This window comes from Rutilus rutilus (assembly GCF_951802725.1).
Source record: "Rutilus rutilus genome assembly, chromosome: 10".
Taxonomy (NCBI): domain Eukaryota; kingdom Metazoa; phylum Chordata; class Actinopteri; order Cypriniformes; family Leuciscidae; genus Rutilus; species Rutilus rutilus.
The window spans coordinates 22977020-23121198 of NC_140215.1; the positions used below are offsets into that span (position 1 = coordinate 22977020).

The 144179-nt window shown below is 38.0% G+C and overlaps 1 protein-coding gene across 1 annotated transcript; it reads right to left on the reverse strand.

The window, feature by feature from the left end:
- Positions 1-26793: 26793 nt before the first annotated feature.
- On the reverse strand, positions 26794-78474 carry znf804a (zinc finger protein 804A). The gene is made up of 4 exons (XM_084420297.1): positions 77832-78474; positions 33355-33498; positions 30397-30527; positions 26794-29964 (listed from the first exon to the last, which is right to left on the reverse strand). Exons 1-4 carry the CDS (start codon positions 77940-77942, stop codon positions 26940-26942), a joined length of 3411 nt encoding a protein of 1136 aa, XP_084276423.1. The 5' UTR covers positions 77943-78474; the 3' UTR covers positions 26794-26939.
- Between the last annotated feature and the right edge of the window lie 65705 nt (positions 78475-144179).

Sequence of the window (144179 nt, forward strand, 5' to 3'; positions counted from 1 at the left end):
CTTTCTGAGAGACGGCCCTTATCCACAAAATGACTATGACCTCTAAAGACACGCAAGTCTGACATTAAGCCCAGCAGCTGTAAGAGAGATCTTGTTTTGTAAATAAATAGTATGCATTCACCTCTGTAGACCTAATGTGAATGGGGAATTCATCACAAAAGGTAAAAAATAAAGAGATTCAAATCCTGAGGTAAAATTTATGTTAAAACTTTATATTAGGTGTCATCACATAAAAAAAAAAAAAATGGGTGGTGTTAAGGGGTAATGGAAAGGGTCAACATTGTTATTATAAATGTAATTACAGAAATTAATTACAGCTGTAATTACATGCAGGTATTTTTTAAAGTGCACTGTGTCAAATGATTCATTTAAATGTTAGTACATAGCCTAGTACTTTAGACATTTAATATAAAGTGTGGCCAAATTTGCTAATAATAACGATGGGATGCATTTTAGTATGAAAAATGGTTTACAAACAAGATCACATAAGCTATATATTCGCAAATGTGTCTGTCTTCGCTCTCCCCGCTACACTGCACACTTGTCAAACATTTTGACGCCTGGCGACTTAAATTATAGAGGGAGGTAATGCTACATTAATTCCATAATGCACTGTACGCCGCACCTCTTCCTCTAAGAATACACCCCCACTGAATATAAGACGTTAGATTCTATACTTTATACTCCGAAAGGACTGTGTTCAATGGACCCTGGAAAGTGAGAGCCATTACATACTGTTTTTATGTCTTTAGTAAGGGAGGTACCACATAATAGGCCCTGTGTTCCAGGAGGTTTAGACGGTACACAATAATGAAAGGTATTTGCTTCGCCAAGCACCGCTCCTGATATACAGCAAATTCAAAGAGACAAAGCATAGCGACAGTCTACCAGCATTCATGAGCACTCGAGAAGGAAAACATTGGGAGCTGAAATAGACCTCCAGTTTGTGTGAGGTACTGATAGTAAAAACAGAAGTTGGCGTAATGAGTGTGGTTTGCTTTACTGAGAATCTGAACCCCCCTGGGAGACTGACAGTCTGGAGGTGAGCTGCTCTTCAGCATTCGCGAACGCCTGTTTACACGCTCATCTCAAATTGCGAGTCTTCGCCTCCCTTTGTTATTGTCAAACTCCTCTGTTGTTTAGTTTGTAAGAATGAACACGAGAGACTTGAGATCTTGACTGTGAATTTGGGCGCGCGTACGTGCAGTTAGATTTGTCAGAGACATTTTTCTCAGTGCATAAAGATCGTTTTCATATTCAGCGTCTGAATGCATGACTCATGGCTCTGAATACTGCAGCAGAAGGGAGCTCCTCAACCACTTTGCTAATTATCACAGATTGAATCATTTTTTAACAACTGAGCTCAAATGCAGCCAATAAAGAGGGTGATCTGTCTAAATCATTTGCTCCATGCATTGGAAATGGAACTCGAAATTTCCTGTTAATTATTAAGCTTTCCCCATCAAATGAATTTTAAATCATCTTCTTTTTGGGTTTCTGTAAAGTGAACCTAAGTTATGGCCTGATCTGTTATGGCTTTACAAAAGAAGATTTGGCAATGACTGAAAACGATGTGATTTTTCACACTATAAAGCTTGGAACTTTGCCCACATCGTCATGAAAACAAAAATAGCATTCTAACTGTTCGATTTGCCAGGGATGGAAGAGACATATGAAAGCATGAAAATAAAGACTGACATTAGCTATAATCTGTAGACATTTAAAAATACATTTTGAATAAGCACATTGGATATGGCTTTTTGAAGTCAAGACTTGTGCATTATCTGCTAGCACTGAAGTGAAAAAGAAGTGACAACGAAGGAGAATTTGCCCTTGTTGGTGTCAGCTCAATCAGCCTCCTTTGGAGGGCACTGTTTTGTGGCACAAACATATGCATGCTATCTCAGCTGACCACATGTCCAGGCCTTAATAATATCTGACAGTAAATATATAACCTTGCCATCTGCTCGTATAACGGTGCTGTGCAAAGCGAAAACGCTAGTAACTTACAACATTGCAGGGTGGCACCCGAAAGGAAAGAACAATAAAATGGCAGGTCACGAGGGTCAGCACACTCAGTCTTCATTACTTAGATTAGTTTATAGAGCTAATAGAGCTGCATAGAAATGAGGCATTGCAACATGTTATTTAAAGCAACATAACTTGATTTCTTTTTAAATGTTGATGACCTGTACAAAATCAACAGATGTTGAAAAAGAGGGAAATTAAAGTTGGTGTACACACAGCATTTATCCACTCATTCAAAAATAGCTAGACGAAGCACAATGGAATGGAACAGAACGTGGGGAGGGTCTGAAAACACACTGAGCGCTCAGGCTGGTTGCCAGTTACCCATTATTAAGATATTAATAAGACAATGTAGCAGACAGATAGTCTAGACTAGGGTTGCACGGTAGGCCTATACCGGTAATGAAAAGATAAAGATACATGAAAAAAATAACAATAATAATAATAATCTGTCAAAAAATAACAAAAAATATTACCTTAATATTAAATATTAGTATAAGTTACTTTTGAAATCTGAATTGTGTTCCCACTGAAAGGTATCCCACTGTTCTTGTTTGAATTTATCACTTTTTTTAATATTGTGCCATATACATCTTGTTTGGATTTCTAAGTTATAGGGCTGTTTCTGGCAAAATGTGCTTTTAATAAAACTTGGTTGTCTATGCTGTAGAAAGGCAGTGCTACATGACAAGAGAAAACTGAGAAAAAGGGCTAGGGAAACTTCAACACCCATAATGCACATTGTACTGGGTTCAATCCGACTGTCCATGAGCAGGACTATGATCTGTAGTTTTTACAAAAGCTCTGGAGCTGTCAAACGTTTTGCAACATCAGGCAGACTTTAGCTGAAAAATAAACTGGGAGATCTGGGTCCAGGTAACATGGAGAAAGAGTACACATTGTTACATAGAAAAATCTGGTTGAACTAATCCTTTAAAGTGTTATCTCTAAACTTTAAGATGTTCCATAGTAGTTTTGACATATCTTACCGTTATATCTTGACAGCAACATATAGTGTCGCCTCAGAACCGGCCCACATCTGGTGCGAGTTGAATCCACATGTACCAGATCATGTGGCCCGGATCTGGCCAATCACTATGTTGCTGTCTGGGTAGCATACTGCTGCTTTGCATGTTTAGTGAACTAATGATGCCTGAGATTCTGTTCTGTCTCATTAAGAGACCAGAAACATCACAATAGCCACATTTCCACTGGCGGGCCAAAAGCAAACGTGCTAGTAAGGGCCAGTCACCTTTCCACTGTCACTTCCAAGGCTTAATCGGGCCTCCTCTGGGCTTCCTTGGGGCCAACGGCCATGGTTTTTTGGCCTGCCGAACACCTTGGTCTAAAAGCAGGCCAACTGAGGCTTGAGGAGTTATGAACAAAGATGGTGTTTGAGAGACTCAACACCGCTGCTCGTTTCCCACATTTTCATATCAGGCTACCAGCTAACCTCAACATTGAAGAAAAATTCAGCTCAAAACTAACTTTCAGACACCAGCAAGTATGTGCAATAACTTCCGACTACAATCTGATGGGAATTCTGATAACCGTATGAGGCAGAAATATATTTATATTTTTATATTTGTATTTACGCTAAAGGTCACATAGGCAACAGCTGAGCCTTGTTGGATGTGGACGAAATGTCAAAAGTGTCAGTATATGACGCCCTAGGATGAGAATGCGTTGGATTTTTCTGTCTTTGTCTGAATATATATACACTATATAGCCTAGGCATAGGTATCAATATGTATAGGCACATATCTGCTAATATAAGCAACTTGAGCAATTGTGTGTAATCATTACACCAAAATGTGTTACTTTTACTTAATTTGAGCACAATTTGATCTGAATCCACACAATATTTTTAAATCAACTGCAAATAAGTGAATAATAATGCAAATAGATTCTGATGAAGAATAGTGAAATTCTTCAGAGACATCCCAAAAAGTGACCAATTTACAAAACAGCTACACCACTTTTGAGCAGAGCATTTCAGCACAAACTTTCATCATTATAAAAGGATGCCTCTCAGTCTCAGCAAAGTATCCCAGATAAAGCTAGTGTGCTCAATCCTGCAACTTAACACTCAGAACTGACCCACAATTTTGGGAACTGCACTGTGCAAAGTGTTCAGCACAGATTTGCTTGCACCATTATTTGATTTGCATAATTCCTTTAGTGAACTGCTACAATGCAGCCAATTCATTCTTAGTGAATTCCCTCCTAAATTTCTAAATGCGTTTCATGTGTAATTAAACGTTATCTCTGTCTAGATTAACAATTTACATATGTGCAATCATCTACTTAATCATATCCTGCAAGATCAAATCTGTAATTTTGGAAACAAAGTCAACAGAGTCAAATATTTAACTGCTGATTTAGAAATACAGCTGTTTTAATATAACATCCCTTATTCAAACGTAAAGTAAAAATCAAGTTTTGGATGCTAATATCCTCCAAGATATCAAGTGATCCTTCTTTGCCTACATTTACATACATTATATTACATGTATTTGCTGACATCATGAGAATAAACAAGTGTTGAAAGATAGCAGGTGCAGCAAGCGAACAGCCAAGCGATTCCCTGCCACCCTAAACACAGCAATCAACACATCTCACTGTGAGTACTATTTGTATTCAGACTCTATAATGATGCTCAGTGTAACAAACTGGATTTCAGCAGGAGTCTGAGAGACATCACAGAGCTTAACCTGAAAGCACTGAAACACAAGAAGCCTGAGGCTCACTGGGAATCAACATATAATACAGCATCATTAGCCCCTTAGCATGTCGTGAACCAGATGTTCATTTATAAATGCTGAATATTAAGTGCACAATGTTCTCTCTTCATTGCTCTACCCTCTAAAACGTTTTAAAGAAATCCAAACCAAAACCAACAGACACATGCACAGCTTTTCCCCAATGCTCTATTTAGGCTCAACAAGGACCTCAGCCTTTAAAGTGGTGAGAGCTCGACCTGCGTTGGGCCAGGTTACAGAATGTAGAAACTATAGTGCAATAATATTCACCTACTTTTTTTAGTGGCCTTGGTTCTATATTTCTCATGCATTTTGTCCAATAGATCCTTCAATAAAGAGTTCTAATAAAGCTGTGATGCAGTATGATAAATAACATGTTTGGAGTGTTTGGATTATACATAGTGCATGTATAGAATGTTATTTGGGGCACAACAAAATAATTACATGAAGCATTGTAACCAACACAATCTAGTGATTTTCACTGAAAAACTTTACATAGCTGACATTACACATGAGAAAAAAGAAAAGAAAGAAAAAAAAAAAAAACATAAGCATGTAACATAATTAATATGTTAAAGGATAATTCCGGTATTTAACACTTTGAGTCTATTTTGTAGTTTGTTTTGGATGAACAAGAGTGGTGGACAAAGAAATTTTGACAATGGTTCCTGTCTCGACTTTTTGACTATTTTAGAATTGCCCATGACCGCTTTAGAATGGGAGTCTATGGCCATGCACAAACATGTCCTTAAAACAACCCTTAACGTTCGTTTTCAAAACTGTTCAACTCACGAGTGGTTAGTGGTGTTCGTTGATGATTAAAAACAAATATATCGGCGCAATGTATGATTTCAATCCGTTTATTTTTCTATAGTGGAACTATTTTTTCAGATACCTCACAACCGCGTATAAACTTCCGCTCAATATTTGAGTCTGAAGCGTCTTTTCCGTTCCCGGTAGCGCAGTAATATCAACGAGCAATGAGTCCTCCAACAGAAATCAATGGGATTTTACAAAATGCCAAATAAAACACGACAGAAACTGTATTTCGCTACTCTACTTGTTTTGGAACATCAACGAACACCACTAACCACTCGGTGAATTGCACAGTTTTGAAAACGAACGTTAAGGGTTGTTTTAAGGACATGTTTGTGCATGGCCATAGACTCCCATTCTAAAGCGGTCATGGGCAATTCTAAAATAGTCAAAAAGTCGAGACATTGTCAAAATTTCTTTACCGGAATTATCCTTTAAACGTCTGCTTATATATATATATATATATATAAAGATGTAGGGGAAAAAATATATAGGCTACATTTTCTTAATTTCCTTTTAGCTTTACATTTTTCTGATGAACAGCCAGAGAAAAATAACCAAAACAACGAAAATTACAGAATGAAAATTCTAAGAGCTCCTACTTGTACCACGTGTCTGCTGCAGATTCATTTAGGAGTTGATAGTGGTGCCATAGCATAATCCAAGTCTGAGGACGCGAACAGCTCCGAATATAACGTTGTGTGTTGTCATCTTGAGACTGAGGTAATTAGGCTTGTTTGAGATGCGCCTCGCCTGAAATGTATGCATGAGTAGGCGGCTGCAGTGAGGGTAGGAGTGAAAAAAGTGCAGGCAAGACGGACAATTCTCTCTTCTCATAGTGGATCAGAGCACCTGCGATATCAAAGGCGGGTATCGGGGGATTCACACTCATGCACGTGTTGATGATAAACTGGATGTAATTTAAGTTCTGTTGCTTTTATATGAAAATAAATATAATGAACAAGACACCCTAAGTAGCCTGTACTGTTATTTATTGTTATTTATACGTCTATACTGATGTGTTTATCAGTAATTTTTACTTTAATTACAGACATGTTTATATATTTTTTTTATAAATATGACAACAATCAAATAGCCTAACCCATATAGAGATTGCAGACATCAGAGCAAGGCGGACCGTACTTGGACACATTTCTAACCGGTATGCATCTCGCGGTGATCACCGGTAATCGGCATAGACAGTATATAAACTGGACACAGCGACCCTATTGGATTCAACGGAGACAAGTGAAGTCAATTAGAAGCTCTCACTTCCTGATGGTCGAGCGTACTGCGCAGACTCAAACTGAGCTTGACGACATCTATGTGACGTGAGCAACCCGTCTGTCTTCTAGTAGCTGTGTCAAGAGAAATCTAAATCATTCCCTTACGAAACTGCAGAGACGGAGAGTGTGAGTAGGAGGTGTCCATGAGCTAGGAGCAGGAGAAACTTTTAGTAGGTATTCTGATTAATTATTTTGTCATTTTGCCTCCACGTCCCCCCGATTGCGAGTGAGCTTCTCCTCCTGTCCATACGGTAATACTGTGCGACAGAGAGTTGCGTGGTTATGACGCAATCGTTAGCCTACTTTTACAAAAATTGCTTCTACGGGGCCATACCGTAAGCTACAAGGTAATGGAGCCTTTTATAAATTTTCGTGTTTCTTTAGAAATAAATAATGGAAAAATGGAGTCTTTAAACGCCTCAGATGTAAAGTTATTCTTTGTCAAAGTGACGCCAAAATGAATGGGAGTCAATGGAATGCTAACAGCAGGTGGGGGTCCGCTAATCAATGGCGGCGCCCGGGGAAGCTTCAAAATAATATGAAACCCTGCCCCCCTGGTAATCGGTTCTGCGCAAATTTTGCTCATCTCAAACAAGCCTATTATGACATGGTACGAATGCTGCAACTGATAGGCTCGCTCCTTAGTATTATGGGTAGTGTAGTTCTTCACCTGTAGCTCTATTATGGTATTTTATTAAATTGTTTTCCCAAATGAGGTTGAAATCACAAAGAAATTATTCTGTTGTTCAACAGCACTAGAGCTCATGGTAAGTTTTTATGTGAAATGATTTATGTTAAAATGTTTAATGACTGGTAAGAGAATCGTATAGGTATCTTACTGCATCCATACTTAACATCAGGCCCGGACTGGCCATCGGGAGCACCGGGAGAATTCCGGAAAATTTGGAGAAAAAGAAAGCACTCAGAGAACAAGCATCAAAATGTTGCAAAATGAATGACCTGTTCAGGGCTTCAAGTGCAGGTCAGTTTCATCTGTAAATACTGTAGCCTACTTTTTTCTTCGTTAACTTAGTATTGAAATGCTAGCAAATGTAAGCGGTATAGCGCCCCTATTACTATCGTCACTCAAAATACTGTATGCTAAAGGAGATTAATATTATTTAGTGTAAAGTTACATTAGTAATTTAACAGACAAATATTAACATTTATGTGGTAGCCTACTGGCCGGGAGCAGGGAGACAGTGCAGACATCAACAAAAAATAATGCAATAACATTTTATTAGACAATTTAGAAAATGATGTCTGCCCATTTGTGAGGTTTAAAACTTTTTCCTTTTTTTTTAATCAAATGAAGGTGGAGACAGTCAACCTAGCACTAGCTGTGGTGCAGTGATCACACATTCAGCCAGGGAGTGAGATGACATGTAGAAGCAAAATAAGATTTTTTTTTTTTTTTACATATTGTATGAAATATAGTGTTGCTAACTTGCTATGTTGGATATTTAAGTTATTTTAAGATAAAAACAACAACATTTTGTCATAAATATAATACTTTGATTTGTAGATTCTGGGCAAATAAATTACAATAAGGTGGTTGTTTTACACCAAGGTGGAGACAGTTCTGTTTGTAACATGTGACAGGTGAAGAAGAGACAGATGAAGAAGAGACAGGTACAAGAAAAATACGCACACTTTACACATACCCCGTACTCCACTTTACTTAGTGTATGAGGCTGATGATACTGGTGGAAGGGAGAGACAGAGAGATATTAGGGTAAATGAAGAGAAGGAAAAGGGAAGTGAGGATTCCGTTCAAGAGAAAGCCTTTAATTATTTTACACGGCCCCAGCCTAAGGATTTAGACCAATAAATGTATTTTAGGAAAAAATAGGGCTGTCCGTGTGTCTAAATTTTATTTGGGTGCATAGGATGGCCTTGGATGGGTGTAGGAATTGTGTCTCAGTCCGGCCCTGCTTAACATATTTACAGATTTTTAGATGAAAGACAGGGTAAAGACAGTTAACATGTATGCACAATATCTACATGCATAACCTCTGTAAAATGCACATATTATAGCATAGAAACAATAAATGTTAATAGTACAGTCCACAGATATTTTAAAGCCTATACAGATTAATGCACTGATAAACTGCACCTGTTTACATTTGTCTGAAAAAAATAGATACCACTTTGCATTTATGATATTTTTGGTGCAGATGCAAACAGTTTGTATTTATTTTTTGCATTCAATTATAAGTTTTACAGTTTTATGTGACTGCAAGACACATTTGTGTCAACATAACTGATACATCTTCCACACCCCACTATATCCTTTGCCATACACTGCACTCAACTTAATACCTCATTTCAACATACTGGACTGCAACACACACTGCACTTTAATACAATAATATATCCCTATCACCGAATTACCATCCATGCACATCATACTGCATTATGCGTATTCTGTGCATGTATGAATCTGTAATTTCACATATTATTGTGTGAATTGTATATAATTTGCATAATGTGTACTGTTAAACTGTTAAGTAGCCTACATCAGTTGTATACTATGTATATTAAGCATATAGGCTACTGTATATTGTACATTGCAATCTGTATATTGTCCAAATATGTTAATTGTATATTGTGCTCTATGTTAAATTGTATTCTGTGCTGTCTGGAGCACACTCTTAAGAATTTCATTCACTATGGCATGTGCTGTTAGTGATGTGAAAATGAAGTGATTCCTTATTCTGATTCTTCATAAGGTAAGATTTTATTTATGTGCTGACATGCAGCATAAATTATGAGCTTTGTATGTGCATTGTGAATATGTGCATGATGTTCAACTTCTCTAGGCACATTTTATTTTGCATAACTGGCCAATTACATCAACAACCCCCTATAAACAAACATAATATTAAAAATGTGATGTTTTGAAGACAACATGCAATTAAATGTTTTTTAAGTCATACAATTTTTATTGTCATCGTCGATCAATACCAATTGGTTAATCATGCCCATCACTAATGCATTTTCAATGCTGTTTCTTAAACTTGGCATCAGATATTCAAGGAAAGCTATAAAATCTCTCAGTGCATCTCATGTCATGAAATTTGAAGGTTATCGAACAAGCAATATGGTATTACACTTAATACGCATATATGCACAGTGTGATTTACACAAGTAGGACATGTTTTTGGAATATTTTGTTGTTTCGGGGACAACATTCCTGTCAACAAGCCCTAACCCTATTCCAAATTTGCCCCAGAAATCAGAGAAGAATGACTGATTGACAGAAATGCTGTTCCAGGAGAAACAAAGGATGTTGATCCAGGAGCATGTGCTACTTGTGTAAATAGGATATAGAAACGTAGAAGGCATTATTAGTCATAAACAAATCTCGCTGTATTGTGGTCTCTGAATTAACTTAGCTTTTTTTGTCCAGTGGCTTTTCTCATACATGCAGGCCTGAAAAGGAAGAACAAATCAAAAATAGATCAAAGCGGCCCTGGGCTTGGAAAGTCAGAATGTTTAAATTAAAGTCGCACTCAGTAACTGGGCCTCGTTCTCTAGGGAGCAGGGAAAGAAAAAAAAAATCAAGTGCAATTTTGAGTGGGTGCAGTTGCTTGTTATCTGGCCCTTTTAACTCAGGCTCTTGAGGGAAGTGCAACCTTTATCAGACATCACTGCAGATGCTGATGTGAAGAGCCAGGTTTTGGAGAGACAGAGTGTATATTGTAGGATGTGTGGTCCGTACAATCCGTCAGCATTCACAATGCATGCTCTGAGCCTCTCAGATGGTATTTTTCCATGCATTTGCTTGATGAGAGTCATGCACTGGGGGGCTGGCCATGCATCCATCCAATCACCCAGAAATGTGTAATCATGTGAATCCCTAAAAGGGAAGATTCAACACCTTGGAAAATGTGAGTTGGGAATTGGTCTGTGTTTTGCCCCTGAGCATAAGCAGTGTGCAGTGAACAGTATAGCTCTGTCTTTATGGTCAGTGAATAGAGAAAGTTCCATCTTCAGGGCATGGCAGAGCCCCGGGCCTGACCAGACTGGAAAAACACGCCGTTCTGAGCTGACATTTCCATAATGGAGGCTGTCTGTGTGATCTGGGCAAATAGACTGGGTGTTGCGAGGGGGGAGGGAAGCACTGTGAGGACTGCGTTGCGGCAATTGTAATATTAAGATGCATTGAACAATACTCTCTAATTCTCCTCTCAGCTGATCTGTCTCAAGTGTTTGGTTTCTCTTTCAGTGCCCGCAAGCAAACAATTACAGTACCTATTGAACTGCATTAACGTGGTGTAATGTGCTCGATGCAATTACCAATTCTAATAACCTTGCCCATTTAAATAGAGATGGGGAGGAGATTGCCACATGGAATGGGTAATAGTTTGAAGTTGATCTCTGATTTTTATTGCTTTAATGAAAATGTAGTGTGCTGATTTGCCATTATAGGTCCATTGGTGTATGACATTCAGGGATAAGAGAGGTAATTTTTAACGACGCAGATGGCGGGCCATTTTTCATTCCTCGGGCCATGCACTTTTGTCTCTGCAGTGTGAAAGAGAAAATATGAGAGACTTCAGGGTGACCAGTACCAAGACATCTTATCTATAAAGGGAGAAATATGTCACCCGACGTAGTAGTATGACTGTCAGCCATGATTCAGTTAGATCATCTGCAAGCATAACACATCTAACCTCTCTTGAACAAGGCATGAAGGAAGTCAAGGCAATTTGGAATTACTTATCTGCTGGTATATAACCTCGAACGACAAATATCATTCTCTCCCAGCATTATACTGATTACACCATTAGACAATAACAATAGCTTCTTTGAATCGTCCATCTCTATCTCGCCTAATCTGATTTTTAGACCATTAGCTACCATATGGAGATGGCAGAGATTGTGTGAAATTGCAATTATGCTATAGACCACCACTATTTGTAAAATATGGTCATTAGGATGAAGACTAAATAATTGTGTAATGTGGAGAGGGCTGGAAAACATATGCAGGCCTTATCTGGCCTTCATCTCCAGCTGACCATCAATACTGACTTTCAGCAATACAACAGGGAAAAGAATAGAACACAACTTGAACAAAAGGGCATTATTTGATATAAAATTATCATTATTTACTCCGTCATGTCATTCCAAACCTGTATGACACAAAAGATTTGAAGATGTCTTGTAACCAACGGTATTTATATACTATCACAGTTTTTATACATATTTTGAATTAGCTTATATTTTTATATATCTTTAGTGTTTATGTTAATTTTAGGTACATTTTTTTCTAAATAAAGGATTAGGGTTAGGGTAAAAAAAAACAAAAAAAAAAAAAACACTATTGCCTATTTGTTAAAATATCTTTTATGTCCCACAGAAAAAAAAAAAAGTCATACAGGTTTGAAATGACATGAGGATGAATAAATGATGACATAATTTACTTATTAGAGTGAACTGTCCCTTTAACACTGACAGTGAAGTGCACAAGTAATACTAGATTTGATGTGCATCAAGGTTAATGTGACAGTGCCATTCAGTCTAAGTCAGATCTGATTACAACTGTAATAAAAATCAGTTTGGAAAGTATAATATATGAGAATCAACGCCTGTCTCTAGTTTCCATTGCAATTAGGTCGGTATTGGAGAATCCTAAAAATACGGCCATGTCGGCAGTGTTTCTAAAGGCTGAGATTACTCTGTCACAGGGTAGTGGGTCTTGGAGAAGCCCAATAATAATGGTGGATTTGCACTGAGAACTCCCCACTGATTAGGGCTCAACACCTCAAGTGACACCCTTCATGTGCAATTTGCTAAAGCCTTATCTACTGATGCAGAGTAACCCGGTAGAGCATTACCATTATCTGTGCAAATTCTACAATATTAAAGAACAAAAAATACAAAATGTAATCTGTTCATTATGAAGAACAACTATATTCACCAAGATCTGAATGCACAGCCCTGTCCCAAATTACACACTTAATATGCACTTGTGGTTCTGGGCTGGCTGCCGTGTGCATGTCTCCACAAAGTCCATGAAACCGTAGGTTGTACTTCCCAGTTATCTTTTTATATTTTAGAAGGGTTTCAAAGAAACAGTGGCCAGTTGCCATTTTTTTTCTTTATACACCATCTTCCAAGTCTTGGCCAACAGATGGTCAGAAGATATTCAGTAGAAATGTCTTAACTTAAATGAAGTGCAGTATAATTAAAACCACAAGCCTCATTTTCATCAACACTATCATTATTATTATATTACATCGATACACCAGTAGGTAGTGACTAGGTCTTTACTGATGAATGAGTCATTGACTTGTTTAAAAACACTGATTCATTCAGAAACCAAACTGTTTGAATTTGAAATAGCATTTTAGCATACTACTCATACTATGTTCACCACATATTTATCTTCTATCTATCTATGGCAGAAATAGAAAGAATACAGTAGCCTATGGTATTTATTTTTATTTTTTCATTTTTCATTGACTTTGAGATTCAGTCACACTCAATAATTATTAACACATTCAGCAACGACAGAGTTATTGTGAATGGTTCATTGAAAATTCCGCTTAATAAGATTCATCCAGAAATACCTCTACTTAGTGTTTGCTCTGCCCAGTTATTCCTCTGTGGCATTAGGACCTTTTCATTGACAGAGCAAAAACAGACAAATTAACTGGTAATACTGTGTCTAAAATGTAGGTTAATCACCATTAACTTCTTGTATTTTAGTCTGTTGTATAAAAGTCACATGCGGTCGTGCTGTTTGAATTTTATCGTGTGCTGATACGTTTGTCAGTGGAGGGTGTTCGCTGAATATTTATTACATGTTTGCCACAGTGAGACTGAAACATTAGTACTCAGTACTCAGGCCAGGCTTCACCTACTCAGCTTCCTTAAACACACTGTTGATTTTTCCATCATCGATTTGTGGATAATTCCACATAATTACTTTTATCTAAGCAGTCCTGATACCAGGACACTTTCCGGCTGGGACTTTCCTCCCTGGGGCGATGGGGTCAAGTTTTCTGAGTGCCCCCCACCCCCCACCCCCCAATTAATTAAATGCAATTAAATACTTGGAGCGCTCATTTGGGGAAAGTGTGTTAGAGAAGCTCCCAACACACACGAGCGCAAACCTCCCTCTCTTTCACACTCACCCCTTATGGAGGCTCTCTCACACTTGGGTCACGCTCAATCATAGCGCATTTCCGCTTAATCTAGCCAACCACTTGGACTGCAGTCATTTATGCTAAGCTCTGTTATTAGCCGACTGAATGGACAACGAGCAAGCGGGAATCACCGCTTAGCAATTATGATTGCTCTTTCAAATGAAGCATAATGATAGATACGTTTCAACAGATCTCCCTGAAGTTGCCATGTCAATGCCGATGGAGTTTAATTTTTCATTTATGAATGCATTATTCCTTTCATTAATATGTGACAGAATCGTTAGAGATATCATACCATTCACCCTTTGCCTTTCCGAGAGTTGCTCGCTTGAAAAAAAAGACCATACCACTTGAGTGAAAATCTGTCATAAAGTTTTATGTTATAGAGTTGCAACCACATTTTTATATCTGCAGCTGTCAAGAGCAATTGGACCAAAATGAAGGCTATTAGCAGAACAAGCAGAGCGGGAAAGCCTGAGTCATACTGTTGATTTTCTGATACTGCAAATATGCACCTGTCACTTGTACCTGCTTCCATTACACATCCACAAGCTTATCTGAGACTATTTAGATCAGAGTGCTTTTGACAAACAGAGAGAGCTGAAATAGATTGGCAGTATAGTAAAAAGTAGCCTTAAAGGATTTAGTTCTATACAGATCAAAGAATATTTTAAAGAATTGAACATGTTTTGGTTACCTTTTTCAACTATTTACTTTAAGTGACAAATGTAAAAATACCTGACCATTAAAGGGATAGTTCATTCAAAACATGACTTATCTTCTTCTGTGGGACACAAAAGAAAATTTTTAACAATGTTTCATTATACATTTTTTTGTCTATATAGTGAAAGTATTCCATGGACACAAACAAAATCCTTCAAATATCTTCTTTTGTGTTCCGCAGATTTTTTTTTAACCCTTTAACAGGTGTTGTTTTTGTTAGGAATGCGACGGATGCTGCACGAGCCAGTCATGTAGAACACCTGATGACAGCTGTTCTCTTGAGGGAACGCCGAGACCTCTCCATGACCTGGATATCAATATGTCCCCACACCGTAAGATAGCATTGCCCCACAGTATATTTGCAGTCAAAAGCATCACTCCTGTTTAAACTAAAAGGGTCCCATGTGAGCCATTTAGAGATAGTTGGTGCCAATTTATTGTATCTTTGATATTTAAAGGGTTAGTTACGGTGGCCCAGTAGTGCACAACACAACGCAATTTAAAAAGCAAACATAAGTTCACAACACAACGAAATTAAGCCACAACACAACGGAAATGAGCCACAGCACAACTGAAAATGTACAACACAACGGAAATAAGCCACAACACAATGGATAATGTACAACACAACGAAATAAAGCCGCAACACAACGGAAATGCTCGCCGACCACTAGAGGGCTCTCGGAGCGCGGTAAAGTTAGTTTTCCTTGCCATTGTTCTATAAAGTCGGCAGTCTTAATATATCAATACCACTATTAGTTTTTACAGTATGTGACCTTGTATATCGACATAAAATATACTTCAAAATCACCTACATGAATTATAGCTGCGTATTTATACTGGAGAATGCTTTGACGCGCTACCACAGCGCATCCCTAAGGGAACGTCTGGCAATTCCACCAAGTGGTTAAAACCAGCACGATCTCACGGGAAAACGTACAAATTCTACGAGGTGGCTTATTCGTACGAATTCATACGACCTGATTTTTGCAAAATCGTACATATTTTACGAATTGGCCAATTCGTATGAATTCATACGAATGACCTACCCCTGACCCCGCCCCTAAACCTACCCATCACGTGGGTTTAGACAAATCGTACAAATTCGTACGAGTGAGGTCGTACGAATTAGTACGAATTAGCCAACTTTTTATCATTCGTACGAATTCGTACGAATTGGTCGTGAGATAGCGTTGGTTAAAACGTATAATTTATTATAATATAATTTGATAAATAAAAATAAAAACCATTTGGTGAATTGCAAAATGACAGGAAGGTATTAGCACAATTTCACCTGTAATAAGTCAGTCTGGTCACTAGGAACCTACCACAAGCTTTGGGACATGAAAAAAAAAAAAAAAACCTGTAGGTGAATTACAGAAGGCCTAATGTTTAAAAAACAAATTGTGTACTGTGCATAAAGGGAACTATCGGCACAATTTCACCTGTTGTAAGTCAGTCTGGTTAATAGGAACTACAACCTTTGAAACATGATAAAAGAAAAATTGTATTACAGAAATTTCCTAAAAAAAAGAATTGTTTACTGTAATGAAGCGAGGTTTTGAAAAAAAAAAAAAAATCAGCTGTAGTAAGTCAGTCTACTACCAATACAATCAAGCTTTGGATTTGGAACATGTCTGTTTTTGAATGTTAAAAGTAATTTTAATGTATGCAAATTATACGTTTTAACAACTTTTACAACAACTTTAACAACAAGAATTGGCGGACGTTCCCTTAGGGATCATGTGCTGGTATCGCATATATAAATATCGCAGAGTATAAATATGCTGCTATAGTGCACGTAGGTGATTTTGAATTTTGATGCACAACATGGGTCTAAAAAGACCCGACTGAGTTTTCATTTTCTATATCGTTGCAAGAAATTAATTGCATCATTCAGTATTTCAGGTATTCCTCAATTGTTTTAGATCATTAAAAATCCTAATTGAAATTTTTCATTTCTTACTTTTCGAATAAAAATCGTTTTTGTATCGGAACCCTTCTAATGCGCAACATGGGTCTAAAAAGACCCGTATTCATTTCCTATGTTGTTTCAGTGATGGCTGAGTGTTTCTTTGCTGAATCTTTAAAATATATGTTTTTTTTTTTTTTTTTTTTTCTTATTCCAGGTATTCATAAAATATTTCCTTTCTTACTTTATAAACAAACACAGTTTTTTATATTTCTATATCAATTTTACATACATGGGTCAAAAATGACCCATATAGAAACCTTTGATATTTGCACATTTTTGCAAGTAGGAACATTTACTGCAGAATACTATTCACCTGCCACACATTTCACAACTCAACACGGCTGCTTTTGTATATTTGATGCAAGTCTTATTTTATTTTAACCACAGAAAATATTGTATATTTTGTAAAAGATGGACATAATATTTGAATATTAGGCTATGGTTACCTTGACCTTGTAATCCTAGTGAGAAATTACTTGTGAGAAGGAGAAACATCTCCAATACTATTAGCTAGCTAGCTGGTGACATATTCTAGCTATCTAATGTTAGCTACACTAAAAAAAAATTGTATTTTAAAGCTTATTTACATGTAGAAAGCCTAACAGTTCATATGCTGAAATGATTCAATGTTTTAAGAGTTTAGGGTTCTTTTTACACAGTTCAATTTCAGTGTTATCAGTTATCTGTGATATGTGAATGCTATGTGAGACAAAGTGGCAAATAAACATATTTTTAAGACATTTTTAATATTTATAAATCATGGAATTTATAGATCATGGAATATTAAATGCTTAAATAAATTGATCTCAAAAGATAAAAAAAAAAAGTCCAGCCATTCATGAAATAACATAGGAAATGAATACGGGTCTTTTTAGACCCATGTTGTGCATTAGAAGGGGTTTCCATAGCTTGCACATCAAAGGGTTAATAAATGTCGATATACAATGGTTAGCTACATACTGTTAAAACTAATAGTGGTGTTGTTAAAATTTTTTGACTCAGTGGCATGGAAAACTAACTTTATCGCACTCCGAGAGCCCTCTAGTGGTCGGGAGCATTTCCGTTGTGTTGTACATTTTCCGTTGTGTTGTACATTTTCCGTTGTGTTGTGAACTTATATTTGCTTTTTAAATTGTGTTGTGTTGTGCACTACTGGGCCACCGTAGTTAGTTCACCCAAAAATTACAATTCTGTCAGTAATTACTGACAGTAATTACCCTCATGTTGTTCCAACCCTGTAAGACTTTCGTTCATCATTAAGATATTTTTGATGAAATCTGAGAGCTGGCTCACTCCTTCATAGGCTGCTAGGTAATTGATATCTGCCAGCCCAGAAAAGTTAGTAAAGACATCGTTAAAATAATCCAAGTGACTACAGTGGCTCAACCTTAAGTTTATCAAGCGACGAGAATACTTTTTGTGCGCAAAAAAAAACAAAAATAAGCGGCATTTTGCAACATGCTAAAGTTTGTCACGTAAAAGCTGCTTGGTTTGAAGGTGACTTCTGTGTGAGCTGTGTTTCATATATCGCTACACCACAGACGATACAATGGACCTTTTTGCCCGCAGAATTTCGACAGGACTTTCAATAGGAATCTGCGAGATTGGGAGTTCCCTATGCAGATTTTGTTCATTTTCAAACTGGTTTGAGAACAGAACTTTTGTCCCAGTGAAATTTCGCCAATGTGATCATACCTTTGCGCTTACATTAAGATTATTATATTGTTGTTGTTGTTTTTTCTTGTCTAGGCAGGACTGCCAACATGATGCATGATGTCCTTGTTTGCAGTCTATTTGAATTTCACTTGATGTGGCGCTTGTGATTTTCATCATAATATAATACATGATTTACAGGCAGCGAGAGCCTATTTCCCATATAAGACAATAAAGAAAATTGCTGTCAATCCGTAGGAATGCCTCCATTATGTTGAATTGGCCCTATTAGAGGACATTAAGCATATTCAGTCCTCTCTGAGCCTGCGTTTATGACACACGCATTCAGCCACTTCCATTCTGGCTGAGCCTGTTTTGCAGGGGAAGGAGATAACAGCCAATCCCCAGTTAATAGCTACCTCTTGCCCTTTCCCTCATCATACAGTGGTGAACAACACTTGATCCTGGTCAACTGAGTGAATACATTGAAGCATTGAGAAGCTGTTTTATTTATTTATTTATTTATTTATTTTTGCGTCACAGCTGCGAGAGCAAAGGTTAATTAAATAATACATTTTTTGTGAAGCAGAGGTATTCTGTTCTGGCATGGCTAGGAGCATGATGGGAAAAATACTGGGGAGAAATTTGCATGTAGTGGTTCTCTGAAAGAGCATAGCATGTTATTCACAGTGGCTCATTTAACATGGCTGTTTGACTCCCACTTCACCAAGGCAACAGTGGTTTTCACTTTGCTTGCATGATGTTTTTTTTTTTTATACAAAAGCAGCACATTATATCTTAAGCTGCAATTTCACTACAAAGTCGAGTAACTGTCAGATATCTTCTGCACTTATTTACTCTTAATTATGAGAATTTCACATGACAGAACATCACATTGGTTTAATTGCCGTTTAAGTAATTATCCTTATACAGTTATTTTTGGTAGCTTTGTCAAGAAAATATAGCTGCAGTTCTTGAGTTACCATGTGCCCATATCTACCACGTGTTATTCTTTTAATTGCATTCTCTAATATTACATAAACCATCAGTGGGGTTAACGTGACTGTATTTTTAAAGCCTTCAAACTTTGTAAAATTATGCTACATGATTTCAGCCAGAGAAAAATGCTGTTTAACAGCCCTTGAACATTCTTAAGAGTTACTGCCAAATCCAGTCAATGGCACATTTGTAAATGAAGCATAGTATTACTTTAGGCAACACTATTTTAAGAATGCTGGCATATTTTCCCCCACAGTTGGGAAATGTTTTGCCATTTAATTAAAGATAGCCTTAAGTACTGTTAGGACCAATACCAAGTGACATAAGGTTATTAAAGTGAAAAACTTAAATTACCTTAATTGCGTAAATTGTCAGTGATCTGAAAATTTTTCCTCATGCATAGGAAGAGGAAGTTATACCTGAAAGACTCAGAGGGCAGGTGATCGTTTGCTTGGTATTTATTCCATAAAGTATTAACAGTAGTGAGCTCCTAACTAACCCGTGCTCAGTCCAAATCCTGGGGGATGCAGATTCGGCTGATCCTGCCTGAAGATGAAGGCAGGGGTGGAGCCTACCCCCTGGATGGACCGGGACCAACCTGGTGGTGGTAGGGAGGATGGAGGAAAATGTAAGCGTCATCAACTGCGAATGTGAAAGCAGTTCAAGCAGTGATTGGCCAGACCTATTAGTATGAATGAATGACGTGGCGTTAGGGTCTTCCTGGTAGAACTTGCGCTTAAAGCTAATTTTTTTTCGGTTAAACTTACTCAGAGGGGGATTTAAATGGAGCATATTAATTAAACTTTTTACAGCAGTGACAATAAATAAAAAAGCAAATAGAAATTAATTCTAGAATTAATTCAACAATGAAAATTATTTTTAAATGTGAAACGTTCCCAACACAATATTCAATATTGGTTTGGTGTTCAGAAAGGTAAAGAAAGAATATGTAGGCTAGTATTTGGAACAGTGTAATCTAAACGGGTTGGTAAACTCTTGAAAGACATTAAAGTCCAACTATGCAATATAGATGACCGTTTTTAGCAATTCAATTTGTCTCTGAGGAAACCTTTGACTGTTATTAAACTGCTTCACTCAATGAGAAGATGTCTATGCATATTTGATACAGTGACATTTTTACAGACAGTAACATTTGACAGTATTAATGTAAATATGAAACATTTAAAAAATCCATCAAACTATCTAAGAGGCACTGCTACATGATTTACCAGTAGATGAATGAATGATAACACAAATGTTATATCTGGGCTGAGCATACAATATAACAATCTACATTCCTAATGATAATCTTTTTTAAATAAATACATAGAACATTAAAAATACAATGTAAACACCTGAAAGAAAATATCTTTAGACTTAAACTAATGATATAAAAATGACTAGATTATACATTGTTGGGGTCAGTGATATATATATATATATATATATATATATATATATATATATATATATATATATATATATATATATATATATATATATATATATATATATATATATATATTTCAAGTGACTGCTGAAGAAATATTTTTATTCAGCAAAGTTGTTTTTCTTTTTTTTAAAGTGACAGTAAAGACTTTTACATTGTTCTATTTCAAATAAATGCTCATCTTTTAAACATTTTCAAAAAAATATATAAAGCAAAAATATGCAACATTTATAGTAGTAAGAAATGTTTCTTTAACACTAAATCAGCATATTAAAATTATTTCTTATGGACCATTTGCAGATTGAAGTATTACTGTTTTACTGTATTTTTACTGTATTACTGTTTTTACTGTATCTTACCAAACTTTTTTGAACAATATATATATATATATATATATATATATATATATATATATATGCAATATAATATTGTCATCTTAGGTTCAGGCCTCTCTATTGAAAAGCTTAGTGAAATTACTAGCCTCTGACCCCTATTTTGACAGAAATCATCTCAGTACCAGTGCAGTGCGTTTAGATCAGTGACAGCAGGATCAATAAAATGTCTAAGGGGACAGTCATCGGGGCTAGTATGAAGATAGCCTGTGTCATGAGAGCAGCTAGGCAATTCATTGCCATCACAAACCATTCAGATTGTTAACATCCTGTGACCTCCTTCCCATCGCAGGGGAAATGTCCACAGCTCTCTGAAGTGACTGAAGCAGCGCAATACTGTACATTCCCTGCTATGTGCAGTATACAGTAGGCAGATGATACCTGGATAATGCACGTCATCTGAGGTTCTTCATCAGCATCACAGGGGGGCTGCAGGGTTTTTCGTGTGCCAGTGGGCCAAAGATCACACTGGTCAAAGGACAATGTCAACATAGTAGATGTAGAATATACGGTATACCACACACCTGTGTAACTGTACTTCATAAATGGTTTAGATGTAAGTTTACATACAATTAAGGTCATATAGAAAAGGGATTCGGAAAAGGCAACTTATTTGAAGTTAAAGCCAATTCAAACTGAAGAAAGCATGTATATGTGTATCTCTGTAACAAATCATACAAGCTGCAAAAGATTCACTTCAAACCCTGCTGATCTGATCACACATCAAATAATTATACACCCACTTCAAATAAATTGCAAAAGCATTTATAGTCATGGTCTATATGCACATTTTTATGAGAATGAAATATGCATGCAATATGATATCCAGTGCATTTTATTCATTTATTTTTTGCTGCGTGACAAATTATAAAATTGATAGTAAACTAATAGTTAGCTAAATTCTGATTCAGAAAACATTTTTACATATCTCATGTTACACTCTCAGAAAAAAAGGTACAAAAGCTGTCACTGGGACAGTTTCAAAAGGGTTCTAATATGTACCATTTAGGTACTAATATGTACACTTTTGGTACCAATATGTACCTTTGAGGGACTAATATGCACTTTTTAGGTACAAAGGTGTACCTTTTGAAAAGGTACCGCCACAGTGACAGCTTTTGTACCTTTTTTTTTCTGAGAGTGTAGCAAAGACCTTACCAAATCTAATATTTATAGCCTACTGTACATTTATTCTATATAATCTATATTCTGTGTTTTATGTTCAGTGCTCTATATTATTGTGCAAAGTTGGGAACCACCTACTGTTACAATATGGTGGAAGAATTGTTTATTCCAATAATTACTAATCATAAATGTAAGTCTTTACTGAACATAAGTCAGTGATTTTACATGGGTAAATGGGTAATAGGCAATCCAGTTCATGCTCTGTCTAAGAACATGTTTTAGCCCTGATAAAATGATTGGCCTGTCATGGCTTATTGGTTTCATATTCATTAGCCTAGAACCATGATTCTTGAATGTGTTTAGATGTTTATAGTATTTGACATTTCTTTATACGCTATTAATTTTTCATGCAGAGACTTCAGGCAATGAAATTTGTAAGCTTGCTACTGTCGAATCGGCTCTTATTGAGGTTAGCAATAACTTTCTTGACAATTTATTTGACTTACTGTGGGATTCGCTGTAACACGAGCACTTAAAGAGTCCCAGGCAGTCCCTATGAAGAAAAACTACAAAGAGCTTCACTTGAGGTCAGACTTTAATACACACCACAGACGGTGTCTAATAAAAACTGAAGCCAGATTTAATAGTTTAGGCCCTAATTCAGATGCTTCTCTTGCCATTCAGAGCCACACAGACTATTGTTTCATTCTATAATAATGAGGGTAAAATTATCCAGGAGCTCATCTTCGTTTAGTAATAAAAACCTGCTCTAAGAGAATGGAAGCGTTAATTAAACATTATTTAAAAGTCCTGCGTGAGTCTGTGTGTTTTGCAGTTTCCTGCATCACTCTCTTGTGTATTTCCTTGACCTTGTGAGGAAAATAAAAAGAAAGGCAACAAACAAAAAGGATAAAGAGACGACACAAATGAAACGCCTAGATTCTTAATTGCATCCCCAATGTAGGATCCATCCTCTGAACGTGAGACTCTGATCAACATACAAACAAGATGACTGCGATAATGCTCTGATTCTGATGAATACAAAATCATGATTAGACCGGTACAATGCTCAGATTGCAGAGAATGCTTTTGTCTGAGGGTAGCCAGGCATTTGTTTATCCCTGGCTGTGAGAGGCAGTGTCGTACGTGGGTGTTTGTAAAGAGATGGTCCATAAGTCTGCAGGCAAGATACGCTCCGAGGAAAAACAACGTTTTAGATAGCAAAATGTTGCAATTTGGTGCTTTTATATAACAAAGGCTTTATGCAAATGCTGCATGTCAATGTATGCAAAAAGGAAATAAGTATGGACGTTAGTTGTTTAGCTTATTTCTCACAAGTACACGAGCCCGACAGCATTCATTCCGGGTCGTCCAGGCTCAGGGAGAGGTGCTTAAACAGTAGTGTAGACAGCAGGAAGACCATGTTTTAGCTCTGTGGGATAGAGGTAGCGGGTGCAGAAATCATTTGCATCCGTTCCAGGGAAACAAAATGGCACAAGGGAGTGCTGTGACTGGGCCTATGAGTCACAAAGTATGAGGAAATCTACCGAGTGAAAAAGGTCGGCACACAAAATGGCTCAGAGAGCCTGCGATTGTTGCCGAGCAGAAAGAAGGTAATGCTGTCTAACAACAGTGGAGCCTTGGAGAGATGTGATTCAAGGACTGGAGGGGAAATAACAGCGGAACATCTGAGCTAATCAGTCTCATACAGGATGGCAGAATAATTCTGCATAATGATGTCACTCTCTCAGAGAGCTGCTGCAGGAAGCTGCCGACTGGAGTGTGAATTTTAAGCCTCGCGTACTAGAAGCTCAAGCTTCCGATGGTCTAACACTGCCTCAAAGTTGCTCGAAAATGACCACGGCTGTCTCACTCAATAACCTCTGCATCGCTTGTGCAAGACCTTAAGATGAAATATTCAACAGTTCTTTCCTAGCAGTGACAAAAACCCTGGATTTTCCCTGGCTTCAAAAAGCATGCATTTCCAGTGTGTTTGTAGTCATATGCTGTGGACTTTTTTTCCACCTGAGTGTGTGGTGAACCCAAAAACACATTTTAAATGGACACACATGAAAGCAAGTGCTCGTTTCTTTGTTTTATTACATAGTACTTTAGCATCATTCAGTTGGCAAAGTGGCGTAAAAAACATAGTTGTTTTTATCTTATCTAAATAATTCATACATACAGGGTACCTGGCACAATAAAAACATAAAACATATGTACATGTACATTACATATTACATGATTTATAAATAGTACTGATTTACAGCATATACAATTTTCCAAAGCATGTTTTTTTTTGTTTTTTTGTTTTTTTTTACTGCGGGGAAAAAAAACATTAACATTGTGCATTTACACAATTTCCTATGTGTTTAGGGTTTAAGAATCAGCGTGAATTAAGAAGGAGCAATCTGGTGGTATTCAGGGCTTTGTTGAACAGATGTTACAAAAACACCAGTCTCTCTCTTTCTCTACACCACTTTTTATTTTCATATACCACCATTAAGTAATGAAATTACATGATTTTAGGATATCCAGAAAAAACTAAATAGACTGCAGCTTTGCTTAAATTTCTCCACGGCTACATTTCTAATAGAATCCGTCTACTTCACATTAACAGATTCATTATAAATATTTATTCTATAGGCATTGAATGCAGCTATTACCTGTTAATATTTATTAATGTTGTCATTATTGATTAATTTGAAATAACCTTGAGTCCTGTTCACTAGAAATGGTGAAATATTATTGTGGAGCTGTATAGCCTTTTATTTATTAATTTTTCTGTTTTAAATAAAAAGATATATATATAAAAAAGAAAAACATATGGTTGAGCATAATTATCAAGAATTAAGTACAGTCTACTTTCCATATGGCTATTTGCAAAATCCACAAAACTAAGTCATTAATTCCAGTTCAACACATCTCCTTTGAAAATGAAAGGATTGTGAGAATTCAAAGACACAGAATTTTAACTGTTCTTCACTAGCTAACTTGACTTGCTTTTGGATTCAAGTGTCTTAGAAGTTAGTATTTTAAATAAGTAAATGAATCCTTCTCTTGAGTTTAGTCTCTTCTTTCATCTGATGCAAGCAGGAGAAATTGAATGCTTTGCTAACAAAACCACACTTCTGTTTTGAAGTTACCCTGAAGCAGGATTTCAATAAAGTTCAGTTAAATATTTGTTAGAATTAATCATATTACCAGAATTTTATCACCAAGGCTTGTAATTTTTTATTTTTTACATGAAATATGTAAATCAAACCAATAATATTAATGAATTGAGAAGGGGAATTGCCTTAGTTGTATATGCTTACTTTGAATAACTGTTAATGTTAACTTTAGCTCCACAAGGCAGGCCATTTGGTCGTTTTTGGATATGTAAACCAATCAGATTTACACACTGGATAAAAAAAAAGATATGCTAAGAATAATAAAAATCCTTCAATAACTGCTACAGGGCAGGGTACTCCATGTTCTACAGATAGATCTAGTCTATGTTCTCCTAATCCAAGCAGGTTACAATATGAGGGATACAGGAAACACCCATGTATGGATTTGCACTTTGTAATTTTTGTGCTTCTTTTCAAATATTTTAGGCAACAGGATGTAAGATCTACAATTTGAAGTACGTATTAAACCACACATTACACATTCTGTAGTCTGATTTTAACCATAATTCTGTTTGTTTGTTTATTCACTGCACTGAGTCTGACCACATATAATTTGCCCGTATCAGTTCAGCTTTCGACAGGGACATTCAGTTTCCCCATTACATGCTATGGGCATTTTGATTTGCATAAAAACTACTCATAAAAATGAGCATTATGTATGTGTTCAACACAATGCTGTTGTAGCACATGGTGCATAGCGCTATTTTGCTGCATTCTGCTAGCCTTTGACAGGTACAGCAGCATTATATTTAAAGTAGTAATTATTATCATACACTAGTGCCAGTGTGATTTATTTTAAATGCTGTCACATATGAAGAATGTCTGTGTTACATCAATTCTCTGCAGGTTTACTATGGAGCTCTGTAAACTGCACATAATAACACTTTGACCCTTTAGGACTTCCTGTTTTCATTTCACTACATATACTGGATGCAACCATCATATTATATTGTTATTGTATATTTATTATTATAACAGTATTTTGTTATTATCTTTGTGTATATAGACTAAAGCATACATATGTATTTATAATATTTTATAATTGATTTCTACAAAGATGTGCACCAAAATTGTGTTCCGAATTATCATGCTGCTCTTGATCCAACAAAACGATGGCCTTTGAGATGATTAAAATCTGTTAAAATCTTCAAACAACAAATCGTAATAAAATAGGTATTGGACTTAATCAGGTAGGTGAGTTATATATTTCCTAATAAAAGTGTCTGCAAGAATCTCTACTGACAACATGGCACAGAAACAGCATCCTTCCCAAACTGCAAAGACTACTCTTTTGTATGTTACCCAAGGAAAACTTCCTATCTCAAAATTCTTACTAAGGGAGCAGCGCTGCAGATGTTTCTCTCGCTACTGCAGTACAAAACACATTTTATTACACACAGCTAGAAGAGAGGCTGAAGGGGAATGACAGCGTGATGAGGGGGCAACATGGGCGGAAACATGGCAGGTCGTGGCAGGGCATGAAACGTCACAGTCATTGGGTGAATACTAGGGGGTGCCACTACCGATACCTGCTGAGGGGTCACGAAGGGAGGTGCAGTGGGCCGACAGATCTCTGGCCCCAGGGGGAGTCGAGAAACAGGCACTACCTGGGGGTAAATAGGGGGTTGTGGGGGCAGGAAAGCGGTGTGATGCTGTAGTATGGTGTGCCGTATTGTGATGGAGCCAGAAGGCAAGGAGGATGGCAGGTGAACTGGATGAAGGACAGCAGATGACATGGGCATATGAGGCCTGGACAGGACAGATTTGAGCTTGGTGGGGAACATCTGCTGGTGTAGCACCTGTCCATGACTCTGGATCTGCAGGAGACAGTGTCTCTCCATGCTTTCTGAGGGGGCCTGAAAAGATGCAGAGGGTTGGAACAGGCTGCTGGTGGTGTGGAAGCACTCCCTGCTCAACTTCTCCTCAGCCTGAATGCCTAGGTGAAATCTCTGCGGCGGGGTTTGAATGCTGTGCTGACATGATTTGTCGTGAGTAGCTTTTTCAGTCCTCTGCAGGGCTAACTCTCTCACATCGAGCAGGCAGGCCTGAGCAGCCGCTGAATACTTGTTACAGTTCTTTAAGTGCGTTTGTGCTGCCTTAGACTCGCTACTAAGGATATTACTATTCTCCTTTGTTGGCTCTTCTGAGAGCTTTGAATCTGTCTCTAGTAGAGTTAGACTGCCCTTGGTGCATGAAGCATTGATCTGAGAGGAGGTGCTCCGTTGCCAGTCACTGCTCTCCACCACAGTATGACCCAGGGCACTGCTAATGGAAGTAAATGTCTGAGGACCAACCGCACTGCTCTCTACATCATCAATACTGCATGAGATTTGGTCTGACCCATTCGAGCTGTCACACACGCCTTTTAAAACAAGGCATTTCAGGCTTGACTCCTCCACAGCTTTGTCCTTTTCTTCCAGAACACTGTTTTTAACAGCGGTACATTCATTTGCAAGGCATGGAGTTTGATCTTGGACATGTGACCGCCTCTTTCTTTTCCTCATAATCCCATGCTTACAACAGGTCAGTTCTGAGCACCCATCAGAAATCTCTGCCGGTGACTGATAGGAGTCGTCAGACTCATCTACATCACTCAGAGAATCTGTTCGTCGTCTTTTAGAAATGTGTCCGTCACATGGTCCATCGCTGTTAGTCTCTGGTGATGAAGGTGTCTCCTCTCGGCACCCTTCGGCTGCACTGGATCTCTGAGAGTGAGATGCGTCCTGGCTGCGAGAACACTGTCCAATGGTCGTCAGCTCCCCTGCAGTTGGATTGTCAGGCTTTTCCCTGCTGTTCCTAAGCACCTTTTCACCATCAGCACAGAACTCATCAGAGAGAATGATGCAGCCTGCTGAGCCGTTTTCATCGGCTGGTGCCTCCTGCCTCATGCCTCCCACCCCTTCCTCAACTACGGGAGCTGTGCTGCTGTCCTCAGTCTGATTTTGAGCTGATTGCTTTGACTTCTCTAATGGATGCACTTGCTGTGAAGTGGTGCCTCTAAATTGGCTATCAAGTCCTTCCACACACTCAGGTCGTCTGTGGAATTTCTTAGACTTCACCATATTGCTGTCTGTTTCCCGATATCTGTCTCTCCTCCTCTTCCGCCTCCTTCGCTTCCTTTTGCAGTGGCTTCTGTAATGACGTCGATCCCTGGTCCGCAATTTCTTTTCAGCCCTCTTACTTGCATGAATCCAATCTTTGGAATGTCTACACCTGTCATGTGTTTTCAGCCTGACACAACTCTCTGTGTCACTTGAAAACTGATAACACTTTCTGACCTTGCCTTCAGGTCCTTCGCTGGGACTGTTTCTGTGGCTGGCTGTGGATTCCTCCATGTGCTTGTCAGAGTGGCAGGATTTGAAACCTGAGCAGACAGATAATTCCTCATCAGTTTTGAGCTCAGTCATCTCCTGAGTATCAGCAGACCTTCTAATCCGTGACCTCTTGAAGTCAAAATGGAGGGGGTTGCAACTAAATGACAGGGATGGCTCTGTCCTTGTGAAGGTCACCATCTCGGAGGGCCACTGGAAGATGGTGTTACCATCTCTGCTTAGGACAGAGAAAAAAGGCTGGCTGGGTTTTGTGAAAGGGGAAGGTGTCTTTGCAGTTGCATCCTCCACTTGTTCTTGTTTTTGAGCAGAATCGTTCTTAAGTGACATATCTGAGAAAGTATTTTCCGGAGGCTCAATGATGGTTGAGTGCCCCTCCTCTGTAATGCTGTTCTCCTCTACTGTCACATCCTCAGAGGTATCAGGTTTACTTTCAGCAATGCTGCTTTTCAGGCTCTCAACAGAGTCCTCAGAGTCAAGAACAATATCAGCACTGTTTAAACGAAAGGGGGACGTGTTTATGAGGGACACGGCAGGACTGGGCACATCCTCTGAGTAAACGAGCAAAGCACACAAATCTGAGGCCGTTGACGAGGGGTTCTCCCTCGCCACAGGGATATCTGATGACCCCTGACTTCCGGTGCTGTCACTTTCTTGGAAGTGCTTGCCCTGCTGTGTGCCAGTGCTGTAAATTGCCTCCTCACAGTTTAGTACTTTTTCCTCCATGGGGGAGCTGGGGAGGTCAAGCTCGACAGGGGGTGCTCTGAGTCTTTGTCTACGGCTCCGCTCCATCGATCCCTCCTCTATGCTCTCACAGAAAACTGCCGCTGATGACTCAAGCTTAACAGACGCTTTCTTTGGAAAGGAAAAAGAGAATGCAATTTTGCGTCTGAAAGTTTGCTTTTTGGCCCTGCCATTGTACGGCCACAATGACTGCTTACTAGCTAAGCCACAACTGCTGGAATGGATCTGACCCCCTGAATCTTGAGCCGCACAGCTGTGGTTCTCTTCTTGGGCATCATCACAGCAGGACTCCCTGAAAGAACCCTCCACTGCCACCGTAGTAGACTTAAACATAGGACCACTTCCTGGGGCACTGCATAAGAAAAGAAAGACAAAATCATGAAATGCATGTGCCAGGTTCATTCACACTTTTAACTAACCAAAAAAGGGGATGATAATGAGGATCGGACTCCACAGGGAAACAAGATGATTGTGCCATGGTATCCAAATTGACTTCAGAATCAAATTACATCTTGTGCTTCATGTGCTTCAATGGAAGCAAGAACCTCTGACATTTTATACAATAAGTGAACATTATCAATGTGAAAAAAGGGCTTGATTGATCAGTGACAAATAGTGCAGAATCTTTCTATCTTTATTTAACTTTTAAATATTATTATCTTTATTTCCATTTGTTTCAAAAAAAGAGCAGATTTTCTTGACTTTTAGACCCCATTCTATATATGTATACACTTGCACATTGTATATAAATATGGAAATAACAATTTAACAAAACGTCCCCCACCATTGCACCTCTCTGCGTTGTTCAGCAAGCTCATGTAGGCGTCTGAGAGCTCTCTCCTGTTTCCTCTCATCCTTCCTCGATTTGGAGGCCACGTTGCGGGCAAACTCTCTCTGCTTCAGTTCCTTCAGCCTCTGAGGGGGGACAAAGAATCTCTCATTCATTCACCTATCTTAGTATGTCAACTACGCCAAAGCAACAAAAGCTATTTAAATATTAATCCTCTTTGAGACCATGAATCTTTTTTCCATGCTTTAACAACCTTTCATTATGAAGACTGGGGTATCGCTGTGTATCACACATTGAGGGATACACAACAAAAAAGATTAAAAATCTCTTCAAGAGAGAAGGAAGGTAATTAAGGTGTTTGCACACCAATGTTATGTTTCATCAAATCCATTTTCTGTGCAAATAAAAAGAAGCTGAGGATGAGGTTGCTAAACTCCATGAAATTGTCCTATTTATTTTAAATAAAACTCAGTGATGCTAATTTGCATTTGTTTCCAGGTCTGAAAGGCTTTGTGCTCTGAATGCAAGATTGATGGAAGCTGCCACGAGGGTCTGATGCTAAGGCCGTATATGCATCTCAGGCAGTGAGATGTATCGATTAGGATTATGTCTGTACATGCAGTGTACACTCCCTTTGGTCTGTTAGATAATCTAAATTAACTTTCATTAATAATTCACAAGGATATGATATTTATGGGTGTTTAAAGACTACACTCCTTTTGAAAGCAATAGATGTCTCCAAGCAACAACCAGCTCTAGAACAGTTATCACATCCAATTAATCCTGAAAGCTTTCTTTCAATTATCCATTAATAGTTGATGCTTAGCTTTAAGACAGATGGCAAGCCCTTTTGAAAAGATTTTTTGTTGCAGGACGGACTATGTGTTGTACTTGGGCAAGTTAGATTCCGTGCTAGCGATAGTTGAGAGTAAAAACAACGATGGTTTCTCCAGGCAGCCAAGTAGAGTCATCTGGCCCAACATTACGCATTCCACTCAGGTCGCACAGTTATACACAGGTCAGTGGCGCTGTAACCTCTCCTATTTGAGAAGGCTTCAGTGATTGCATTTACCATGGCTGGGGCTCATAGTCAGGGGAATGCGAGGCGGTCACATCAGATATCATTTTGTCATGTTAAAGGGCTGCTCAGTGTGGAGTGGGCACATCAGGGTAACTAGTTTGATCCCATCAGGATAGGGTCTCTTTGTGCACCTGCCCTCTATCTTTCAGCACCTATCTTGTCACTCTCTGCTGGCACAGTATGGGCAAACTCAGGCCTGATCTGCTGCGCTGGTTCACTGTCAGCCATTCTTGCAGAAAATAGCAAACAGGTTGGCGTGGGCTATATTTATTTGACTCTCAGGTGCATTGCTTGGAGGAGCTGTTCTTTATTGATTCTTAATATATTTGGCGAGAGAAGCTCTGGAATGAGCCATTAATGCATGTAGCCTGTATTTCACATGACTGGATGTGGTTACATCATTTATAGTAGGATACACGACTGATTTGAGAGAGCTGTACTGCAAATACCCTGTGAAATCCTTTCATGTACAATGGGGGCAGACATGACTGACAGGTCACTTGAGAATGAATGGAAATTTTAACACAGTAATTTTTTGACCGGACATGTATTCTTAATTAAAGGCAACATTGAGACCAGTCGAAGGCTGACAGTGAAGGCTTGGCAGTGATGATTCACACACCGACAGGAACACCAGGCTTTTCTGTAGCTCTAGGCTTCCTGTGGGTCAGTGAGTCTCCCATACTCCATTATATTCTCAGCAGACATGCTCTGCCAGCCTCAGTGGGTTGCTGGGAAATTGTGCTATTCATCCATCAACCTTATTCATTGAGGAGGTAAATGGTAGGATGTGCTGGTGATGTAGAATAGTTTGAACTCTGCAGACAGGAGGCCATGCGACGAACACATCTGAATGACACAATCTAGCAAGTGTAGCACCCATATCAAAGAGTGAGGGGGAGTGGCTTTTTCCTTTATAATCCATTAATTTCACTCCTTTTGCAGTGTTCAATAGCAAGGTCATGGGTGGAGGGTGGCGAAGATGGTGTTCAGTCAATAGTTCAGTGAGCTCTGTTATTGACAGCGCAGCAGGCCCCAGAGACTCCATGCATTTAGTTTCTGATTGAGTCAGAGCACAGGGGTCAGGGTCGATATCAAACAGCAGGACAAGTGGTGGAATTAAAGCTTTAACTTGCTATTAAAGGTTATACTGCTATTTTTGGATGCTGGCTGTTCTTAAATCAACATACACTGAGTCTGAAACTGCATTGAAGTTATGATATGTTTGTTTGCTACAGAATTTCTCAGAATTGAAGAATTCAATTACAATTTAAACAAATTCAACAACGCAATGCATTGTGGGAAATGGAGTGAACTTCCACCCTGCCATCCATCCACAACAGTGCTGCAAACATGTTTTTGTTGCTTTCTATGATTTGTTTGCAAACTAGCACTTTTGTTAACTTATAATATTGAAATGCATATAATATTCAAATGCCTCAGTGGATCTGAATATGGATGAGACTATTAAGCTATTCTCAGGAAAACTTCACGCATGTTGGCTTTATGGCTTAAACAATTTGCAGTGCTTAAGAACAGGTCAACAAAACTAGCACACTAACTTGTTTATGCAGCATGCTGGGAAAGAGGTTTAACACTGTCCTGAGAAAAGGGGATAAACAACACGAAAAAAACAACAACAAAGCACTAGGACTTCCAACTGTCCTGCCTGCTTTTGATCTATGGCCTCCTAAAATAAAACTCCATAAGACCACCTCCACTCCACTGACTCTGAGTCGAAGGGGAAGTCATTTGTCTTGTGTTTTACATGTGTGCTACAAAATCCATCTGTTGTCATATTCTAAAACACTCTATTATTGCAATGCATTGCATCAGTGGACGTCCCAAGGGGCAGACAACAGGCCCATTACCTGCTTGTGAGCGTGGTCATACGAGTTGATGTGGTTGTCAAACTCTTGATGCTTGTAATACTGTTTGTCACACAGCTGACAGTAGAAGTTGGCCTTGAGGTCCTCCAGGGCTTTGGCCAAGGTTTTCCCCTTCTCAGCATAATCCTGGAGCAAAAGTAAACATAATAATCCATCAGGATAATAGCTTCCAACTTGTTTAAAACACATAATTTAGAACAACACTCGATGTAATGTCCTTCATGAGGTCCTTGAATTAAGATGTAGTAGATGTTTTTAGTCTTATGACTCAACAACATATTAATATACAAAAAATTGATGGGGAAAACCATAATACACAACAGAAATTGAAATGTCCTTTTCAATTATTTTTCTATTGTACACATACAGTCATAAGAGATCATTTTTCCTATTAATACAGAGAGACTCTTGTCCCTCAATAAACTCTGTTTGTCTGATAGTGTCAAATAAACTCACAAATATACACAGAGATATTGGTAGACAGATTTATATATACACAGTACACATGTTGCTGTCATGTTGATATATATTCATAATTTGAGAGGGTGAATATTTGTGGTGCTCTTTTTTGAAAATGATGCTCATAAAACTGAACTCAGCTCCCATGATGCCATCCTCATTTTCTTCCTCTTCTTTAATACTCTTTATTAAATATTGATTTACAACAAATTTTAGATGGGAATACTTTCACCAGGGGCAGATTGTATTTCAAATTAAATTTCTTTAACGCTCTAGAAGTATGGAAACTTGCAGATTTAAAAACAAGATGAAAAAAAGAAAAGAAGTCTATTCCCAAAAGGTCTCCAATCCAAATGACCACAGGGAAGAGGAAAAGCACTTCCATTTTAATTAGAGTCAGTTTACCATAAAACTCATCGTCGACTCAAATGTGAACCTGTCATTTCTGTGAAAAACAGCATGCAGTGAAGGACTAGTAAATCAGCCAAGGATGATTAAGTCAACTATCAAATGTGTCAACCAGAATGAGATGGCCAATAAATGATATACGATTGTCATCATCAGTCAAAGCCGACAAACATATGTCTGGTGTTATTACTGACATGATCGTGAGCTTTTCACAACTGCATCAAACCCATTAGACTGAGAAACAGGGAATCCCGGCCTATTCAAATGATCTGATGCCTTGTGAAAATAGTCTGTTTCTCACTCATCTTAGGTGAGAATACGCTACCGCTAAAAACACGTCTGTGATATGCAAAAATAATAACATCCCTCACACTCACTCCCACTGAGAGACAGCATGAAACAATTGCCGTGTAATTGTACTTAATAAGTGGCTAGCTTGCAGGTAATGAAAACTGAATCGCTTGATTAGCTGGAAGTGCTAGGGAAAGTGACCCTTATTTTCTTTAGCTCAATAGACCTGAAAGGTTAGAAAAAAATCGCTTGCTCTATATTAGGAAATGGTTACTTCTTCTGGGAAAGTCCTGTGAACACCTGGACTGTTGTGAAGCACGCTCTTGTTTTTATAGACTTGTTAGCAAAAACCCCTGGATCTCAAGATAACAGTGGAGTCAAGGGAGTTACAAGTTGGCTTTAGCAACTTTTTTTGTACTTGAAAGTGTTTTGGAGCGAAATTAAACAACAGAACTCATATGTGGAATGAAGAAAAAAACACCAAAAGCAAGTGATGTGGTGTGAAGCTGTGAACTCATTTACACAGCAGATAGATCTAATCACTGCATGGGGGGAAGCAGCCACTTAACAACAACTTTGTGTCAAGCTGAGAAACCCCCATATACCTCTCTGTTCCTTTCAATATTTCAAAATAGAATGAGGTTGTTCTCAAGGGCATGTGACCATAGCAACAAAAAAAAAAAAAAAAAAAAAAACTGTTTTAAGTTAATGATTTTTAGTGGTACTTTCTAAGGCAAACTATTACTGATTCTCAGTTAGCACTTAGAACAATATTAAATTACCTCACATAATGCATCTCCCACTGTTTATAGGGACATAATTGATACTTGAAATCATGCAGATTTCTGAAGTTATTGCGTAATTTAAAAAAAAAATCCCATACAGTAGCATTGAAGGAGGGGCCAGCACCATATCTAGAATAGAGCGCAACAGTGTCCGCCCTCTTTTTCAGCAGCGCTGGTTCCAGAAGTTTTATTTTATTTAATTTTTTCACATGCATTTTAAAATAGTCTCTGTTAAAGAGTTATAAGCCATGAACCAAGTTAATCAGCTTCAAGAATGTGTACTTAACAGTTTTAGTGAGGGAAAAACTGAAATCACATGAGGCATTGCGAACAGCATAATAAAATAAATGGAGAAATAGAAAACTACTTATTAACAAATGTTTATTATATGTATAAACATATATATTAAGTTTATTGCAAAGTATGCATATATATCTGATTGGTGTAATTTTCTGCACGGCATCATGGGTAATGTTTTTCACCAGGAATTCCACTGTTTAACACGATATTTAGAAAAATTCAGTGCTGACGGCTTTAACGAGTTTTTACTTCCTGAACCCAACAGTTGCAATTCTATTATAGAATTTTGGAGGAAGGGCGCTTGTGCTAGTAAGCAGAATGCCCTGGCATCCACCTAGCAACACCCAAGCTGCCATCCAGAACACCCTAGAAACCGCATTGCAACTCCTAGTTACAGCTACATGGTTTTACATTCCACTCATTTTTAAGCCAGTTGAAAGTAATTTAAGTTGAAATTACTTACACAAGTTGATTGTACATAAAAAATGTAAGGCAACAAGTTTTTTTTTACAATGTAAATAAATATATAAATATGTGGGTAAAATTAATTATTTTTGTGACTAAACTAATAGAGTACTTTATTAAACCACCAGGTGCTTGCATTATAACATCATAACTTGCATTATGAATGTGTTTTTGTACTGGCACTTCTGTCTCACAGCACCAGTCTATACTTTGTTATTTTCTGTAGGCCATGCACCAAAATCAACAATCAATCAAAACTTTCCAGCACATTAAACACTGTTGTCTGCTATTGTGATTCCTGTGTAAGTGATTGCAGACTATTATAAAATCAGTATAAACACACTCCGATGCCCTATAAGCACTAAGTGAAACTCCAACCTCAGATCAGTAGATTTTAAGGTGCAATGGATGTGTACTAAAAAATGTCCTCCCTATGGACAAGAGCTTCTCTCTTTAACATTGTCTCAAGAACCTAAGGCAGGAATAATTAATGCGGGACACATTTAGAAACATTTTGCAAACTAAACATCTGTCTTTTGTTTAATATTTGTAGCAACACATCTACAATCTGGCATTCTATTAAAACATCAAAAGACAAGGGTATTTACATACAGTGGATTACTGCCTGACTTAAAACAAATCCTGTGATGGGTTGACACACAGGGGGGTGTTCGTATAAATAGCACACTTCTGAAGCATCACAATGCATCTCCAAAATCTGAAGCGCTACTTAACATGGCTTCTTTTGTACTGAACATCAAGCACGAGAACATGAACCGTTGAAGATCAAGTGGCTCTTTATGCATTTATGGGACTGCCTAACAAGGTCAACCATAAGAGTGGGAACCACAGAGCCACCACACCGCAGAAATTTATTGAAACATAAAGACAAAATATGATTGACATGAGGGTACATGAGTGGTGATCAGAGAGACTGTGATTGCTCTTTTTATAGCACACCTGGGTTATGAGTGATGTCTTTTATGTGGCACAGAAAAAGGGCAATTTCTGAGCAAAGGGTTGAGAGAGTGTTTTTTGATGAAAGTAGAGAAAATGAAGATGGTCCTTCACAAAATCACATTATGTGATTCATGAATTAAACAGTAAAATAAACCCTGTCTCGAATTAAATTAATTAAAAACAACCTGTTGATTAATTAATGCACATTTCCTGAAGCCTTGGAACAATATCTAGTCAAGAAAATCAAAAATGCAATTTCATCAGGGATCATTTCATTTTTACAGATTCTCGCATAATTTATGAGGAAATAGAAAATATTAACTTTGCACATGGCTCACGGGCAAATCTGTTGTAAATCTCATGCATATTTTCAGACAGTTCTAGTGAAGACTCTACAGACTTTAATAATAACCAGCAGTAATGGCAACACTTTGAGAAAAATCACATAGATCAGAGCCGATCATAATAATGATGTCATGAGCACAGCAACATGTGATTCCACATAGCAAACCTACTCAGTATTCAGAACCACTGATGAAGTATGAACTACACTGATACACGGATGAGAGTCAATCGTACTAGAGGTCATTTAAAAATAATACTACACTATTCAAATATACTTAATAATACTATTCTACTATAATAATATTTCAAACAGTTATTATTAATTATGCATTAAAATTAATAGTATTATATCAATACTATTAATTTATTAATATAATTACCATTTATAAACACAATATAAATATAATATCAAAAGTACAGCAACAAAGTACTGTAAGTAGAGTCAGTCTAATTATTTTAACAGTCTAATTTTAAAACTAAATTATTGCTCTTGGGTGCAAGAAACCTTGACTAACATTATAAGTGGGGGGAACTTTTTTTTAATTCTAGTGGCCATTTTACAGTTACTTTTACATTGTTCATCTAATTACATTGTTCTGTGTGTATATCCTCCTGGGACCCAGGAATAGACTTTTGTCCACTGTAGTGGGCATTATATTTTAGTGAATTTCTCTGATACCATACATGTCACATGTCACAACCTGGGTGTCCTGCAAAGAGCACATTCAGGACTTTTCAGAGATACCAAATGTTTGGAGGTTTCACCATGAGAACAACTTATCCTTGGTCTTTAAAAATGTCTGACATTCATTTAGTGATCAAATGTAGCACTCTAATGGAAATATGATAATATATTGTAATTATAATTTAAATTGGACTACTTTTCAAATTGTATTTCATAAATAAGGTTTCAAATCAAAAAATGACTTTCTGTTACAGAACAGGACGTTGATTTCATACATGTCCACTGTAGAGCACACCAGGACTTAAATCATATCAGGCATTTTGGGAGACACAACAATATGGAAATAAATTATACATCAATATTCCTATGAAATATTATTAAAATGTTGCTAATTATTACTCCAATTATTACACTTCTTTTTTCATTAAATGTTGCTTCAAGAACACATTAATGTGCACATTAGATACAGTGTGTAGATACATTGCATTAAATGGGAATATTAATTTATGGCCATTTTACCCACATATTGCGTAAAGTAAAATGGTGCATCAATTAATTCCGATATATCTTTCATAACATAGTTGAGAATCATCTTCATACAAATTTTAGTTAAAATAAATCCTGAAACCCCAACATTTATTGGTGATTAAAAAAAATAAAATAAAAAAATCCCATTGTCCTGGTGTCTACTACAGAGGACATATATAGCATAACATATTAATAAAATATCATTTTTCAAAAAAATACAAATATCATTTGTTTCTTATGCTCTAAACAATGTGATGACATGAAAAAAAAACTAAATAAATACAAAAAATAATAATGCTGGGTCTCAGGAGGTTTTAAACAGTGTCAGTCTTCAAAGCGCCTTTTCAGTTCTTGATTAAGTATCACATTTTCTCATCTTTCACGTCTTTTAAAATTACAATTAGAATTAAAATATACATTGTGTGTACACTGGTTCCGCTTCAAGCTACAGCAAACAGCAAAAAAAACACAACACTTACTCTGTTGGCTGGCGGAACCGTAGCGTAAATGTATTTTGACATGATCCGCTTGTTTCCACCCACTCAAGTAGTTTTTTTAGGGGAGTAATTTTACTCTTCCTCGAGCACATTGGTTGTGATAGAACATTGACTGCACTGTTCTCAATACACACTCCTCTAACAGCACATCACTCACTACTGCTTCTACAGTTTATAGACGAGACGATGCAAGGTTCAAGCCACACTTCACGGCAATGCAAGGTGAAGCCATTTTCAGTAACTGCACTCTGACTTTGAAGCAGCGTAATAAACCCAACAGGCTCCAGCCTTAATAATGATGCAGTGGTATTTTACACTGAAGACTGCGGGAGAGCGAGATCTCTCCGAGCAGACGCTTACATCTCGCCTGTTGTGATTAATTGTATCCCTTCTGGTGGGATTCCTGTTGGCTGTTGTTTCTAAATTGCTGACACACACAGAATCTATCTCCATTATTGACTGAAGAGTCTCCTCTAGAGGGCATGATGGGAGCTCCTGCATTTGTCTCCAGCTCTCGCTCGCTTTAATGTGCTCTTCCAACGACCACCTGATTACGACACGTAATTGTATGAGGATTAAGAAAAAGTGTTGTGGGTGTCTAGGGAGCAACACATTTGATAAGATTTGTGATAACACAATTTTCGACCAACCACAACACAATGACGCACCTCTACTAGGACAATGGAACTGCACTAGAATGTTCACTGGAAATCTAAGTGAAATTTGAATACCACTATGTTTGTTATATATAATGGTCAGATTTAATATATAATAATAAGAATATGTTAATAATAATATTCCCAGCTTTGGTAATTGTACTATTACAGTCATGCCAATAAAGCTATTTAAATTGAATTGAATCAATATATGTTTTGGAGAATTTTAGTGAATATTTTTTACATTTACGCCTTGAAAGGCAGATGTACCATTGAATTGCATTGCATTTTAAATTGATGGTAAGGTAAGTGACTTTCCCCCCAGGTTTAAGTAAATCACAAGAGATTCACTCTTGAACTTTGTATATTGTAACTTGACTAACTTGAATGCATTCTGTAAGGGTGAAGAGGGTACATCAGCTTTATTTAGCACAGGGTTTCAAAACAGCCTTCAGCTATGTTTTGTCAGTGAAGCACTTCATATCTGAGCCAGGCATTACCATTACCATTACAGGGGATTTTACAGTTTCACGCACTATATAGCAGTGCATATGACACTGAATACCATTCATATTCATATAGATGCAAGTTCAGTTTGCTGTGAATGCATAAACAAACATAGAGTGCTATTCTCACTTTTGTATGTATGTTTCTTCACGTCTTTATTATAAAAAAAAAAAAAAGACTTATTATATGAGCCATCAACAATAAATTAAACTGTCATGACAGCAAAAACTGTCATGTAAGGGCTAAGACCATTTAATGAGGTTTATGCAAGAAGATAAATGCCAATATGGTAAGAAAAATTAACTTAAAGGGATGGTTCGGAGTAAAATCAACCTAGGGTTCTTTGCACCATGTCCTCGAGCCAAACACCCCCCCCAGAAGCCTTTTTCCCCTTGGTTGAACATTATTAAAGAGCTTATTTAGATAAATCAGCCGAATGGCTTAGTGCAGGCGCTAATGGATCCTATGATGTATCTCGTAAATTACCCCACTAATAATGCCCAGAATGGTACCAAACTTCTAGTACAAACAGGTTCTGTACTCATAAAACGAGACATTGGAAAGTTTGTAAGTACATCAGGAGTTTATTTAAATAACACTTGCCTGACGGCTCATGCTACTGCTAACCCGGACGTCGACGTCACTTCAGTGATTTGGGAAAAGGCAAGTGTTATTTAAATAAACTCCTGATGTACTTACAAACTTCCCAATGCCTCGTTTTATAAGTACAGAACCTATTTGTACTACTGTATAAGTTTGGTACCATTCTGGGCATTATTAGTGGGGTAATTTACAAGATACATCATAGGATCCATTAGCGCCTGCACTAAGCCACCCGGCTGATTTCTCTAAATAAGCTCTTTAATAATGTTCACCCAAGGGAAAAAAGGCTTCTGGGGGGGTGTTTGGCTCGAGCTCATGGTGCAAAGGACCCTAGGTTGATTTTACTCCGAACCATCCCTTTAATTGTTGTTTTAATAGTGTTTTGATATTTTTACTGGACATCAATACAAAGAGAAAATGATCTATTGCAGTGCAAGAAGAAACTGAAAACATTTTTATGTTTTGTTCCTGCTAAATTAAAGCTCTTTATTTTACATCACACTATGTGCACATTGTAGTCATTGAGCACAATAACACAATAATTCATATCCAATAGTCCACAATTATTTCCTTATCCCCACACCACTTTTAAAAATCATGTATTTGCTGGGGTTTGCAACAATTTCAAAGGATTTTTTTTCGTTTTTTTTTGCTTCTAGTAGTTGTAGAGAGTGGGTTGTAATTGGAGGCTGTGTAGACTGTAGACACAATGCCTGGAGAGAAAAGAATCCCTGAAGACAAGAGTAAACGTTACGTTGACTGGGACAAGGCCGAGTTAGGTGCTAGATGAGAAATTCAGCCTTATACTCTCAGTTTATACATCAGGGATCAGGATCCGTCTCATGTGAGGTTTTGTGCCAAAGTGATCTGCATTACAATTCGGCCTCTATAAGCGCTAGCCCCCCGGCCGGCACTGGGAGAGGATGTAGTTGAATTAAGACAAGAGAGGAGAGGGAGATCACACATGCACGCACACACACGCACACACACACACACACAAGCAGGGCTCAGTTAAAAGCTGGTTTCCATCCACTTTGTGCCTGTGGATTTGGGGCAGGGAGTAAAAAGAAAATTCTCTTGTAAAGACTATGATCAAATGCCCTTGACTTGCAGCTGCAATTCCTACAGGAAAGTTGCACAGTACTCATTGACAAGGTAAAATGTAAGAACGATACAAAAAAAAAAGGAAGAGAAAGGGTGTGGGACTATGCTGACAAGCAGTCAGAGGAGATGTGCCTCCGTTTGACAGCTGCTAATTTTCCTAAGGTTGCCCTCCTATTGTGAGGGAGGGAGAGATGTGATAATTATCATCTGCAATCAACTGAGGTTATGAAGGGAACAGCGTATGTTTTTCTTTGGCTTTTCAGAGACACGACACGGGAGCTTGGATAAATCACAGGGAGCATGCAGCAATTAGAGGGACGTTTTTCTGCTTGATGAAGCTGAGCTTGATAAGCCTTTCCCAAATGTCTCCAAAAAAAAAAAAAAAAAATGCAGCTGTAGTCAGGTGCTGTGGAAGTTGCATCTGAGGAAAGAACACAGTGCTAAAGCAAGCTGTCAAAAATATAAACACGCTCAAAGACACGATTGAAACTTTCATCCCTTAACAGGTAAAATTTGGTTTGTATTGATCCTTTGTGTGCTCATTATTGATCTACGGTGTGCCTAGGAAATCAAAGTCAACTCATGCATGCATCTAATGCATGCATATTCATCTTAAGCATACATATTCATAAATAATTGCATGCCGGTATTGTCATTATTATTGCTCCACACTGAAATGCAATATGGACCGAAAATGTTTTTCCAAGTCTGAAAATAAAACCAAATGTTTGGCTGTAGAACAAAAAGGAAATGGCATATGCAGCACTCTACTCAAAATCAACATGAGTAGGTCTTGCACAATCACATTGTGGCAAGCGAATAAGGCACAAAAACATGCGCATAGTGAGTTTGTAGCACATTTTCATTCAGTGGCATGCTTGTAAAAACAGCAATAGAATGTGAGCTGGAACAAACACGATTAAAAGTAACCCACAGACGACGGTGACGATGAAAGATGACTAATTTGTTAATTCCCTCATTGGCATGATGGTGTGCTGGGAGTGTGAAGTGCAGGACTTACAGGTCTGAGTGTTTCTGCAGCTTGCAAGCTTCAAGCTTGTAAACAAGGCCATTACCGGTGCCTCATTTCATTTTAAGTGTTGTTTTTTTACTAGGTTTGTATCTCACATTTACTGCCGAGATCTCACTATCAAACTCTACCCATTTTCTCAATCACTATTGGAGGTTTATAATATCTGGAAAAACTCTACATGATCATTTCCATTATTTCATCCGGTCAGTTGGCCAGTTTTGCTTTGGGAACTCCCTTTCCTTGGTCATTGTTATTTCATGGTAACTAATATACTAACGTTGAAAAATTTACCCCTTCAGACCTGAATTTTTTTCCACTGAGCAAAACAATTTTCGCCTATTTGAGATTTACTCTTCTTCAATGTAGAAATGAATCTAAAAACTTTTTTTTTTTTTTTTTTACATGTCCACTACAATGGACACCATGACTGAAGAAACATACAAATCCTCATAACCATACTTATAAACTTATGAGTTTGTGAACTAGTGTTGAGGGTTTTGAAAAGAACACATACTGTGAGAGTGAGCAAAGCAAAATGTATGTAAAAAAGGGTGAGATGATATGAAGTCTCAAAAAACTTGTTTGATTCTTTTTGTTGGTTGCAGTGGGTGGATCTATGTACTGTATGTGTGTATTTGTGTCTTTGTGTGTTTGTGAATGTGTTTATGTGTACTTGCTGGCTGTTTTGATGAATATGTGATTGTGTGGAGGGTGTGTGAGTGTGTGTGTGTGTGTGTGTGTGTGTGTGTGTGTGTGTGTGTGTGTGTGTGTGTGTGTGTGTGTGTGTGTGTGTGTGTGTGTGTGTGTGTGTGTGTGTTGCTGTGTATTCATTCATCTCACATCCACTGTGAATATTTCTCACTAAAACCAATGAAAAATGTATTGACAGTTCATGGTCACTTTGAAGACATAAATAAAATCTTGAATTTTAAAATCAATGTGATGCTTGAAGCTCAATCAGATTAAGTTAGGGGTCATATCTTCATTGTGATTGGTTGATCAGGGACTAATCAGTGACCAGGCATTACTCATTATTATAAAAACATATGTTTTATTGGCAAAAAAAACTAAACAAAAAAACATTCCAATGGGCACAGTGTCTTAAGTGTCTTTTTTTTAAAGTTGCCAGCCAGCATCAGCATTTTCGGTAATTTTCACATGCAAACACACACACACACACACACACACACACACACACACACAGAGAAAAAAAAAATCATGCCCCCCAGAATATTTTGTTGTATGAATATCTGACCATGCAATATTTCAAAAGAAGGAACACATCCTCTGCTTTTAACCAAACAAACTAAAAATCTGTTTTATTCTTTTTTTTATCAACACTTGAATGTGGGTAAGTTTCATTAAAAAACAACATTTTGAGCAAAAAGCTGAGAAAATCTGTGTCTGGATCTGATTCAGTACGATGATCAAAACACAGATGGAGTAGACCGAGTCCATCAACACCCCTAATGTGTGCACAGTCATATAACACTTCCTGGGTCAACATTTCTTTCAGTAACATTAGGCCATTTTGATTTATATGCCGTTTATTGTGATGTCGCATTATTTTTCATATGCATCTGCTTTCATATGAGATCGCTCGTTTCTGCTTCTTCTTTTATTTGCCTGTGTTTTGATCAGGATAATCAGAGATAAATCAGAGATATCAGGATAATCAGAGATAATCCAGAGATAATCAGAAATGATCTTTTTATCAGAGATAATAGCGCCCCCTACCTTATAACAGTGATAACACGAAAATCCGTAAAAACTCGTCATTGGCAGAGATTTGTTTTCTCATAAATTATGAGTTAAATCGTCAATGGCAGGGAAAGAGTTAGTTTCTTTAAAAAAAAAACAAATATTTCTATGTATTTTGGACAACATTTTTGCGAACCAGATTGTGTAGTTACAGCGTTTAGCAGCAGAAGCTAACATAGCCGTCCAGACCTTGACCTCTTGTTTTCAATCACATCAGGTGAAGATTTCACTGCAGGCGAATGGGGTGTATTTGAACCACATGTAAGCTATTACATGACTTCAATAAGCTTTTCCATCATCAGAGCTATGTGATGCTGTGAGCTTTGAGTCTGCTGCAATTCTTACTCTGTGACGGCCAATCGCGACATGAAGCCAAGGTCTAACTTTTATCCCTCAAATCACGCATATACGTTGTTTAGTGTAGCATATGTGCATGTGAGCCACGCTAAAGCACAACGTGACGGGGTTTAATCTAAGTTTGGGCTCCGCAGCCGCTCTGTAATGAATGAGTAGCCTCGGTTTGATAGCTGCTAGCGCTGCCTATGCATCAGCGTTCTGCTTCAAATGAGCAGCGTCTTCGAAGTCTCATCTCCACCACCTCAATCGATAATAATAAGAGAGACTCTGCCGAAATGAGACAAGCTGTAATTAATCCTTCCAATCGCGCCAGCCGGCCCCTGCCAGCCACTTCTGTCTTAATAATGTCGAAAGGCCTCATGACCCAGCCACTGAAACAACCATTTAATCACAGCATGACACAGAGAAACGGGCCAGGAGACACATACGCCACACATATCACATAAAGGCCAAGGGGAAAGCACAGAGGTCTGAAGGGTCCTCAGAAAATGCTTTCAGTCTGTTAACTCTACAAACAAGCTTCTTGTCCTGTTAAATCAGAAAATGAGAATCAAGCTATTCAGAATGAAAACATGTGAATCAATTTATTCAGACTGAACGTTCCTGGGTTGTAGGGCTGAGTGACTTCCCAGGCTACAATTTAAACGTACAAGTAATAATGTCTGACAGCAGAAAGCATCTTTCTCCATTGATGGCCATTCAAAAGTATCCATGTTTTCTTATTTTTTTGGTAGCAACATTTAAATGATAAATATTTCATTTTAGCGTAGCAGATGTTTACCATGAAAGGCTCTTAAACGCGATTTTGGAAATGGAAATGACTGTTTTTCCTGTCTGTTGCTTTCAGGATAGCAAAGGGTTTGAGACTGTGTACATTATTGTAGTGCCATCTGCCAATCATGGGATTTATGACGCTGTGTGATTGGATCTGAAAAACCTAGCCACAAAACGGAGCACTCATGAGCAAAGTTGGCAGTTTTCAAATCATTTCAAAATTTCATTTACATCTACATTATTTACAATGTTTAAAAAAAAAAGAAAAAGATTTAGATTTCATGTAAATGCTGTTCTTTTGAACTTTCAATTCATCCAATAATCATAAAAAATGTATCATTTACATGCATAATAAGCAGCACAACTGTTTTCAACAGTTTTTTGATAATAATAAGAAATGTTTCTTGAGCAGCAAATCAGCACATTAGAATGATTTCTGAAGGATCATGTGACTGAAAATTCAGCTTTTCCATCAGAGAAATAATTTACTTTTTAAAAAAGATTGAAATAGAAAAGAGTTTTATTTTTATTTTAATAATATTTAACAATATTGCCACTGACCTCTTTGAGCATAAGAGGCTGAAAAATCTAACTGACCCCAAACTTTTGAATGGTAGTGTATTTCATGGGGGTCCTGTGCTGGCCAAGCAAGTGCCATTGAGATGAAGAGGAATGCTAACAGACATCTTTCTCCAGATATATCTTTCCTGTAGCATTTGATTTTGAAGTGCTGGTCAAATCGAATGTACCGACAACACACAAAAACAACATGCAGGCACAAATAAACTTCAAAGCACAAAAAGAGTGGCTTGGCTTTGATGACATGATATGTGATTACCATTTGAATATCCTGAGGGCCAATTTCTGCCCCTCCCACCCCCCAAGAACTGGAGCAGAGACCGAAAAGAACAAAAATGAGGGGGGAAAAATGTAAAATAATTCTAATGACCTACTTCTACTCTCTTCCCCCAGAGCTCTCTTACAGGGATCTGTATGCAGGATTATAATAACAGGGCTCTAGGTACAGAAGAGTGCAGGACCGAGAAGGAATACACAAGATCAGTGGGCTGAGATCAATGGGAGCTGATATTTCTGTTGTCATCATTATCTCGGCATCATTTAATATCTGAAGAGAGTTTGCATGCAAACACACAGACAGCGTTTAATTTCAAAATTATGAAGACCCGGAACTAGGACTGGTGACGAATTCGTCTGTTTGTACACTTGCTTGTAAATTGTAAATGTAAATTATATGCAGAAAAAGTTTCGTAAGCACTTGCGTTCGAGTAAAGCAGTGTAAACAAAAAATTTTACTAGCAAAGAAGATTTTCTCTTTCGTGCATTAAGATGAACTGAAGTGCAAGCATATGTGCTTTTAAATACAGAATATTTAACAAAAACCTGCATGGCTAATTTTTGTTTTAATGACATTATTATTACGAAATATATAATAGGTCATTCAAAAGTGCAGGATTGCATATGTAAACGTCTGATCCAGATCCAGATTGTACCGCCATACATTTAGCAATGCTTTGAGGGAATTCACTCATTTCATAATACAAGGATTCTGACAAAATGATTCACGAACTACATTTCCATAAACTAATGTCCTGATATTCTAACTCATCTGCGCAGGAAAATCTGTTTGATTAATTCATAAACATTTCCTGTAAAAGTGGACATTCAAAAAGATTTGGTTTGAGAAGGGATATGGAATAGATTATGCCATTGGCGTTGCTTTGCAAGCTGTCACATCACATGGATTACCCATAAAACAGTTTGATATATTCAGTGATGAATGATCAGTGGTCCAGTATTGAATGCGTCCCAGATAGCCTCTGCAAACAATTACTGTGACATAGACTTGACAGCTGTGATTTAGCTGTGATGGCATTATATGGTAACGCATAACCTTTGTAGGCCCCATGAAGACTGAGATTTCATCTCTGTAGCTGAAAGGAGAACACAGAAATAAAGAGAGGCTAAAATGTAAAAGGTTAATATATTCTACATTTGTGTTCAGAAAACACACATACATATATAAATAAATAAATAAATATTAGACCATGTAGTTGATTAATAACATTTATTAAAGTTGTTGAAAAAAAAAGATAAAGATTATAGAAAATATTATTGTTTTAATAATCTTTTATAATAATTATTATATTATAGCGTTATATTACCTAATAGCATGACCATATTATTGAATGATAATATTAAAATTAGGGTCATAATTCAAAATAATATAAATTATTATAATAATTTTCAAAGGGAATATTTATTCTGGTAACACTTTATTTTGCAGTGTCGCTGTTACACATCTTATGTCTTAAAAACAGTAAAATATGCATAATTACAAGTCCCTAACCCTAAACCTAACCCTAATTATTTACTAAGTACATTTAGTTAATTAATATTATTCAGTGCTAATTACACTATAACAACGTCACCTTAAAATAAAAAGTGTAACTTTTTTTCTTTTTTTCTTTTTCCTTGTTTATAGGTTTTGTTTTAAACACTTTCAAATATTAACTCTTTTTTTTTTTTTTTTTGCTGTCCGTTACATAACAATTTTGTCCCCATCAGTAAGCAAGCGTTGAGCTGTAATTATGGCTGGCTTTCCTTTCAGCTGCGAGGCAGGTTCTCTCAAAGACAATCCCCACCAATGTCCTATAAAAAAGTAAATTACACGTCAAGAGTATCATTAGGGCGCAAAATTACTGAAACAGTAATTCCAATGGCAATAAAAACTATTATCTCGACCAAATAATGAGAGTACAGTATGTAGGCCATAGAAGCTAGGATAATGAGCAAAGATAATTAATAAAGTGAATAAGCATTACATTACAGCTAGCCAAAATCCACGTTTGTAACAGCGTGTGCTCCTCTGTTCCATTTCCCATGCAGGGTAATGCAGATGAACCACAATCAAATCTCGACGAAGAAGCGCGCTAACCTTTGAAAGAAAATCAACCAGACGTGAATTATTCTGATTGTCAAATGAATCAATTAGCCATGCTGGAAGCCTCATTTTCCTCTCGGCAGCTTTAACGGGCAACATGAAAATGAACACGCTTTAAGGAGAACCCCTTCAAATTGTCAAAAGGCTGTGTATTCTTCTTTTTCTATAACTGATTGCAAGCTAGCCTTTATTTGCGAGTGAAAGGCAATTAAACAAGTGGGTGCCTTTCTCTTCTCGCAGTGTGATGGAAATTGTAGAAGATGGAATAATTCGTGGTAGTTAATAAAAATGAGTGAAATAGACTGGAACAATGGTTACAGTACCCACTGTCATCCGCAGTTTGGATTCAGAGAGAAATTTCGTGCTCCTCTATTCATTCTTTTAATGCTCGCTATCTCCATCTCTTGGGGAAGCGTTCGCTTTATCAAAAACCAGGCTTAAGACAAGCAACCATGGAAACAGAAGAAGAACCCCGTCTTTCTACACAAGACCTGCGTTCACGTAAAGCAGCAAAGAGAGCGTTTGGTGTGGTATTTTTGAACCGTGTGTGGATGTGATCAGAGATGTGATAATGTGTCTTCTGTGTCTTGTCTCATCTGAAGTCTGCTTGAGCTCAGCATCCCAACCCTCAGCTATGCCAACATAATGCTCTCAAGATTTACTACTGGAACAGATGAGCTTAGATGATTGCTAAAAATACTTCCTTACGAAAAAGTTTTTGACATTTTGGAAAGAAATCAAAACACTTAAGTTTGTCCAGCTGCCTTTGTCCTATACAATGTGTTCCTGGGAAGCTAACCTGAAATCCTTCAATTGGCCTTAGTCAGTGTCTGTAAAGTATGTATGCAATCAAAATGTCGCGCTTGCAGCTGTTACCCTTTCATAGTAAGTAAATAAAAGTCTTATTTTCTAGTTTTTCTAGGGTTTTTCTAACCATCTAGATCAAAGATCAAAGATAAATGTTACTGTGAAGTAAAATTGCACTGGGTAACACTTACTTTAATCCTTTATGTATAATGCATTTTAATGCATTAATTATGCCTTGTAATGCTCATTATAATGCATTGTAGGATCTCATTATAATACATTATTATAAACCTGCATTTAAACAGGACAAACAACCAATTTCAAATGGAAGACTTTTTACATCTGAATATACTTATAATTTTGCTACACAGTATACTGTATTTGATTCACAATTAATTTTTTCTCATTTTAAATATACTTTTTTAATGAGAAAAACAACTGTTTTTCAGTGCGGAATGAAATCCTTTTTCTTTTCTTTTTTAAACTGTTGCATATTTTCAAGTAAACAAAGAAAGCTAAATCTACCCAGTATGCTCTAATAAACAATCTAAAAGTTCACTCCATAATTTATTGATCTTGAGCCCCGCAGACAAATTATCTACCTTTGAGAAGCCATCACTGGAAATGAGTTCAAATTATGATGTGCAAGCACATCAAAAGCAGAACTAATGTGCGTGAACAACTTTTTCTATGACACGCTGGTCCGCAGCAACAACAGAATCTCTCCAGATGTTCAGAGATGTTCACTCCAGGACTGAATGATGATTATGAACGCTCACAGCCTAGTTTGCACACAAAGCACCCAGGCTCCCCTCGTTCAGCATGCTCTTATCAAGTTAATGAAATGGAACTGCTGGAGGGAATTTGATTAAGGATGCAGACTTTTAATCATGGAGGAATCTGAGATTTTTTTTTGGGGGGGGGGGGGGGGGGGGGGGTTACAGAGGTCTCAGTGGTACACGAACAACAACAGAGCGAATAAGCGTCGACTGATAAGTCCCAAGGACAACGGGAATCAGGTGTCAGGAGCTATAAACATTGCGGCTCGGGCGCTAGCTGCGCGCAGTCTGTTGTTTGGGATCCTGTCGTGGGTTATTAGCAGCAGCGGGGGCTATGTTCGCTGGGAGAGTCCACGATCAGGCAGCTGCGTGCAGGCGGCCAGGGGAGGAAGATGAAGCATCTGGGCCGAAGGTCTCTGAGGACATGGGGTACATCTGTACATCACTGATATCGCATGCTGCTACTGACAACACTAACTCAATCCGTCCATCTGAGCAACCACAACTGCAACCCATGAAAAAAAGACATTACTCTGACATATTAGCAATAAAATGAGATCTTTTGCCTTCAGCGTGATGAGTGCTTTGATCTGTGCCCCACTGGTATCAATGCAATCCTGTCTGATACTTCACAATCTATGCCAGCAGAAGCCAATTATTTAAATGAATATGTAAGAAATAATGTTTTTTAACTTAGTGATGGAAATTAAAATTCTGTCATCATTTAATCACTCTCATTTCATTTTACCCTGATTCCATGACTTTCTTTTTTCAATGGAACGTAAAATATTTGGAAAAATGTCCAATGAAAATCAATGAGGTCCAGTGATGTTGTTTTGGACCCCATTGACCTTCATTCTATAAACAAAAAATGTTTCTGAAAAAAATGTGTGATTGCTATTTAAAATGTTTGTAGGGCTGCAAAATCATCATTGTGATTATATATAAATATTACTATAAAATGAAATATTATTATTGTTAATACAAAATATTAAACAAAATAAGAAATATTACTATTGTAACTAGAACTTTTCTAAATATTACTAATGCAAATCATGATAATCGCACTGAGCCACATTGCAATTTTGGTTTTAATTTGATTCATCGTGCAACACAGTTAAACAAGTTCTTCAAAACATCTTGTTTTGTATTTTGCAGAAGAAAGAAAGTCATACAGGCTTGGAAGATCATGAGGGTGAGTAAATAATGACAGACATTTTGGGTGAACTATCTCTTTAAGGCATAAGATAGAAGAGCAAGTGTATATGTGTTGAGGTTAGGTGACAGTGCAATAGCAGCCTTTAAGCCCAAACAGAGTTAAGGCACACAACTGACTGTGAAATGTCTAAAAGGCTATGGCTTTGCACATAAAAGTGTTGGCCCCTTTTGACTGCATCGGTTTCAGTCCTCGGTTCATTTTGAAATGTCAGCTCTGTTTTGACTGCCACAATCACAGGAACTGATACAGGCATCTATGCTGTTCCAAGGGGAAATAAAAGGTGAAAGCTCTCAAAATCTCCTTTTAATATGACCTTTACTGACCTCAGAAACAGGTTAAGATGGGGGTGCTGGCGACGAACTGTTTTAGAGGGTTTAAAGGAACGAAACTCGATTTCATATGGCTGTGAGAAGCTGTAAGAATTGTAAGTTGATTTATAGGAAACACTACCATGGCACTACATTATAATAGTTCTTATGGTTCTATCAAATCTGACATATTTTTATAGACTCTCTATTATTCAGTCTTATGCCAAGTTCGTTTCACAGCAATAGACATTGCTTCTTGTCATACCTGTACAGGAACGTGTTTGTACTTCTGAAGTAGAAGAAAGATAAAAAGCCATCGATTCTTGTGATTTATCTCTGTAGCAGATGTTTCCTGCTGTTAATGTTAAACTAAGTTCACCAGCAGTGCGGAAACAACTGTATCTGATGTTGATATAAGAAACATGGCTTGCGAATTTTCAAACATACCATCAAAGACTGTGCAGTGTTTGTACCTGATGATCTATCATTTTACTTCAGAGAAAGATTTTTCTAGACCAATTATTAGTTTTAAACTGAACATATGAAAACAATCCGGTATTTTTTTTATTCATTCTCAGATTTGAAGTGTGTATTTTCGACCGAACAAATGAAAATTCTGTCATCATTTACTCACCCTCAAGTAGTTTCAAACCCACATGATTTACTTTTTGTCCATACAATGAAAGTCAATGGGGTCCAAAACAACACTGAATTGTATATATTTACACAAAAAACATTGCGACAAGAGGGAAAAAAGTCATACAGGTTTCGAAGAATATGAAAGTGACAAAATTTGCACCACTCTGACAGCAACATTAGCAACAGCAACAATGACATTTAGTTGGGGGCGGGACATTTTCAATGAAAATCTGTTTTTATATCAGCGCATGTGGAAAAATTGGCGTTGGATACTGGAGAGAGACGTTCGTTCCACTTCACGCTGGGCATCATGACAATGAATTTATTCACATGATGAGTACAGTCTGACGGAGTGAAAAGGTACAGTGTGTCAGCAACTAATTATTCATCTGTTGCTAAAATGTTACTAGAATCGAGGGCCTTGACTGATCTGACAGCAACTGTGAAGCAGCATGTTCAGATTTAGAATCAAATGACATTCAATGTGAAATTCTGACTGGCCATCTCAAAAACATGAGAAAAAAAAAAAATCAGAGCGTTGGTTGTAAGCTGTGCCTTCCGTCTCAGTCAGAGAGCATTTGCTTTCAAACCACCCTCTAAATACAAATTCTTTCTTGGTAAATGCTTAAATATTAATAGGGTTCTGCATGGGAAAGATGCTAGAGCTAGAGAATGAATCTAGTTTATAGTTCCATTTTCTGTGCGCGCCGCCAAAGTGATCAAAGGATTTTTTTATTTATTTTGCAGCCACTTTGAAATAGAGTCAGCAATCTCGAGTTTAAAACTGAACCAATGGCAGTACTGCAAACCCAAGAAAACACAACCACAAGCCAGATCCTAAAGGTCAGTAATTGCAGTTTTAGACACAATTCATTGAGTTACACACCGCGATGGATGGCTTTGTTCAGAAATGCTATCAAAAATGTGGACACATGTTGACGGCAACAACACGAACAAAGATTTCGTTTTGTGGGGGTTGTTGTTATACCGCGAGTTATAGAAATGGTTTTGAGATCTAAGCGCACAGGAATTCCCCATCTACTCCCCTGAGTCCTGCGCAACAGGGGCTAGAACAGCAACATTCTCTCTTAATCTGATCTCATTTTGCTTTATGGATTTTTTTTCTTATCCTCTCTGATGCTTACATTAGTGAGCGCTGCTCTTGTGTGAGCTGAGGCTATATCATGATTGGGTTTTTACAAGAAGCTCCAAGCCATTTGAATCTGGCTTGTAATAGGTTTTTTTATGACCATCCTCTCCTTCTCTCTGTCAGATTTTGTGCGTGTGTGTGTTTTTTATAGCTTATCTAATTATGTGTCAGGTCTGGGCCTAGAACAATATTATATCATTACCCCCCTCCACTTAACATTTTGCTAAGGCCACATTGAATAATAAAGCAGTGGTAAGATGTTCAAAACTCAAAGTGTCAATCAGCGAGATGCCAAAAAAGCCATAGGGCATCACAATCACAAGACAACACAATTAATCTCCACAATGTCACAATTCATAAGTCAGTGTGTTATTTTTTATATTGAAAAGATGCGTCTGCTGAGTTGGAGACATGCCCTCCCCACTTTTTTCAATGACTGATAAATCTAATACAGAGGAAGCATCTCCATTTGTCGAGCGGGAGTTTTCATTTCAATTCATTCGCGTGTTTTACATTGAGTGGCACTGGAAATGTTTTTAATGTTTCGCTGAGTGGTTGCAGTCGTTATCAGAAAAGCAAACAGAAGGAAATAGCGACAATACGTTCTCACACAGTTCCGTTTATTACTTGTCAATGGCTCTCTACATGTATGAAATGACAAAACCAATTTGGTAACAAATGCATTCCCACAATTGTTTCCCATCCATAATTTGACATGCAGACATACAACTGTTTTATCCAATCTAGGCTCATTGGAAAAACGTGCCTGTACCCTTGTTTTGAAAACTCCAAAAAAACTTCTTTTTTTTTTTTTTTTCTGAAATGAACACTAGCGGCAGTAAAACTCCAGCAACTTTTATTCCTTTTCGCACATATTATGATTATAGGGGCAGATTATCAATTGAACAATACTTATGTTTACACCATTCCCTTGTATACACAATATAATAGTATGACCTCAACACACTTTTACCAAAGTGCATGATTTGTAAAATAATAGATTTTGTCATTTGCATAAGATAACCAACTCCACATGTTTGACTTTTCTGACATAGTAAACTTGTCCTGTGAAACACAAGTCACAAGAACAGATCTCAAGGACTTTCTCAAGGTATTTATTTATAATTTGCTTTTGTAAACACTATCGGTTAGATTTGGCCTTTATTTTTAAACGTGATAAAGCATGAACCTTTTAGCACCACTCACCAGACATTTCACTTCCAAGCTGCTGTGAAACATAAAACAGCCAACGTAATAAAACACGGCCAGATTCACGTTCATATGTTTCGGATAAAACTGGACGTGCTTTTAGCACCACTCTCTGGACATTTCACTTTGAATGTGTCATGAAACTTGCAAAAAGCAATGTAATATCAGTTTGCACAAATGTTGCCACAGGTTTGTTTTTTTCCAATGAGCCTGGGTGTTTTTATAATATGGGTGTTTACATTTCATTTCACTTAATGAGCAAATACTCTACTACAAACATTACAAATATTTATCAAAATAGTTCTGTGCATAATGTAATATTCATAAGCCTAATTCATATCAATAATACGTCGCAATTTTGTGATGTCACAACAAGTATGTCTGTAACCCCCACCCCACCCAATGGATCATTACGTTTGAAAGTCGTTTGGACATAATCTTGAATCTTTCAATGCCGTACACTAACCCTAAATGCATGAATGTTTATCCAATCATTATTATTTATTCGGGTCTTTAGCGACCCGGATCTATATCTAACATGGATGGATCTCTACCTGTCGTGATAATATAAAACTCTTACGATATTTTAATAACAATTAAAAAGGAATAAAAGAAAGCATATTTTGTTACCTTTTGGAGCTTGGAAGAGTTCAGTGTAAGCACGTTTTATACCTTCATCACTGTCCTCGTCGGAGCTCATTTCCCAGTACATTCAGCATCTGGCTTATATTTGCGATCTCAAACATATTCTCAAAACCATCATCTTCAAAATCAATATTTTGAACGCGGACAGCTTCTTCACCAGATCCACTATTAAGTTAGCCTGGCAAGCCAGACCTACATCAAGATGTTGGGTCTGGCAACTCACCATAGACACGGCTCAATCCGAGGGGCGGGATAAACGGCTGTCTTTCAAATTCCCTCTGCACGCAATAGGACAGCGCTTCAACCAACCAGAGCGTTTTCCCAACAGCGGAGCTAGTTAATAGATTAAACTTTTGGCAAAACTACGAACACATCTTCCTTTTTTTAAGAATGATTTAAGTGCCGTTCTATGCTCTTTTCTCAAAGAAAAACTTAACTCCAAGTCCTCCAGAGTCGCGGACAAAGTCGATTCGAAAGATGTTCGCCAGCAGCAGCCATTCTTTGTTTTCAAGTGGCAGGTAACCGTCGCAACTCTGTCGTCATATGTTAAGCCCGCCCCGCCTACTCTATGCACGACGTGATTGGCCTGACCCAATTTAGGTTTTTGCGAAAGTCAATGGAGAGTTGCTAGACTGCCCTGGCTGCAAAATACATTTTGCTGCTGCTAGGGTGCGTCTAGATTTATAGGCTACCATTAAGTGACAGTGACACTAAAATTTGATTGTGTTCAGTACTTGCTCTGCAGTAAATCGCTGACCCATTTCAAGGTTTGCTGATGATACTTCCTATTCTTTTGTTTCCTGCCTGCGGAAACTATGAGTGAAACGTCACTTCATCATTGTGTATCAGACACTGCCACCTTGTGGAATAAAGGTGAATTACACTTATTCAGGCATCAGTCATCAAAGATTCAATTGTTGTTGTGCAGAAAAATATATACTTACACTGCTAGTTAATGTTGTCACATAGTTTACACACACACTTTACAACGTGTTGACATAAAAATGAAAGTGAAAACAGGTATTCTTTTATAATTTTATAATTTTTTCTTGTTATATTGTTTATAATGAATTGATTGAGGAATACTGAGAAGGTTGATGTCTAACTTTTTAAAATAAACGAGGAGGAGGGTAGTGAATGACGTCTCAATTTCTGAGGTTTGCATTTAAGGGTTAAAGATTGAAGGTGAGCAAACATCTCTTCAAGGTATAATGATGTCAGGTGACTTCAATAGATGGTGGAGCAATGTGTTCATCCCAGGGCTGTGATTGTGCTCCTGTATCACTTCTGTAATGAGGATCTTCTATTAATGTAAATGAAAGCAATAAGTCTCAAGAGGCCTTGCATTATAGAAGGCTAATTTATAGTACAAATGTTAAGAGTTGCTTAGGCACAATGTGAAGGATCGCAACAGCAATATGACAAATAATTGTTCAGTAAATAAATGTGTTTATAACAACAACAACAACAATCTAAATTCTTCTGCAAGTACCTCTGTAATTTATTAGTCTATAGGCCATTTATGGTTTCCAAGCAACTTAATAAAAGATAGAATAACTTGATAATTAATAGAAACTGATGTGTGATCACAGGTGTTCATATCTGAAGGAGCGTGGCTTATCCAATCAAAATGTAACATCGGAACATTTATATTTAAATAGGCTATTTCAAGGTGCACAAAGATTATTTTCTTATTAAAAGGTTGACAGATAATGAATTGAATAGTGCTTTTTTATTTTAAAAAAGATGCTTGTGATATGAAAAATGTGATTGATTGCCTTCATCAGTGACTATATGTATAGTCAGAACACATGGCTACTTTTGAATGATTTTCAATAGAGAAAGATGTTTTTTGCTTTCAGATTGTGCAGTTAGAGGCAAACAGGCTAACTAGAAAAACCAACACAACATAAACAAAAAGAATCACTAAGCACACCTTTACTTTTGTGAATTCTTTTTAATGCATTTCAAAAATAATTGTTTACGCATCTGCCTGTTTACTTGTGCAATATTCTTATAAGATTATCCTTAGCTTGTGCGGGTGGGTTAGCGTAATTTAGTTGTTCCTCTTAGCTTGTTTCCACACTGACTGATAATGACTTCTTGCCTCCATCCCTGAGCGTCTACATTCCCCTCTCTCAATCCCTTTGCACTCAAACTCTGCTCATCTGTAACCACATTCTCTCCAATCCACACCCCCCAATTAAGGGTCTCTGTAACAGACCCTCTAGAGTACGAGACGTGGAGGCATAAACAATAACTAGCCACACCCGAACACAGAGAAATGCACACACATAGGCAAACGGCCCGTGAAGCAACCCACACACGGTCATGCAACAGATATTCCAATGCAGCAACAAAAAAAGGGAAAAGACTCCATTATGAGCCTCGAACAGCATGAAGCACATTCACAAGAGTGAGGAAAGATTAAATGCTGGAGGACTGAGCACTAAAAATATACTAATGCCTCTGTAACTAACCTACTCTGCTCCGTTGCGAGTCAGCAGGGACCGCATTACAAGCGCCGTCATTCTAAAAAGGATAGCAATCAAAAGATCTCTGAATGCGAGGTTGCCATAGCAGAGAGAGGGAGTGTATTTCTGTCTTGTGATGTGGCACAGAGGATCAGAGTGAATACTTCAGTTCTAGCATATTTAATATGGTCATAGTCACTCTGCCCTGCCTCTACAGAGACACACTACAAAGATCCAGCAATGTATGGATGTAACAGAATCTGAGCTGCAGATAAAGAGATAGCTGATTGAAAGGGAGAGGAGAGAGTGGCTGTTGTTGGCCCAGATAGCAGCAAAACAACAGAGATAATTGGATAAAAGCGAGTTTTGCTAGGGTTACCGTATCTAATCTGTCCAGGACTGCCAGTGTGACGGTGGCGTGGGATGTTCCCTAAAGCCTTTTTCTGTGAGATAGAGGCACTCTAATTCACTGTACTGTGAACTCGCCACAGCTTGCTCGACAAGAATGTGCGACATTTGAAGAGAGAGTGAGAATCTGACAAGAAGTAAAAAAAAAAAAAAAAACAACGAGTTAAGGGACCGACACTCTATTAATTGGCAGTTTTACTCTGTACAGCAATGGCACTGTTCAGATTGCATCATAAAATGCATATAAATTATTTTTATTTTATTTTATTTTAAATAACTTCATTCTAAGAAACAATGCAAGGAAAATGCATTTAGCTAAAATTTTGAACCTGGCAGATTCTGGTTATTATTTTTTTTTTTTACATAAACAGACATACAAGTAATGCTGTATGATTTTGGGGGAAATCTAATTGTGACAGCTGTTGATAAAAACAGATGGAGCAAAAACACATCCAGGGATTTTGAACTGTACTTGGCTAGATGTGAACTTTTCAATTGGAACAGTACTTGGGCAGCAACTGATGACGTTTCACAAGTCCACAAGAACACAGACAAGAACTCGTATTGAGAAAAGGCTATTGTTTTGGTAGTTGTGACGTCTGAAGTGGATTCATCACCTACTTTATGTTAACCTGACACTAGCAGTCCTTTCACACACTTGTCCATGCTTAGTGCAGAACCAAGCATCATTAATATATGTTTTTATACGGCTCCCTGCAAAACTCAGTTCTGATCTTTAAATCACTGCCTTTAGCGGTCTGTTATTGCACAAAAACAACCATCGCAACTGACTTGGAACTGGGTACTCCGAGCCATCTTGAGGTAATAAAATATGTCACAAATTTCACAGTATTTCATGTTACTCAGTCGTTATGCATTTGGTACACAGTAAGACAAAAGCCAGTTTGATTTCATCACTGGAATTGTAAACTCAAGCACTGAACTCAAAACTGCACGAAATGCACCAAGCGTGTCACAAAATGCATTTCGTCCATCAAATGTGAATCATCATGTATGAAATGCTCGTTCTGTGGAGGGCATATGCATTTTGTTAAAAAAAGAGGTTATCACAGAATACATAATCAAAAAACATATTTCATTCACAGAATGAACATTTCATGGACAACACATTTTGTGAAATGAATAATGAAATGCAATGTACAAAAAAATCCTTGGGAATTATTTAATAATTTACAAAACTTTTGTAAACAAACTGTGTATGCCCTCCACATAATTAAAATGTTGTTGATGTATGCAAACATTCCGTCTTCCTATGTATGTAATGCATAAAAAAAAACCTTTGAATTTCATAATTCATTCAGTCCGCAAAATTAGTCAGATCACATTAGGCGTATCATATATAGGCTACTGTTTGTAGATTATTTTAGTCCAATTAATTTTTTAACATTGAGCTCTGCAAACTGCTCATATGCCTACAGCCTGCTTCATGCACACAGTGAGGCATACTGGGACATAGCTGAAATGAGATGATAAAGCACCATGACTGGGCCACACGCTGAGGGTGTCTCCTGCCTTCTGGAGCTGCACCGTACCACCCAGTGCGGTTGAGCCTATAGAAATCTGTCATCTCTCTGTTGAGCCGACAGAGGGTCACATTTCAACATGCACAACATTCCTCTTTTATAAAGTAATTAGAAATGAATAAGTAAATTAATGAATGTACCTTGATGCAGCAAGGAAGTCAATCTTGACCTCCACTGGATTTGTAAGACCTGACAGAAAGGCAACCACCAGTGTGGGTGAACAATGGAGAAAAGGTCAAACAAGGTGATTCTTAATGGAAAGCCAGTCTGCAAGGAGACAATATGCCAATCTAGTGCTAGTTGTGGCAAAATGAATTCCCATCACAAAAGAAATCAATACTCATTTTAGCCTTCTTCCTCTTACACAGTCATTTGTCTTTTGAACAGAATCCTGTCACTTTTTCTTTCTGTCAGTAAATTATTCACACTTATTCGGTGGATCTTAAATTCCCAAGGTGCCTGAACAGGCATCTAGCTCCTACGAGTCCAGTTTAATCAGTATATATTGTGTATTTTTCGCTCTGTACCACCAGACAGAAGAAAAGGTGCTAGTATTGTGCCCAGGAGAATCTATCAACTGGAGGAGGATTGCTTTTCCCCTTCACGTATGAGGAAGTATATAATACACATTATTTAGATACAGGACAGTGGATGTGAAATGAAAGGAGTGAATTGATAGGTTGCAGACTCCACGCTGGATCTTGGGAAACCCATTTCTCTTCCATATCAGACCTTCAGCTGACACTAGCTGAACAACAGCTGTAGATATTGCACTCTGCAATTTTATTTCACTACATGTCTGATCGAGGGGTTGGCAGCAAACAAGACGCCCGCCAAGAAAGGGCATTTCTGTCTCCCTGTGGGTGTCTGCCTGAAAATAACCTCAAAAAGAGTGATAGGAGACACTTGTATACAAATATTTAATCGGTCATCTGAATAGTAAAATAATTAGTTCAGAGAAAAGAAAATTGTCATCATTTACTCACTCTCATGTTGTTCCAAACCATCTGGTTTTCTTTCTACAGTGGAACGCAAAAGAGGAAATTCTCTATAACATACTGGTTGCTCTTTTTCATGCAGTAACAATGAATGGGGATTCTGGGGACTATACATTAGCAATGTATAATAATAAAAAAAAGAAAAACACCATAAAAGTAGCATGAAGGATGATTATGTGTGCTATGCGAAGGCTGAAATTAAAGTAATTATTTTGGGACAATCTTCCACTTCAGTGGTTGTTTCACTGCTATGACCGGATCATTGAGTCAGCAGGTTGATCACTGAGTTAACAAACCATTCCCAATTGCAAAAAATCCATCCTTTGCCCCTTCTAATTTAGATCTTAAGTTTTCTGATTGGAGGAAATTAGGATTATGTTGTATCCGTGACCTGTATACTGAGGGTAAATTTGCTTCCTTTGCACAACTACAGACAAAGTTCAAATTACATAGCAATCATTTCTTTAGATACCTAACAGGTCAGAGACTACATCCGAAAATTCATGCCAGGTTTCGAGACACAACCACAATCTATGTTAGATGAATGTTTCACTATACCCCCATATAAAGATAAATGTATCTCTAATATATATAACAAACTACAAGCAATATCTTCCCCCTCATTCAATAAATATAAAGATAGTTGGGAGAAGGACATGGGTATCCATATTCCTGATGACATCTGGGAAGAATCTCTGGAATACATACACTCCTGCTCCAATAATACGAGACATTGTCTTATACAGTTCAAAATTATACATAGACTTCATTTTTCAAAAGTAAAGATCCACAGCATTTTCCCGAACGCTTAATCAAACTGTGATAAATGTCAGTCCCTCAATGCAACACTTTTTCATGCTTTTTTTTTCCTGCCCTAAAGTTGCCACTTATTGGTCTGATGTATTTAATGTGCTGTCAAGAATTTTTAAGACTACATTGTCACCGGAACCATTGTTGATTATCCTTGGCACATCACAACTATTTAGAAAATTGACTTCAGCCCAGCAGCGGTTCATTTCCTACTCTCTTATTACTGCAAAAAAAGTTACTTCTGATGTCGTGGAAAGGGCCAGCGATACCCACTGACCAAATGTGGCTTCGGGATCTGTCCAATACTTTACATTTGGAAAAAAATAGATATTTGTTGAAGGATAATCTCTCAGGTTTTTATAATATCTGGCAACCCTTCATAGACTTCTTACAATCAGTATCTGTATAAACTCTTATTTTCCTTCATTTTATTTGTATAAACTCTTATTTTACTTCTTGCTACAAAATTGTATTCTACTTCCGCTGTTTTTTTTTCTTTTTTTTCTCTCTTTCTGTTCTGTTCTGGTTTATATGTACACTTATACAAAAATACTTGAGCCTCTCTTACATTGTTGATTGAAAACTGTATAATATATGTATGCTCAATAAATTTTTTTAAAACCATTCAGACCAGTTTTTATGAATTGGATCAGTCAATTCATTGAAAAGATCTGACTCAAAAGACTTTTTTCATGAACTACATTTTTCAAGGTGAACTCAGGTATGTCAAGATTCTCTATGAATAATGACTGCTGGACTTCAATCACTTAGTTTACTTAAACCGACTACAAGCTTGCATTCAAATCCTCCAACACAATCTCATGGTAATCAGTATGTTTTTTACATTTTGGAGAACTGTTGAAAATTATGACCCGTTTATGTTATATTTAGGGATGGACCCTCATGTTTTGTCATTAGCATTTCATAAATTGTACGTTTTTGTACAAATCACTTTGTAGGAATTCATACAAAATCACCACTTGTAAAATAGTTACCTTTTCCCGTGAGATCGGGTTTGAGCTGCCTCCATCCAATCAACAACCAATATATTGAACCAAGACCTTCCCCACATTATTTTCATTATCAATGTACGTCACAATATGGAAGAAAATAATCTGTCACTACTTTCGTTACATTGCATCTTTAAGGGACCACATGGCCAATACATTCTTCATACACTTTTCCAATGACATAAGGGTGAGCAAATAATGACAGAATAATCACAAATTGGTGAACTAGTCAGTAGAACCCATTGGTTTAATGGTTTTGCGCTGTTCTCCACTTAGGATTCAACACTCTACCTTCAGAGAATCAGGCGGTTGTTATTGAGTAGCCCTCTTAATCAGTCATCAGCCAAGTGTCGTTCCCTCTTAAATGAGAGCACAAATGCCACCAATTTCTGCAGAGAAAAATAACTGCGGTTGCAAATGTCACAAGACCCAAAATCAACAGTAATAAGCTCTTTGATCAATAATAGATCACGCTGTCAGGTACAAACACGTTCTGCATTAATTAGCAGCGCGCGTGGCTGACTCAGGTTCACGTGCTGCATCCCTGGCCTCGGAAACAGATCTGATAGGCCTGATGGAAATGAGGGCTTTGATTAGCCTATGACATCTGAGAGGAGAAAGACATTAAGTTGGAGGCCATTTATCTGGGATCAGCAGCGTGAGAGAATTGCCTCCGAACTGCAGATGTGCACAGGGTGTGATCATATCATGAAAAAACAGTAGAAAGATTGACAGAGAAGCCATTTAATGGCAAACAGATGATTTACCACAGGTAAAGGACAGATAAGTCAATAATATGATACGTGATCCTGTATTCACCTTAGCCCTATAATGTAGCTACGTATTCCTCTCCCTAAACTATACCACCCACGGATTAATGATTAGATGCATATTAATTGTAACTTGTTTTGTCAATGAACATGAATTTTGATGGTAATTTAGATTCTTCTAGAACAGGTTTTGACTACACTGTGGGGACAAAATGTCCCCACAAGGATAGTAAAACCTGAAATCACTAACATTATGGGGCAGCCAATGGTCCCCATGAGGAAAATGGCTCAATAAACGTACTAAATAATATTTTAATGAAAATCTAAAAATGTAGGCAGGTTTCTATGAAGTCCCGAACATGATAGAAAAAGAATGTGTGTGTGCAATCGTGCGTGTGCGTGTGTGTGTGTCTACCTAACCTCAGGTTGCCCCAGGAGGAGTATCGCTGTTATAAAGTACATTGCTATGATAAAAGCATCTACTGAATGACAGTTTGCATTTAATTTCTTACTAAATATAAATCTTGAAAGCACTTAAAAGGGAAGTGAATGGATTTAAATGTAGAAGCTTATAATTTAATGAAGCACTTACATTAATTCTTCTGTTTAATCATTAAAACGGTCGTTACATGGTTTTAGATGTTATGTTGTCATGGCAACAAGTTGAAGATTTAAATATAACACAACAGATTTGTTAATGACGGAAAAATGTGTTAACAGGTATATTGTTTACATTACTTGTGGCTATACTAATCAAAGAGTGAGCAACGTGTAACAGTAAGTGTAAGTGCCTCACTGTAAACCAAATGTTTGTTTTATTAAAAAAAGGAGGTACAAGTTTAAATACATTTTTGTGGTAATCAACATGATGCTACAAGTGCAGTAAATTATATCTTGTTTCAAACCCAGAATATTCCTTGAACAAAAAAAATGTCCTTTAATGTAAAAAAAAAAAAAAAAAAAAAAGCAAACTAAATTTAAAAACAATTAATTACTTAAATCAAAAGCACATTAACAGAAGAATTCCTGGAGTATCAGATACAAATAATAATACTAATTAAAAAACAACACTAAATAAAGAAATGAGTTGCCAGGATTGTGAAGCATTAAAGATTTCATTCAATTCAAACTAAAATTTCACCTCACATTTCAATTCAGGAGCACGCATTGTCATTATACCACAACCTGTTCAACAGTCCCTTTTATTACCCCAGCTCTATTTTTATGTGCGTGGGTTTTAAGTCAGTTCATAGCCTCAATGCCTCTGTTTATTACTACTGCTCTTCAAAGATGAATTGCATTAGCGACGAGCGCACTCAGCCCAATACAATAACCAAGCACTACCTGGACAGGCGCCAGAACAGTTCTAACATTAGCTCCACATAGCATATGTCAGAGTCGGTGCGTGATCGGCTCTCCGAGCCCCTGATTGGGGCAATCCAGAATGGCAAATCAAATCTGCTTTTACAGGGGACGGCTGTAAGTGCTAGAGAAACACTGACCACACATTAATTATTAAACACAGAGATATCAGGCTTATAAATGTACACTGCAGATACACCTCTACGGCGGCAAGGGGATGCTATCTGAACCTCACAAATAGGGCCCTTAAGTGCCCCTGAACCTGAGATAAATTTGTGCAATCGAAGAGCTTGTACACACCGCACAGCAAGATACTGAAAGATTGCACGTCTCCATTAAACTGCAGCAACTTGTGCTCAGGTTATTTTAAGGCAAACAATCGAGGCTGGATATGAGCAAGCAATGTGAGGGCGAACATCGCCCCACTTTGTGGTAACAGCTGAAGTCATTGTGCCATTTAAAGCAAGACCACGGGAGCAGAGTGTTCAGACGAACGCGCCAATATTTACAAAAGCATTGTGCAAGCACAATGGCCGACACAATGCCTCTGGACCGCAATGAAGAGGTGAAAATCCTTTCAAAGCTCCCAAGTCAATAATTGTTTGCCTAATAATATAGATAAAACAACGTTTTGTTGCCTTTTGTTTGCAAAAACGACCCTTTCGTCTCGCTAGGGTCCGTTGTTGACTACCATAGTGCAGGGAATCATGCCTCTGGCAGCGATGTAGAATCCCAATACATGTTCCCTCTGTCACGCATTTCAAAAAGAAGCTTAATTAGTCTTCCAGCTTTTAAGATGCTCTGGCTAATGAATTTCATTAAAGAAGAAAGTGGCCTGATATCTGGGCACCACTCTGACAGATGAGAGGAGGGGAGTGGGTGGAGAGGGAGGCTAGCTGCGTGGGTAGTCCAACAAAGATACAGCCTCCAGCAAAGACTTTATAAAACACACAAAGATGCCCTGCAAAGCTACTCATTATGTAGACAATGACAGCCATCATACTGCTGGGAACGTACGTTCTCCTGCATCCCAGCAGTCTTCTTTTAATGAAGCGGGTGTGGGACAACTGGGAAGAAAGTCTTAGGGGTCGCAGAAATGCTTTTACCTTCAGCGAGTCTGAGCTCTCTGCTGATACTGCGAGAACATAAGCCAACTCCTGGCACCTGCCCAGGCCCTGAGCCGAACCCGACCCCTCCCCTGGGTCCTAGCCTACCCCCTCCCCTCCATGTAATTTTAGTCCACCACTCTACAAGCAAACCAGAGCTTTTGAGCAGAGCCACTACACAGATAAACACTGCAGCAAGGAAACTAAAACAATGTATTAAATGTATCCCATAACATCTCAAGTTGGACTGCACTTTCAAACCCAGCACTGCGGTAAAACACTCAATTCATGAGTGGGATACTGAGCGTTGCAAAAACCAAGAATGCATTTTAAATCAGTTTTGAATATGTTTTAAAGGGATAGTTCACCTAAAAATGAAAATGATAGCATCATTTTCTTACTCTCATGTTGTTCCAAACAACTGTTATTGTACACACAATGAAAGTTAGTGGGGTTTGACCATTTCAAGACCCAAAAAGGGCACAGTGAATTTTATCCATATGACTTATATTCCAAGTCTTCTGAATGCTCACAGCAGTTTGCTCCTTTTGTTTCATGAACAGTTTGAAATGTAAGCCTCTCAAATCAAATCAAAACATTGATTATGTCTAATGTAATGTAGTCTGTGTATTCATGCATTGATCAATGTTTTCATTTAATTTGAGAGTGAATAAAGACCGAAATTCAATCTATTTATCATACACCTTAAGAAAAAAATGGTAAATTTAGTGGCACAACAGCTTGTCATTGAGGTAGTGGGACACTTTTGTACCTTATCTACCCTTAAAAGGCTAATAGTAGTACCCTAAAGGGATAGTTAACCAAAAAATGAAAATTCTTCCATTAATTACTCACCCACATGTTGCTCCAAACCCGTAAGACTTTAATTCACCTTCTAAACACAAATGAAGATATTTTTGATGAAATCTGAGAACTTTCTGTCCCTCGGTCGACAGCTACGCAACTACAACTTGTGCATAAAAGCCTAAATTCAATCTGTTCATCATATAAAGAGATTGTGTCTCTTCAGAAATTTTTGACTAAACCGCTCAATTAACACGGATTAGTTTTACGATCTCTTTATGAACTTTTTGAAGCGTCAAAGTGGTAGTTGCGTAGGCTGTCAATGGAGGGACAGAAATCTCTCAGATTTCATCAAAAAGATCTTCATTGTTCTGAAAATTAACAAAAGTTTTACGGGTTTGGAAAGATATAAGGGTGAGTAATCATTGACATATTTAAAAAAAATTGGTGTGTCCAAAAAAAACCTATCCCTTAAGGGTTCACATGACTAATCTAAGGTACTAATATACACAATTTAAAGACAGATATGGTACAATTTGTCCTTTGCAGTGACAAGCTGATGTACCTCTAAAGGTACCCCTACATTTTTGCACATTTTGTTCTATCAGACCTAATTTTACGTTACCTTCATGTCCTTTTTTTTTTTTGAGCTTGACATTTTTGGACCTCTTTGACTTTCATAATGCGGTAAAAAAGCAGCTGAAACATTTTTTTCACAGAATAAAGTCATTTGCATTTGGAACAAAACAAGGTTGAGTAAATGATGAGCTATCCAATCATCATTATTATTATTATCGACGTTGAAAACAGTTGTGCTTCTTAATGATTTCGTGGAAATCACAATGCATTTGAAAAGCAATCTGAAGGTGGTCTGCTCTTGCAAACCCAGCACTGCGGTGAAGCAGTCAATTCATGAGCTGGATATTGAGAGTTGCAGGACCTAAAAACGCATTTTAAATCAGTACTGAATATGAATTAAGGTGAAGAGGCTGTAGGTATAGAAACAGGGTCAAATTCGCCATTCATCCAGAATAGAAGAGGAAATGGGAAATTATAAAGGAGATAATGTTTTCACACAGGTGAAAACATTCTAATAAAGAGCATAAGTTTTTGAAATGACATTTACGCTCTCAACAGCAGCACCACACACTGAAACCCAGCATGCAGAAATCGAAACACAGATTCACACACACACACAGGGACAGGCTCCATAAAACTGTCTCTTTGAGCTCTGCTGCTTTAATTTACACAGCCCGCACCAACTCTATCTCTCTTCACGCTGACCATGCACATTCCCCGGGATCCTTCCACTGCCATTACCGCTGCTGTTGTTTCAAGCAGAGATTAAATGAGAGGCCAGAGGAAGATAAATTCTGAGGAACTGCTAGGCTGCCAGACCAAAAAAATCAATGCCTTTTCTATGGGCGAATTCTAATGAAGGTACAGAGGAACTAGCCTTACAAATCACCGGCAGGTTTAGAGCATTTGAAGCTCTATGTGATCTTCAGAACCCTTTGTGTAAAGCTAAAGAAAGAACTAATTGAGGGTGTTACGCAAAATAAAGAAGCCTCTCGCTCTAATGTGTCAAACGGGCACTTTTAAGGCATCTGTTTGTCAGTCAGATGCGCTGTTTGCATTAAGTGAATAACGTATGTCAACTCAAGATGCTGAATTAATGGTCAGAGCTGAAACATGCAAGGGTTTGTTTTTGTCATCAGTCTCTTCTGGCACAGTGAGCATCTCACACACAAATACAGCTCTTCTATCTTATTTTTTGGCTCTCAGATACATATATCTTCAGATGTAAAGCCTCGCTTGTATGTGTGATATTGATTATTGGACCGGTGCTGGCAGCATTGTCTAAAAGAAATGCTTGAAAAGAAAGTTTAGATTGAGATTGGTGATGTCATTAGAAAGGAGAGTTTACAGGGGTCATTCAAAGGTTGCTTTGGGACTAGAATGCCATCAAGAGGGAGAGGGGGATTATGGGATTGCGTGTGCACACACACACCCACCCACCCAGAGGCTGAGAGAGATCCTGCAGAATTTAAGTGTCCCAAATCAGAGACCTTTCAACTGTGTTTGATGCAACGTGTGCCTCTGCGGTGTGAAATGTGCACATATAATGTCTCTCAACCTGCGTGATATGATAAAAAAGGGCCTATACACTATACCAGCTGAATTTTTCAAGCAGATTTCAAATGCTATGGAGTTTATGGCTGTAACCTTGTCATAGCACAGCACAATTGTTTGTAAAACTTTCATCTCACCAAGCACACAGCAAGACAAGCCGTCTCACACCAGAGCTCAGGGGCAGAAGTCGTGAAATTGCAGTGATCGTGCGCACGTGCAATATATGAAGTGAAAAAACCACAGCCGTTAAACGCATGACAGGCACTGACGACGTTTGAAACCCAGGGTCGCAAGTCAACCGGTTTTCTGAACCGAACCTCAACAAGGATCGCTTTGTTATCTGCTTAGGTGTTTATTAAAGCTTTGAAACAGGGGTTTAAATGTCAATAATCGCCATGGCTACCACATGAAAGGCTCCAGATCATAGCCCTCACAGACTGAGAAGACGTAATTATGGGGAAGAGATCTGAAATTATCTAACCTAAACTAAATTTTTACCTACCTTTTTTAAATTATTATTATTATTTTTTACTTTTGAACTTTCTGAAATCACGGTTTCCATAAAAATATTAATTAGAATGAAGGATCATGTGACACTGAATACTGGAGAAATGGCTGCTGAAAAAAAATTATAAAGTCATTTCAAAAGTGATTTCAATAGGCTACCTCTTGAACACTAACACTACTATCTGCATTCTATTAAAAACAACACTGCCCAAATCAGACAGGCCAAGGCTGAAATGTTTGGTAACGTGAGTTTTTTTTTTTTGTTTTTTTTTTTGACGTCTCATGATCTTTAAACACACGGCAGACCTCCATCAATTAGTTCACATTCTGATCATTAGAAACTGATCACGAGCAGAGCTTAGTCTAGCAAACCCTGGTGAGAGGTTTTAAATGCGTTTGGAACACAAACACATTGACGTGCACATAATATACACATGAGAAATGACAAAACAAGGCCAAGAAACACACGCTCACACACTCGTTTTGAAATTGTAGTCAGAAAAACAAAATCAGCATTTTGTAGTGAATGTTCATGGTGATAAGGTTATGATGGATCTATTTCCTACAGTTATTTTGTACACTTAAACATAAATCAGTCTGCTATCAAGCTCAAGTGCTAGTGTCTGACCCTGACTCCGTCTCCTGGATCTAAATGATTGCCGATTAAGAAGTGGCTGGCAGGAGACAGCACAGGCTCTGCCGCCCCAGTCTGACTCCATTTTGCCCAGAGACGAAGGTGACGACACTTGAATAATTAACAACCACAAATAGAGACTTTAAGCCGCTCTCTCTCTCTCTCTCTCTCTCTCTCTCTCTGGAGTAGAAGAAAATAGAACATTGAGATAGGAAAGCCACTCTTAGAAACACCGGCGTACTTTCAAGGTGCAAAGATCAGTGTTATACTTTTAGTTTATTCAAATTTCATTATGTATTCAGTTTTTCAGTCTCAGTATTTTTTTATAAGGATGCTAATTTTGTAAGATTCCTAATATAGCACCCTTTTGCAATGATGCATACTACACTTTAACAGAAACCGCACTATAAAAAAATGCAACCCAAGTTTAAGGTAAAAGTTTTACTCACCCAAATGTACAACAAAAGCACTCCATGCTACTTGCTGACAATGAAATGTGCTATAAATGTGCCACTGCTACATTTTACAGTAAATTAACTACCATCGCTCTGGCATCTCTGGAACATTTATGATTCAGCAACATGGACCGGACTCAGGCCCCGTTTACACGATGGGAAAACGCAGATGTTTCCCTGCGTTTTGGCCTGTCATTTACACGGAAACGCCGTTTTTATTCAAGAAAACGATTATTTCTAAAAACTCCGGCCAAAGTGGAGATTTCTGAAAACGCCGGTTATGTGTTGCCGTGTCAACTGGGAGAAACGGGGTTTTAGGTTCTCAAACGTCACATTATGCGTCAGAAAATGCTTACGTCATGTGAGCGCCCTATGTTTAGAGTTTGTTTGGCTACTATTTGATCATGGATGCTGTTAAGGTGGTACTCATTTTTACTTTTGTGCAAACGTTTTTGGCCTGTTTGCATTTGCTTCGCTGTCTGTCCACACAAACGAATCTCGCGCCATGTCTGTTGTTTTGAAAGGAACTGGAAGTCGCTCGTGCTATTCGTTGTTGTCGATTTTGAGGATTCTGATTGGCTTGCATGGCTTTATCCTTCTCCCTACACTGCCGCCCATAGGTTTGGCATAATTATGATGTTGCTCGACGGCGTATTTATGCGGGTTGATGTAAACGACAACTTTTTTGAAAACGATGTTGTGTGCACGATGTTATTTTTGAAAACGGAGGGGGAGAAATATTCGTTTCTCTAAATACCCGGCTATGTGTAAATGTGGCCTCAGTCAGATTTTGTGTCCATCTCAGATGCCCCTTACTCGATAACAACTAGTCACTGGATTTGCCACATTTTGCGCAGTTCATGGCACTGAATCATTGAGGTTTCTCAATCATCTGCTGCATTATCTGCTGTAGACTCTTATGTCTGGTATGTGCTTATTTAATATTGTGTTGTCTTCCATTTATGCATAATGTTTACACACACTGCCATTCAAAGGTTTTGGGTAATACATTATTTTCGATAGTTCACTTTAGACATTCTCCTGATGTGAGAGTAAAGAAATTGTTAAAATAAATGCTGCTCTTTTGAAGATTTTTTTTTTTTTTTTTATAAAATTAAATTAAATGTATCACTGTATCCAGAAAATATTGAAACAGCATTCATGTTACAGTCTAACATCCATTGATTTGTATGCACAGTATCTCAGACTTCACACAGATCAGAAATCTCACTGAATTAAATATAATGTCAAATTAGGTAAGTATGAAAATAAGTGTAAAATATGATTTTAGTATTTTACTTAGTCATTTACATGTACGTCTAAATATCTCATTTGTTATAAATACAATAAAATCAAGCTATAAATTCCATGAATTATAGATGCTGTCCATAAATGAATAACATACGTTTTGGTTTCTCTCCTTAATCTAAAAATAATGTATGTGTGCCAGAACCACACGAATAGTAATGAATAGTAATGAGATCAGGTTGGATTTAGAAAGAAAGTGAAAAAAGAGAATGTTACAAGGCAGAGTGAGAAAAAGAGAGAGAATGAAAGAGCAGGATGAGAGCAGAGCAGAAGTTAATTGACTTGAGTCAAAGACAAAGGGCCTAGTATTCAGAACTCTAATAATATCATTGCTTGCTGAAGTATCTGAATACGAAACAGATAAAAGGAGAGATAGAGAGAGGTAGGAGATTCAGTGAACACTAACACACTTAACTCAGAGCTCATCAGAAATACTGTGGTCACCTGGAGGACTCCTCTCTGCACCTCTTTCTCTGTATCCCTATCTGTACTCAATCTCAAACACGGCCCAATGGCAGCCGTTTCCCCGCGATCGGCTCTGGTAAAGTTTAAGGCAGTGAAGCTCAATAAGATCAGGGTCTGCCGCTGTGATACTCAGTGTTTGCAAGCTTGCTCGGTGTGCAGCACTTCTTTCTTTTTTTTTTTAAGGAGGAAAAGGAGCGCTTCACTTCTATCAAGCATCAAATCAAGTGAGACGAGGCAGCTGGGATGCTCTGCATTATAATATCACTCAAAGGAATGGGGAACATTAAAAGGCTCTCAGCACTCATATTGCGGTGAGTGGCTATGAGCAATGATGGGGACTCGTTCAATTACTGGCACAACCACAGGGCTCCTTTCCAGAGCTGCACCTGTATCTTCCCATACCTACTGCATTTATTTATTATTATTTCACTCTGCATCTGTATTATTTAGCATTAACACAAAAGCATAAGGAGTGATAAAGGGATAGTTTGCACACAAAAAAAAGTTCTGTAATTTTTACGCACCTTCATGTCATGTTTTCTAATTGAAAAGAATTTAAAAATTGAATCTATTCCTGTGATGGGAACCCTGAACTTCCAGCAGCTGTTATTTCAGTGACAAACGAGGGGCGGCAGAGGCACAGTGGTTCATGAAGGTTGTCTACAAACCGGAAGGTTGGTGGTTCAATCCCCGGTTCCACCTGACCAAGTGTCGAGGTGTCCATGAGCAAGACACCTAACCCCAGCTGCTCCCGACGAGCTGGATGGCGCCTTGCATGGCTGACACCGCCGTGTCAAGTCAAGGTTTATTTATATAGCACAAGTTTAACACAACCGTAGTTGATCCAAAGTGCTTTACAGTATAATACAAAAAATAGAATAAAAACAAAATAAGAGAAAAAGTAGCAGTAGAAAAAAAAGAAAGAGAGATAAAATCAAGTATCAAAACCATTCTGGTTTGATACTTGAGTGAATGGGTGAATGTGAGGCTATATGTAAAGCGCTTTGGTGGCCATAGGTCTGTGAAAGCGCTATATAAATGCAGTCCATTTACCATTATTACTCTTGAAAACAGTTGTGCTGATTAATGTTGTGGAAACCATGATACATTTTATCAGGATTCTTTGAGTAGATAGTTTAAAAGAAATCATTATTACACCTTTATAACATTATAAATGTATTTACAGTCCATTTTGATCAAAGTAATGTATCCCAAATGCTTAAAAAAAATAAAAATAATAATGTTTCTTCTACTTTCTGAAGCTTGTGGTAACTACAAAATGTCTTTGAATGGAAACCAGCTGCATAAATATTCCTCAAAATGTCTTCTTTTGCATTCCACTGGGAAAAATAAATAACAGCATGCAGGTTTGGATACACATATGAGTAAATAATGCCAAAGTTTTCATTTCTGGGGGAACAATTCCTTTAAGACTCGTATGCTTTCAGGGTCAGAGTGGATGTGTCACAGCAATGATATGGCAGAAAACGTCCCTCAGGAGGCAGAAACTGTAAGGAAGCCTCACTATATGCTGCCCTTCAGTTGTACAAGGCCAGAGCTCAGGGCTGGCTGGGTATTTTTACTCCACTGCTTACGAGTGCAAAACCCTCCCGACACGTAGAAAACTGCCTTGCAAAGTTCAAGCGATTATATTGAGACGAGCGCTTCGGAGAAGGAGATCGGTCTCACCGAGTTAGCCGCTTATTCTGCATTGCAACAGCGGGTAAATTATAGACCTTGTGGCCAGCGACTTAAATATTTATGAGGGTAAGATGACAACAATGACGGCATCGAATCGCCACGAATGTTTCATCTCTAAACATCAGGTGAGCTGAATACAGAAAGGAGAAAGGGTAAAGCTGCCATGCTACTGTGTAATTGTGCTATTATACCTCAGCAGCAAGCCTACAGTCAAACCCCGCTGTGCCTTTGTGCCTTCTAAGTACACAGTTTATTCAATGGGGTATTTTCTGTGAATCAGTGTGAAAATGGGTTCACCGTCAGTAAAAAACATGGGATTAGCACTTTTATAAGGGCCCCTGGAATCTGCACCATGCCTCTTTTGTGCAGAGAGGAGGAGAACAACACAACCAGGGCAAGAGATTTGATTTGTCACAGTGAATACCTCCAAAAAACACACAAAGAAACAAACACCGTGTCTGCGGGGTTCAGAGAGAATGATCCCATTGTTATAAAGTTAACAGCACTGTGAAATGAAATTGATGCAGCACTAGAAGGCAAAGCGCCACGTTCAGGGTATTTAAATGAACCTGGCGTTTATGAGTAACAGAAGGCCATGAATGGAGTGAATTTTAATCAGCCGAGCGCGAGCGTGCCACACATTTGTCTCGGGCGTGCGTAAAGTTAACTACATCTGTCTGCATTCAGCAGTGATGACAAGCTTTGGGTTCTCCCCGTCTGTAAATAATGCATGGTGCGATATCTAAACGCTCGTTTCTCCCAAACACCTGGATGGGGCCGAGCGGTAAAACGCGGCGAAAGGTTGCAGAGGCTAATCGCCCACACTACTACATTAATTACCCCGCAGCAGAGCTTGTGCGCGGGGCCTGGTCACGGCTAGAGCTGGATTTCTGCTGTAATTCTCAATTAGGAAGGAACTCAGAGTGCGTCCGCACACACATACACATTGTCCTCCCACAATGCAAATTGTCGGGCCAGCTTTCCCAGCAGGGAAAGACAAAGGGTAAGAGGAACATAATAACATTTTGCCCTTTTTCATTCCCTCTCCTTCCTCTGTTTTAGTCTATTTCTCCGGCGCTCTCTGCGATTAAGCTATCTGCTGCTGTTTCAGCTCTTGGACACAGGCAGTGGTGATTAGGGCTTCACATACTTTTGTGCTTTGGATGGTGGCATGAAGATAACACGCCACAGGATCATGGTACACTACAAAAAGCATAATACATGGGACAAAAAAGGAATATGAGAGCGACAAAGGAATTTTAATTCCATGCATATCACGTTAGCAACATCCAATCTACACAATCGCCCAGATCCCTTGCGCAATCAGCACTAGAGCTGATTATAACACCTGTTCATTCTGCCATGCATCTGCCAATAGAGGCACTGTGACAATTCATACCGTATAGATATTCAGCATAAGGATCATTTCCCAGAGCACAGTGGTGTCTAAAAGCGGCATCACTGAGTGGAAATGGATGCTCACATCACAGCTCAGCGGGGAGATGGGCTGACTTAGCAGCGACTGTGAGGAAATCAATACGAGCGTTGAAATAACGCCGTTGATATGCATATTCATGGCAGCTAAAGCAAGGGGCAAAATTCCACTCAGGCGCTTGTGTCTGACTTTATAAGAGTCCACTGACATGGCACAGCTCCAAACAGGTACTCATTCAGTTTAACATCAGGAAGATGTTTTTACTGCCTTGTCGCATCTGGACTAAACAAAACAAAAAGCAAAGAAAAACATAGCACAATAAAATAAAGTAATTTAAGAAATTATAGACATAATAGAAAGTACTTTGCTTCTCTTCCAAAAATAAACATAATATAATTTTAAGTTTCAATGCAATTTTCTAATCTCTTTTCCACTAAAGTAGAACATTGTAAGAGTCAAAGTTCCTGTTATGTGTCATTCGATAGAGATATGCACAACTTGTTTTGTTTTGTTTCTTCTCTCAAAATTATTATTTGAACCCAGCCCTGTGATGCGCTGAGAAAGCCGGGAGAGCAATACTACTAATTACAGAGATGGATTTCATAGCGCAAAAGTCCACAGTACCATAAGAGTGACTATGGGAACACTCACACTCTCGCAGTTATTTCATTCTTATCCTTCCTCCTCTCCTTTCCTCTGCGTCTGAGCCACGCTGAACAAATGTTCTACAGCACAAAGCTTTTCTTCTGGACTAAAATATCACTGCACCAGGAAAGAGAGCCAGATGGCACTGCACCAGCGCTGGGATAAGCACAGCTTTCTTAGTCTGCCTTTCATACCCATACATCTGAGAGTGTGTGTGCACAAGTATATGAGATTTACAGCTGCTCTATGCAGCAGAGGGAGTAATGAACGAAATTTACTGTGTTACAGAGCGGTGGCAGTGATGCACACAATGCTCCGCCGTAATTTTGAATTCACTGACACCAGGTTCTCCCCGCAACAGAGTGGGAGATGTGTCAAATCTGATCATTGCATTGAGATCGAGCCGAAAACGGCCACCGAACCATCATTCTACTTTCTGTCCGTGCTTGAGAAACAATCTGTTGCTGCATTCACAGTTACGCCACCCAAATGTTCCCTCAGCATTAGCCTTTCAGCTGGAGGCGGGAGGCAGATGAGCAGGATTGGCGCTTGATCCCGAGCCAAGAGCTTCAATATTTCATCTCCAATCATTTTTGATTCTTTTGAAAGGAGGAGGCTGCTGTCAAGAAATCTCTGTTCCCCCCCAACTGACAGAGATGACACGGAAAGGCTTGAGAAGGAAGCAGTGAAAGAGAGTATGAAATTTCACTTCCACATTTAAAAGCTTTGAAATATGCTTCCTTTCAGAAGCCAAGCGCATTAATTAAATTACACTGTACGGCTGCATCATGCATCGTATTACTTTGTGTTTATAATCCCGCTTAACTTGCCAGCAAACTGAAAAACAATATTCAGACTGCTCTTAGTGTAATTATGAAAAATAATATTTTACTAACACTGATTTTGTTTTAAAATTCCCTTTTGTGCTGTCCTAGATATATGGCGGGTTTATAGCAGAGAGTTTGTGCGGAAAGAGGCAGTTTTATGGGAGCACAAACAGGAGGATTATTTCGAGGGCAAGGCCAGAAAAGTACGGTTAGACTAAATCCCAGGCCATGACTGTGAGTAGAGATTAATTTGATCCCTATCCATCTGTTAGGAATTTAGTTATTGGCACAGGCTAGAGCAGCATTCCATTTCTCCATCTGCAACTTTCCTCGTAAACAGGAAGTACTGAAAATAAAGTCATTTTGCAACACTTTTCCAGAAGGTTCATTCCTTGAGCAGCTTCATTTTACGTTCCTGTTACAGTTTAATTACTTCTGGAATGCTTATAATCTATCATTATAATTTCAATTTGATCCCTCCACACTGAAAAAATAGTCAAAAACCTTATTTAACATCACTGAATCAACCTAAATTCATTCATTCATACCAACAAAGCAAATGTTTATGGGTTAAATCAGGTAGAAATAGCTTGTTAAGGTAACACTTGCAGGCTACCCCTTTTTATAGTGTACTTGTACAGATTTTTTACTGTAATAATAACAGTATTATTACAATACTGATTAATTAGAGTCAAATGTATAACACGTAAAGTGTTACCACAGTACAGAAAAGTTTCTTGAAGCAAGATTACTGGCTTCAAAAGCGATGCAAACAATTCCTAAGCACATGATCAAACACACATTCGTACGGGAGATGTGGTAGTTACCAAGTTTTTGTTGCCATTCTTGCTGAGGGGACCTCGGAAAACTCCCTTGATGTTTCGAAAGTGTCCATTGCTGAGGTGTGTGGAGCTGATGACAATATAGTAACACGCCATGGGGGACCCGAAGCTGCCATGCACAGAGTCCAGCCAAAGAGAGAGAGAAATAAGTCCACCCAACAAGCCTTTTCTTTTGTTTCTCTGTTTCAGATGAAAGGCACAAGCTCACTTTCCCTCAGTCAGGAACGGAGCGAGCAGGTTCCCTCATCCTCTCAGATCCTCAAACATCAGTCATTTCAGCTCGGTCTGTTACAGTCACTTTGGGGGATTTATCTGGTGTGCCTCTGCTTCTTATAGTAGCCTCCAGCAAATGCGTTATCCCGCTCTCTCCTCTTCTGCACAGCGGCAACGAGAGTAAAGCAGAGCTGCTAACTCGTTCTTTTCTCTTCCTCAGTCTCGGCTCTCTGCGCTGGGCTGAAGTGTGTCTGGGTTGAGTCTCCTGCTCGATGCGCAAGTGATATGCGCTAGTGAGAGAGCTCCGCTGGGTCTGGCAAAGGAAAGCATGGTGTTATAGCGCACCGTGCGTTGCCGGTCCAATGAACGGGGCCAATGGCGAACAAGCCTCTGGTCTGATGGTGAGGACTGGGATGAGGATTGCATCTGTCACATACTGCTTTTCCAGATCCACTGAGTCAGCCTCTACTCTCCAGCCAACCAGGATTCAGCATCTTTTTCCTCTCACACACCCCCTCTCTCTCCCTCATTAGTCCTCTCTCTCTCTCTCTCTCTCTCTCTCTCTCTCTCTCTCTCTCTCTCGTGAGTGCGTTCTTTCTCAGGAAGGAGCTGAGGCAGCAGTCAGGAGCAGGTAAAGGAAGGCTGAGGCGCTAAGAGAGACGCTTCGGTATGTGTTACATCCACTATCATCCATCTTTTACCATGTTAATGTATGTGAGAGCTGCTATACAAAGATTTATATGTTCTACGAATACAGATACCTGGAAATCAAAAGTCCCAGGTGGTGAAGTTTACACAAGTTGGGTATTTCCCAATGAATCCAATGTATTTCCCAGAATCCATAATGCCATTGCTATAATCAAAATTTGCATGCTGATATGATGTAACTGAAGACTCATGACTTCTTTATGAAGAAAATTGCATTATAGATGCTAACTGAAGAAAGATCAAACAGCAATTTTTAACTCGTTTTATTTTAATGAAGAGTGGAAAAAAACAAGCTTCAAAACAGTGTGCCGTTTGAGCATTGGGAATCCGGTGTCAGAGTTCTCTGGATGCATTGCATGCCTATTTAAGAACTACACTGATTGCAGCACTAAACAGAAAGAGAAATAAAGAGAACCATACGAGCTTCTACAGAGCATGTGGCTGCAAGAAAACATGCCAGGGAGAGAGAGAGAGAGAGAGAGAGAGAGAGAGAGAGAGAGAGAGAGAGAGAGAGAGAGAGAGAGAGAGAGAGAGAGAGAGAGAGAGAGAGAGAGAGAGAGAGAGAAAGAGAGAAAGAGTTCCCTTCCCACCCCCCAATTTTAGAAGAGCAATAAAGCCTCGTAACTAAGCAACGCAGTTTCTGAATCAATTCTAAATTGCATACAGTAGGAGAGGCAGATGTAAGGGGCAAGACGAGTGGGTGCACACATGTACAAATGTGTCTTTCAATATGGTAAGAGACATTGTAACTGGTAACTTTGCAATAAAAATAAAATAAAAAAACGATGGGAAATATGTCATTCGTGGATTACATTAATGAAAACTCCAGCGACAGGAAGACGTCTTGGCATGTTTGAGACTGCAGCATAATTGAATGGAGTGGAAGACAGATATCTTGGAAAGCACTGTGACCAACTGCCAATTAAAATGAACCATCAGGGGCTGATTTCAAATGAGAGAACAAATGCTGTTATTCGTTTCATAAGTGTTTGAACCTGCTCTTGAAAATAATTCTTTAATACAGAGGGAGTCTAGACATCATTTCAAAGAAAAATTGTCCTAGAGCAGCCTACATAACTTTGAAACAGTGATTTAGTAATTGTGCTAGAAATGCAACCACAAAAAATAAATAAAAAATAATATTCATCTTTTGTGCAGACCTACTTCCTTCTGCCATGGATTCAAATCTCAAGTTAACAGTTTAACAATTGAGGCCAAGCCTCCGTTAATAACTCTAAAACATCACTTTAGAACTAACGAAGGAACATTGAGTCGCTTCATTGAAGCTTGTTGTATTATGTAGAGTAGAGTATTATGGTATTATGAGAGAAGAATCGACTTCAGGTCGATGTCCATATTATATCCAAAAAATCAGTTTGAATGTCCGCTGAGGAAAGCGATATATTCGTCTCTATCTTTCCCATAACTCGTAAAGACAGAATTTACCGACTGGCCGAGATGACGCTGTTCTCTGCGGGTACATGAGCGCTGAACGGCTGCTGACGGCCTGGAGCTCGCATCTGCGAAAGAATTGTAAAAAAATTTAAAATAGGCATTAGGATTATATATAAGTCACATATTTGAGGTCTAAATAACTACATTCTCACCAAAAAACTCTTAAAACTACGAGTTTCGAAACACAACAAAAGTAGTAGTTTTTAAAAATATGGTGGATTTGCTCGACCGCCATGACAATCGCCGCAAGCGGAGTGATACACACGGTGAAAAACGGTTGCTGTTACTGGGTGAATATAGCACTGCTGGAAAAGGCTCTCAGCCAATCAGATTCGAGAACCTATATATATATATATATATATGCACAAAATAATAAATAGAGTTTACTTGCTTACATGTAATAACTACATTTCTTATAATATCTTATCCTATATATTATGAAAATGTCTGAATGGGCCAAGCTTGAAGGCACTGTAAAAAAAGACGATGAACTGAGAGTTACTGCTTTATGCTGAGTAGCTGAGTTTTTTTTTTAATCTTACTATGTATAGCCTATACTGCTGTGTAAACACTATAGCAGAAAATATAGCCTACTGGTTAACATTTCTGCTATCACACATGGCCCAGCCCTATGCTTGTATTGAAATGTTTTTTTTGTTTTGTTTTATACATACTTACACATACATACTTATTTAAACATACTAATGCTATAAAAGAACAGTGAAAGAAAAGCATTAAGCTTTGATTAAATTCAGCAGTACCTAAACAAAAAATGAAAACTTTTTACAAAAGATGGATGATTTTGAGATGGCCTATAAACTGCTTAAACAAATCATCATTCATTATTTATCTAAATGCACTTATTGACCACTGAATCATTAGGTTTGTAATGAGTGTGGTGTGGACCATTTCGCTGAGAGAAAACATCAAATGCATTTCCGATAAAGAAGCATCTATTCCCCTTAACCAGCCGATAACTGCAACCACAAGGAGACCATTATTAGTAAACTAATGGAAACAACAAAGAATGAACTGCTTTCCTCGCAGTAACAGCCATTTCTGTGGAGAGAAATATCACTGAATAATAACTGCAACCATAAGGAAGAGGAGGAAGAAAGTTTTCCTCGGAAGTCTCTTAGTTTGACCTGTCAGCTGTCAGGGAGATTTGTTCCAAGTGAAAAGCTGCACTTCGCTGGTGCTATTGGTGTGGTCATGCAGCATACAGTGGTATTCAGTTAAGGCCATGCACATAAGGCAGATTGGGCCCCTGTTTCCATCTGTCTTTCTGTCAATACTCGTTGAAATGCCTACCAACCTCTGCAGTTCAACCAGTAAAGGCTTTAGAAATAACTTGCGTGTGGGTGGTTCGATTCTTCTCAGAAAACAATGTTAATATATTCTGCAATCAGCAGACTTGATATGATGACTATATCTTGGAAAACAGGACGTGTCTGTTCATTATCAAGAACCCGCAGTAAAAGGTACTGTCTTTTTTTATTTTTTAACATCCACTATACATAAAGACACAATCCAAAGTAATTTCTCTCAGTTACTCCCCAACAAAGACATAGCTACACAGCCAAATCTTGTAACTACAGCGCTGTTTCATGGTCTGATGATAAAGCGCAGTTGTTGGAAAGGACAGGCTTTGTTCTTTATAATAATGGCATTCAGATCTGAACAATGAGCCGAGTGCACAAACACGAAATTAGCTTTGACTGATTGCTACCTGTGTGATCGCCTCGGCGCTGCCTCCCACCCAACATGCATGACATTTCATAAACCAGAAAATTACAAAACCCCATTATTCTTCTATAATATGCAGCCATGCATGCAACAACTTTCATTTCGCTTATGTGTTAGCACAGCAGTTCCAGGAATTGTGAACATGGCAATTAAACAGATCCGCTGTCATCTTCCCCTGCGTGGTTCAGAGGTAGTAGAAAAGTTTTTGCCGGCATGACAGAAAACTTTCAACAGAAGTGATGTTGTTAGAAGAGCAGGATTTCTGCTGAGAGGTTCATATTCTGTATTCCGTTAGAACCGATTGTGGACGGGGCTTAAAGTCGGCTTGAAGCGAATTTTTTTTATTTTCTTCCCTTTTGTGACGTATATCCAAGTGAAACGGCTTCTTAAAAAAAAACTTGATTTTGTCCAACAGGAATTGATTGGATGGTTGTGGTTTGCTATTGCTGTGATGTCATGTGAGTGACAGGTTGATCCCGCCCTCTCGCCAGTAAACACGCATCAGAGAAAAGTAGAGATGTCACTTCAAGTGGGGAGGGAAGCGACTTTGAGTAAAGATTACGAGGGCACATAAAAAAATAAAAAAATTAATTGTGATGGATATAATGATTTATTATACTGCAATATTCCATAAAAAAAAAAAAAAAAAAAAGCCAATTTTGATTTCATGGTGACTTTAAACCGGAAGTGTAACTCTACTACATTTATAGCAAAAATTCCTTGTTTTATTAATTCAATGATTTACAATTTTTTTTTTTATACTGTTTATATAAAATAAAGCTAATACACGTAAAATGAGTGGTGTGTTTAAGTGGAGTGGCAATATTATTTTTTCTCTTGAATCCATTCAGTAAACTGCTTAGTTCAGATTTGTTCACTGATCCTTTCTGAGGGGTTAAACCAATATGCATGTAATTTATGGCATTATTTTGATGCCACATTTTGTGCAAGTAAATCACTGAATCATTCACTCAGCTGATTCTTTAATAACTAAAACAACTCTTAAAGTTGCAATGCAACCAAGTAACAACAGATCTTATAACAGATTGTGTAACAGATTATCGAAAAGGAAAAGAAAAGTGGGCCAGTTGGGGACTTCATCGGCTGTTGACTGGATGACAGAAGATCTGAATGTGAGCTTGTGTTCGATTGTAAGAAAGAGGCAGAGTTAGGACTAAATGATTGGCATACAGTACATCAGCAGAGAAAAGTCTGGAAGATCAAGTTTAGAGAAAAAGAATGGGCAAACCATTCACAATAAGATCTATATCATGCATTTAGACAACAGATATCCATTTCATGCTGACTTTACAAATTGTACAAATTTCAAAAGAGACACCAGGAAGAGTGTTTAAGCATCCTGCAAATTACAACAAAGCAGATCTAATATTCTTTTTCCTCGATTTTTATTCACAATTTGATAACTTATCTTTATTTGTTTCTAAAACACTGATTCATTCATGAATGAAACGCCACTACCGTGTGCAGGCTTCAAGTACAACCCTAGTAACATGCATATATATACTGCTGTAATATTTACAGAGTGCAGAGTTAATGCAGAGTGTTCCCAACCATCCTAACATCTAAATATATAGACTCGGAGCTAAAAATGAATAACCATGGGGTATTTTCTCCCTTTCGAATTGAGCAGCAGCTATGCCATGTTGTTTCGCTACAGTAGCTCATGTTGGCAAAGAGAGAGAAGTGAATCTAAAAGGATAACACACAGAGAGCTTTGTTAAACAAGGCAACTTTTTGGCAACAACCACACAGCTCCAACAGATTTAAAGCTCTGAGCTCAAGAGTACATATGGAGCAATGAGCCGACCGCTGCTCGGGGAAAACTCAAACATCACCCAGCTGACAGGAGAACAGACACTGTCAGAAAATCTGACCAGCTGGAAGATTCTACCCCACTTAATCTCAGACATATTTGCAGAAAGTCTCTTGAGGTGCTGGGGTATAAAGATCTTAGTGTAAGCGCAACTAAAGAAACCCAGTAGCCACTTTATACAGAGGTGTTCTATATTAGTCGAACAGATTTATCCAATAATAGCTTCCAAGAGCAAAACTATAAATCATTTTCTACCACAGTCGAATTCTAGAATTTGTTTTATACTGTGCGGCAGATAAGAACTGAAGCTTTCCTCTCGGTGTGCCATATGGACATCAGGCTGTGGCGTTCTGAACCGTAGCCTGCTCCCAAATTAATTAAGCCTTTAATTTGTAGCAAAGGAGAACATTTGAAACTTGTTTAACTCGTGTCACAGTCTGTCGTCTTCAAGTTTATTTGAACATGTCTGTCATGATGTCGCCCTAATGCTATCATGCAAGTCTGACATAATGGGTCGTGACAGCCTGTGAAACAACTCTGATAGAGTCCTAATAGAGCCGCTTATGGAAGGTCAGCTGAACCTTTGATGAAACCCTGAGAAACAGAGTTCAAAGGGAAACCGCTTTGATGCCACATATGTCGGCTGCCATATTACGATTTATGAAAATAACTACGATGGTGGCTAAAGCGAAAAGCACAGAGCCAAACTAATTAGTTAAATGGATGGGTCCACATCTGAGGTGGTCATATCGGAATATAGTCATTTCTAACCCAGTTTTACTGTCGGTGCGTAAATGGACTTCTGTGTTGCAGTTGCAGCTGAAATTCAATAACTGCACAGTAATCACTTTACCCTTTAGAAAATTATTGATCTGGACACAGTTGTCTCTGCCTGACTTGATATCAGAGTCTGATATTCCTATGGGTGCTAATCTAGCATCACCGAAGCCGCTCTTGCCTCACTTCTGAGCAGAAAAGTTGACGGGCCTCAGAGACGAGCAGTTTATTAGCACAGCTTCCACGGCAACTACAAAGGTGGATACTAAAAATACTCAGCAGTGGCTGTACAAAGCGCACACCCTCCCTACATGCAAGAAATCTGTAAATGACACTTCACAGCACTGAGGATCTTCTCTGACGATGGAGTGATTCAGGCAGGATGGCATAAAGAATGACAGCTATTGTGGCGTCAAGTGTCTTTGTCACACAATTGCTGGTTTTGTGCTAGTTTCTACCTTCCATCTTCCTCAACACAAGTTGATATGCATGCAAGCTGTATGGTGCTCTCTACTGCCCTGGGTGATGTCAACAGCCATGTTCAGAATTTCTAGCATGCTGTTTTAGAGGACTGTATGCATTTGCAAAGCATTAGTAGTAAAGTTTGATGCGTAGTTGTTGCATGACTTTACTTTGTTGCATGTTCAATTCAGTAAATGGTGTTGAGTACTGAACTTCACATTTGTATTCCTCTTTTGAGGAAATGTCTCTCTTAACTTCTGGCAATTTAACCAAATAATGAGACAGTAAAGCATTATTAAAAATAGATTGATATAGCTTCTTGTTAATTCCTCTCACTGGAAATGGAAGGACCAATCAAGTGCATTGCATGTAATACAGTATTTTACCAAATGGTCATCCAACTGTTTTATGCACACAACAAATCTGCATACTGTGTAGGGGAGAGTGGGGTAAGATAAGCCAGGGGGTAAGTTGACCCACCCCCTTTATCTTGACACCTGTACACTTTTATTGTCATGTGACCATATATTTTGGAACCACCCATAATTTCTGCCAGACTGTGAAAAGGAGAAACACATGGGAAGAGTGGAAGGCATCCATTTGGCTGTTACATCAAAGCAAATTTGTCCAGGTCACAAAATATTGATGATCCATATTGGTGATTTAGCAATGTATAAAAAAACACATGCAAATCATTTAGCTAAACATTGGCATAAATTGGTAAGCTAGCTAGTTTTGTCCAAAATGGCAGTTATGGGGCAAAGTAAGCCAAATGTTGTGGGGTAAATTGAGCCAGCATTTTAACTTACCCACAATAAGGCACTGTAGTTAAAGGCACACTGTGTAGAAATTGTGTTTTTGTCAAACAGCGACTCCTAGAGTCGCTGTGGAATACTTGCACTGTCGTAAATACCCCTCCACCCCCCCACCTCCCACCCTGTACACCGGTACCTGCGTCGGGCATGGAACAGGCACAGATAGACTCCGAAGACATGATTATTGCAATTTATCATAATAGTTTGCAAATTGTGCTCGTTTACACTATTTACAACCTCTACGTTAGGCTTATTTATGTCCTGATATTTATGTGAGGTATTGAAAACTGTTCTCATGATAATCGCAAGAATCAACGTCAACAGCGTCGTCTGATATCCCTCAGGACTACGTGATAAATACACCTCACAACACCTGAGTTCAGCTGGCAAACTAGTTCGTGAGGCAAGCTAGGCAATAAAACATAACGCAAAAAACACGTAAGAGAAACTGTCTGTTAACAGCTCTGATAATCGAAAGCTAGCTAGACATTATGTGGAAATTATTGGACTGGTCTAATTATCAGCAATGGATGAATGAACTGCATCGTAAAAAAATGACATACTACAAGCAAGCGCAACAACATACAACATAGAATGCAAACAAGTTTACAAATAAGAGATTTATTTACTGGCCACTTCATGCGTTTTCTCAGATCGGATAGCTATCTGATTTATCAAACCGATTCCATTTACACCTGGTCACATAAATGTGTTTTTGCAAAACGGATTTTAATCCGATCTTCAATTCCTGCGCTATATGCAGATTTAATGGAGTGCACGTCACCGAAAGCAACAGATATGAACTGCATTTTATTGATCATCAGCTAAAATTTCAAAATCAAAGACCGCAATAAGAGAGAGCAGTAACAGCCCTGGTAAGATCATTTCATTTCTTTACTTTTAATGATGATGATTGTGTGTTAAGCGTCTGCGACTTACTTTCACTTTGATTTGCGATAGTTTGCACGTTGGCTTGATGAATAGATGCGTATTCCAGTAGCGTCGTCATATCTGTCTATAACATATCGCCTATAACACGCTCTCACACATTTTTTTATTTTATTTTTTTTATAGCATTTTTGGGAGGAGTACAATTTACATATGTGGTTTCAACAACCAGATGCATTTACACTTGTCCAGTTTCGTCTGGAATGCGGCACAGATCTCCTCCTGAAGTGGTTTGAACGATCGGATGCAAATCCGTCTGGAATGCGTTTCGGAGGGCATTTACACCTGGTCTTTTCACGATCGGATAGCTATCCGATCTGAGAAAACGCATTTAGTGGCCAGGTGTAAACAGCCCCCATGACAAAAACATACGCACGAAAGCCAAAAACAAACGCTGGTTGGCCTCTCACGTCCAAATTTGAGGAAGTGGTGGGGGAAGTGACGTATGCCGTAAAGCAGTCGAATTTTGTAGTTCTTTTTGTGCTCGGGTTACTACCCGAACCCCGAAGTTACGTAGTGCCAGTAAAAGCGATACAGACCCCGTCAGGCTATGGCAGACGTGTCATTCAACCTATTGTAAGTCGATGTACCATCACAAGGGTCTTGGAAATATATTATGAAGGTTGAAAAGCTGCATAGTGTTCCTTTAAGTAAAATATCAGTATAAGTATAAACTGGTATAATTTCAATGTAATATTACGCAACTGGTTTAGTTAATATATTTTTTTTATTTTGGGTTTATTTGATAAGAACAATGTACAAGTACACCAAATCATTTTCTGATAAGAACCAAAAGATGCTTAATCATATATATCTTTCCACCTGTAGTCCTTAATGTCCTAACATGTTCGACATTGCAGAAAAACTACCATACCAAGAACTTTTTGACTAAAATGTTTATTAGTTTCAGTGACATTTACTCTTTCATTCTAATTCAGTTTTTAATTTCACTCAATAAACTCTCTGATTAGTCTATTTTTGGGAAGGTTATATTGTTTCAGAAATGCAAACAATTAAAGATATTGAAATTCCAACTTAATTGGGTTGGTTTTATATTGTTTAAGTTAGTTTTAAGTAAATTATCTTTAAAATTACACATGGGTTTGATTCAGATTCAGTTAGATGGTCAGTTTACACCCAGATGGTGCAACTTACCCACTGACTCGGATCAACTTACCCCTAACCTGGGGTAAATTAAGCCACATGAACACTTTTTTATAAGAAGCCATATTTCTAGAATCCTCTGTCATATATGTATTCTGATCATTTAAAATGATAGGAAACATCCTGAAATTACTATAGATACTTGCATTGTACTTCTGCCTAATTTTCTCTTATCTTATCTTGGCTCATCTTACCCCACTCTCCCCAATACATACCGCGTAAGGCAGTATACTGTGTAATCATTTCCTTTGAAAATAATAGAAGGTATGTCCTTTCAAACAATATTGTCAATGTTTTTTTGTTTTTGAGTTTGAATGCGATCACACCATTTATTAACAGCTTCCGTTAGCGCAAACCCTCTTTTGGCGTTAAAAAAAACTTCTGTCAGGATTTACTAAAGACGTGGACACAGTAATTTTTTGCAGCTGACAATACTGCATATGCATTTGTAGGAGTTTCCCTTTCAGACACAAAATTTATGGGAGGAGGGCATTTAAATGAATCACGCAAGGTGATTTACTAAGGTTTGCGCTCGTCAATTTACTGGTGTTTGCACCATTATTTACCATCCAAAAAAGCACGTTTTATACCAGACGCTACCAGGTAGATTGCGTTGGTCATTATGGAAATGATCCGGCTGCTTCTGTGTTCTTTAATTTGCGAGTCGTCAGATGATCACGCACAGAACTTTCCACTCCCATCTGCGCTGTTTTAGAATTGCGCTCTCACGGTAAATTGCCCTGTTTAGTAAATCTGGCCCATGATGTCCTCACTTTATTTCTGAATTAATTTATTGTTTAAGCACTAAAGATCTGAGCAAGCACCTCTTTACATTCTCAACATGATTGAAGATGACTAATGATTGAGTCAGTACATCCAAACACATCAGAGCTGACAGCAGAATTGATCGAAATTCATGCAGTATAGTTTGTTTTCCTAATTAGAAAAGTTTGATGCATGAAGAAATAGATAGTACCTTTGACATTTGACAACTGGCATGCACTTGCATAAGATAAAGACTATATGTATTCCACGCACTCACTGTCCACAGTCCACTCCGGTTTGGACCCCTGTTGGCTTCAGAAGTGCCCTAATTCTTCGTGGCATAGATTTAACAAGGTGTGGAAAACATTCCTCAGAGATTTTGGTCCATATTGACATGATAGCATCACGCAGTTCCTGCAGATTTGTCGGCTGCACATCCATGATGCGAATCTCCCATTCCACCACATCCCAAAGGTGCTCTACTGGATTGAGATCTGGTGACTGTGGAGGCCATTTGAGTATAGTGAACTCATTGTCATGTTCAAGAAACCAGTTTGAGATTTGAGATTTGTAACATGGCACGTTATCCTGCTGGAAGTAGCCAACAAAAATAATAAATAATAATAATAATAATAATAATTGTAATAATAATAACACTTTACCTATGCTTAAGGTGCTGCTGTACAAAACATAAAAAATACATTAAGAAAAACAAGCAAATAGCAACGCTAATATATGACTTTCCTACAGTGCTGTGGAAGCTACCTTGGTAGCTGTAATTCTATTCTGCAATCTATTCATAATTTGCATAACATCATGGGCCCTATTTTAACGATCTGAAACGCAAGTGTCAAAGCGCAAAGCGCAAGTAACTTTGTGGGCGGGTCTTGGCGCTGTTGCTATTTTCCCGGCGGGATAAATGACTCTTGCGCCTGGCGCAAATCTAAAAGGGGTTGGTCTGAAGTAGCTTCATTATTCATAGGTGTGGTTTGGGCGTAACGTGAAATAAACCAATCAGAGCGACATCTCACATTCCCTTTTTTTTTTTGTACTCAGTTTTTATTATCTTGTTGGATAACAATATCAAACAGGTATTGTGACAATACAGAGATACCACCCTCCCTCCCACCCACCCACCCACCCACCCCTACCGCATGGGAGATCTCACATTCCCTTTAAGAGCAGGCGCGCTTGTTCTAAAGCGGATTCCTATTATAACGGCGGATTTGCCAGGCGCACGCGAGGAGCGGTTCACAGCCGAGCAGACCGACGTTCTCGTCAGGGACGTTGGGGATGGGAGAAACACACCCAAATTAACTTCGGTTAAACAGGCGTATGATAATTTGGGTAAATGTGTAAGCTAGATGTATGCTTTTATAATAAAATGTTTATCTATCTATCTATCTATCTATCTATCTATCTATCTATCTATCTATCTATCTATCTATCTATCGTAATAATGTATGATTTGCAAAAATGAGAACTGTTGCGTCTGTGTGTAGATGAGAGAATCAAAGTGTATGCGCGTTGTGCACACGCTACATTGATTAAGGCCAAGCATGCACCCTTAAAATAGCATATGAATAACATGCGCAACGCACCACTGACTTTAAACAGTTTTTTTTCAGTCAGTTGCGCAATTGTTTTCTAAACCTGTAAAATAGCATGAGGGAACGTTTGCGCCGGAACACGCCTCCTCTTTGCGCTGAACCGCCCCGGGGAGCGCAAGTGCATTTCTTAGTTAACCGACGTGCATCTGTGGAGGGAAAAGTCCGCTTTGCGCGGGTGCAAAATAGGAATGATACATGCGTCGGTGTACAAAGTCAATTGCGCTGGGTGCAAGATAGGGCCCTATAAGTTATATAACACAGTTGATGAAAAGCAACATTTATAGGCCTGTTATTATATATATTGCTAGAAATTAAAGCCAATAGAAAAAATTGCGATAAAACAATTTGACAAAAATAGAAATGTAGCATTTTGGCAAATTTCTTGTTGGAAAAAAAGTAGCTTGTTACTGGGAATATGATATAATAATTTCAAAACTGCTGAACTACTGGCAAGTTACTGAAAAATGCAGTTAAGGAAGTAGTTACACCCCAACACTGGTGTCAAACATACTTTATAACAAATTATATAATATTAGATTTATGTAATATGGGAATAAATTACATGAAAAATGTAAAACAGCACAGTCGTTGAAAGACATAACACATATTGGAAATGCACAAGTGAATAGAAACAGAATTCCTGCAGTGCAATGCCTTTTTGTGCTGTCTTTCTTACATTTGATTGATATCATCCTTATCATAGCAGACAAGCCACATTAGCATACATAGTGTGCCTCCATTCACAGTCTCCGGGGAGAGCAAACATGTACTGTATGTAAAAAATACATCACCTTATTCTGAATCAGTATATGGATCCATGTCAGAAGCAGAGCCCTCCTCTTAACATACAGGCAGTGACACTGATGAGCTCTCAAACACTTTCAAACACAGGCCAGTTCTTCACATAAATAGTTGCGATAGGGTGATACAATTTTGCTAAGGTGGATACAAGTGATTTATATTTTTGTTTTAAAATCTTACATTCAGCACTGGAGGAATGTTCATCTCAGGAGAAAAAAAAGCAGATGTATAATCTCTATCAATATTCAAAGTGGGTACGTCAGGGTAACGGATTAATGTTTTGCTACTTGAACAAGAAAAACAAATCAATTGTGATGCTGAAGCATAATAAAGTGAGCAGGGGAGACACCAAAAATTAATCACCAATATTGATTGTCTAAAAGCCATTTCATATTCAAGGCAACACACAGTCTTTCACATCAAAATGTTTTTCTTTTTGTCTTTAATAATTTAAAGTAGGCTATATTTATCTAGTATTAATTATATAAATATTATAAATAAAATCATTCAAATAAATATTACAATAAATAAATGTTTAATTAATATATTGCCTTATTTTAGTTTAAGTGTATTTAGATAAATAAATGTTGAATGGACCTCTTGCCTTAATTTATTTTAAGATTATTTAAATAATAATAAATGAATAAAAAGTTAAAAGTTATATAAATAAAGTAAAGGTTAGTATGAATTTAGGTTAAAATGGTCTATTATAGTTTACTTTGCAAGAGCATATACCTATTATTCCCTTAATCTGACAAGCAAGTTAGATGTCTAAGGCTGTATTTTAAATCAACATTTCCAAGTATTCCCATTTCCAAGTCCTCAGGGGTTCTGTCTGTAATTACAGAGGTGAAACTGGTGTGGAGAAACCCCAACACCTCCTCGTCCTCCACGGGTTTTGTTCTGCGTGTAGTTTTGTCATTGTTTAATATCCATACACAATGAGCAAATCCAGCACAGGAAACATGCCAACTGCAATGTTCCTGTGGAAAATCCTAAATCCTTTCAAGTGGTTTAAAATTCAAATTGCACCAAATCATTTCATTACATGTGGATGATTCAGAGAATACACCCTGACAGCATTTTAAAGGCGAATGGGACAAAAAAAAAATGATGTAGGGCGGATTTTTATGCGTTCTGTTTACTGAACATTGTTTGGTGGAATTTGTGGCGCTGAAGACTTTTGACTCAGCTATCTAAATTTTGCATGAGCAAAATAACAAGCCATTAAAAAGTTTTAATTACAGCAGCACAATGCAATTTAAACCAACTTACCCAAAGATTCAACTCCTATCACATGCTGCCAATTAATAACATCTGTGCTGATAAGTCATACTACTCATGTCCATTGGGATTTAGCCTAAAACGGTTTACTGGCTGTTATTCAGGATTCTTATTACTCCAGGGTTACACGCATCCTATTCCTCTGAGACAGTAGGGATTTTTATCGTTTCTGCATCAACAGGGACCATTTGATAGCATCTCCCCCAGAGCTCTGCCCTATCTTAGTTCATCTCATCCATCTACCACTGAAAGGAGTGCTGATCCTCACGGCTGGAGTGTTTGGAGGTGTTCATGCACAGCTGTGGGTAATGGAATATATGCAACTCCCAAAAACAAACATCCTGACCACAGACATGTATATTGCACTAACACCCTCTGGGCAAAACAGCGAAAAACAGACCACTGAGGAGCTTTTAACAAACACTAAGAAACACATCAGTGACATATTTACTGCTGACAGATTAACTTCCTTTTATTGTTAATGTCTCTCTCAAGGTGCAATGTTTTTCTACAGATTATGACAGACCAATATCAGTTGATAGGAGATTTATGTTTAGTGATATCTAAACATATTTGATTTCTGTAATTGCTGGGTTCCTGTGTGTCTACTGTAGGAGCAGAGGCCCTGCTGTCTTTAAAACGCCTCATATTTATGTAAGATCTAAATACTTAATGTAGCCTATATATATATAACACTAGTTAGATTCCATCTCTTGCCAACAAGACCAATCTGGTACCCATTCAAAGGATTGGCAGATGTTTCTGTAGATAAATAATTCAGGACCCTGGTGTTTGGTCATTTATAAAATCAATAATTAATTATGGTTGACAATCAATAAATAGCTATTTTGTCTTAATAAATTCAATATAACTGGAAAATACAGCTGTTTTAAACATGTGAATATAGGCATTACAACATTTTTGATTTGAGATTTGTTAAAGTTTGCATTTAACAGTGTCTGTAAATTATTAAAGGTTTACTTTAAAAGGACAGTTCACACAAAAATATCTCATGATTTATTTACCTTGAAGTATGTTGGTAACCAAAAACATTTTGGTGACCATTTCATGGACAACAAAACCAGACAGAAATTGAGACATTTCTCAAAATATTTCTCAAATGTTTGGAACAACACGAGGGTGAGTAAAAAGATGGGGTGAACAATTATTATAAATAAGTTGTTCGACTAAAGCAAAGGTAATCTAAATGTAGATTACAGTTCAAATGTATATCAAGTACAGTACTTGAGACACTTTTTCTCAAGGAAGAAAATCTCTCAACTAATACTGTAAACCCTGTCACGAGATAGACTGTATTGAAGGTTAAAATTAAAAACTGATTTGTATGCAAACATTTAAATTGCACATACATTATTAATAACATTATAATAATAATTTTTTAATGACATAATTAGGTTTTTATATAGACTAAACATGTATTCCTGATGGATTATATTCAACTATACATTACATTTTGAAGAACAAAATATACTATGTAATGTAGTACATATATTTAGCAAAATGTTCCATCTCTAGTGTTAATTTTTATGACTAACTATTATGGTCATTGAATAGCTTTTCTGAGGTAAACGTAACGTTACGTGACAAATTTAAAAGCTGTTTTACTGACGTCTTTCCTCGGTTAAAACACTGATTGCAGGATTATATTACATTTTTGTAGGTTGCCCTGTATCTTTCAACATTACTTCGGATGTTCATTCATGTTTATTTCATGCTATAACTAGTAGTAAAGAGGAACAGATGATCAGTTCACATTCTCTTGAACTGAGGCGGCTATGTCATGCCACATTAAAGAGCACCACAACGTTTCTGAAATTGAATGCTGAGACTTTGTTTCAATAGCAAAATGAACAAAGCACAAAGCTTATTGCGATTTATTGGATGGGGGATGGGATAGGAATCGATATCAGAAGAGGCCGAAAGTCTTCTGAAACGAAAAATGTATATGCAGTGCCTACGTAACAGGAAGGGACTAGGGAAAGTACTGAAGTTCTTTGTACTTCTCTTGCAAACATTTAAATGATGCACTCAAGACAAAAAAAAAAAAAAAAAAAAAAAAAAAACTTACTTTCTATTAGGACTTTAGTATTTGAAATGAAAAGTTGTTTTTCAAATAAAGGTTTCAGAGTCAGTGATATCAGATTGTGTATGTATTTTTATTGTACTTACCATGCAACTTCATGGAACAACAAGCACCACTTTAATTTACAGCCCGCAGATGTTAAACTTACGCTGTAACTTAATAGAAAGAAAGAAATGTTGTTTATTATAATAGTTTTAAAATACTTATTAAAATAATTGTCCTTGTTGTTACCCCTTTATTCCCCCAAACTTTACATGTTGTTCACTTTTACACCGTACACGTACGTACTTTTATAGGTACACTATAATAACCGAAAGTTACGCTGTAAATTCGTTTCAATAAAAATAATAAAATTGAATAAATTTGAATATGAACAATTTTGCATACACCAAAATGCTATAATTACATTATCCTGGGTCAGTGATATATATAATGTTCTCTTCAATGAATGGTAATAATGTGGGGGTAAAGATTGGAGATTCAAACTCAAGAGGTGAACGTGAACTGGTCTTTAATTGTTTCCATGTGCAATGGACTTAACCCTATGGGTTACTCCAGGGGCGCTGCTCCCTATCAAGTACACTATAAATTGAATTGGATAAAAAGCATCTGCACATAATCTAATAATAACCTTTCTATATTGCCGACAGCCAACCAAGAGTCCAGTATCAAGAGTGCAGAAATTCTGTAAATATGCAAATAAAAGAGCTTTGTGAATGGGCTATAGTTGTCATGTTGAAACCCAAGCAGCACACTAAGCCGAACAGTCATCGTACTTGGTTTCCAGAAGAGGATATGACAGAGAGGAATATATCAAGTGACAGGAAGTGAGAAAATAACTATATTAAAAATGAACAAGCTCCAACTGCATGTCTCTTCAAGCTTTGTGTGCCTGCTCTTGAATGAAACACTACAAGCTATGAATACAGCACATATGTGAGTCAATAAAATGAATTGACTGGAGAGTAAAAGCACTTAGAAGAATTCAATATGCAAGATGATCAACTGTGTGCACTACAGTGGCACATATAATTTCACAACCCAATTTAAATAGCACTTGTATTATGATCTTTCACTTCTCCTCATCATAAGGAAATTAATACGGTGAAGCTTTTTTTTTCTTTCTTATCTCTAGACTATTTTATTCTGTTTGCAAATTATATAAACATTGATGAAACAAGATTGATTACACAATTCTCTGGAATTCTGATTAGTCAGTCAGCATTTAGGGGTTTATATATAAAACGTCAACTCAAACTCATAGTTCATGTATTATCTAACTATTCAGTAAATAAAACTCTTCAGGACATATGCAAAACCTCACTGCTTCTCATTACCCTGACTGTACATTATCCCTTACAATTTTAGTTGAAGCAAAATAGTGTAAAATTATAAGAGTTGAATGGACAATCTTGAATTAAAACGTTGTTTTGCAGTCCATTGGCATTTTTCTATTTATTTTCTTCATCTTGTTTCAACAATTTGACAGTGGGATAAAGTCAAATTTAATTCAACACATTCTTATACATATTGTGCTTTCTTAAAACAAGTATTATTATCATACACAATTTTGCTTCTCTAGTAAATGAATCTGGTTTTATGAATGTTTAGATATTTGTACTGGAAACCGAGACAAAAATACTAATTATAGTGTGTGTGTGTGTGTGTTATTCGGTCCAGTAAACTAGTTCTAACATACCAAATGGTAATTGTGGAGACCTGTGACGGTACAAAAATAGCAGCACTCACTAAGCTCAGAGCAAATCAGCCCTTTATGAACATACAGTGAGCTATGGCACCGATTACACCAGGCAGCTAAGTAAAGCAGCAATTACCTGACAACCCCAAGAGATCTGGAAAAAATACCCACTTGCGAGCGTGGCACAACAAATCCATTTCATAATTGTCATTGTATCTGTTCATATGACAATTACCACCATGTTAATGAAATCATCATCGCTAAATGATCTCAATGGGGACAACTGCTACACTGCTGGGGGACTTATGGCATTTGCCTGATGGCAATAAATTCTCCAACAAAATATGCTTGGGGAAAAGAAAAATATACTTTGCCTGCTTATGCAGCATTATGTGTCTACTGATGTACAGCTGGTGCATGAAGTGGGACGGTACTCACAGGAACAGAATAACAGCAATTCTGGGCTATTCTGCTCAGGACCGGTAATTATTCTTAGAGACTGCAGACTCTCATAAACTGTCAGTATTCTCTTCTGTACCTGCTTGACAAGACAGTCTACCCTCTTGCTCCCGCTAGACAAAGACTGTTAGTCACACAAGACAGAGATTTAACTTTCAATGTTACATTTTGTGCATACTGTAGCTTAATCTAAGAACTGTCCACTCACATTCAATGGCATGAATAGGAAATAGGGGGCCAATACATTCAACTATAGTGGTCGACCGAAATTTATTCATTTTGTTTTTTTGATGGCCGATGCCGATATCTTAGATAGCAGGGTGGCCAATATCTGTACCAACACAGACTCATTGGAAAAACGTGTGGCAACATTTTTGCAAAATGCAAAACACGTACCAATACCAACACTATCTCACGAATTCGTACGACCTCACTCAAAATTCATATGAATCCCAGTGATGGGTAGGTTTAGGGGTAGGGACAGGTGTATGTCATTCGTACGAATTGGGCAACTCATAAATATGTACGATTTAACAAAAATCGTACGAATTCGTACGAGTGAGGTCGTATGAATTCATACGAATTAGCCACCTCGTAAAATACGTACGAATTGCCGTGAAATTGGATTGACCAATATGTACATGCAGTTTCTAACAGAAATAAACACTAGAGGAAATAAAACAGTAAGCACTTTTAATCGTTTTCACACACAATTATGATTGCAGGGGCAGATTATGGATTAATAAAGACTTGTTTTCACACGACTCCTTGCCCAATTATGGTATGACCTCAAGACACTTTTTACCATAGTGCATGATTTAATACGACTTTGCATCACTTAACCAGCTCCCTATGTTTTACTGACGTACTAAGCTTGCTTGGTAGCTCAGCTGACTTGTACTTGTGATGCAAAGAGGTCAAGTACGAATCCCGTGAAAGACGAGTCACGATAAAAGAGCTCAAAGACAAGAGTTCAAAGACAAGACAAGATTGCGTTTTTACGATTGTGTTTTTTTTTTTTTTTTTTACACTAAAGCTCCGAAATTACAATTCACCATGGCAACAGCACCCGACAAAAAGATGTCCGCATACTTCCGAGTCAATATGTAAGTTTAATTATTAATCAGTGTTATACTTCCAGAGGTGAAAACTGGCAGAACTACCATTCAAAAAGGGTACTGCTCAAATAAATGCATGTGGATATGGCAAAAAATCCTTTCCCGACGTAAATCTAACTCCCTACGAATTAATGCAGCCTCCTCATCTACAAGATCCTGTATAAAAGGACATGCCATTTTTGTCACTTTGACATGATGAAAATATGAGCAATGAATGAATGTACCTGCACTGCAAAAAAAGTATTTTCTTACTTGGTATTTTTATCTTGTTGTTTCCAGTCAAAATATCTAAAGATTCTTTAATCAATATGCATTTTCTACATAAGAAAAATTACATAAGGTATTTAGTATTGTTTCTTCTTGTTTAAACATAACTGACACTTTAAAAGGGGGGAGGTGACCAAAAGAATCTCTGGGTTTACTCTGGGTTACCATGGTAACTGCCTCTGTGTATCAGTTACCTCTCTTACAGAAATGGGCTTGACTTACCCTGCTTTCTCTGGTTTGACACACCTCCCATTCTGAAACTGAAAACCCAGAGTTTTCCTCATTTCATGGTTAACATACTCAGAGTTTTCACTTAACCTCATTTCTGAAACGGAGCTTTTTTTTTGGTTTATTGATTACTGCTGCTTGTAGATCCTGCATCATCCTCTCTTCCTTCCACCCGTGGCAATAATTAAAAAATAGTGAATAACACATGCTGTAGAATTTATATTTATTTTACATAAAATTTACTAAGTTTAAAAAACATATATTTGAAAAAGAATCAATAAGAATTTGAAAAATAATGAATATTTAAACTTTAAAAAAGTATGATAATTTGTTCATGTAAATAATATTTTTTTACCACTTCAAGCTCTGTGCAAAACCATGTAGGGAGGCAGACTGACAGTACAAATATCCATTGAGTGGTTACTGTTTTGCGACTGGAATATGATTTTGTGGAATATCCACTTCAAATGTCATTTCATTAAGCACACATGCAGCTCTTCTTATGATTTTCAATACAGAATCTAGGATTTGAGGCTCAGAAGATGATTAAAAAAGCCAGCTACATAAGCAGAGGTCACAGGAGACTGATGGCGCAGTAATTGGAGAGATAAGGAGAGAAAGACACAAGGATTCAGATGGCAGTGTGTTCAGAACTGAGTGCCTTGGTATTGACAGCAGATCAATGCCTGTGGTCGTGTATGTGCGGATATAAACAATACAGCCAAATGCTGTGGTGAAGGTGATTGTTTGAAGATGACCCTGATCCTGCTGGAAAACAACCCTCTCTCGTGCCCTTTGTGCTCAGCAGACATGAGATATCACATTCAAACACACAGACGAGGCGTCAGCCTTCAATCCTGCGACAAAATCAAGAGGAGGAGAGAAAAAGAAATCAATGCAAGACAACCTGGAAGAAAACAGGATGCTACTCACTATCTCCCCCTGATGCAACCAATACCTAAAGTGAAAGCCGGTGCTTGGGCTGCTGTCTCAGGCTCAGACAGACTGATCGATGCCTGGTGTCCTGCATTAGCTCCAGGACGCACATTTCTTCTGCCAGACTGAACACGATACTCTGTGGTCAAAAGGTTTAATCTTACAATTCATCCCGCAACAATGAAAATGTTTGATCATGAGAATCCATCTCCAGTCTAGACATGATGAGCTCCCTCAGAAACTTTTTCCTACAGAGAGGTTGTAGGTATTGGTTATTTAATGGATGGAGCCAGGTCTGAATGTAAATTTGTAGTCAATTGAAAGAAAATAGCTTTAAGTTTTAAGCGGACTAAATGACTGTCAAACGTCACCAGAGAGAAGTCAGTGGTTTCACCAGAAGGTCAATTTTAGTATTTTGAATAATAATGAAAAAAATAAACCACATGGATGAATCACTCACAATTAGACCAATAACATTCATTTACAAAATACACTTTAATTGCATTGATGGAAACTTTATTCAAAATTCGTTTGTGTTCCACAAACTGTTTGTATTGATGCACAATACAACAGTCTTGACTGCTGTCACTCATATGTTCTTTGTCTTCGTTTTCAATACATTAGCTGTAATTACTTTGGAAAATGGACACTTTACAATTCATATGCATTTAATATTAATGTTTTCACTTTTCAGAAGTGTCGTTAGACCCAAGATGAACTGCTTACCGTACAAGTTTGTTTAAAAGGACAGAAAGCATGATTTTCCTTACTCTTTTCAAATAAAACAATTCAACATACTGTGTAGACATACAGTATTATTAAGCATGCAAAGTTTTCCTCTCGCAAAATTGAATTATGTGGAATCGCTATGATGTCAGAATTATAAGCAAGTTAAAACATTCACATGCAATAAGGTTAGCCAATCCTAATAGAGGGCATTTACATTCATCTTAAAGGGAGTTTAAAAATGTAATTCTATCAATTACTCACCCTTATGTCATTTCAAACCCATAAGACTTCTGTTATATGTGCACTGGTCAATGTTTATACAGTATGTGAATAAAAGTCCTAATTAAACCTGTGCATCATAAAGCGACCATGTATCTTCTGAAAACCTAGATTAAACCGCTGGATTCATATAGATTTATTTTATGATCTCTTTATGAACATTTTGAAGTGTCATAGTTTTGGTCTAATATACTTTAAAATTGAGGGACAGAAATCTCTCAGATTTCATTAAAATATCTTTGTTTGTGTTTTAAAGATGAACAAAAGTCTTATGGGTTGGAACTACATGAGGGTGAGTAAATGACAGAATTACCATTTTTGGGTGACCATTTAAAGCACAGTACCAAAAAAAACTTCACTTCACAGAACAGGGAAACAAAAAGAAAGAAAATAATATATTCCCTTTAAAAGAAGATTTTGTGGGACATTTTGTAAATACAACCACATTTCTCAAGAACTAAATAATTCTCCTTACATTAGCCATGGATATTTCATAAAAGTACTGTCAAAGACTCCATAAATATTTGAAAGAGAAACATTGGGTTCAAATTGAACATCCAATTCAGCTGTGTCAAAGGCACGCCCAGGCCACACAATCATTCGCATGTAAAGTGGCTGCAGAGTTGTGGGGTGGCAGCGACCCATCCCTGGTAATGGAAGAAGAAACAGCCAGCCAGTGCGCACAAGACAGATGGTTCCCCTCCCAGAATACATCTCATTTAATGATCTCATTCTAGTGGGTGTCATGCTCTCCAGCTTTGCTGTTGCTGGCAATTCTCAGCCTGAGTGGAATCATCTATGTATCATATAATTATAACGACCTGCGTCCGGCCCCGCGTTGTCACGCTGGATCTCATGAAAGTAAATGGAGCTTTATGGTGATAATGCTAGAGTGAACATATTCCTTCGTCGCCAAGCAATAAAATGTTTTGCCAGTAGTTAACCATCATAAAAACAGAAGAATAAGGGAAGGGATGAGGAAAAAATAATAGCTTGATAAACTCATGTAGCTCCCATCTTAAACAAAGTAATTACATAGTCCAGTCACCATGCTGTTGAAATGAAACCGAGTGCATACCTCTCCATAAAACATATTTGCCTTGGCATAGTAAAAATATCATCATTGGCCATCAACAAAGGTGGACTAAGCAGGCTTTTAAATCTTGTTTGCTCGAGAAATGCAATTTGCAGTTTGAATTCTCCGTCTTTTCCGACCGCCAAGATGCCTCCCCACCCCAGCCCCACCATCCACTCCAGCAAAATGCATCAGCCTTCCTATTTGTCTTGGTAATAGGTCTAGGTAAAGCTTTTACTCTCCACACAAATTACCACTATAATATGCTCTGTTAATCTATCTAGTCAGGCCTCAAATTTAAAAAGGGACATTTCGCTGAATGGAGGAATTTTCAATTGCAGGCAGATATTAGATTATTCTCATCTTGATGGCCTGATGTGCTCTTTTCCATTCGGATTCTGGCTCGGTAATGGGCTTGTGTGGATATTTCATTCACCACACTCTATGCAGCTGACTGCTGAATAGGCAGGAAATGGATGTGATTTTATGGCAATTGACTGAATCAATAATCTCCATTTGTGGCTGCGCATTGTTGTGGGACGTCTTACTGCAAATGAAACCTTTATGAGAAGACAACTGAATAATAGCCGCTTTCTCAAAAGCAGTATAGTAAAATCTTTTTTTGACATGCTGCAAGTTTCACCGGCACATTTTATATCATGCAAATAGATATAACAAGAGGTTTCTACAAAACTGCATTCATTTACATATGTATTCGTACTGGAGAGGGAAATTAGCACATTTGCATTGCGTGTATACCATTCTGTTTCATCCCTAATTCTTCAAATCCTTTCATAAACAGGATACTTGTAACTCCTAATCCACAACATACAGGAATCCCAGCAAAGAGCACTAATCTTAAATACAACAAAGGCCGACTACAAAGCCCTTTCATACTGCAAGCACTGCATTAGTCTTCCAGTACATGAGGTGGACAAAAAGTAATTTAATGTGCATCACCGTTAAAAAGTTTGAGGTCGGTAGAATTTTTTTATGCTTTTGAAAGAAGCCTCTTATGTTCACCAAGGTTGCACTTACAAACAGTAATATTGTGAAAGACTATTACAATTTCAAATACATCTTTTCTATTTGAATATATTTTAAATTCAATTCATTTCTGTAATAGGCAAAACTGAATTTCCAGCATCATTACTCCAGTCTCCAGTCTTCAGTGTCACATGATCCTTCAGAAATCATTATAATATGCTGATTTACTGCTCAAGACACATTTCTTATTTCAATGTTGAAAACAGTAATGCTGCTTAATATTTTTGTGGAAACCTTGATACTTTTCACAGGGTTCTTTGATGAATAGAAAGTTCACAAGAACAGCATTCATTTTGAAAATCTTTTGCAACATAATACATGACTTTACTGTCACTTTTGATCAAAAGTGTGTCCTTGCTGAATAAAAGTATTAATTTCATTTAAACCTTACAGACCCTAAACATTAGTGTGCATATTCCCAGCTTTACTGGTAAAACAATGAACTTGAGGCATAGCACTATAGTGCCACGAGAGCACTATTAGGTGATATCATTGTGTTTGTGTCATTTGAAGCACCAGAAGCCCCAGGAGAAATTCCATTGACATTTAAAAGGGAAACTTTAAAAAAATCGATATAATCACATGTGGTAACATACTGTGTATAACCCATATACTGCAAAGTCAAATATCCTGCTCCAGTAATATATGCAGGGGTTACACAGAGGCAGCTATGGAGCTAAATAGGAAATGATGGTGGTACAGTGAAACATCAATCAGCGTTCCTTCACCAAGAGTGCAGATGCTGCATCTTCGGTGTGGCCGAATACAGTGATGAGAACAACTTTTGTGCTGCAAGCTGACAGGTAAGACTGAGCGCATGCAAAAGTGTCAGGAGAGAGAGGGGAAGAGAACGAGTGACAGAAACAAAGACTGAGGGGCCGTGAAAGACTGTCTCTGTACATCATCCGTGCGCCTCGTTTTCAACACTTTGCTGGCAAGACGCGTGGAGCTGTCAGGGATCTTTACAAATAAGAGTGCGTTCCCAAATCAAGATTGCATTGCTTGGGCTTCTGGGCCCTTAGGACTGAGAGAGGGGGAAAAGAAAGATAGTCAAAGCAAAGAACAACCGAGAACAGACAGGCTTACGCGGCAGCAGGGTGAATTGGAAGCGAGGTAGCTCCTGGACATACTTTCAGGCTTCTAAGAGCCGGTTTTATTCTATATTGATTTTCAAATGCTTTACTTGCTGTCTTGTTATCTGAGTTCCAAACAATAGGCTGTTTTACCCAGAGATCACCAAGGTTAGATCAGTTCGTTCTTTGGTGTGAAATGCACTGGGCCTTATAGATCTCACCGATCAATGCTTCACAAAACAGATGATCTGCAACACCAATCTATTCACTCTTACTAAGTGAAGTGTTTTACAGTTTTTGAGGTACAGATAAAACACGTAAAAGTGTGAATAATTTTTACAGCACTGCATGAGGGATCCAATAGATATACATAGGCATCTAGCCTTTCCTCAAGTACAAAAATATCGAGTCGTAGTTTGAAATGTGTATGAATTATTTTACTCCATTAACCTCCTATCTTGACTCGGAAGGAGTGATGTTCGCCGGAGCACCATTTTCACTAGACAACAGAGAACATGCTCTTCTACCAGCTTGCTCCCAGGGGGTAAAGAGCCAGATACCCTACTGTTTGATCATTGTTAAGATGTCATCCAGACTGTAAAGCAGTCTGATCCATTACACTTCCTCCAGATATAAAACAGCCTGATGAAATACTTAATGTCTGTGCTTCGCATTGTCTCCTTCTTTTTCATTAAAATGATCTATTTTTACTTTCTATGCCATTCAGTAACCTGGTATCAATGCACTGTCTCCCCAATGACATTTCCCTCAGTACAATCTGAAAAACTGTTGTGAAAGTCAGTGTACTATGAATGCTCATTGCTCTTTTATTGATCCCATTTTGCCCAGGCTCATGCAGATTCAAGCCTGTCTTTCTCCCTGCATCAACCAAAGGCATCATACTTTCTGCCACTACCGATTTGGTCCCCACCGCTTTATGAAACAGCTTGTGGTAGAGATGTGTATAATACAGAGGAAACATCTACAATTGTAGAGCAGGTTTTTTTTTTTTTTTTTAGGTTTGATAACGGTCATGTTATAATGACCGTTATCTGGTGCTGGAATCAGTTATTCTACAGCTCGCTCTCAGTTCTAGTAATGAAATCATAAAACAAAATGCGTCCCTGCTACAAAAACAGTTTTGGTAACATTAGGATTAATTAGAACTCGAATCTCCTCATTCTCAAGACAAAAACATTGCCACCCGACCAAAAAGTCATATTTAATATCTGCTGCATTATATATAAATAGAAATATTATTGCATATAGTCCAGTTTCAAACCAAAAATTAGCAAATTCTCTACTAGACCTTATCTCTGGATAATTATGATTAAATTGTGTGTAATCTAATAAAAATTCAAGAGCTAAACTGATGTCATTCCTATAGCACATCTGTCCCACCTCACAACTGTCCTCACCCATGTTACGAACAATGACAGAACTTGCCAAAACAGCAGCTGTTCCCTTGTCCAATGCTGTATAAATAAACAGAGGGTCACTAGCGGTTAGATAAATTTTGTATCGGCTGTAATACAGAAGAAACCTCTTAGTCCTAATCTAGGAGACAACCTAATCACAACAGTGCAGAAGACAATCCTCTCCAAATAAATGCTGCATGAGTATGTGTCTGAGCGGTGGGGAACTGTTCTGGTTCTGAACATCCATCCACAAGAACACATTTGCAGCCTCTCACACACCACCACATGGCAGGCATAGTGCTGCGCTACAATTCTGAAGGCAGTTCATGAAAATTGACTGCAATGTGCTCCTTTTCACTTCAGTTCAACTCAGTAGAAGGTGAAGCACTTTAAATTCATGTGAAGGGCAGTCACTCTCCTGGTGTGTGGTATAAAATTACATAACCATAATTTATCAGGTAGCATCTCCTGGAGACAGAAATGAGGGCCGGTCATGTGATATTTCAGCAGCTGGTGGATCCACCCCCACACTCTTGCCACTGCACGCGAAGCCATCAGTGCCATATAAATCACATCTGAGACACCAGGCCGTTTTTCATTTCTAGCAAAGTGGCCATTTTGTAGTAAACTCCAAGCATGAGCAATTTGCACACCAGAATATGAGTTTGTGCCGTCCGCGAACGGAGTGATTAAGTGAGCGTAAGAGCGCCCGCCTTTCACTGAGCGGTGTACCTTTTGAGAATTCCAGGTAAGGTTAAATGCATTTTAATGGGTCTCATTCACGCTGTACTTCAAAAGAACGTTATTTCAGGTGCGGAACCAGTGGTCAGTGCTGAAGGCGAGGTGCTCAGTTTCGTTTGAGTAGCCAAACGATTCAATCTAATTATGCTTGTTGCAGTAGAGCACTTGAGAAAACTCAGTGGGGCTTCTACACACATTTCAACACCAGAGACACCTTGAGATTTAGGTGCGAGAAAGACTGTACCAGTCTTCTCACCATGGAGTCCATCTACGCTAATTAACATGTTGTTAACATGAAATTTGCTATCTGCATTCAACAGATACACTTTAACTCCTCATTTTTTAGGTCAGTACAGTACTTTTCCTATTCTTCTGCAATATGGCCATGTCAGTTATACTGTGCCTGACTGTAACCAATTCAAAAGTCATAACCATAAATGTTACAGTACTATTAGCCAAGGTGTTAATGCCTATGAGATGAAGCACAGCACGATAACATCTGAAGAGATATGCCAACTAAAAGTTCAATCCCTACCTATAAAGCTACCTCAAATGCTTTACTTCAAAACGTGCCATTAAAAAGATTCATTTAAAAGACTTAATATCCTTCCAAACAAGGCTGAAGACATTTTAAAAACCAAATGCAGGCACACCATGTTTTCACCAACACAGTCAAATAAAAAAAGTCCTCATGAAGATAGAGTAAAAATTGTCTACTGGCTCATGTACAATAAATTGTCCAAGCACCCAAATGATAATTGAAATTTAACTCTATTTAATAAATAAATAAACCAGTTGTTTTGAGTTGATGTTGGTTCACATCAAAAAGCACAAATGCATGCCAGACCAACGTGATCTCACTATTAACTGTAGATATTAGTACAGAAAGTGTGGTTTTTATTGTTATATAGTAGAAGTGGTAGTTGCGTAGGCTGTCAATGGAGGGACCAAAATCTCTCAGGTTTCATTAAAAAGATCTTCATTTGTATTCCAAAGATTAATGAAAGTCTTGCGCATTTGGAACGACATGAAGGTGAGTAATTCATGACAGAATTTTTACGTTTGGGTGAAATAAGCATTTTATGTATAGTATATGAACAACTTTAGAGATATATTTAAGAATCCTTTTAGGTTCATACAAAATTGCATTTATGGAAGTAAAAAGTTAATTTGATTGTATTTTTTATATATTTGTTAAATACAAAACAATTGCAATGCACTGTGTGTAATACTCAGCAATATCTACAGTATTTAACAATAAAATTTAACAATAGAAATATACACTATTTATTAGAAAATTGAATGAATTAATTAATTAATTAATGAAAAACAGGGTTAAATGTACTTTTAAAATGAAGGAATGCTCCGTATTGATTTTTTGCAGGTGTTTTACCCTTTGCATTGTGTTGTGTTTTAGGCTTAAAGGAAATTTCCATAAACCAATATGCCCTAGCAGAAAATTACTTGTACCTTTTTCGTTTTTCTTACACTACTTTCTGATTTATTTTTTTATTACAGTGTATTTATAATATAAATGTAAAGTATTTGTAAATAGTATCTATCTAAAGCTTTGCATATGTATATTTTTATGTTTTAGATGCTGCCAATACATTTATATTGTGCATTTACTTCAGCACATACATAACATACAAAAGTACACATACCTACGAATAATCCAGCTTGCATGCCACTTAAGTTATAAAGTGGAATAAAATACATTTAATTTTATCAATGACACCACGAAGCATACCTAGCTCGATCTATTCCCAATTCAACGTCTATGAATCAGATTAGTTGAATGTCAGTATGCAGTGTTTTGCACAACCATGAACGACTGTTCTCTCTCCATGCACTCAATGCACAATAACTCTGCAATGATATCAAATCCATTTGAGTTCAAAACTGAAGCAGTTAATTTTCCTGTGCATGTGCTAATTATCGGGAGGTGGGCATTTCGAGCAGCAGCAGACACATCATTAAGTTTTAACAGGACCAAAGGTTATCCAGCCTCCAGCGATTCAGACAGATTGGCAAGGTGTGGACACTTAAAACACATCCATTCCATTTGAGATTAAGTTTACACTGAGCGCCTCCCCCTGCTTCTCGATTGAGTGCTAATGAAGTCCCTGTTTAGTGAGATCATCTATTTCAGTGACACCTGAAAAAAGGAGCCTGCCGGCTGCCAATAGCTCAGAGCGGCAATTCCTGCTATGACCCACAGAGGGCCAGTTCATGTCTTGTTTTAATTAATAAAAGCCATTGATTGATGGTAATGATCAATGGTTAACACACATCTTTGATTTTATGGCTTCGCCAAATGAAGTGTCACTGATAAAACTTAATATGATGGATTTCTTAAGTGGGTGAGGCAGTGGAGCGAGTTTGACTCATCATTCTCAGAAAAAACATTTTGATTGCATTCAAATGTGAACTTCTGGGTTCCCTCATTTCGTTCTGTGCTATTAACTGCTGCCTGCTAAGAGCAACAGCTAAAATTCAACATTCAGCACAGAAGTGTCATGCCCACGTGCCCCCTCCAATTTCTGAGCCAAGTGGAATCTCAATGTAACGTCCAAAAAACTGTATCTTTGACATTCCATGATCTAAATTAAGTCACATTGTCCGCTTTTTACAATAATGCTTTAAACTGAGTATTGCCTGGGTTACTATTATGCCCATCAAGGCTGCATTTATAAAAAAATATAATAAAAAAATACCGTAAACTAGTAATATTGTGATTTTCATGGTCTCAATCTGTTGAACATTCGTTTATAAAAGTCGATATTTAAATATATATTGTCCATGACACCCCTGATTCAGAATGAACTCAAAGACATCTATAGAACTCTAGTCAGGGAATAAAGCTCTATGCATGGCATGCCATTATGACACATCTCAGATTGATTACTAGCTGAGGGTGAAAGAAAAGATCTTTATAAATTCCTGGATTTATTTCTATTTTTTTTAATCAATAAACTTCTAAAACAACATTCCCTCAACTTCTGCTTTCTGTTTTATCTCTACTCCCTCCTCTAACACAAAAGAGGAGAGAAGTGCAGTGTAGGCGGCAAAACAACATCAAACCTGGTGCGGTGCCAGGATCTGTCTTTATACTGGCACCCATGAAAGCAGACTCAGGCACAGAGGCTCAGACCAGAGGCTATCTAACATTGTGATCAAAAATCTCTTAAGTACATGCATAAAAGCATACATTGATTTTATTTTCAAACACTCTGATAAAGGAAACAGTTGTAAAAGGAAATCTATGAAATATGCAGCACAGCACACATGCAACTCTTTTTCTTTGATATTTTAGTTGTAGACCTTCAACAGAAAGCCCCGAATGGCTGTGCTTCAATTTACCCATCTCTAATTGATGTTCTGAGACTTTGAGATAGATCTTAATTTTGGGATTACCCAGAGTAAAAGATGGGTTCATGTTACCTAAAACTGTCTGTTGACTTGAAAGGGTGCATCGTCCTAATGTTGGTCATTGCATGCTTGTGTTGATTTTCTGTTCAAATGATTTTGAAGTGTTTGAAGCTATTTTTGAACCTCACTTTGAAATCCTGCACTCCAATCAAGATCTACAAGTGCTTAATGCATAATGAGCTTCTTTTAAAGAGGAATTTGATGACAGAGAAGTTTCCACTGAGCATGCTCAGTGGGGGTCTTCTCAATTACAGACCCACTTTACAAGTACAGTGTTAAACAAAACAGTCCAACTAATAGAATTACAAGCAATGGGTAGAACTGTAGAGGTATAAAGACCCAGAAACTTATTTACTCCCCTGTATGTTGTTACAAACCTATATGACTTGGTGAAACCACTGATCTATATAAATGACTGGATTGCTCATGACGTCATAAAAGGAGAAGCCAGCGAGCCGCCATGTTGGTAATCCCCAGTATTTTCTCACATTCTGAATTAATAGGAAATCATCTGATTTTAAAGAGGAAACATTACCTAACAAGTCAGCATTTTTACATCTGAAGTCTCCCTGTACATTCTTACAGCACAAACGTCCAAAACATTTAAATGGTTAAGTCATAAATTTCCAACACTTATTAAAAGTTACATTCATCTCATTAATGTAGCGAATATCAGATCAGCTGACGGATGAAACACCTCAGCATTTGTATTATAAATGTCACAGAGTGATACTTCTGATAATATTCTTCAAAATAATCATATTTATGATTTTTTGCCATAATCGATCAGTCCTAAGCTAAAGTAGAATAACATATTGTGACGTATATCCGAGTAAATCGGATTTAGGGCTGGACATGGTTCAAACCACCAGTTGTTGATTGTCTGGAGTAGGGTTGGGTTCTGAAACCCGGTTCCAACGTAAACGGTAGTAACGAGACCGAATAAGAACGAAACTTTCGGTGCCTGATTTCGGTGCCTGACTTTTTTTACCGCCCCCTATAAAACATCTCGCGGCACGAATGTTCCAATAATAAAACATCTCCAGTTAACCAGCAGAGCATTCATTTCGTTCGTTTGTTAAATAAGAGACGATCTAGCGCTGAAATGTGTTTTTTAAATCAAGTGATCAAAGTGCTCGTTGCCGCTGCGATCAGTGGCGCGGATACAATGTTTTCTTTCGTGGCTCGCGCACACCGCACCGTCTTTACTTGGACGCGCGCTTCAATACGTTGCGGAGTGTTCTGGTGATCTTATTTGTTCTGGTGAAAACACAAAACATAATGCACACAAACGTGTCCCTGCTTGATATACAACCACTGATGAGCATAATCAAAAAAAAAAAAAAAAAAATTATTAAGAATTACTCACAAGCTCAAAACATTTCTGAAAAAAGAAAAAGAAATATTATCAATAAAATTAAAATGCATTTAGAAAATGGATAAATAAAAGTCATCCATACAACTTATGAACAGACCAAAATGTTGTTGTCATTCACTTATATCAACCAATTCACTGAAAAGATGAAACAAATCAGTTACTTCTCTCATAAACTTTCACAAACGTGACTAGTAAAGCTAGGGTATATATAATCATTTTCTGTGATTAATGTCTTAAAAGAGAACTTGGTAACTTTTTTAACTTAATAAAACTGTCTAGAAATCATTTGGATGGTTAAACAACCTGTTCTGGTGATATTGGTGACTTTCCCCGCTCCCCCCAGCGTTCCCAGGCGGAAAACCAACCTTGCAACTTGGGGACTACCGTCCCGGCAAGATAGAAATTGGAAGTCTCGTGAGAAGCGAGAACGAGAATGAGAACGAGCGCGAAACACAAATTGCTTTACGGCAATTCGACATAAACACGCATGTATGATGTATTACCAGATTACCCACCTCGGTAGACATAGCTCCACACGATACAGTTGGCTTGCTCCGATCAAAACAAACGCACATGAGCAGCGGTAGAGAGGGGGAGGAGGCCGGCGCAAGTGAGTTTTTTACGACCGTGTTGTGAAATATACACCCTCCCACAGCTGTAGGGGGAGCTCGTGGGGAAAACATGCGACAACAAAAGGGAAAATCAGCGAAGAAGTGAGTAGAGTTCGCTAGAGTTACCGAGTTCTCCTTTAAATTTTGTTCCTCTTACGTCGAAACAGAAGAATAGGAATCTCACTAGAGATCTACTTCGAGTGAAACTAAACGAGCCAATGCACATTGGCGCACAATAATTTGCATCAGCTGTTCAGCCACGCAGCGCGGGTATTGAGCAGCAGGTGTGATTGCACTTCAGCTTTTTGCTTTGGAGCCGAGCACTTCGATGCTGTGTACTCACGAGCGAGCTCTCAATGGGACCTCTCCAGTCTGGTGCGGGAGATACAGTGCGTGCCCGTCAGTGCGTCCGCGCTCTGCGTCTGTACATGGACAGAACTCAAAGGCTCAGGACCTCAGACCAGCTCTTTGTCTGTAACGGAGGCCAGCATAAGGGAAAGGCTGTCTCCAAGCAGAGGATGGCCCACTGGTTAGTGGATGCCATCACCTTGGCTTACCAAGCACAAGGCGTGCCCTGCCTGCTCAGGTTGCATGCTCACTCCACAAGAGGCGTTGCATCCTCCTGGGCGCTTGCACGTGGCACCTCGCTAACAGATATCTGTAGAGCTGCGGGCTGGGCGACACCTAACAGATATTATAGCCTGCGTGTAGAGCCGGTCTCCTCCCGTGTTCTCACCCTAAATGGTTAGAAGCACTGAGAGGCCCGGCTCTGTCAGCTTACTGCATCCTACTGTGCACCCTTATTGCTCCAGAGTGGAAAAACCTGTTGAGTCCTCCAACACCCTCGGTCCGGACGTGGCGGAGTGTCCGGCGCCAGGCCTTTATCCATTGAATCCTTGAGAACCGGGTCTAGGCTGGGTCCCATATGTGTGACCCTGCGGGGATCCCATATGTATATTTCTTCCGCGGCTGCACCTAAACGGAAGCCTGTGTCTTTCCCTTGGGCTAAGTCACCCAGTATTCATATGCAGTACAACCTTCGGGTTAGTCCAGAATGTGGGTTCCGCAGTGTCCTCCTTTCTAACAGAAGGGCACACTTTCCCAGTGTTATCCAATAATCTCACTCTATGGGTTATCACGGAACAACAGTGACAGCTATACTCTGTGTAAGCCCTCTCCTATCGTCCTTCCAGGCAAGAGGCTTGCACAGGGTTCTGGATGGGCTCAGCAGCTGTGGCCCTTTGGTAGGGATTCCTATTCGTCGGTCTCGATGTGGCATATACTGACCGACTGAAGAGGAACGTGTAGGTTACATATGGTAACCCTCGTTCCCTGAAGTAGGGAACGGAGATGCCACATCCCGTCGCCACATCTGCTGCGGCCCGCTGGGGCAGCCAGCTTATCGGCTCGGCTCATCAGCAAAAAACTGAAGTGCAATCGCACCTTCTCATTATATACCCGCGCTGCGTGGCTGAACAGCTGATGCAAATGATTGCACGCCAATGTGCCTCTTTAGCGAGATTCCTTTCCGTCGGTCTCGACGTGGCGTCTCCGTTCCCTCCTTCAGCGAACGAGGGTTACCATATGTAACCTGTAATGACGTTTTTTTCATTACACAAAGCTATTCAATGACTCAAATTCTATTAATTGTAAATGAGTGGCCAAAACATTCTTCAAAATGTATCTCTTTGTAAAGAAAGAAGGTTTGGAAGAACATGAAGGTGAGTAAAAGGTTTTAGTTGAACCGATTCTTTAATTAGCACTTCTGCACTTCTATCATTTTGTGTTTTGCAGAAGTTCCTCAAACAGGCCTGTTGTGATGAGTGCCGTACTGACGGGCAGTTCGGAGTGGTGTGAGATCTCCCAGTGTGGCCATCTTCCAGCTGGACGCTGCACACTCTTACAGCCAATCTGTCAGCATTTACATCCCAGGGCAGTTCATCTCACTCTTGCACTTTCTTTCCCTCTCATCTCTGTCTATGTTTCTCTTTCTTTACTTCTCTGCTCCCTCACCCGTTTCCCCCCCTTTTACCCACAATCTCACTCGTTCCCTTCATCTTTCTTCGCTCAGTCTGTCTCTTACACACCACAGGTTCAAGAGCAGTTTTTTTTTTTCAGAGGTATTGTACTGCTGGTCCTCCCTCTCCGTTTCTCTCAGTTCACAGCCTTTTAGAGCAGACGTATGAAAAATCATGACAATTGAGCCAAAGGAGTTTCCACAAACAGCACAAAGCGAGTGATAACTGGTCTGGCTGTGTAGCTGCGGGGCTGAGTGAAGGCCTGGCTCTCTGAGTGAGTAATTGCTCAGGCTCTCTGGCCGAATTGAGGGCCTTGCACAAGCTGTCTGTTATGTGATGTAAGAGTCAAATGGCATGCCTGTGTGTGCGAGTGTGCACAAGGAGGAAAAAAAAAAGAAAGAGAGAAATGGAGAGTATGTGCGAGAGAGAGAAACAGAAGAAGCAAAAAACTATAAGGAGAACAAAGGGTGAAATGATACATTGCCATGTTGTAACTGCAGGGTTTCTATAGTCAGGCTCACTAAGGACCAGGCCTCCTCTCTCTCATTAAGATGTCAGTGTAATTTGGCAAATGTAGCATGACGACATGCGGCAAGTAATATCCTAATGATCGCACAATGGGCTTCACAGAGCCTGCAGAATGTCATCAATCTCAGCCCACAATCCTGATGACAGATCACAGGAGAAAGGCAAACAATTATATAAAAGAGCATAGTTACCAATCAAAAAAATAATGCAACATGGTATTGCACATCCAGACAAGCCAATTCCCCAACGAGACACAAATTAATATTTCTAGAATGCTGTTAATTAGATGTACATGAACGGCGTGAACATTGATAGGGTGGGTTGGTTTGTCACAGAGCTAGTGAACTGAGTAACGCAAAAACGCGTAATCTAAACGATAAAACTATATAAAAGTATAAAAATTGATATGCATTTCTTTGGATTTCAGGTCATTTTCCCTACATTCAAATTTGACAAATTTGCAAGTCTGCATCCCTGTTTGCTTATTTTTAATATTTTAATTCTGTAAGCTACTTCTATTCTGAACAGGAACACAACCCTAGCAATTACTACAGAAGAAGTCTTTCCAATTATCAGCAGGATTTCTCATTGCATTGTATTGCGTTATAATAAAAAAAGCCCGGAGGCTTTATGTCAGGGGGGAGATATGTTTGCATTTAGTTTTGTAATTTCATTAAAACTGATTAGTTTGGAACATACTTTTACATCACTGATAGGGTTGGGAATCAAACATTGATTCCAATTCTGGAATCGGATACTTAAGCTCAGGAATGTGAAACTTGTTATAAAAAATTTCATTCCACTTCCGCTTATCAATTCCTGTGTCCACATTTTAAAGTGGTTTTAAAACATTCAAGTGCAAGAAGATGCGAAAGAGAACTTAATTCGACACAAGCATGCAGTTTTTTGAATGTAAAATAGTTTAGAAAGAAAATGCATGTGTAACAATTTATTGGATCTAGGTCTTAAAGTGACAGTAGGCTAATAAACCTGCTACCGTCTGTGTCATTAAAGGTGCATTGCGCAAGTCTCTGAGTTTTTGCAGAACTATGCCCCCTTCTGGCGACACGCGAAACTGCAACCAGAGTTGTGCACGCGGTTACATGGAGTTTGCGTTGGGGTTTGGGATGAACTAGAAGCCGGTCTCTTTGAATCCATCTTCTACTTTTGCAAAAGTCGCTCGAGTTGTCTTCGCTGATGCGGATAATGGCGGCAAATACACAAACCTGCCAGACATAACCAGGTGAGCGTGAACGCGCATGACGTCACGCCCAGTCGATTTCGTCCCGAATCCCTCTTATTTATTTTACTGTACAGGATTATAGAGGCAATCGCAGTGATCATAGAAGGGCTCATTCAGCCCATCAGGCAATTGTTTAAAGGAGTCATAACCTGCAATTTTCACTTTTCCACGAGAATCAATGTATGTTATGATCGACTAACGATTATACACTGGCCGGGAAGCCGATATTTAAAAGTGAAGCGTTTGTTTACCTCAGGGTAAATAAACTAGCGCGCGTGCACGCGCACTCAAATACGAGATTTTGATTTCAGCTCCCTCTTGACGTCATGAGGTAGTAGGATATACCATATATGGACACCGCAGCAGGAAGCCCCCCCTCCCCTCTCCCCCTCATATTCAGTTCAGTCGAGAAAGATGGAGAAACCGAGTGCACACCGGACTTGCTCTGTGGTTGATTGCCATAAAAAACATGTAAATGTGTTTTATCTCCCAAAATCGGACGAAACTATCAGGGACCAGTGGATGAAATTCATTTTTAATGACGCTGTCCCAACAACCCTTTCAACTGGCGTGCAGAGCCATATAGAGCGTCCACGACAGCCAAAACATCGGATTGATCTCGCGAGACAATAATGCCTTCAGAAATAAGGGTAAAAGTAGGTCTGTGTTTATTTTTTTTCCACTTTTCTTTTTTAGAAGGGCCTGAAAGACTATAATACAGCAGTAGGTATCCGATGTAATACTAGGTTATGACTCCTTTAAGCATGTATGGGTTAGAAAAACGGGTATTTTTAACATGAAAAGTTGCTTAATGCACCTTTAATGTTAATCAAAGAACATAAGAAAATGAAAATTATTTTCTGATCTTGACTGAATCACTTTTGTAATTTTAATGAGGATTCATCTAATTTTTGTTTATAAAAAATAAAACTCTGCAGTATTTTACATTTGATTTAAATTTCCAAACTTGTTTCAGTTGTTTTATTTGTGCTATTACTAATTTGCTTATTTGTTCTTTTTGTATATTACTGCATGTATACTTGTCTTTAATAATGTTTGAAATGTATATTAGTTAGTCTAGTTTATCAGTTAGTTGTTCTTTAGATTGCTGATTTTTGTTCATGGTATTCAGCTGCAACAGAATTGATAACCAGCCAAAGACTGCTAGTGCTAATAATGAGTGATTTGGGGGTGAAACTAGTGAATTTAATGTTTTGCTAAGTGCTCATTGTGGATATTATCAGTGATGGAAACCATGCTCCAATCTATGGCCATTGACGTACAGCTGCAATTGTGGTTATAAAGACATATACTGTATATAAGATGACATTAGATCCTAAAACTTTTTGTACTCATGGCCAAAATGTCAAGTAAATTCGGCCAGTAGACCGAAAACAATTCTATATGCAGATGTTAATGTAGTATAATTCTACTTAGCTACAAGTGTTTGACATGGAAATAAGCAAATACTCTTATTGTATACTATTACTATCATAGATATACTATCATCTCCGATCATAAAAATTAATGCCAGAGGCAGCAAGACAGACTTAAATATTTATACCTTAAAAACTCTCTCCCAGGTCTCTCCGTCTCTCCTTGATTTGTGTTGATCTTAGAACTCTTGCTTTATAAATATTTACAGCAAAAGAGACACCGACCAATGAGCCAGCAAGCCTTGTCTTTATGTCTGGATGACTATAGAACAAAGATAAGAAAGAGAGTGAGAGAGCTAGTTGTGCATATATCTTGCCATACATCGCTGCCCACTAACAAGTATAATGCTTCCACAAAAACAAAGGTCCTCAGTTACTGTCTACACTACAGAGGAAAGTCAGAAGAAATATATCCTAGGGGCGAAAGCAAAGGTAAAATACAACAGTACAGGTGAAATACAGTGGGTCCAAACAGTCTCTGTACTGTTAAACAAAAGACTATTTTCACAATACTGTTTTGATTTGCTACCCTTGTTTTGGAGCTGTTTTAGTGTGACAGGGTCCATATCTCCTTATATCACTGATTACTCAAGTCAATGCCATTGCATGTAAAATAGTGACCAGGATAATCTTCAGAATTTTTCCTTCAGTGTCCCAAAAGACATACGAGTTTGAAATGACTCAGTTGATGACAGAATTTTCTTTTAAGGATGACCTTTAACAGTATCTTTGGCATTAAGTGAAGAGGTGAACATGAAGTTAATAGCATATCGTCACCACTGCCATTAAGATAACGTTCCTCAGGGGACCGGTGTCTCCCTTCTGGAGGACCAGGAAGGGCGTAATTTCTTTTTCGATCAGCAAATGACATAGTGTTTCCATTGGAGTCCAGCTGAATCTACATGTTACACTTGATAATCATATCCGCACCATTTCGTTTTAAATCTATATCCAACGTTGGCTAGCAATTTAGCATTAGAGGATTAAAAGTCCATTAAAAAAATGGATATTCTGTATTTTTAGTAGGAAAGTAAACCTTCCAGCTCTGCACTGTGCTTAAATTGGGATGTCAGTGGCAAGGAATCCATTTATTGCCCTGAACATTTCCATTTAAAAATGACTTGGGTGATGAATGTAAGACTCACGGCGTGTGCAGATGGCCCCAACATGACGGACTACTCAAATGCACACTGCATTTATCAGACTTTTCTTGGGGAATATTCTCTCTCTCTCAACCTTGCCCCTGAAGCTTTGCGCCTTATGCCTTATGTTGTAACTCTGTCTTTAACCTCGTTCCCCAACTGCAGGCGACTGATAAGAGCAGATGAGACCCAGGCTCTGAGGAATTCCTGCCACACCACTGAACTCAAACTGCTGCCCAATGCAAAATGCAGCGTGAGCTTAGCACAGTCCCGCCATCTGCTCCCAGCCTGAGCCTTTCGTCAGGCCTCTGAAAACCCCTCGATTGTATGCACTTCCCACAAGAATATCACAACTAATATAAAAATCCACATACTCAGGGATGTCCTGGGAATCTTTATCTCACTATTAACTGAAAATTGTATTTCTTTTGCAGGGCCGCTACTTTCAGGGGTGATTTCACGATTATCGGCCACTGACATAGCCATTCACTGCATCATCTGCATTGTTTTCGAACCCAATCCACTTAAGGAAATATGCAAATCAGGTAACTAACAAAACATTCAGTTGCTGCAGACTATCACAATCCGGCGTACTTTGTATCTGCACTGTTCCACAGCGATCCAGACAACTGAACTGGCTCTTTAAAATGCAGAAAGTGCGCTTGACTAAACCATTGCATCTGCATATATGCCCTATTATGCCATGATTGGCAGAAGGGCTTTTACACACGTCATCCTAAACCCCACTTTAAACTCCGGGTGGAGAAAGGTTTCACACCTAATAGCCTGTAGAAGTGGGTTGCTGCATTCATCCAATAAATGACACTGACACTACAAATATGCAAAAAAGAATGTTAGCACAGGGTTTAGAAATGTACAGTGTGAAACGTCCGCATGAATAACCCAATATTCTGTTTATCCGGGGTTTAGAATGACTAAGGGTTAAGTATTTCAAATGAGCAATGAAAAGCACTAGAAAATATACCTAAACATCTCCTTTCATTTTTGGGGGGAAATTAAGTTAATTGTGCTAAATAGTTTTTTGCAAATTTGCATGTGCAAAATATAATGAGTCTAATTTAAATAAAACAAAATGTATTTTTACACCAAGTATAAATACCCCGCCTTAGGTTTTTCTAACTCCGCCCACCATTGTCTGATTGAGTCATACACAATTACAGAGTGATTAAGGTGGGTGGTGTTAGCTTGACCGACCTGAGTTTGAATCCAACTTTTTCCTAATTCATTCTTCTCCCTTTTCCCAAAGCATATCAGCTCGGAGAGGTGTCTATTTTAAATAAAAATATGAAAGAATACATTTCGAAGAAAATATTCAAAAAGTGGGAATAAAGTGCCTAACGAGAATTTAAAGGGGAAAAAGTGTTTATCAGGTACAGTAGGGTTAGTGGTAGGTGTCTGGGAAGGGCTTTAGGGACAAGGACAAGTAGTTGTCCCAAATTAAGGTGGCATCCATTTATAATTGTAATATATATATAATAATATACACCAAATATGTTGTATTATTGTTTTATAATATACAACAATACAATGACAAACATCCCACCTCTCCTGGAAGGTCCAGGAGTCAAGTCAAGTCAAGTCAAGTATATTTGTATAGCGCTTTTCACAATACAGATTGTATCAAAGCAGCTTCACAGTATTAAAAACTCCCGGAAACAGTATTTGCCTCTATTTGCACTTTAACACAGAGAATACTGATATTTACTCTACTCGCGAACCAGCCAAAGAACCGGTTCTAGGCCAGGAAAATTGGTTCCAAAGCAGCACCAACTCTTTGCTGGACTAGAACCGTTCTTTTACCACGTCATGCTTACGTTGGGGGCTGGGGGCGGGGTTATTGTCGACCTTCTTCTCGACCGTAACCTCGTCTATAGTAATCCAGACGAGCAGCACAAATGTGTTCTAAACGTCTTCTTCTGACTCCAATATAGGATCGCAAAGCCAGGAGAAACATTTGCAGAAAGACGCCATTGTAATTGTTATGCTATGAAGTTGGCGCAAGCGTTTCTGGGAAACCTAAGACGTATGGCAACGTACACAGTGACGTAACGGCGTCGTTCGCTGGGCTCTCTAGTCAGTGACAAAAACAAACAGGTTCTGAGAAGGTTCGCAAGTTGAACCAACTTTGAACCAGCACCAGTTCCGAACCAGTTCTTTTTTGGTGGAAAAGGGGTATTAGTGAACACAGCATTTAATGCTGTTTCCACTTTGCAAAGAAAATACTTTTGTTGCCATTTGCATTAGCTTAGATAGCATCCATCGCTATTTGAACTTGCCATTAATATGTAAATAAATACTCTATACAGTAAACTAGTAAACTATACAGTAAAAGGCTACCCTTTTAAGCACAATTCACCAAAAACTATAAAGTCAAGAGTCCAGTCTTATCTTGCTTCACAAGTAAATTAATCTTAACAAGACATTTTGTTGTAAAATGTGGTGCAACTTTTTTCACTCCTCAGTGGTTTCCTCCTCTATGTGTAGTGGATGTAGATCATTAAAATTGGGCACCAATGGGCATTATAAGCTCATATGAGGTGACCATTGTACATGAGGTGTACAATGTTTCGATTTTTTACTGGGAAACAATACACTTTGTTGTAAAACGTGGTGCAACTATTTTCACTCCTCAGTGGTTTCCACCTGAGGTGACCATTGTACATGAGGAGTACTTTGCAGTGGTGAGGCTATCAGAGAAATGAGCACATGTGAGGGCGGTCTGTGTATTGATCTTCTCCTCTAAAAGAGGTTGGCTTCTAAAATCCTTCTGTAATGAGAGGGGAGCTGGGGAGAAGGAGCATGGAGAGAGACGGGAGGTAGAGAGCACGGCGATAATAAAAATAAGACAAAATAATATAATTAGTTATAAAAATAATTCTTAGCTCAATTAATTAAAGCTGAAAAGATTTACTTAATTACTGTTGTTGCATTCTTTGGTTTACTTAACCATTTAGAATATCTATCAAATTTAGCTTTCCTATTACAAAAATGTAACCAGCAAGCAGCAAGTTGGAATTTTTTTAATATTATTATATTTTTTTTAATAAAACTGCAACCACACTAACTATTCATTAACATAATTGATCATGCATTCATTACAATAATTAATTAAGAGTAAAAATCAACTTCTCAGCACACACTAGAGCATAAATAATGGATGGTTTTGCATTATTTGACATGTTTGACCATTTTATTAGAACTGCTGTTGATTTTGTCATCATGTTTAGTAAATGATTACCTTGTGTTAATATCAATGTTGAGGTTATTTGTGGCATTTTAAGATGAATCACATAATACCATGTAAATAAAGGAGACATTTTGAAAATAATTGTTTTTCTTATTCAACTAAAGAAATCTTAATTTCTACAAAAATTGCTACAAATTAAAGTAGACTTGTCATATCAACTTGACACTTGCTTACTCAAGATGTTTATTTAAGTGAATGAATTCGTTTTTTTCTTTTTTTTAAACATGCAAGCTTTAGCCTTAATGTCTTTACATTCCCTGAAAACCTATGTATACAGTGAGGAGAACATGAGAGAATCAGGGACCAGAGAATCAAGAGTATAGGATCAGTGGCGACGAGGGCTCATGTATGCAAGCGTTACATTCACAGTGTCGCTCTGCCTGAAGGCACAGGCCTCCCTGCTGCCCCGCACAGCTTGTAGATCAATTAAACAGTGCTCTGCTTCCATTCATCACCACACTAGAGTGACAGTACCAAGCTCTTCTATGGGCCTTTCTCTTTCTCTCAGCAGGATTCTCAGGGCAGGGAGCAGCCCCATAGTTCTGCAAACACTGTTTAATCCTGCTTACACATCTGCATGATGCCAGGCCTCCTGCGTACAGCTAAATTCACCACAGGGCAAAACATTTGCATCAACTCAAACACACATATGCCCATGCAACCGTTTAGGACGGTAACAAGTATAACTGGCAATGCTTATGTCATGTTTGCTTTTCAGGTTTTTTTTTTTTGTATCTTGGCCAAAATATTCCAAACAAATACAGAATGTGTAGGATAGCTGAATGTGTTATACCAGTCTTTTTTTTTTTTTTCTGTGTTCTGTTTCCATTTTGCCTGCCTGGTTTTAGTTAGTTTCCATGGTTCTTAATTAGTTTACACCTGTTCTGTTTCAGTCAATCATCCTCTGTGTAAATAAGCTTTCAGTTTCCTGTGTAATAATATCACAACCACGTAAACTGAAACGAGACCGGATTACTCTTTGTGAGTCTCCTGTGTGTTAAGCTTTGCAATTATTATTAAAAACGGCAAGTTTGTTGTACTCCATTCGTCTTGTGTTTATTATTACAGCCAATATTATTAAAGTAACTTTTAAACAAAAACTAAACCAGTGTCACCAAGTAATATACGCTACCGTTCAAAGGTTTGGGGTCAGTAAGACATTTTTTTTTTTTTTTTTATGAATTATTTTATACAGCATTAAATTGATCATAAGTGATAGTAAAAACTTTCATATTGTTACAAAAAAAGTTTAGGTGCGTTCACGCCATGTTGAAATTACCTTAAAGCAACACTAAGGAACATTTTTTACCTTAAAATAATGTTTCCAAAATCGTATCAGTGGTTCATCAAGTCTTAACAGGGTGAAAGGCACTTCTGGATTCGCTTTGCAGCCCTATATCTGTATTAACCATTAATTATAAGTTTGCCAGACCAGGTCGCGTTTCTGTAGTTTGAATGAGACATAAGCAAACCACAAATTTGACTTGCTTTACATCAAGCGTTACAATAGTCATTATTTAGTTACAATACATTATACTTTCATGAAATCATGCAACATACTCTACCTTGTCTGTGGACATCGTTCATTCCAAAGCCGGTGCTAGATAAACAGTGAGCGCGTGTGGGACAGTAGGCTGTGGGCGGCGAAATTATTTACGACACTAAAATTCCTTAGTGTTGCTTTAATTACGAGATTTCAAGTAGTAAAAAGTGTTCATGTTCTAGAGCTCATAATTACAGTTTGTAAGAATGGAATTTTCTGCAGATTTATTCAGTAATTAAAGGCAGGGTAGGTAGGATTTTTCAAAAAAAAAAAACATTCCAAATTTGTTTAAACTGTCTTTATACACCAATACATAATTAAAATGTAAGTACTCTGAAAAAGAGAATATAAAAATCGAGTGACTGTAGACCTTTTAATCTGCAATAAACACAGCTCATTATTTCCATTCACTCCCACCCCCTCCCTTCTGAGCTCCTTCCAAAGCGACGCCCCCAAAACACATGAACGCGCGACGCCAAACGCTCAGGCTCAGCTGGAAGACGCATTTATTACCTGAGACGAGTGGAGAGGAAGGAGCGCAGTACATATACAGTGACATCATGTCAGAATCACATGTAATAAAATACCTAACTTTATCACTATGAATATAAACAAATAAGATTTCATTTAGTAGGCTACTCACTATCAAGCAAGCATATCGATACTGGTAAAGTTTGATTCGGTAACGAGCTATATTTATAAGGCAAAACTAAAAACAGGTTGCATTGATACACGTTTTTCCATTACCATCAGTTACACTGTGATGAAGGTGAATTTCGTGTAAGATTCATAACATATACGGTGTTTTGCATGTAAGAGTTTCCATGATGAAAACATTGTTGACTCTAATGAAGACTAACGTACACTCCGAGTCCGGAGACAAGTACCGCATCGTCGGTTCGAGGACAGGTCCGGGGTTGAGGGCGAAGCAGAGGAGGTCGTTCAAGAGTGCGGGCAGGGTCCGAGGAAGTAGTTTTTGCCTTGTTTGCATTCGCTGACTGCATATGCAGGTGCTTTGAGCTGAATATTTCCGGGAACGGTGACATGTGATGAGTGCACGCAGGGCAGCGCACGCAGTGGGGCGCGGGCACGAGACATGAAGGCATCTGATTGGTTCTTTACACTCGGACCGAGTGGCAGTGATTTGTCAGAGTTTTTACTGTCCTGCAGCTGCTACAGAGGTCTGATTGTTTTCATTCCTTTTTCTGAACACATAATGTATTGACTACTCTCAGGATGGAAGGACCATTTCACCCAGTATAAAAAAAAGTGTTTCTGAACAGGATTACCTACCCTAGCTTTAATAAAATAATTGCAATAATATTACTGTTTTACTGTATATTTGATCAAATAACTTCAGCCTTGGAAAGCATAAGAGACTTCTTTCAAAAACATATTTCTGACCCCAAACTTAAGAACGGTAGTGTATGTTGCAACCCAACATTCTCCTGTAGGTTTCATCTAAGCAAATTATTTAGTTTTATTTCTTTAATAAAATTGTAGAAATCATTAGATTAACTGTCTACTGCACAATGCATCTGATTATAAAATATTCTTCTGGCTTGGAACACCATGGGCCCTATTTTAACGATCTGAAACGCAAGTATCAAGCGCGAAACGCAAGTAACTTTGTGGGCGGGTCTTGGGCTCTGTTGCTATTATACCGGCGGGATAAATGACTCTTGCGCCCGACGCAAATCTAAAATGGGTTGGTCTGAAGTAGCTTCATTATTCATAGGTGTGGTTTGGGCGTAACGTGAAATAATCCAATCAGAGCGACATCTCACATTCCCTTTAAGAGCAGGCGCGCTTGTTCCATGGCGGATGGCTATTATAACGGTGGATTTGCCAGGCGCACGCCAGGAGCGGTTCACAGCCGAGGAGACCGACGTTCTCTTCAGGGCCGTAAAAGACGGAGAAGTGACATTGTATGGGGATGGGAGAAACCCACCCAAATTAGCTTCGGTTAAACAGGCGTATAATAATTTGGGTAAATGTCTAAGCTAGATTTATGCCTATTTTTTCACATCTTCATGGACACCACAATGATTTCCCCCGTGTGTTAATATTTTTCCTTGAAATAATGTGTGGTTTTCTAAAAATGAGAACTGCTGCGTCTGTGTGTAGATGAGATAAGCAAAGTGTATGCGCGTTGTGCACACGCTACATTGATTATGGCCAAGCATGCGCCCTTAAAATAGCATATGAATAACATGCGTACTTTAGACTAGGTTTTTCCTGGTCAGTGGCGGAATTGTTTTCTAAACCTGTAAAATAGCATGAGGGAACGTTTGCGCCGGAACACGCCTCCTCTTTGCGCTGAACCGCCCCTGGGAGCGCAAGTGCATTTCCTAGTTTACCATCGTGCGTCTGTGGAGGGAAAAGTCAGCTGTGCGCGGGTGCAAAATAGGAATGATACATGCGTCGGTGTACAAAGTCAATTGCGCTGGGTGCAAGATAGGGCCCCATATGTGTAACGGTCACCAGCTGGAGTGCCCTTGAGAGCCACCAGAGGGCACTCCACACCAGACTATTATCACTCCCTCACAAACTACATTTCCCATAACTCACTGCCCAGACTCATCATCACTGATTGCATTCACCTGTGTCTCATTACCCTGTTAGTCTCAGCCTATTTATACCATGTTCACTCATTCACTCACTGCGAAGTTTTGTATGTTGTTGCACTGCATTTCTGAGCATTTTCCCTGGTTTCATGTCTCTTGGTTTTTGCCTGTTCCATGGATTACTCTTTTGCCCCTGACCCCTGCCTTGTTTGTTTGTTTGTTTGTTTGTTTGTTTGGACGGCCTACCTGTGTTTTGACCTATTGCCTGTATATTGGATTACGTGTCTAGATTGCCCCTTAATTAAAGCTGCACTTGGATCTCAACCTTCGTGTCTCGGAGCAGTTCGTAACAATATGGAACATTGTCCATTTTTAAGAACCAGTATTAAGTATCTAAACATTAAAGTAAAAAAAAAAATAATAATAATAAAAGAGTTTAAAATAGCTAGATACACATACCCCTTAGCTGGGAACGATCACGTTAGATTAATGTTTGCTGATTATATTCACATGAGGATGCTTCATTCTGACTTGAGTGATTCACACAGTTTGAGGCATTTAGATTAAACCAAGACAGAAAGCCTGTTTTACAAGTCTGTGAAAAGATTTAGGTGTTCAGAAACAGCTGACCTGACAGGAAAAGATGAAATATTGCGCTCTCAGCTTTGTTTGAGCCAGATACTCCTGGGAAGAGAGATCTCCATCCAACTTGCTTCCAATTACATCTTCATGCTCGTGGCAGTGAAAGAACTAAAGCGCTTACGGAAACAGAAAGAAAAAAAGAAAGATTAGACTAATTCTTACTTGATATACCAGATATGTTTGAAATGGACACAAGGTAAGGGGCAAAAGGCAAGTGCTTGACATGCCGGGCAAATGTCACAGTGTTTTTAACCCGGAGTGGAAAGAGAGAGAGAGACCAGCGAGAGACCGTCGCCACAGATGGTATCCTGCAGCCTACAAAATGTCAATGGGTTTTAACCTCATTTGACAAAAGCAGAGCATATCCTCCCAGAGTATGATCCTTCAGTAAATGTCAGGGAGGCATTTCAGCATCTCTCACTTTCCCTAGAGACACAGCATACAATACACAGCAACAACACGGGCACGACCAGTGCCAACCACTGTAAACAGATTTAGTTGTGTAGTCATAGCCATCGAATTTAAAGGGTAAGGAAGCCCGTCAAACACATATAAGGTTTAGCTATGGGCTTAAAGTCAGAGACGGGGGCATTTTTGCGTTATCTTATTGCATGTGGCATAAATGAGTGTTTGATGGACTGTGATAATGGGGTCTATAAATAACTGCTCCCATCTGTTCATCTATCAGTCTGCCTCACGGCAACACATATTAGACAGCCCTTTGCTCCAAGAATCAAAATGTTGTGCTCCTTAACTTGAGGTAAAAAAAAAAAAGTATATTATTTTTTCTTTAGTTTACGAATGTCAGGGGCTCACGCCATCTCTGTCGGATTGCTAAAATACCAGAGAAAATGCAGAAAGATGGGAGGAAATTGGTCAAAGGATGTCATGACCTGTGGTAATGGATCAGCATGTCAGACATATCAGACTACCTCTCGCTATCAGCAGATGTTAAATGCCTCAGCTGCTAATGTCTTTCTCCTTGTGTAAGGACATCAGTCTGTCTGAGACTGCTGCAGTGGGGCTCTCATATACTTTTAGCGTCTTCCGAAAAGAAAAAAGAAAAACCGAGCTGAGGATCTTTTACATTCTCTGTCTAGCCCTTTGTTGGTTATGTTGAAGCCTTGTTGTTTGGGGTGTAATAGCTGAATCTAGGAGGGTATCAGTTAACACACACACACACAGGGCCAGGGATGTTGCGGCCACTGCTGAGATGGCATTGTATTTCAGAGAATGCTGTAAACAGCACTTTTCAGAACAGCCAAGAACAGCACTCATAAGGGCAACACTGACCTCAGACAATATGGCAAAGCTAGAAGGAAAAAACTACTTTACTTATATTTGTATATATCATATGCATATAAAATGCATTTGGCAGACATTTTTATCCAAAGTGACTTACATTGCATTGAAGCCATGCTTTACACAGTTCATGCAATCCCTGGAAATCAAACCCATGACCTTGGTGTTGCTAGCACCATGCTCTACTGTTTACTTACACTCTAGATAGGGAGGAATACTCAGCAGTAACCTCAAAAACTTATTGTAGCTCAAGAAGTCTTTGCATGGTGCTTGCAATGCCAAGGTCATGACCCAACTGATGCATTGTGTATACTTTGAATACAATGTCAGATGCTTTCGATAAAAGTGTCTGCAAAATGCATAAATGTAAATGTAATGTAGCTAATAGTCTCAGTGTTCAAAATTACTTTATCTACAGTATCAATCTAACATCTACCAGGCTTTAGTAATATTTGCTACAGAGAAAAGGCTGAAAAAGTGTGCAATCCAAAGGAGAGAAAAATGTATATCTTGTTAAATAATTACCTTAAATTTATCAACAATATTCGTCAATAAAATACATGGTTTGCCTTCAAAATATTAAAATAAAAAATAAAATAAAAAAATAAAATAAAAAAGCTGAAAGGTACAGAGAGATTAAATAAAATGTAAATGTAACCTGGATGAGTAAAGTGGAAGAGCGATGATTCATGGTGTAGTCAGTACCAGCTCACGCAAGAAAGCCTCCATCATTAAGATCTGCAAAATCTTTTGAGCAAAATGTCACAAAACAGGTCACAAAATTTAGAAAATCTGCAGAAACCAGAGAAAAAGAAAGAAAAAACAGGTTGATCTGCAATTTATGTGTGACTAGTTTTTCCTAAATAGTTGTAAAAGCATTGAGTGGCAGCAAACAGAACGGGAAAAATAATGAACAATAGGTTTTCTGCAGGTCTTCAAATAGGTTTTCTGCAAACTCCCACCATCTGTCATTGGTCAGTCAAACAAACAGCCTTGTCCCCAAACTCACATTAGTTGAGCCTGTTCTGATAGTTTCACAGAACCACATGTATGTATATATGTATATGTATATGTATATGTATATGTATATGTATATGTATATGTATATGTATATGTATATGTATATGTACAGTGCTATGCATAAGTGAATACACCCATGCTAAAGTTGACTAAAAAGAGGAATAAAAAATCATATTTTGGAAATTTAACTTAATGCCTTAATTTAAAAATTAGGAAAAATCCAACCTTTAAGGACACCAATTTTCTTTGTGAATGAATAATGTATCGTAAATAAATAAATGTTCTTCCTTAAAATACATGGTGCATAAGTGAGTACACCCCTATGTTAAATTCCCATAGAGGCAGGCAGATTTTTATTTAAAAAAAAAAAAAATTAGGATACTATGCATCCTGATAAAGTTCCCTTGGCCTTTGGAATTAAAATAGCCCCACATCATCACATAGCCTTCACCATACCTAGAGATTGGCATGGTTTTATTTCAGTTAGCCTAATAGCTAGTTTGATTTGCATTGAGAGATGATCTTATGGAAAGTACCCCATGCCAATCTCTAGGTATGGTGAATGCTATGTGATGATGTGGGGCTATTTTAATTCCAAAGGCCAAGGGAACTTTATCAGGATGCATAGTATCCTAAAAAAAATTTTTTTTAAATACTTAAAAATAAAAATCTGCCTGCCTCTATGGGAATTTAACATAGGGGTGTACACACTTATGCACCATGTATTTTAAGGAAGAACATTTATTTATTTACGATACATTATTCATTCACAAAGAAAATTGGTGTCCTTAAAGGTTGGATTTTTCCAAATTTTTTTAATTAAGGCATTAAGTTAAATTTCCAAAATATGATTTTTTATTCCTCTTTTTAGTCAACTTTAGCATGGGTGTATTCACTTATGCATAGCACTGTATATATATATATATATATATGCGGAAGAACGATTATTTTCAAAATTCATTCAATGTCCCTCTGTCTTAAATAATAATAAAAAAAATTAAGGGGCGGCTCCTTTAAGTCTTCTCAGTAAATGACCACTGTTATGATTGGCTAACGTCATTGCATAGGAAACAGTATCAACACCCACTCGCCATTGCGTGTGAGTACGTGTTATGAAAACATTCTCTATATAAAACGTCATTTACAGACAAAGCATTATGAAATCATTTACTTAAAGGTGCTGTCTGTAAGAATGGCAGCTAGTGGTCAAAATCGGTACTGCAGTCCAAATTCAAAATATCAGAGATCGTTGTTTCCCCCGTCCCCTCCTCCTCAGACTCGACGCCCACGCGGGTTGCCAGTTTGAGGACACGCAACAGGTACAATCAGATTTGACAACGAAAGCCGAGGAGACTTACAGACTGTAAATTTATGAGTTGATTTATCAGCGGTTTAATATGCTCTCGTTCATAGAGATTTTTAGATGGATATCGAGGCTTTTTAGGTTGTGTGGAATCTGCAATCTCTGACCCAGTTTGTTTGCTCATTTCCAAGGCTGTAATTCACTGTGTTTCCTGCCAACTGGCATCCCGGGTTGTCGAAATACTATTGGGTGAACTGGCAGTGGGCAAGATCACACAGACCAAAACAAAAACCGACTGACAACACGGAACATGTAAAATAATAAGTAAAATAACTGGCTCTAGAAGTGTTTTTCAGAGAAACGAGTATGTGAACTTAGTATGTTTCCTAAATATCTGCAAACATATTATGGTATTTTTATGCTTTAGTAGAGTAAAAAAGATACAGCACATTTAAGGTTTGTGATGCAGCTACAGTCAGATCCAATCCAGACAGATTATAATTCTCAGACACGATCCGGGACGCCATAAACATGAACCACATTATGTTTAAATTTGACGCGTCAAAGGAAAGCATACATTCTCACACTTTTCCATTTATCAACAAACTCAAGTGCATGGAGTATGTCAGAAACTGAATGCGCATCTGTTTATATCCAGTATTGACAGCGTCAGTAATTATAATGTGTTCTATTCGCTTTTGACGGAACTGACATCCAGTGTACGCAAATAGGCGACTGAATGCCAGTGGGCATGGGCACAGATCAAAACTATTCGTTGATGTCTTGCTCTGGAGAGACAAGGATAGCTACAGGTCGGAGTAATGGGCATGCCGAAAATTGCTACAACAGAAACTAATGGTGCGTTCAAGTCATGTTGAAAATGTTTTTCAAGCTGAACGCACATGAACGCCACCACAAAGTCGTAAATACAAGTGGGAAGTTTGGGATTTTCTTTAAGCCCCGATCTTTACAGGTTGGGGGGCTTGTCAGTGAGAAATGCAACAATATTTATAGGTATTTTTTTACATCTTTTTTTACAACAAAATAACATATAATGGCACAGTAATATAACAATATAATATGTAATGATAAAGTTTACAGTAGCTTCATAAATTAATTAAAAACATTACAAAAAAAAGCAAAACTCACCTGATGCACATTCTTTGTTCTTCATTTTCTGGAAATGTTAATTAAATTGTCAATTAAAACCTTGCTGTATTTTTGTGGTACACGCCATCCTGCTCCGACAAAAGCACCAAGTTTATTCTGACCAAAATCCCTTGCACATCACATCAATATGCACATCACGTTATAATTATGAGTTTCATACTCATAGCTACTTCCTAGGAGACAGCACAAGCAAAGGTGCAGTCCAGAACTGCAGCGGACCCAAGAACAAACATAAGCTCAAACTAGTTCATCAAGGGAACACTTCTGAGACCATATTTACTGTGTGCAGAACTTTAAGCTACTTACTACTTTTGTTTGCACAGAGAAAAACATGAAAGGAGATAATGGAAATACCTCAAAGGCATGAAATGGCCATTGTCTTTGATTTGGCTTTTAGGGATGGAAAATTAATTGTTACACTTCACCAAAGCAATAACTGAACTCAAAAAGATAAAAGCTGAAGATTTGTGAGGTTATTAATGAAAATATTAAAACCTCAGTTCTGTGACCCTGATAAAAAAGAAAGTGCAGTGCTACTCTTTCTGATGCAGAACGAATACAGTTAAAAAAAAAAAAAAGTACTGCAATTGTACATCCCCTAACTCAGGCACTCATTAAAACCATAATAAACAAATGCAAAAATACCCATTTCATCAAGGAAAACAGTCACATTCACCAAGAAAGAGAGATAAAGAAATGCTTAAAAATGTTAATAAAGAACATAGCAGCATAATGTCAAGCACAAAAATAATCTGCATATCTTTTGAAAAGTCACATGCAACGTGATGTTGTTTTGAACAGTAATGAGAGCCAACTCTCAATCTGCTTTCAGGCTGATTTAGATGAACAAGTCATTTAAAAATGTCAATTAAATCTGTGATATTATTTGGAATAGGCTTGCTCTAAAATGTCAATCAGTTTGGCACACATAACACTGTTTCTTATTTTAGAGAAAAAAAATACAAAACACTCTTATCAAATGATTTAGACAAAGAAATGCAGCAAGTGAACAATTGCACTTAAGAAGAAAAAGAGGGTACATGAATTGTAAATCAATCAAAAATGAGATTTCTCATGAAATCTTTCCAAAGGCTTATTTTGCAGATGACCCCGTAACCACGGGGGACTGATGAAAACATTTATTGCTTTCTGAATCTGAGCTCTGCCTCGCAAGTCTCACAAAGCTTATCATATAGTACACAAATCCACAGAGAGATAATTAAAATATCTTCACAAGGAGGCGGCAGCCCTCACCTGACCCTGTCAAGAGCTGCATATCAATGCTTTTGACGTCTCCTCTCCCCCGTGCACAGCTGCCGTTCAACTTGGGTGTTCTGCACAGTAGTAATGAGGTAGTCCGCAAATAAAAGATCTTAAGAATCATTCACTTGCATTTAAGGCAGACAGATTAAGAGTCAACAGCTTGATTCATGCTTGCAACAAACTTTTAAAAATTCAGAAACATAAATGATATTACATGCTGTGAAAACATCAAGTGCAAAGGCTCCTAAACAAGGACTAATTTAAATTGCTATGGCACTAGAGACTTGATCAAGAGATATTCATTGGCATTAGGAGTCCTTCATTTTGTTTATGCCTTCACTAAGGTCCTGTAGCCCATGCACCAGGCTCAGGCTCAGGGGACCCGTCAGCAAATAATTTGGCCCTGGGTGGCTATAAATTGGAACCGGAAGGTTTTTGCTCAAAACAAAGATTTTTTTTTTTTTTTTTTGGTCGATCTCTTTACTTGCACACAAACTGCTTTGCAACAATTTTCCATAATGTCATTTGTGTGGAAATATTACTCTCTCAGATATTACAGTTTGGCCTTTAATTATAGAAGATTGTTTCCACCACACAATAAAACATTTTTAAAAAAAATTGCATCTTTTTATCTTACAATTACATCTCGCAATTCTGCCTTTTTTTTTCTTTTTTTAATAAACTCGCAATTGTGAAAAATAAAGTCAGAATTGCAATATAAACTCGAAAATCTGACTTTCTAACTCTAATTTGTACTTTTTTCTTAATTATGACTTCTTTTTTCAGAATTGTGAGATATAAACTTGCAATTGCGTGTTACAAAGTCAGAATCGCAAGCGAGTTTATATCTCGCAGTTCTGCCTTTCTTTCTTGAAATTGCAAGTTTATATCTCGCAATTCTGACTTCTTTTCTCAGAAGTCAGAATTAAGAGATATAAACTCGCAATTCTAAGAAAAAAGTCCGAATTGGAGTTTATATCTCAATGATACAATGATATAGTCGCAACGCAATCACAATTTTATATCATGCAATTCTGACTTTCTGAATTCTGACTGTGTTTCTTTTAAAGTAATCAACACAAATGCTGTCGATTGATCTTAACTTGTAATGAACCCGGAATATTCCTTTAAGGCACCAAACCTTGACAGAAAATCCAAAGAACACATAGAAACATTTACAGGGGATTGTTTTCGTTTCTGAAGGCACTCAGCTTCCCATCAAGGAAATGTGCTTTTCTAACGTGACAAAACGGCCCAATGAAGAATCCATAATTATAGCCTGCTGCCATAATAATGTCCTATAAGCAGTTTCAGGTATAGCTTGCAAGCTGTGGTGAGAAAGTCACTAAGCAAAAGCCTTCGAGCCCTGCTTGATTAGGCATCGTTCCACTCCGTAATGCCTTTTAATGGAGTTTTTACATGCCTATTCTGCATGCATATCAGAGGCGGCTATAAGACGGGAGTTACTTTAATGGCTCATCAGACCCTCTCTGAGCCCCACTTGACCCTGAGGAGCTGCTGTGTATTAAAAGTAATTTGGTTTAATGATGCAAGAGGAGTTGTCATATTGGATTTCTTTCATCTGTCAAACCTGTGGTTTTGATGATATTGCATCTCTTTTACCAGTGTATGGCTCTTGAACTTCACAAGCCTTTCAAAGTCACCTGGCGTTAGGGAGTACTTTTCTGATGAACAGATACGCACCAGTGTTACTGACAAAAATGTAATAATCTTCAAGGGCAGGGCATGATTTCAATTAAAAACATAAAAAGAGAAACACAAGGACGGAAGGTGCTGTGATTGAAATAGACATTACCCATCATTAAAGCAGATCATCAGTATGATAACTGATATAAATCAGCAGGTTTTGCCTTTGTTAATTAAGACTTGCAGCAGGTATAAAAGAATATCTAATTCGTTCATTGGAGCGTTTGATAGCAGTGTCAGTGGTGTACCACCTAATCTTAAGGGCCCCCTGTGAACCAGGGTTAGGCAAAATTAAGAATGGAAGAATTAGCTCCCTTTCAATTCATGAGAGTGAATTTGAATTATATTTGTTGTACCTCACAGGAAACTGAATTGGAATCTAGCTTGAACTATCTGTCTGTCTCTATCCATCTATCCATCAATATCTATATCTATTTACTATATATATATATATATATATATATATATATATGTGTGTGTGTGTGTGTATCTATATATCCATTCCTCCCTCTATATCTATCCCTCTATATCCATATATCCATCCATCTAACCATCCCCATCTATATACTGTATCCATCCATCCATCATCCATCCATCCACATCTCTAAACTGTATCAATCCATCCATCTATATCCATCTATATACTGTATCCATCCATCCATCCATATCCATCTATATACTGTATCCATCCATCCATCGTTCTATCCATAAGGCCTACAGTATAGGCTAAACCTATTTCACTGTTCTTTTAAACTTCTTTAAAAACTTTCAAACTGGAACTAAATTGGAATTTAAAAGGCATTTTCAATGCAGTTGTGAATGAATGGCACACAACCCTGCTGAGAACCATGAGATAGGCTCGCAAGTGGTGACATCAAGCACAATTTTGAACTGGGGATAAAAAAAAATATTGCTAATGGAGTCAGACAGTGATGACATTTGTGGCAATTAAATCCCCTTTTAAATACTTTTCTCTTTATTTAACCTTTTCTGATGTGTAATATTTTCCGTTCATCTTTTTAGATTACTGTCATGTAGTAAGTATAAATCTGGTGGGATTTAACAGGTTAACTGATCAATACTAATCAGAACATTGAACTGTGATGTACATAGAAAAAAAGCAGGGCCCAGCTGTTCGAAAGGAAAAAAATAATAATTCTGAGATCAGATTATCCTGATCCCAGCATAAGGGTGGATTTCAGGAACAAAAATGTAATAAAACTTTAAAACTAGTTAAAAAAAATAAAAAAATACAGCATTTGTATTATGTAATATACACATTTTTTTTCTATTGATTAGTTTAACCGTTAAAGTAATAAAGTAAAGTAGACATTCGGCTTTTCAGTTAGGCTTTTCAGATAGCCTTTCAGTACAGTAAAGTAAAAAAAAAAAAAAAAAAAAAAATAGAGAGATTTTAATGCAATGAAATAATCCCACAAACAGCTGTCAGTATCAAACAAAAATGATATATTTAATTTTAACAGTTTTTTTTTAATCACTATATATAAAATGCATTGGCACAATCATCAGAGATGAACCAGTCAAAAGTAGTTTATAACAATTGCATCCCTTATTCCATGTATATTTGTTCGTTTTTGTTGTGGGTCACTTGAGGGGCTACAGAAACCCTTAAAGGGACATGGTGATGGGAGGACAAATCTTAATGGTTTTGCGTTCCCCCAAGACACGTTGCATTCACTCTCAAAGATCTTTGCAAATGTACACAAAGTTTCTTGATGGAGAACGCAAAAGTCTTGCGAGAGAACTAAATATATTATATAAATGATATATATATATATTTTTTTTTTTTTTCTCCCATTTCATATTTTTCCATCACCATGTCCCTTATGTTTAAAGAAAATTGAAAATGGAAATGTTTGTTTGTTTATGTTGTTTTCTTTCTCTTCAAATAAAAGCACTTAAAGTGTCCCACATTTATTCTTCTACCTGTTGTTTTTTACTAGTAGTCTACACTATGAAATGTAACCCCATTTGGAGCAATGGGAGATTTAATAATCTGGAAAAGTGTGTATCTGGATCAGGGTGATCCAATCCTATTTTGCTTTGAAAAACCAGCACAAAACTAAGATGGATTACCTGATCCTGGATTGCAAAACATGGGATTTCCAAATTTTGCTCATTCTGATCCAGATTAAACTTTTTGAACAACTGGGCCCAGATTCTAAAATGAAGTTCCTTTCTATAATGTTTCTTTTGCACCACAAGAAAGCTGTTTTCAGTATGCGATACATTGTTTGACATAATTGAGAATCTATGTAAATACATTTAATCCACCCCTGTGTGACATAAAAAAATTATCTATGTAAACACACAGTTAAGCAGCTTCTATGCACAGTACCGTAGAAATTGCTCTAGACAGGCCAATTTTACCGTAACATAATTGGCTCATAGTGCCGTGAGGGGGTGCTCCATTTATTTGGCAGCATTGAAACAACCACTAAAACAGGGCAAAGATGATCATGGGTGCACACTTGCCCCAGTATAGATAATGACAAATTGCAACAAACAAGCCATTAGTCTTTAGAAGTTCAGAACAGACCCCGTTGTCAAGTTATTGTATGAAGAGATAAAGTCTTAACCGCAGATTTTAAAGAGCCAAGTGTGTATATGAAAACAACATCAGGATCGAGCATTACCACGCTGTCTGAGTGAGATGGAAGATACCGTATCAGTTCATCAGAGCCATTAAACAGTGCAGAGAAATAAGCCAAATCTGATCCTTATCTTAAGCGGATCTTAAGCGTGACGATAATATGGAAATTTCCCTTGGTAAAGACAAAAGGAGAGAGTAAGAATGTCACCTTCATGGTAACGTGCTCAAATATTTGCCTGTAGAAGAGAAGCACAGTCTTGCTCCTCTGAGCCACAGGAAACTTAAGAGACATTAGGACGAGAGGAGGTGTTCAGACCTCCCGACATTGTAGTCAGTGCTGATTTAGAAGATCTATTAGGACCTGACAGGCATGTAACTGCAAGTGCAGTCATTAATTTTCATTTAGACCCCTGAATATACCCTCTCTGTTCATTTAATGATGAGAAACGATCCAGTTTTTCAAGGATTCTGGTTAATTTGGTTGATTTAATATTGATATATTGTCACCATGGGCCACCCTCATACCTTTGTGGGCAAAGAGAGACTATTTCCATTCCACTAGTTCTTTACCAAATACCCACAAAAGACTACTTGAAAATAGAGACTGAATTAATTCAATTACACAATTTTAAACAGACTGTAATTAGTTGAATGAAGACGTTTATGTCATAATCTCTCCCTCCGCCTTTATGTTCTGCCATTTTGGAGTATTTGCTCGCGGTAGTCCTTTAGTGAGACTTTATTTAATTCCCTGTGTTTGCGTACCAAAATACAAATCCTTGACCATATTTTATTGATTTGCTTTGAAGGCCATACATTGTAGCAAAAAATAGCTAATGGGCACATCAACATAGACTAATACATTTATGCTAATTCTAGTGAGAATAATTACAGTTTCTGTCATCTCTTGCCAAAGGCACTGCTCGAGCTTTAAAACCAAGCTCAGAAAACAACTTGTTTTGGATTTTGTCACATTATTATGTCATAGTACTACGGAAGATGAAAACTAAGAGGTCATGCCGTGATAGTTTTGGCCACATGTCTTCAAATAATACAAATTTGCAGGTCAGAGTTCACAAAACTTACATTTTGGAGCGTAGCAAAATGTGAAACTTCTTTGCATTAACTTGCATTTCCAGTCACTCACATTCGTATAAATGGAAGTCAATGGGAAGACAAATTCCCACATTAAAAAGCACATTCCCACATTCTTCATTCAACATTTAAGCTATGCATTTCTGTTCTATAATTTTAATTTTAATTATACTTTTTTAGGCAACATCATTGTTGTTGCTTTGCTCATATTTGTTGCATTGTATGTAGCACTTAAAATTAAATATATATATATTTAAAAAATCACAATTTTTAAATGAATATCATAAAAATTTCATAAAATAGTTGTTACTACTTCATAAATGTTTAAAATGATATACATTTTACTGTACATGAGAAAGTATTCAGTCATTCCAGCAGTCTAATAAAAGCTGATTTATTTTACATGAAGCAGGTTGCCTCATGGGGTCAGCCATGTTGAGATCACATGATCAGTGTAACTTGTCTACAGTACCAGCCTTATCTAGGTAACCACAATGCCCAAAAGCCCATTTTTGTTTTGCAATTCCCAGATTACATTTTAACTGACTGAGATTAGACCCTTTCTAGACAAAAAAAAAAAAGTGTATCACAAATAACAAATCTTTTATTATATACTGTTTTAAAAAAAATGTATTTAGGCCCTCCACTTACTTCACCAGTACTCTATAATCCAGCTGCTTGTCTCAACCAGGACAAGAGAGATATTTTAGAGATATTTTAGAGATATTTTAGAGGCTCTTTGCAGCACAGTGGTCACAGTAAAGAGCAGCAGGTGACGAGCAGCGGTCAGAGATTAACTAGAAGTCAAGCAAGTCACTACAGTAAGAATCACAGAAATAAACACACCATTCTCCCAACCGCACTATACATCACCCTATTCCCTATACATCTGAATTAAATCTCAACCCACAACTACTCAAAACATAAATCTACATCAGTAAGAAATTCATCATTGTGGAGGCACTGTAAAATTAAGCAGCTCTCATTTCATAAACACAACTGATTCACACAGAGGTAGGTCAAACCATAATACTGACTGCATAATAAATTGTGCTCTTAAATGTCAACTCCCTTTTGTTTATAGTGCACTAAGATGAAAATTCTTCTTCAGCACACCGTCAAATTGCCCACAGAGGGACCCACATCCTCCTTTCCACATCTGAAGAGCGCTAGCATGTATGCTAGCAGCTGTCCTCTAAACAGCAGGGGCTGGAATAGCACAACTCAGGCTAGAGTCATTAACTGAAGCACAGCGGTTAGCTAGGTCAGGGTGATGTGAAGGGCAAGGCCCTTATCCTAGAGAAGCCCAGAAATGCGATGACTCCACACTTTCATTCAGTCAGTGGGTATAGGCACCCTATCAATAGCAGATGAGGCTAATACACCCACTGTAATATTTTAAAAGGCTTGATAAGTCCCACACTTAATGCAACGCTTGATTTCGCAGCCAAGAAGCCAAGGTTTATCCACACTGCAGATGTGGTTTCGCTGGCAGAATTAATAGCTTTAAGTGGCTTGGTATTATTCCCATTCAAAGTGCTGACTAAGCCACGGGCAGAATTCCTCAACTGTTTCAGGATCAACCCCTGCAGCAAAGCTTCTAATGTAATTAAAGGGTAAAAGCTTTTGAAAACAAATTCTACTCTGTCATGATTAGGAGTTGGCAAACCTGTTTACATTGAAATATTGTCTATCTTTCAGGCAGTGGAGAGACAAAACACTCCCATTAACTCATCCTTAAGCAAACGGTCTACGTTTTCCATTTGAGGAGCACTGGGAAACCGGAGCTAACAATCTCTCCATGACATCACCTCACTCATACAACCTCTCCTCAGAGACGACTTAAGCTCGCGGATCAATTGAAATAATGAATATGTATTTGTAGCAGATCAGTCACTGCCACTTGTACAGCTTGAATGAGAAAATTAAAAGCTGGTGGTGGGGGTGAGGGGAACAAATAGGCAAAAATGGCTTACTTGGACGTTGTTCAAATAATGTTATGGGGGATACTAGAGGAAGACGCAGCAGAGGCTGGTTTTTGGCAGCAGTGGCTGTAACAAAATCCTTTCTAAGTCTAATCACCTGAATAAATTAGATGGATATTGATTTGTTTATATTAGCATTTTGAGTCTCAAAGGGTCATTGATTTGGCGGACAGAAAAAGGTTCTGAGGTCAGTTTCAATTAGCATATGGAAGTTGCTTGGTTATTCAGTGTTTATAACCCTCCAAAACAATACGCTGAGGACTTTATCAGGACTTCAAACATATGCTCCACTGGGGCTTTAGTTCAAGTGAAATATGGAAAGATTGGCTTGGATTTTTAGTACACAAAAGTACCGGCCACTTACTGTAATAACTTCTGAGAGTGAAACTATTTCAGCATGAGTAGTGGAAGTGACTTTAAGGATTCTGACCAGGCAAGTGGAACACAATATACTGCCATAAAACGTCCAATACAACATTTACATAAACAGTAAGGCACACATGATGTATATGCCTCGTGTCCACCAAGATGTATGGTACAGTACAGTTCAGTACAGTACAGTACGCAATTTTTGCCATTTCCATTGTCAGAATTTGTGAATGGTACCCTAATTCCGAACCGTACCGTACCACTTTTTTGGGACCCTTCCGTTGGAGTACCTAGCACAGTAGTCCGGTACTAAAGGGTGGAGCTAGACTCACTGCAGAACGTTGATTGGTTGACAGAGAATCGTCACTTGTGCGTGCTACAAGGGGAATGGCAACACAAGAGGGGGCCATTTTTTTAATACAGTTTACAGTAACACCATACCGTTTCTTCTTGTGACAAACAGCCACATGCCGAGAAGCAAGAACAAGATCTGCTGTATGTCCTCCATTGTTGTTTACTGTGTTTCTTTCTTCTTCTTCGCGTGAGAATGATTGATCGCTACTTTCCGGCATACACCAGAAGGTGTCAAGTAAGGGTGCTGTTACATCAAGTAAGGGTACTGTTGCATCAAGTAAGGGTACTGTTGCATCAAGTAAGGGTACTGTTGCATCAAGTAAGGGTACTGTTGGCGGTGGAAACGCAATCCGGATCAGAGTTTACCGCCCCGAATCGTACTGAACTGTACTGTACTGTCTTGTACCGCTCGGTGGAACCGAGGCATAAATGTGAGTCTAAAGCTCTTAAGCAACTTTAATACACTATGTTGCTGCATCTGTAAGAGGTTCACTGGGTTTTGGAGTGTATGGAAAGTATCTGGAAAGAATATTGCCCTGTTTAACTACCATATAAATGAATGGTGGGTGGCAACCAATCAAGATGGTTCTCTCAATAAATGATAAGGAGGAAGAAACATAAACTGGGTTGAAAAAGTGGATTTTCTCTATTCTTTCCTGGGGCTGAGGGAAAACTCATTCCTGAAATCCTTCAGGGACATTTCAAGCATGAGATATGCAATATCAATAGCCCTCATCTCTTAACTGAGAGCAATAAACCTCTTCCCATTATTGCTGTGTCAGCAAAAAAATCCAAGGAGAGACTCATTATGAAGTATTTATATGTATGACATTATTATTATTTCATTCTGGCATTAATATCCTTTGTGATTTCCCCAGCAGCTGTCTTTTTCCAGATAACCACCCCAATAGCAGCAATAATATCCCTCAACTGGCTAAATCAAAACGTTTGGGCACATACAATAGCTCCAAAAATGAAATTAAAACTTGCCAAGGGTTTGTAGATCCATTTCTTCCAACACATTTCTCAAAAGAAGTAAAAGGTGACAAACTGAATCACAAATGAAACTGTGATTCAGGCTCACAGTAGTATCTACATGCACATAAAATAACACAAAACTCATCTGTGGACACACACACCTAACGCAGCTCATCCTGTTAATGAACCAAATCAGAGAGAGGAGGAGGCTACTAATTAAGCTGCAGAATTGTTCTCTAGAGACGCTTACATTAATTAAACTTACATGACATCAAAATCCACATCTGTCATATCACTGAAAAGCATGAGTTAACACTTATGTATGAAAATATAATCATCTTAAAGCTTTTACATGGGTAATATTAGCTACAGTATGCATTCATTTAATAAAAGATTTACTTTTTGTTTAGAATGTTAAAGTGACAAAAGGTCAACTCAAAATGACAAAAGCACTTAGATATTCTTTAGTAATCACACAATATGAAAGGTCAGCAAAAGGTCAATTCATTAAGATTGAGCCATCTTGATTTGAGAGCTCTCAAAAAGGAATGTCATTAACATTATCCCACACTGTAATGGGTTCAAAATCCAATTAGAGACATCACTAGTGCAAGCATTGGGAATCAAGATCCCAGTTTTTTTTTGTTTTTTTTTATATAAATGTATCTCATAATTTAGACTTTTTGATGTCATGGTGAGACCAAAGCATGTTTTGTTTTCTCTCTCTCTCTCACTGTTTTTTTCTTATGTGGCAAAAATGAGTTAGTAAGTACAGACCTGGACAATGTACTGTTCTCCATCTGGAGCCAAATGCAAATGTTTACAAGCATGAATGTTAAATGTTAAATCTAAACATTTATTGGCACATACATACAGGTACTGATGCATAGACAGACTTTTAGGAGTTGAGTGACTCATTGCTCCCTCACACCTACCTGTAATAAAATGCTCTTCTTACAGTTTATTACATGAGATTGTGTTGTCCTTGAGAACTGCGTTTTTTCCGTTGAGGATAAAATAAGGACGTCACAAGTTTTTTTAAACATGCCAAGACTAAAACTAAGCCCCTACATAAAAATATATTCATAAAGGTTTAGTGTTATATGTAATTAAAAATCATTTTATTTATGAGAGATGGCAAAAAAATATAGTGGCTAGAGTACCTGAAGAGGACGTCAAAAATTCAAATTAGGCGTCTGTCAACTGAATGCACAGTCCATCGCAATGTGAGCTTCCAATGTAGACAGTGCTGTTGATTATAATGGAAACGGCGCGAGCTGCACGAATGCGAGCACGCAGGCTTGTTTGAGTCACCTAGGCTCAAGTTAACACCTGTGTTTTAAAGAAAAAGTTCACCCAAAATTTTTTATTCTATCACCATTCACTCACCCTCATGTCGCATGATATTCCTTTTTCTGCAGAACACAAAATGAGACATTCGAAGCATAGATTATATTTTTTAAGGGAAACAAAGGTAGGCTACATACATCCATTTCACAGGTCTTCTAACGTCAAACCGCATTAGTTTCTGCGTGTCAAGTGACAAAGTCATGGCGCCATGGCACGAGCACCAATGAGGTTTAATGTTATTGATGTCAGCAGATTTATTGAGCATCATTTCCAGCCAAGCTGACAATTTGTCAAATTATTTTAAAGTGTTATATTATTTAATAGTGTGTAGGACATGTAAAATGCTAGTTATGAAATTAGTCTTAGTGTAGGCTACACATTAAAAAACAACTTCGAAGAGTATGAAAAGAGTTTAATAAAAAAAATGTCAAGGCCAAAAGTGTCCATAGATAAAGTAGGCATGAAATGAAAGTTGCACTACTTTTTCCCTTCCCTTTTGCGCGCTACATCCGAGTGAAACGGGTTCTTGAACAAGAAAAAAATGTAGGGCGGGACTTGATTTTGTCCATTGGGAATTGATTGGATGGTTGTGGTTCGCTATTGCTGTGATGTCATGTGAGTGACAGGTTGTCCCGCCCTCATGTCAGTAAACACATCAGAGAAGAGATGAGATTTCACTGCAAGAGGGAGGGGAAGCTATTTTCATAAATCCATGAGGGCACATGGATTTAAAAAATAGAATGATTTAAAATAATATAAGATTGCCTAAATAAAAATGTATAATAAATGCTGATTTCATGGTTCACCATGATATCAAAATGGACAATTCTTATTTTTTAATAGAATCTTACTGTGCTTTTTTTTATATATATATATATATATATATATATAAATGATTTATCTCTGCACATCATTCTTTAAAAAATACGTGCTCTTCAATCAAAAACATTTTAGCCATGTTAGATTATATCATAATTACTTACTAACCAACAGAGGCATTTTAAGGTGATAAGAACTTAATCAAGACATTCCGAGCAGCACTTGTAAGGATGCCCTTGCTACACAGCAGATGGTAAATACATGCATGACTTCACAGAAAATCTCCTGAACCTTAATGGATTTTAGCCTCAGATGATCTTAGTAAAAAATGTAATTCCACAACTGACCCAAAAGCAGCCAGATCATCTACATCTGTTTGCTGTCCAGTAATTTCCTCCCCCTTCATCTTCATCAACACATACCATCAGCGTCAATAAGTCTTTTGGCTACTTTAAAAAAAAGAAGAAGCATTTATTCTCCAGATACACTGTTAGTATATCCCCAATGTGTGATTATGAAGATGTGATTTTAGATGGGAACAGCCTTTAGTCACAATTATTTTGCAGTGGAGAATGCATCATCAGAACCATAATTATTGAGAAAAGGAGGCAAGGCAAGCCTCTGAAAAGCACTCAGAGAGCACATTTATATGGAGATAAAACATCACCCCTGACATTCCTGAAAAGGGACTTTCACATTACTGCTATATGAGTTGAACCGGTCATCTTGAACTGTGATCAACTGTGAGCGGCAACAAAGTCTCTTTCAGGCAGCACTTGCAATCTGATGACAATATTGAGAGTCTGCCTTATGAAGAAGCAGTTGAAATTCAGTCTAAATCACATATCCCAAATAAGTCAAGATGAGTTAATGTATGATAAAATTAATAGCTTAGAATTAGTGCTGGGAAACAATTAAACCCGATTAATAGCATCCAAAATAAAAGTTTGTGTTTACATAATATATGTGTGTGTACTGTGTATAATTATTTTGTATAAATACACACATGCATGTATGTATTTAAGAAATAGTATACTGTTTATATATTTACATCATTTATATTATATATAAAAATTATATATATATATATATATATATATATATATATATATATATATATAAAATCTTAAATATATACATGCATGTGTGTGTATTTATATATACAAAATAATTATACACGGTACACACACATATATTATGTAAACACAAACTTTTATTTTGGATGCGATTCATCGTGATTAATCATTGCACAGCACTACTTAGAATATAAAAATAAGTTATCATATAAGATTTTGGTCATATATACCAAGGCATTTAACTAAAATAAACATCCAATCACAAACTTGATCTAAAAAATTACAGCAACCAACCGTTGCTATTTAATGAATGTTTCTAAAGCACCATTCCTTCTGTGGCATGTGAAGATTTCCAGTCACCACAC

Coding starts and splice junctions, on each gene's coding strand:
- znf804a (XM_084420297.1), bottom strand. CDS start 77,942: ATGGCGTGTTACTATATTGTCATCAGCTCCACACACCTCAGCAATGGA. Junction 33,499..77,831: donor AGAATGGCAACAAAAACTTG/GTAACTACCACA, acceptor CTTTTGCTCCAG/GATTATGCTGAGAAGGGGAA. Junction 29,965..30,396: donor CAACGCAGAGAGGTGCAATG/GTGGGGGACGTT, acceptor TTTCTTATGCAG/TGCCCCAGGAAGTGGTCCTA.